Source organism: Gallinula chloropus (genome assembly GCF_964237585.1).
Source record: "Gallinula chloropus genome assembly, chromosome: 4".
Taxonomy (NCBI): domain Eukaryota; kingdom Metazoa; phylum Chordata; class Aves; order Gruiformes; family Rallidae; genus Gallinula; species Gallinula chloropus.
Window position 1 is genome coordinate 15,514,468 of NC_140088.1, and position 105,307 is coordinate 15,619,774.

General features: G+C 40.4%; 5 protein-coding genes across 5 annotated transcripts; 3 read left to right on the forward strand and 2 right to left on the reverse strand.

Moving 5' to 3' along the window:
* Positions 1-33,590: 33,590 nt before the first annotated feature.
* PALS1 (protein associated with LIN7 1, MAGUK p55 family member) lies at positions 33,591-58,800 on the forward strand (the record flags this gene model as incomplete). Its single annotated transcript, XM_084263809.1, has 13 exons — positions 33,591-33,957; positions 40,702-40,910; positions 47,076-47,153; positions 47,878-48,024; positions 48,653-48,814; positions 50,847-50,924; positions 51,698-51,881; positions 52,879-52,950; positions 53,378-53,449; positions 54,149-54,316; positions 55,050-55,252; positions 56,588-56,698; positions 58,624-58,800. 13 exons carry the CDS (start codon positions 33,591-33,593, stop codon positions 58,798-58,800), a joined length of 2,028 nt encoding a protein of 675 aa, XP_084119935.1.
* A 5,058-nt stretch (positions 58,801-63,858) lies between these two features.
* On the reverse strand, positions 63,859-73,467 carry ATP6V1D (ATPase H+ transporting V1 subunit D). The gene is made up of 9 exons (XM_084262976.1): positions 73,347-73,467; positions 71,158-71,275; positions 69,921-70,000; positions 68,491-68,558; positions 67,781-67,825; positions 67,211-67,314; positions 66,723-66,789; positions 65,226-65,304; positions 63,859-64,621 (listed from the first exon to the last, which is right to left on the reverse strand). Exons 1-9 carry the CDS (start codon positions 73,385-73,387, stop codon positions 64,480-64,482), a joined length of 744 nt encoding a protein of 247 aa, XP_084119102.1. The 5' UTR covers positions 73,388-73,467; the 3' UTR covers positions 63,859-64,479.
* A 368-nt stretch (positions 73,468-73,835) lies between these two features.
* On the forward strand, positions 73,836-84,690 carry EIF2S1 (eukaryotic translation initiation factor 2 subunit alpha). Its single transcript, XM_084262783.1, has 8 exons — positions 73,836-73,918; positions 75,798-76,039; positions 77,535-77,614; positions 78,322-78,473; positions 81,505-81,611; positions 82,725-82,822; positions 83,355-83,498; positions 83,777-84,690. Exons 2-8 carry the CDS (start codon positions 75,799-75,801, stop codon positions 83,900-83,902), a joined length of 948 nt encoding a protein of 315 aa, XP_084118909.1. The 5' UTR covers positions 73,836-73,918; position 75,798; the 3' UTR covers positions 83,903-84,690.
* Positions 84,691-89,630: 4,940 nt separating this feature from the next.
* PLEK2 (pleckstrin 2) lies at positions 89,631-98,877 on the forward strand. Its single transcript, XM_084262867.1, has 9 exons — positions 89,631-89,814; positions 92,414-92,578; positions 93,621-93,802; positions 94,527-94,618; positions 94,941-95,128; positions 95,627-95,728; positions 96,651-96,734; positions 97,882-97,960; positions 98,714-98,877. Exons 1-9 carry the CDS (start codon positions 89,695-89,697, stop codon positions 98,839-98,841), a joined length of 1,140 nt encoding a protein of 379 aa, XP_084118993.1. The 5' UTR covers positions 89,631-89,694; the 3' UTR covers positions 98,842-98,877.
* A 2,089-nt stretch (positions 98,878-100,966) lies between these two features.
* LOC311190776 (galectin-related protein A-like) lies at positions 100,967-104,652 on the reverse strand (the record flags this gene model as incomplete). Its single annotated transcript, XM_084262797.1, has 4 exons — positions 100,967-101,110; positions 101,480-101,654; positions 102,363-102,451; positions 104,629-104,652. 4 exons carry the CDS (start codon positions 104,650-104,652, stop codon positions 100,967-100,969), a joined length of 432 nt encoding a protein of 143 aa, XP_084118923.1.
* Positions 104,653-105,307: the final 655 nt, after the last annotated feature.

A 105,307-nucleotide genomic window follows, 5' to 3' on the forward strand; every position in this document is an offset into this window, starting at 1 on the left:
AATTCCCCTGCAGACTTCATTCCATTCATAACCTCTTACTATTGTACAATTAACTACTGCTGAAATACAAACTCTGTATTTCTTTGCATTAATTCACAACCAACCAGCAACAAATAAATTTTGATCCTTGGCATTGGAATCTACATTTTTCAGTGACTTACACTGAAGGAAATGACTCATGGAAGTAACTTTCAGAACTTTGCAGGGGGACAAGTGATAGCAGTATCATGCAGGGGGACAAGTGATAGCAGTATCATGTCATGGGCACAGGTTTTATTTCTGCCAGAGAACTTCTAGATGAAGGGGGGTAAATAGTTTTTACTTTTTGTTCCTCAGCTACTTCATTTGTAGAATGAAGATAGCTAGACTGCTTTTGAAAATCCCGTGCAATATACTAATGAGAGCCATTATGTAAGGTTTTGGTATTGTTGTTACTGTTACTATTTTTAGACACTATAAATGTTGCTATTGTATTGGAATACTGAGCAGCATTTTTGACAGGACATGCTGCACTAGGAAGCATTTTGCATTTAGCAAACAATCTCTGCGGCTGCTCCCACTACCCTTCGCTGAAAAATTTCTGTAAGTTTGCAGCATGTGTAGTATTTCACTGAAGTTTTGAAGCTTGACTTCTGCACAAGCACAGCCAGGCAGGCATAGAAGATGGAAGACTCAGCATGTGTTCCTCCAAATGAGCACAGATGATGTTCATAGTTGACAACTTCTGAGGAGATAAATGTCAATCTAACGTTCCTGGAGAGCATAAATTAAGTGAATGCTCTCTGAGGGCAGCCCATATGTAAGATTCAAGCCTAGATGCCATAAGGAACAATTGGTGGCAAATTCAAATTCTAGATATCACCAAAATGTGAAGAAGCATAAACTACCATTCAATATAACTGGACACGCCAACATTTTCCACAGTGGAAAAAAAATTCTAGATTCTCTTTATCCAAAGAGCAAAGTAGCAATTGCTGACAAGGAAGAAAGCCATTTTTAGGCAGTCCCTAAGGAAATAGTTGTATGACATATTTTCTGCTCAAGGGGTGGTAAGTACTTGAACGATACATGATTTATGAAGTAATGCTGTCTGCTACAGGAGCAAAGGTAAAATAACGAAAGAAATAAGGGTCAGTAACAGCATTTTCATTGTCATCCACACACTGACTGGCCTCAGCTGCTCACCATCAGTGACATCACACTAAAATTACACGCTATAAGTGAAGATGAAAATTGTAGAATGCTAGAAAAATACAAATTTTGTATATTCTTAAATAGAGCATGTTGCATTCACAAGCTGTTTGCATTAACCAATCAATTTTGCTAGTACAGAGGTAACAACTATGACTGATTTCATATCAAGATATGCTGCATATACTACGTAACATATTGCATTCCATTCTAAATTAAAGATTTAATTAGGAATACCTCCCTCGTATGTCTGGAGAAGCACTGCACTTTACCTACAGTAATAAAGAGAAATTTAGTTTGCCTCCAAACAACCTGCCCATGTATACGGTCATCAGAGGTAACCTAGTCCTAAGAAAAAAATTAAAATCAATCTAAGCAAAGTGATCTGATGTCCAAGAACAGCTAGAAAAGTGTGATTGTCAGATGAGAAACAACATTAATGAGATACTCTTTTGAATTCTCAGAGCTGGATTCTTGTCAAGTAAATGTATTTACCCCAATTACATGCACTTGTCTTAACAGAAGACAAGCTGATGAGCCAGGAGAGAAGAATTAACAAAATACTTCCACAAAAACTTATGTTATGCTGCAGTAAAGCTTATGAAAGTTGTTCTGAAGGCATTAATGTCGCAATGCAACACTAGGATCATTACAGCTCTTGAGCATTGTGTTTCTCTTCGATGACAGAACAGGTTAATACAGTCCTTTATGTGCAGAAACCAGGATCCATCTGAGACAATAGGTTATGCTGCCACAAACAGTCACTCTTGCATGCATAGTACCTGTGGCCAGGCTGACAGGCCTTGAGAAGACACAGTGTGACAAAGGACTGCTGCACCTTGCAAATGGAGCTACTATTCAGCCTCAATTTACTGGAATACAATCTAAAATGCTTTAAAGTCAATGCTGCAAAGTATGAGTAACTTCAGAGTACAGTGTTTCCCAGACTACACCATTGGGAAGAAGGCTGAATTGCCTGTGTTGCAAATGCAGTAAAAAATACCACTTAATTACTGTGCCTAGAGCAAAGAAAAATAACTCAGCATGAATGCTTGCTGGGTTACATACCAAAACAGTCTTGTACTGAGCTGATTCAGTACACTGGTATGCGGTGTTGGCTCAATGAGCCAATACTGTCTATCAGCTTCTCTGAAAGAAAAATAACTGCTGGGAGAATGACAGTCACCGAAGATCCTGCAAGCGGTAGAGCTACCAGGCATGATGTGCTTGCCCACACTTTTTAGGAAATACTGTAAAATAGAGTGGTATTCAGGCAATATATTCCAAAACAGTTTATTGCAACTTTCTGTCAAGGTGTAGACACAGAAAGTATAGAATCAGCACTGGGGTTTATAGATTTACCCAAGAACAATAAAGACCATCCATGTAGCTCCACACAGATATATGGAAATGATTATTCTGTTAGTGTCAGGACAAGGTTTTTCGTCCTTAAAGACGATTGTGTAGCTGCTATTGCTTTCTTGGGAAAGGTAATTTAATCATATCTGCTTTGGTTATGGTATACACATGACAAGTGTATTTTGGTGCTATCCTTTATAATACAGCTTCACAAATAAAGCAGCCACCTGAAGTATGACTCTTGCCACTCAAGACGTGTTAATGGAAATCTACCGTCAAGACACTATGCTGGGATTGTCATGCACATCTACAAAGGGACTGGATGCCACACCCGAATTTCCTCTGTGCCATGACACTCCAGTTTTATGCAGATGTAGAAATGACACACAAAGGATTTTTCTCAGCATGTTTCTCAAAGAAAAAAAAAAAAGATGGATTATTTTAATTTTGTTTTCAGAATATTTCCAATAAAACTTATGCAGTCATGGATACCAATAGACCTATCATATACATTGCTTTAAATACTGCAGTACAACAGACAACCTGACTGGCAATTAATTGCCCCAGATGGTGTTTATGATCCACGGAAAATAAACTCAAAAAACTGGTTTCAAAAAGAAGAATTTTGAAAGTGATTCTGCCTCATGTCATACTCTCACTTTCACATGGATAAAGGTACAGTATTAGCCACAATGAGACCGTGAAGAGAGTAAAATGAAAAACTACTCAAGGAAGAGCAAGAAGCACCATATACATAAAGATGCAGATGTGGTAATAACTAATTTGAGTAGAACTATAACAGGGGAAAACAGTGGCAAGAAAGATAATTACCTATTATTCTTCTGGACTAAAAATAGTGCCCCAAACCATTACCTTGACAACCTCACTTTCAGCTTTACTTTGGGGCACCCATCCTCTGGGAATGTTTCCTATCTCTGGACTTAAGACCCCTCATTGCGAGATCAGTAGTACCCCAGACTTGAGACCTCTCTTCTGGAGATTAACTTTTCCTACAGCTGAACTACTGTTTGGTTTATTACTCTATTTGTAAATATCATGATGTTCCTTGGCATTGTGCAGTTTTAGATCTGAAGGATTAATGAATAACAGAAGACACCAGAAGATGGAGAGGAAGAAGTTTCAGCAGCCTAGATGAACATGAATGAAAACATGTAGCTATTGGATATAAAGTAAGAACAGTTCTAGATGCTTTCAAGGAATAAAACCTGACCGTATTTGAATCTTTAGTGCTTCTTGTCCCAGTTCAAGGAAAGTTGAGATGAAATTGGATTGCTGTACCAATTTCAACGTTCAGGGTTTCTGTTGCAGGATTATGGAAGCCAGAAGACAATGTTTTTTCTTGCTTAGTGTACAGTTTGGCTTCTGGACCTTTGTATTTTGCACTCTTCTTTGAAGCACTAGATACTGAACACAGGTAGAGTAGTGCTGCTGTCACATCCTTTCAGATGACTGGTGCATGTGTCCTAATTAGGTTAAAACCATCACCAGATTTATAGTCAGGAGACATCAGATTGCTACAAATCAAAGTGTGAAGACCACTGTGAGATATTGCTATTTCCCCTGCAACACAGGAAGAATATACAGGCAAAGTCTGAGCAGGTAGGAGCTCACTTTCATTCATATTCTGTTAAAGGTGACATTTAAATGTGATTATCCAAGATATAAGCTATCAATATCTAAAGGGCAAAGGAAAAATCCCTGTGAAGTTCTGGAAGACAGGAGGAAGAAAGCCTATTTAGATGGATGCCAGACATGAAAGCAGAGAGATAAAAAGAAGAGAACACAATTTCTCAAAACCTTGCAAGAATAAAAGATCAAGAAAGAAAGGGTAGCCAAGTTAATAAAACAAGCTGACAAACACACACACACACACACACATCCCCCTCCAATCCTCCTTCCTCAACCAGCAGAAAGGTCAAGAAAGAGGGCAGAATACAGACTGACTCCAGGCAGGTAAGAATGCTTTAGGGATTGCATAAAAAAATATTTTGGCAAATAGCGACGGATGACACCAGCTTGGAAGGGTTCCAAGATGAAGTTGGAAGAGAAAGTACATCTGTTGTAGGATGGATGTTCAGTGAGTTTAGCGATAAAGAGTTTAGAGATAAAGGGGGGAAGAGTAATGGGGCAGACAGATGGGGATTACTTCTCCTGCAGCCTTCACTGACATAAAAGCACTGTAGCCACTGTGGCTCTTCTAACAGAGCATTCCTTTTTTGCATCAGTATGTAGAACCATTCCTGGACTGTAAAGCATACATTCAGTTCCACAGTGACATAAAAGGGAATTTTTATCTAATCGTTCTGCGATTTTTCATTCCCCCTCCAGAGGGCAATGGTTTCATAGAAAATAGTTCTCCTACGTTTAGCTGATTCGCCAGTCAGAAACATTTTTCTTTTTTCACTGATTACAATCAGCCAGATTTAGACTGACCAACAGTTCTATCAGCACGTTGCTGACAAACAGTAACATTAATTCTTGTAAAGAAAAATTGCCTGTAGAATATATGCATCAACCTTAAAAAGATAGTTCTTCAGTAATAAATTAACTTGCCTAAATACATTGGTTCTGTAGCTGCAAGCACGCTTCACTGTTCTCATAATCCCTGACAGTAAAATTATAGAGAAAATCACGTCTAAAATCTAAAATTATCTAAGATCCAATCTCACAAAAGTTATCACTTGAATATTCTTTAGTTCTTTTCTGCTTAAAGATAATCATTAAAAACTTTGAAGAAGAGATGGAATGGCATGGTTTAGAGTACTTCAGTAAGTAATTTTCTTGTTTCCTTTAAGAGCTGCCTTAGTATATCCTCATATGAAAGACTAATCAGCTAAGACAAAACAAAGGAAGACTAAAAGCTTTGATCTTCCCAAGCATCTTTCCCTCATCCTTCTTCATTCTCTCATTTGCTTTCTTCCTCCGCATCTATTCTTTTTAATTCATATGGTTGGTTAAATTCAAGCCAAAATGTTGATTTTTCTTGCAGCAACTTTTCTGTTCTTAGCACACCAACAAACAGCACCCACGAGGCAAAATGAACCACCAGATCTGCCCATTGAAATTGCTAACATAGTGATTTAAAAAAGAAAGGTTATCTGGGTCTTTGCAGATGAGGCTACTGATCCTGTGCTCTATTGTGAAATGTTTTCAGGTATGACAACTTCTTGGTCTGGCAGAATATTTTAATCTGTTGGATTGAATTAGGCAAGCATGCCTCATTCAAGCATCTTATGAATGGATTTGCCAGCTGGGCAAGGGCTAATATTAGGGTTTGTGAAAGCCAGAGGGAGGAGATTGGTTACTAAAGAAACAAACAGCTCTTTAAGCAGATATATCCACAAGATATCCCAAGCTCAGTCTTAACCTGGTGTGGTAACCCTTCTGGCAAAAGATTAAAACCTCAGCTACAGATATAAGAGAGTAAAGGAGGGAAACAGAAACTCTAGAACTGGTGTGGATCCTTCTCTGCTCTATGAGAAATTGCAAAATATAGTGAAGAAAATTCCCTTTTCCTGGTTTTAAAACTGGCTACCAGGCAACATTCACAATGGAGACAATGAGATTTTTTCTTAGAGGTAGGAGAAGCACTGTCAGTTGAGGGGAATTATAATCAGAATTTGTTCAGGTTTTTTGTCTAATCATCCCAACCTAGTATATGGAAAAGACAGTAAACTAGTCATCACTTTGGATGAGGGTAACAACAGTGGACAGCCAAATTATGAACTTTTTGCAGCTATTATAGCTTCTAGGCAAGTACCATGTTTTGGACAATGATACAGAACTAAAGATAGATTTTTAAGTGGTTAAACTGAACCAAGGAGAGATGGACTAAAGGTATTTCTTCAGGAAGTTTTAGTAATCTAAGAAAGACTATTTTTCTGGTCTTGTTATGTACAACATTTCTTCTAATGCCTCAGGCAATGATCTAGGCAGGCTAGCCTGAAAAACCAGGGTTGGGAATGCAGCTTTCAAAGTCAAGCTAAATTGCAGATTTATTTCCCTGGTCCTGTAAAACACAGCCATGGATACAAACGATCCAGTAAAACTACTTTTAATGTGCTGTTTCCTTCATTCTTCTGGACACTGTGTTCAGGGCACATATTTGCTTCAGCCTCCCAAAGGTGGACTTAAACTCTTTCAGGTTTTTCTTCCCACAACAGGCCCCAGCCTGGCTATGGCATTCACACTTCAATTGTGGCTTCAGCAACAGTACAAGGAGAATGAAGGGCCGGCAAGGAGGGTAGAGGAGAAAGGGGCTGCAGTGACATGGAGCGCCCAGGGCATATGCTAGCCACAGCAGGCAGCAGAAGGGAGCTGGAGGTGCAACAGGAGGGAGGAGCAGGCCACAACCCAGGCAGACAAGCCAGCTCTGTTCAGGTCACAGGGGTCCTGTGGAGATGATTCTCCAAGGAATTCCCTCTGCGGTAGAGAGATGGAACAGAGCTGTGGGGGGATGCAGATATGGGACCAGCGCCATGTCTTCCGTGTGCTCCCCGGTCCCTCCGCGAGCTCTGAGCAAAACCACTCCCCGCCATTCGGAACGGGTACGGCTGCCGCCGGGGGCAGCCCCGCCCGGCCGGCAGAGGGCGCGCGCGATCAGCGCTGCCCCCTCGTCCGGCGCGGCCCCGGCAGCGGCTCTGGCGGCGGCTTGGCGCCTGCGCGGCTCGGGCGGGAGGGGCCTGGCGGCAGGCGCTGGGAGCGAGCGCGGGGGTAGGGCCGGGCTTGGGTTTGGCGGCGGCTGCGCAGCTCAGCGGGGGCTGTGGCTGGGTGGCTCCGTGGGCTCTTCGGGGCGACGCTGCGGGGTGCGGGCGGTCGTGACTTCCAGTCGGCGGCTGGGCCGGAACGTGTCAGCGGCGACGAGGGAAGAACGGTGAGCGCAGCCCCCGTTCCCGCGCCCGGCTTGCGAGCAACAGGTCTCGCCGCGGAGCCGCCTGCCTCTGCTCGCCGGGAAGCCTCCCCCGCGGCCAGGGCACCCGTACAGGCCTGGGGGTCCGGCCCGGCCGGGGCCGAGCGAGGCCAAACCAAGCTCGGCAGCTTTCGGAGGACCTCGTAGGTCCCGCGCTCCGCCGGAGGGTGGTCCGGGCTGTTGCCCTGGTCGCGGAGTACGGTCGGGTTGGGCGGCCCCGGCCGCTGCGGCTACAGGTGCCTGCGCCGCGGGGCGCCCGCAGCCGGCGCCGCTGCCGGGAGGGTGAGGAGCGGGCGGCGGGGTCGCAGAGCCGGCCTCCTGAGGGCTGGTCCTGCGGCTTCCTTCCCCGGGGGTGCCTCCCGGGCAGGCGCTGCGAGTTTAGGCCCAGAAGTTGTAAGGAAACCCTCCCGTACTTGGCTGTGCACTTTCTCTGCGTGTGTTTGGGGTTTAATGGGGGAGAAACTTGAGGCTCCCCACCGCCCCGCGCCGCACTTCTTGTCTGGCGGTTCTGTGTTTGAAATGGTGTCTCTCTAAAGAGATTGTTCTCTGTTGATTTGTGAAGTTTTGTAGGGTTAAATTTAAGTAGGTTGAAGATGAGCGAATTCCAGTGTGCTTTCTAGCCAGGTAGGTAACACACGTACTGGCGGGGAGCTAGTTCGTTTTCATAAAGCGTGCTCTGGTAACGTGCTTTTGAACTGAGGCTCTGTTGTGGTAGAGGTTGTACAGGCGAGTAACAAAGAACACTGCACTCGGTAAGGCAGACTGCATGAGAAAATTAAATTAACTTGTGTTTGACCTTTTTGGAAAACATTGATATCAAAGCAAACTGCCTAATGCTAGAACTCTTAGATATCTCTTGTGGGGCACATCTCTGGAAAAAAAGAATAATATTAAGGGGGTAAATGTCACCCAGTGCTGTGAAGGTTTTTTTCTTTTAAAAGTTGATTCTTAGAGCCTCTACAATAGAAATATTTGGGCCTCAGCTAGGTCCACAGGTCATGGACTAGCACAAAATGTTTGCATTCAATGTAAGTGAGGATATATCGATGACTGCAATTAAACTTGCAATTAAATTTCTGAGTGGCAGTGGTCTTTTGCTAAGTTGCTTCAGTGCAAAGCTTCATATGCCTTAAAGGGACCTGTCTGACTCTTCTTTTTGGAGGATTGAGGTATTTTGCCTTGATTTGTCAAAAAGAGAATACCTTTGAATTGTCTTTAATCAGGTGTGAGCCTGCAATTTTCCATTTTTAATCATCCCCTCAGTTTTCACAAACAGTACATCTCTTATGGTCATTTTAGAGCTGTTATTACAAACACTTTAGACTCTGGCTGTTTTATACACATATGAACTGTTTTCCAGCATGTTATGATCCAAAAAAAAAAAAAAATCAGTATTTTGCACGTTAAAAGCTTAACTAATTGTTAGTATAGTAGATGGCTTAACAAGGCATCAAATATTTATATTCCAGCACATCATGAAGCAGTATCCTAGAAAATTGTTTCATTACCATTTCTGTTAATGAAGTAATACAGTGTTGAATGTTAATATGTGATCACAAATAAGTATTTTCCAAGTAGTTATTTCAGATTTTTGCATCCTTCCAATGTGTGCCATGTTGCCTTGCAGTATCTAGAATACCAGTAGGTGGAAAGTTGTGCTATATAGAACTAGGTGATGGTAAAGATGGCAGTTTTAGGGGTTTTTTAATTTGCTTACAAAAGATCTGAACTGAAAAATGCAAATAAAAAATTTCTTCAGTATACTGATTTAGCCACGTTAGGAATGTGCTGGAATTACTCAGGCCGCTGAGGGGTGTTAGGCATTTTTGATTACTCCTTAACATCACATATTGCTGTAGTAAAAATGTAGTGTAGAGGTTAGCATTCATTCTGAGGGTTATGGACACAGCTTAATATAGTCTGAAGTTCATATGTGACCATGTATTTTCCCATGTAAATAATTTTATTTTCATAACGCTTCCATTTGCTTCTTTTTAATTAGAAACCTCTTGCTGTAGTTTGAAGTTGCAGGCTTTAAAAAAACTCCTGAGACACTTTTAGATGCAAATTCTTTTAGGATGTCTCCTCAAGGACCGGATCAAATCAAATGCTAACAGTTTTAACTACCTGCTTCAATTACTCTTTTTTTTTTTCCCTCTTCCAGTTTGCACTTTCGATTTGGTGCACTCCTGTTAGTCTCAGGCTTTTAGAAAATTGAAGCCTAAGATTTCAAACAGCTGCTAGGTAGATAACAGGATTCATATTTGTACTTATGTGTCATGTTTAAAATTCTTAAATGTTTAGCAACTTTTTTTTTTACCCCCGAGGTACTGACTGTGACAGGTAGTGTTGCAGAGAGACTTGGCTTTACTGTCTGCAATGTCAGAGTGACTGCCACTCTGGTCATTCATCAGAAAACCTCAAGTCTTTTAGTAAATATTAAACACCAGTGTATTATTTTCCTTGTATTAACAAACGAAGAGAGGCATTTGTATATTAAAAGGCATTCTGGTATGTGTGATAGAAAACTCATTTGGTGGAGGCACTTTATACTGTACTTTGAAGTCAGGTATGCTGGCAAAATGAATTTTCTAATATAATTATCTACTTCAGAGCTTTCCTCAATACAGCAGTTATGACAAAAGAAGTATTTTCTGTAATCCTCCTTTTTGCATTACTGATACAGCTATATGACAGAATGCTTAAAGTATAGACTAGACAAAAGTATGAAGCAGAACCTTAGACAAAAAGAGAAAATCACAACTACACAAGTAGTTATATACCAGGCTATTTTAATGTAACTTTTGGGTTGGTGTGTTGTTGGTTGGTGTTTTTTTAATTGGAAGTGGTAAACTCTGTGTGTCTATTGGTAAAGACTTGTTTTATACTGGCAAGGGTGTCTTGATTGCTTCCTGACATATAGCTGTGTGAGGAGAAAAAAAATACTGTAACTCTGAAAGCTTGCATCAGTTAAATTAGAAAGCAGAGATACCATTAGTAATGTGGAATTGTACAAGGAATGCTTCTGTCCTGTGAAGTGGGAAACACAGAAAGGCCTAATCTTGCACTCTTCCTTTTTGGCAGAAATAAGATGTGATGTTGCATTTCTTTACAGATAGGTAAATAGTTTGAGTACCTGCCTAGTATGTTTGTGATTTGGGTTCAAATATCTCTGCTGTTTTAGGGGAACTTGAAACCCCCCATCAGTCAGTTTCCAAAGGGAATGCCTTAACTGCCAGGCCACTGGGTGTTGGATGTCCAGACTCCAGCCAGTTTCACTCTTGAGTTATGTTTGCTTGGGAATGTGGTATGTAGCACAGGGACTGGCTGGCAAGAAGCATGATCAAGTACAAATTGATTTGAACCCAGGTCTTGTTGCAGGCCAAGCATTGAAAGAGTAGATTAAACTGGGTTTTAATTTTTTTTTTCCCCTAGCTTGGTGTGAAATTCTGCAGACTTAAGCCTCATATCTTTTTCTTCATGTTTACTCTTGGTTGGCTTGGCCAATTCCTACTCATGTTGAGTATTAGACATTTGAACAACGTCTGTAATGTGCCCTTTTCATTGTTGAATGGAGCTTGGTCGCTTTTCTGTGGGCTGTGGAGCCTAATAGGTGGCATGACATTTAGATAGTCTTGTGGATCTAATTCTGTTTTCATAGTAGATGCTAGATAATTAGTTACAAAAAACTGTAATTGGTTCAACATACCTATAATTATTACCTGTTACATAAAGATCACCTCAGTGCCTTGTGTTTCCCTAAGTAATTTGCCTATTGCATCATATATCTGTTCTGGTTGGCCATAATTGTCTTCTAAAGAAAAATAATGAGTAAGAAATAGTTAATGTGATTCTATGTTAACATTTTAAATACTTGATTTTGCCTCTAGTCTTTCACTTTCTAAATTTCTTCCCTAGTATTAGAGAGAAAGCTTGATGATTGATACATGTGACAGCACAGCTCATGGATGTTAATCATAAACTTAGGTATCTGAATTCACTACACTTTATCAGCATAGAAAATAAACTCCTCATCTCAGTGAAGTTCTAACAAAAGAATAGATTATAGAATAGATAGAAATTGTGGAAAAGAGAGAGTTCTTGAGAAAAATAAGGTAGAAACTAAACCCTAACTTTAATTCTTGCCTTACATCAGGATTCATCTTCTGGGGAAACTAAACACCTTGTTTATTTGGCCGTAACAGATGATTCTGAAGACTCTGAAATGTGGGTGTTGGGGTTTGGGGTTTTTTTTGATGGGTAGGGGAGGAAAGCACTTTATAACCAGGAACAGTTTCTGGTAAGGATATATTAAAAGTGATTGGACAACTAAGCAATCCTTTACAAAAGGTATTACGAGTTTTCAAATGTGGCAATAGTATAGTGGCATCTAAAGCACATACCAGTTTGTGCAGCAACCCTTATATGAGTCATCAGTGTGAACTGTCTGTCTTTCATTGTGTGAAGTTGTTCAGTGGTATCCTTGAGCTCCCTAGGAAGTTGAATTCAGTGAAACTAAAAGCCTTTGATAACCGGGAAGTGCCAGTGCAACCTCAGCAGCTGCTCTTTGACCTGGCAATGGTACTGGGAGGTGGCTGTATACATTCCAATTCTGTTCCAAGGATAAGTGTATATTCTTAAAGTTGGGCAGGAGAGGCTGGAAAAGAAGTATTCATTTAAGTACCAGTAGAGTTGAGTTCTGTGTACAAACATGTGTTTGTCCAAAAGAGGACAATGTATGCTATTGCCTAAAAGAGTCACTTCTCATTTCAGTGGTATATGTGAAGTGTTGTTAGCATAGGAGGCACTTGCCTTTAATAAGGTGTATACGCAGCAGTAATGAAACTTAAAGTTCACCTTGTTCAAGGCTGAAGGCAGGTAAAATATATGACTGGTATGATGCATTGGCAAAACCACTGTTGAGATAAATGACTTCTCTCTTGATGTTTCCCATCACCGTGGAGACAGATCTTCACAAGCCAAGACCAAGCAATGATCAGCAGTCAGCTCTCACTTGAATATTCAAGCGTTCACCCAAGTTTTGTTTTAACTGGGATGTTCTTCATAGTTAAGGCAAATGAAGGTAGTATGCTTAGGCAACCCCTTCTCTAGTAATTGTTTATTAAGAAGCTGGTCTTCAGTGGGGCAAAAGAGAAGTCAAAGGAGGGAAGCATGGTGGTCTTGGTACTGTACTAAATTCTTCAGCACAGCAGATACCGTGACAACTTTTTTCTACAGAATGTGCTATCTTTATGCCTAAAGCTAGGGCCTTGACCTTAATATTGGTCAGATCATGCAGTGTCCCTGCAGTGTCATGGTTGAGTACTAGTGGGCACCTGTGTTTGTCTTGTTTTACCAAATTGCCACTGACTTGTCAGCTGCTGTTCATGAAACTTGTGCTAGATTAATCGTGGATCAATGCAGTGTATTTTGGCTAAGAAAATTAAAGTTGCTTTTGTAGAAAAACTGTATTACAGATAACTGTATGTCTTGTATTGGCTAAGAGAATGTGTTGCTAAGTCCCCAAGTATGTTCTATTTTTGTAAGTGTTTTATCATCTCTAAAGGTAGACCTTATCCTTTCAGTTTAAGCATCCGAAGATTTCACACAGGTGAGAGTTTGGATTATATTGGCTTGTATATATTGATTGGACTTATGTATGCATGTCCTTGTTTTCAGATAGCAAACTACTTCCTGATGTCTGAAGGTGCATATGATGTCAGCAGACACTTAGTCTTGTGTCATTGGGAGAGTGCAACGTTAGTGGACGTTACATGCTTTCTGCAGAATCAATTCCTGTAGGATCAAGTGGTGATGCAGTTGCTTAGTGTCACTATGCAGTGGCATTTACATTTTGTTTGAGTGGTATTAAAGTTCTCACATGCAAGAGAGAATGGAAGTGAGTTGAAATTGAACTGGATATATGTATTTAAAGGTGGTGGGTTTTGGTTGTTGTAGGATAATTAAAACCAACATAAAGTAAATTCTTACCATTTTAGTTTTTGCAAGATGTGTTCTAAATTGGTAACCTACTCACAGGGAGGAATTAGCAGTGTCTTAAAGTGAGGTAAAAGCTGATCAGCTCAGCATTGTTGTGTTGGCCAACTAAATAACTTATAAGCCTAGCAGTATTTGCTTTGGTTTTGACCAATAGTCATCTATTTCACATCTTTATTTTTTTAGCACCACACTATAATCTGTTTGAGCCTAAGTTCACATTAGATTTGTAGACTTTCTAATGAATTATTACTTTGATTCATGCCTGGTTGTAGAACATTCCCAGCTAGTGTGTGTGTTGTGATCTTTTCATAAGACATTTCATCAACCGTTACCTGCCAGGGCGTTGCTTCCAAAAGCCAGTAAGATGAAAGCTGGCTAGAACGGTGAAGAGGCTGGTTACCTACTTTTTTTCAATGGAAAGAGGAGGGAAGTGGCAATCTGAGGATTCTACAGAGTTATGCAGACACTTTTCTACCTTTTACCCTACTGAAATGTTGTCTTTCTTCATTGGTTCATCAAGTAAGATTAAAAAATTAAGGACAAAGTGTATCCAAAGGAAAGCTAGGAGTTCAAAAAGTAAATGTCCCTTGTTCTTCCTTCCAAAAGAAAAGAACCCCTGAGGATTATTTTAAGATAACAGAGCAGGCAAAAATTTTGACATATTTTGTGGATCATTACTTTCTTTAGGCTTTTGTCAATTTTCAGGTAAGGAGAGGTCAAAATGAAGTGCAATGAAAAGCTGTTTCTTGAAGCTTTGTATCTGATGTTATGATTTGAAGCAGCAGTTAAGAGTTATTTTGCCTAATTGTTTAGGAAGCAGTATTTACATTAAACTACATCATCTTTTAGATCAATGATTTATTTAGACTAGTAAGATAATTGCTATTAGGAAGTAGTCAATATATATAGGTTTTGCTTAGATCATTCCTAGTTTAATATGGACTTCTTACATGTTTACCACTGCTATTTTGGCAACTTTTCAGTTGCTCTTTTTCTTTCATTCTTTCCTTCTGCCGACCTTCAAACATGAGTCTTTCTTACAGTTGAGTCCCTCAGTGGACATCATTGGGTTATAAAGGCAACCAGTACCAGCATGCTGAAAAAAAGGCTTTATACAGCCTCCTGGACAGCAGATCTTTTGACAGATACAGTTAATGGTTCATAATTGAATAGTCAGGGATGTACTCTCTCATGTTCTTCAGCAATTGAACCTGTGGATGCACAAGTTATCCCTAAACAGCATGTCTGGTTGCCACTGTCAGAGTTCTGGACTTGATGGACTGCTGCTCTGACTCAGTAGGACACTTCTGTATTATCCAAAACAGCCAGAAACCATGTTTTAAACAGTACTGAAAACTGTTCTATAAAAATGTGGTAGGTTATCCCAACCAGATGTAGGGATGTAGCCCAGTGCAGCACATGAAATGTTTAACAGGCTGGTGGGGGGGTGGGTTGTTTGCTTTTAAAAAAGGGGGAACTGAAGAGGTGGGAAACCCCAGCAAGAGATTAAGAAATATAACAATACAATGATACCATAACTGTGGACTCCTCTCTCAAACTGTGATATTTGGTCTCTCTTGCTGTTAAGTTGATGGCTCAGTTTTGATCTGTGTACAATGGGCAAAGCTGTGTGGGACCCACTGTTACAAATGCATCTGTGATGCTTACATGGAAATTATATTATGTACCTTTTTGGGAAAGCAAAGGAATCTTAAAAGCTGAAAATCTTTAACCTCAGTTAAAGATTGCTGAGAGGGGACAGTCTGCAAACTGAATAGTTAGGCCTGCTTCTTATGTACAAGCTCTTTTTGAAGTCTTGAGGTGGCTTCTATGGCTGATCAGTGGTGGTTCTTATAAACTTTATATGAAGTAGGGTTGTGTTTAGTGCTAATAAGTACTAGGGTGATAACTGCACAGTACAAATTTCAAGAATTTTACTTAATGGGTTTTAAAAATCTGAAATACCGCTCCTGTAGTATTTGTATATATTTTTGTTAAACTTGAGTTGCAAACTTGAATTTATCCCCTAAGCCAGTTTCTGGCTTCTGTTGGTGAGAACTTCATACAGTTTCTCCTTCTGTCAATATTTTTAAAGTCTTTTCTATACAAATATTTAATGAATGCAGCTGCATGCCTAAGCAGCTGGGTAATAAATGTAGGCTGGCTTGTGTTCCCTCTTAAGTGCACACTCTTGTCAAATCTTAGAAAGATATTTAATGCTTTTCTTTTTGTATTATGTGTGTTAGTGCTGCTTATAACTTCTGTAGTTGGGACTTCATGTGATAATTAAAATTCCATGCAAAACCTCAGATCTTGATTTCTTAAAACTAATTTGAATTTGAGGATTCGGCCTTTCAAACTATGTAATATGACTAGTCAGTGCCTGTAAAACTTAATTACTAATTGTTTAACATTTTAAATAGTGGTTTTGACACTTTCTGGCAGTATGTTGTTTTTATTCTTGGATGGATTTGTGACAAGTGGCATATCTGATTCTGGCTACTTGAGAGTAAATTTGGATTGCAACTATAGCTTTGGGAAATCTTACCAGATTTGGTGATGTTAGATTTTTACCTTTCCCTGCTTACTCCTCTATTCTAGTTCATGAATTGTAGAATTAGCAGATTTTAGTCCTAGCACTGAAAGGAGCTGAGGGGTCAGTGCACGTTCCCTTCTGCCAGCTCTGCTTTTGGGGTCAGTGACTTCTGATGGGAGCAGAGTCTACAGCTGAGGATAGTAACTTAATCTGGTACAACAAGATTTGCTAGAGCTTTTCTGTCAGCATCTTAAATTGAAGCTTGCTGTCCCTTCAGCTCAGTCTTATGCAGCCTTATTTTGTTTGGAAAAAAATAACATAAAGAGAAATTATAATTTGCCTTATTATTTTTTGCAACAAATTCCTTGTCAAGCTTCTGCCTTGTACTTAGAGAAACCCAGCATATTACTGCTGACCACTACACTACTGCAGGTATCAAGGATTCATATAACATTATACTAGTATATTCTTAGAAGTATATTTCTGAAATTTTTTTATTAGCAGGTGGTTTTGCATTGGCTTCCAGAGCTTGGTTTCCTTCCAGAGGGTTGCAGTATAGAGCAAACCAGAAATGCACTGCATCAATTCAATATACACAGCCATGGGATATGGAGAACCAAATGCAAAATAGAGACATTGCTAAAACATTGTAAGACCTGTTACTCAAAGTAAGACTGAAATAATGTGCATGGGAGCTATTTGAATGGGTGCTGGAAGTTTAGAGGAATAAGAGAGCATTAGAAGTATGGTTTGGGGTTTAGCTTGTTAAAACTTAAAGTTCTTAATAAAAACCTAGTTTGTATTGACAATTTCCAGAACTAGCACTGAAAGAATATAGTTGCATACTTAGAGTGATTTGAGTTAGTGGAGTGTGAAGACACTCATAAATCTCACTGACTTCAAATAATAGGTTCTGATTTCAACACTTGAGTTTGTTAGGTGATTCTTTTTTTACCCTGAAACTCAGCATATTTTTAACTTGTGAATGTTGCCTAAATTTCTTTTCACAAATGTAGAGTTCATCCAGAATGGAAAAGTTATGCATGTTGAATGTTCTCCCCTATATAAAACTGGGTAAATATTTTAATCTTTTAATAGAAAATGTCATCTGGTTTCAGGTTGAAAATACATCCCAGAAAGTTATCTTCCAACCAATTGGCTGATGGGAAAAGGGCTTGTGAAGCTTTTGGTTCAAGTTCCAAAATGCCTAGAAGTGGTAGTCTGATTACATGAAGGATACCAAGAACTTCACCAACTGAGGGATACCTAAATCTTCCTAGTTATGCTCTGTTATTTCCTCTCTCCAAAGTAAATTGTTATTGCAGGCATTATAGCCTTGGTAGTGCTGGAACAAAGTTCTGTGCCTGCATTGCTGAGATGATTTGCAGTCTCTGGGGACCAGATAATTACAGCTCCTCACAAATGCTTTCTCAAAATTAAGTGGAATATAATTATTTAACAGTCTGTCTCTGGTAAACAGATATGGCAGAACACAAAATGGTTGCTTTGATTTAAAAAAAATTTAGGTTTCCACAGCTTTAAAACTGGAAAATTGAATGCATTATTATAAGTATTTGGGTTCCTGGCTGATTAGTCTGTTGTTTCCACTGACAGTCTACATTGATAATTTTCAAATGGATTTAAAGTACAACGTGACCTGAATTGCATTGTAATAACTCAGTTTGAAGTGGCAAAACAAAGATAATGGACAACAGATAATCTACATAGAAATTTTTTTCTGTTTGCTAAGTAGCTGATTATAAAAAGTAATGATAAAAAAAATAAAGCTCCATCAAAACTCAGGAAAATCAGATATACCTACTTTGATTTACCTTGCTACCACAGTTGGTTCTTTTGGACATAAAGCTTGAACCCAGTGACCAGACTTGCCAATTGATTGCTCTGAGGAATTGGCATGTGAGCAGTGTTGCAGCATTTTTTCAGGAGGTCTGTATTTTTCTTGTATTCTTTGAAAAAATGACTTTTACATACATTTAGGTTCTGGTTAAAATGTTAAAGTTGCTGTAGTGTTCCTGCCTTGTTCAGGAAAAGTCTGTGGGCTGGGGTTTCTTTTTTGTGGTTTTGTTGGGGTTTTTTTTTTTATGCTCTAATGAAAAAAAATCTCGGTATTAAATGCTTCCTTAGGGCAAGAACCTGTGTTCTCTTTCTGCAAAATAAGAAAGCAAGATCTTGGAACCTTGTTGCTGCTTTTTCTTTTCTCCCTCTCCTGTCATCACACAGTACATGTAGGGAGTGCTCAGAGGAGTGGTGGAAAAGGTAATGTGTGGAGCTACTAATGAAAAACCTCTCTGTGAGGCATTGGTACAATCAATAGAGGAGCTGCTTTCAAGTAAGGTACCTGCTGGGCTAGAAGTTGGACTAACCTGTTGGGCTTTTTAGAAAACTAATACTGCTTCATTTCTCTGCTACCCCCATTTGATCTCCAGTCTTAAAAGAGCTCTAAGCCATGAAGACTTGCTTTTGTACAGCTGGCAAATGGAAAATGCAGAACTGCAGCATCTGCTATTACTTTTTGAATTGTCTTACTATAACAAAATTGTAATATGTCTGAAACTTGGTTTTATTGGCCTGAAATATGACATTTCAAGTCTCAGTTAAAATTCTGTATTGATAGTATTTTCAGTCTACCTGTCTTTGCCTGAAAGACCATATTAAATGGCTTCGGAATTAGATAATATGGGATCTGTAGGAACAACACGTGTTTTAGTGCGTGAAAGTACTTAAGGTTGGTGCCCAGACAGTAGCTTCCCATCTGGCCAGGACCCTACTGCAGGAGCCCTACTGCAGGATGTGCTGAAGTGTCAGGGAGGGAGCAATCTGCTGTCTGAGCGCCCTGTTTTCTTTACTTGTGATTAAAATGCAGGTGTCTGAACCAGTAAGTCATTAAGAAGTTGGAGTGCTTTGTTAACATAGCATAGACAGAAATTAAATTCAGCATGGCTTATTAATTTTAGGGTACTGCCGGTTGTGCTGAACCCAGGGACTTCACAGTCTCACTTGATTTATTTTTTGGTCTTGTCCTCTAAACTCCTGTCTGTGGGATTTGCCAGTATCTCGTTTCCCAGTCTCTTACTGCTCACTGAGAACCTTGCCTACATACTTTGTTGCAGATATAAAATGTATTTTGTTTCAGCCATTATACTGAGTGGTGCTGTGAAAACTGATTGACCTGGATTCCTCTCAGGTCTTTTGGTTATACTTGATTGGTCTTGTGGTGGAATTAAAATTACTGGTTGAAAAAAAACTGAGACTGTCTGAGGTCCTGCCACCTCTCACCTTGAGCTGAGGAATGGAAGGAGCTACAGCAATGCCCTAACAATACTGTTTAGTTCCTATAGCTGTGTCATGTCTTGACTAAAATTATATCTTTGGTTTTGGATGTCTTTTTCAGTTTGCACAGCTATTTTGATCCTTTTGTGCACTGGCCTTAATATCTTCAGGTAGTGGCTTTCGTAAATTATTTTCTAAGCAAACCAGTTTTTTACTCAAACATTTGAGTACCCTGTAGTTCTTTTAATTAGAAATGCATGATTTAACTTCTGTGGTCTGTTCCTTATCAGTACATCCTTATATGTATTTCCTTTTTTATGTGTAAACCTTGTAGTCTCTCTAATTTAAACTACTGATGTTTAGACCCTGTTGGTTCTTTTAAGAAAGTGAGTAAAACTTTTTGGATGAAGGTGTGCATTTGTTTTCTTTGCACAAGAGAAAGCTGAAGGTCCCTAACTTCTGTAAATTGTCTGTTGGTTTATCTTAATATAGACTAGTCTATGTTTATCTTTAGAAGAAAGGATCAAATATGTTCCTCATAATGGTGACTAATACATTTGAAAAAAAATTGCGGAGCCCAGAGAGGCTCCCATTTGTAAGGGGGACCCAAAAATCCCAATTGTAGTCCTAAATCCATGTTTTGAGGCTCTTTGAGAGAGCAGAGAGTATTCACTGCCATCTTGATTGTTATCTGACATGCAGAATAAGCGTGACTCAATTTCTCCCTGTTACCTTTGGGTACTTCTCTGTTCCTGAATCATTTGTTGAGGATCATACAGCACAATTCCGGAGTGTTTATTGAGTTTTATTTGTTGTTAAACACATGAGCACATGGAATTTTCTCATATGATTTTTTTTTTTAACTTAAAAACTGGCTCTTCTATACCTAATAAGAATTGGTAACAATTTAACTTTTAAAAATTTGTAACTCATTAAAAATTACAATTATTTTGGTGATGGAGACCACTGTTTTATGTGTAGATGATCTCATGTTAGAGTTCTTTGCTACTAAGAATGGGAAGTATCTTTCATGTTTTTTTCTGCTATTTTATTCCAATAAGCTGGCTCATGGACAGCTCTAGTGATGCCAGAGCCAGTGTAAAATAAGTGAGGAGAGGGGGTTGGAATAAGGTGAAGGATTTCTCTATCTTTCAGGATTGTATCCTAAGCTGAAGCAGGAAAACTGTTAGGAAGTAGTAGAGGCTGTAACTTGAGATTGAGACATGGATACGTGTGTGTGTGTTGAGGCATGGGTGGTGTGTATTGTTGCATCCTGACATTATCAGCTGTGCTGCTCCAGTGCATTGTGAGAATTTGCTTCTGTGAAATCACAAAAAAAAATGTGTAGGAAAAATAGTTTTCCATTTCAGCTGGTCAGATGTTCTCAAATCGCTGGGCAAAAGGATGAAGTATTTTCAAACTTTTCAGTGCCAAAGCACGGACATAGAGTAACTGGAGTTACTAGAGATACGTATGGTTAGGGTACGGATGAAGTTTCTCAACTGAAACCCCTTCTGTAAGCTTGTTTCTTACAGGTGTTGCAGCTCTGGTGCTTCACAGCACCAGATACTTGGGAGTTTTCTCTACAACATTTGCTCCTTTTTCCTGTTGCCCACAAGATAGATGTGCTGGACTAGATACTTACAATATATAGTTACACAACCTTTTCAGTTTCATTTTTATCACTTCTTAAACCTGAATTGAAAAATACTTTCTGTTTCCATTCTCCTGTCATACAGAGGAAAGAATTTATTTCTTCTAGTGGACCACAGCTTTCACTCTTTACTGTTACCATTTGGCTGACGGTTTTGGTCTGAAAAACTTTGTAAAGACAGCAACAGCTTCCCAAGTGGTGTGTAGGAAAGCTGATAGCTGGTGCTGAGCCCCATATCCACTTAGTGCTCTTGCTGTCTGCTTTGTCATCTTAGTCTTGCCCTTTGACACTTGATTCTGCTTTTTATACAAGCAGGGTATTTACAGTAATTCAACTTTGCTATTCTTTTGATTGCTTCTTAAATGAAAAATCACTTTGGTTTCTCCAGCTTCTCTTCCTCCCTTGCATTTTCATTCCCCTTTCTGTTTTTCTCAGGGCAAAAGCATTCATACTGTAAGCAAGTTCTAGTATAAGCAGTTGAAGTCTTGACATCTGATTTTGCAACAGTGCAAGGCTCCCATTTTGGGGCAAAAAGAACATTTCAGCCTGGCCTGGCAGTGTCACTGTATTTGTGGCACAGTTCAGTAACCGCAGAATCATAGAATCTTAGGGGTTGGAAGGGACCTTCAGAGATCATCAGGTCCATCCCCTCTGCCAAAACAGATTCCCCAGAACAGATCACACAGATAGGCGTCCAGACTGGTCTTGAATATCTCCAGAAAAGGATACTCCACAACCCCCCTGGGCAGCCTGTCCCAGTGCTCTGTCACCCTCACTGTGTAAAAGTTCTTCTGCATGTTGGTGTGGAACTTCCTATGCTCCAAAATCAATTTTGCTTGGGATAACTTCATAAATGTAATGCTGTTTTCTGCAAGGCTTCGGTATCAGGGTGATACAAGTGCAGTCTTGTATGCAAGACTGGTGTTAGATTAGTAATTTGTCTCCACCTCTGAGATGAAAACACCCATCTGGTTACTTCATGTGAGGACAGTATCTAGGGTCATCATTTCACTGAAGGAGTTACAAAGTAATACTTCCACTCAAGCTTGTGTTTTTACAGTGATGTTCATGTGAATTTAAGAAAGAAGCATCTTATGCCCAGAGTGTTATGGGGTTTTTTATTCAAAGATTAGTATAGTAAAACCTGTTAAAGGCTAATTTACTGAAGGCTTTATTCTTTAGAACTGCCAAATATGCATCTTACATGTGTAGATTAGCTTAATTATGTGAAATTTGGCTCTAGAGTTTTGAATTTTAATAGCAGTTTATCTTCAGTTGGATGGCACCAGTGCATTCTTATGAAGATCAAACTTCTAATGGGTTTGTTCCAAAGGAATGGGTATTATGGTTCTTTTGGAATTAAACTAAACAATGATTAATAAAGATGCTGCCACCTAAAGTGACTGTAAATGACACTGTTTACTTGTTTTGAGTTCTTTCTGATTCAGATTACCTGAAGAATGAGTTCTAAATATTGGGACAATAAAATATTTGTATCTCTTTAAAGAGATTTATCAGCTATGTTGGTGTAATGCACATAAACATGTTTGCATCACAGGTATGCAGAACTTGTGCAAACTTACATATTTGTTTAAGGGGTTGGATGTGTGATTGATTCTCTTAAGTATTACTCAATAACTTTTTTGAATGTATACTTAATGCTTAGTCTGTGTAATACCAATACAGTTTCCTTCAAGTGGTGAAATGCAAAGATATCCTGCATTCAGCAGTTGAAGGAATTCTTCCGCTCTTCCCCATATGAAATATCTGAATTGCTGAGATCTGGTATTGGTGCCAGGGGGAAGACTTTGTTGTAGAGATGTTTCGTTATTTTGCATCCATTAGATTTTGATTTAATTATTATGGACAGTCATATCAGGCAGAAGTGATGTCCAAATATCACCTCTTTTCTACTTTTCTGTTGAGAAACTTGTTTCAGGTTTTATAACAGTGAAAATACCCATGAAAGGTGAAGTAGGACAAATTAGTGAATTTTGAACTTGTACAGAAGACTCTGGAATCTGGCTGTTCCTGGATTGTGATTTCTGTTTTCTGTTGGCTGTTACAATTTTCTTTGTTATAGTCAGTAGTAGCAGGTAATCTGAGTTTATGAACCTAGTTTTAGTTGTCAGCTGCTTCAGAAAGTTCTAATGAAAGGGCAACAATTATGTTGGGATGCTTTTAGGGTTTGTGTTTTTTGTAAGAGTAATTGTGTACTTACTAATAAAAGCAAGTATATAGTATAGGTTAATGAGTATGAGAGTTGTGTGGAGGAGCTTATATCACTTGTTTTACCAGTGGTTTTCCCTGAATTGTGTGATGACATAAAAGGAGTCTTGTGTTCCTGTTAGTTTATCACAATTCTCTGTGAATAAAAAGATCTGTAGCTGAATGTTTCAGAAACAATGTACTTTGATTTAGCAAGAATTGGAAGAGGTCTGTGGTCACAGACCTTACATTCTTGAATTCACTTTGCAGAAATAAGTATCTTCCTGTCAGAGTTTTATCTTAATTTGTTTCATTGATGGCTAACATTAGGCCCAAGAGTCCTAGATTTAGTAGAAGAGAGTCTGTTTTTATAAGATGCAGGTCTCTAATGTCTTTATAACCTTTGTGAAGCTTTCTCGTGCACTTATATTATGAAGCCTAGTAATGTAAGTTATTTACACAGCATTTAATTTTTCACATTCTGTAGTGAAATTTTGGTGATACTTTCTAAGTTTTTCCTCATGACCTGTGTTTTAAGCTACTGGATGATATATAAGTTTTTTTAGCAGTCTTGCCTTATGGTATAATCAAGGAATCAATTACATGAGTTTTTCAGTCATGGTTGGCATTGCTCCTGTAAGTTTAACAGCTATTTATGATAAATATTGGAAAGGTTTGAAATAAGGGTGACTTGTAATTTTCATCTAATTTCGAGGTGAATTCCACTGAGTGTACCATTCTATGCCTTCTGCTGCAAGCACTCAGATCTATCTCTGTTAGTGCTGTCCACTTTTTAAATCACAACAGAAACCAGCAACAACTTTTGAGTCATGGATTCTCATCTAGTGTGCTTATGTTATTTACACAAAGATAATAGGTTGAGAATACTACTTCAGTATCTTCAAGTAATGAAAGTTCAGACTTTTCAGTGGTTCCTCCTTTAATGCTCTCAAGATGTGAGTGTTCGAGCATATTTCCTCCCAAACAAAACTGGTACATTGAAGGTGTCAGGTTTTGGTTCTTTAGACCCACCATGTCTCAAGTTATGCCTTTTAAGAGAAGCCAAGAGGTTCTTTAACTGTCCTGTACACATTGTCAGGAAGAGATGCGAGTGGTTCCAGGTGGGTGGTTGCTTTTTTTTTTTGGGTGGTGGGTGGGGTTTGGATGAAAAAGCTTTCAAAACCAGTAGTTGTTGATGAGCTCTTTTTCTGGGGCACGGAGGGGGGCAGTGGATGAATTCACAGAGTAAGGTTCCATGAAATGAGTTGGTGCTCTGTTCCCTGGAGGTGAGGAGTTTCTGCTTGGCTCTGTGCTTACCTTTTCTTTAACTCTCTGGTCTCAATCACTTGCTACTGCTCCTAATGCCAGTCCTGTCACCTTTCAGATTATTGTGAGCTGTTTTAGCATGGTGCTTTGACCAAAACCAACCAAACAAAAACACTTTGTAACTTTTTGCGGTCCTTTTGAATTAAGGGGATTTAGTGACAGAGATATTTGACAGGCTTCAAAGCTATCAGAGAAGGAATTGGCTGTACAAGCCAAAAATGGAGAGAGTAAGGGAGCAGGCAAGGTCTTTGGCAGCAGAAAACTAGCCCAGTTTAACAGTGCAGGGAATCCTACTGACAGTCTCTTTTCTGGTTCTTGTCATAAATTCATGAACTATGTGATCTGTTTGGAAAGATTCAAAAGTAGGGCACACTTAAAAGCCTAGTCAGCTTTGTTCTGTGCTAGCAGTTTGGGAGCTAGCTGTGCACAAATATATAAATTATGTGATTTCCCTGAAGTGTGCTGTAAGTATTAAGTAATGTGACTTACATAGTGTCAGGAATCTTACAACACACTGCAAATTCTGAACAGTTGTTTCAGTCTGCACAATTTTGACTTCTGACTTTGCTATGTGTCTTCCACTTCTCAGGAGTGAGAATCATTGCAGCAGATTTCATGAACACAGAATCACTTGAGAGTGATCCTTCTCTCCAAACTCCGTCACCAAATATTTCTTTGGGGATATATTTGCCATACCTATCCATTGCCTTTATCCTGATTGAGGATGGCTTCCTTCTGTAGTAGCAAGGGCTTCTGTTGCCTTTGTCTAATAGGACATTTTAGTGTGGTAGCAATACTAAATGGGTATGAAAGAAAAAACTGACACACACTTATGCCTCACTTGCTTACGCCCTTGAAGTAAAAGTCCTTCAGAAGGAAACTTCTGAAATTTATGCAACAGTTTTTTAGGGATTTGCTCAGTGGAACAGTCAGTACGATCTCAGATGAATTTAGGCATGAAAAAACGTGGGACATCAGAGACTTGAGTATCTAAAATAGCATGTGGGTTGGTTGGGATTTTTTTTCCCTCTCTATAAATAGCTAGAGAAAAGCTCAAATGAAATGTGGTTGTTCTGAGTTTGTGGTGTGTAAATAAGCAATTTCTGCGAAGTGCAGATTCCATCAATTGCACAGTTTTGTGTTGTATGTTCTTTGTTGCAGAAGTTCAATCTTCAGAAGTCTCAACTCATTTTTGTGGTCAGGAAAAAAACTCGGAAGATCCTTATCCCCTACTCTCCCACTTACCTATGAGTAATTTAAAAAAAAAAAAATCACTGTTACACATTCACACATATTGCAAAAAAAGATTTGCAGTGGTAGAAAAGGGAGCACAAGGAGAGGCCACATGAGAGGCACGTGTATCTTTGTTACATAATGTTGTGAGACTTTGTTTTTTGAACTTGCAAAGCCTCTAGCTCAATCATGTAAAGTTGCAAGACAGCCTTGGCCCTTATATCTAGCCTCTTTGAAGATTGTTGAACTAGTTAGCTAACATTTCAGCATTTTTGGATGAAAGACTGCAAGGAATGTCTTTCCTCCCCTTTTCTTTCAGTGATGTTTCTAAACGCGTTTATCTGATTCGCCAGGTGTTGGAATATTAAAATGTAAATAAGGAAGAAATTTCTCCTTCCCCAGAATCCTGTAAATATGGCTTAAGAACAACTTGCTCTGGAGGACTAAACTAATGCCATTTAATATTAATTTAAATGTTAGATGAGATGTAAATTATAAAACATGGTAGGTATGGGCATTTTTTAATTTAATTTGGGGTTAGTATAGTTTTGGAGTTCTGGTTCAATCACCTCTCTGAAGTGAAAGTGTAATTTACATATTAGTACTCATGAACATTTACTGTTAATGCTGTGTTTTACATAGTGGCAAGTATTGACATTAAAAATAACATGTTAAAAATACAGGGATTAAAATGAGACTAGGATGCAAGAACCTGAGCCAAAAAGGATACTATTTGAAGGGGGTGGGGGAAATCTTATTAGAGTACTAAAATAGCAGCAGTATTTTTAATTTCACAGTTAATATGACCACAGTTTAAAACAAGGACTGGCATGTTTACTTTCAAGACAATGAAATCTGAAGTCTAAACTGTCTGTGAATAGGTGATAAGAAATGACTGTCTCGTTATCATGCTTCTGGCTGTCCTGTGAGATCTGTTAACAACCCTTGGAATTCTAGGAATTTCTTACTCTTCATTTGTTATGCTTGAAGGTTTCTTAACGTTTGGAATAACTGCTGAATTAAGACAATCCTTTTTTTCTTTCACTGTTCCATCACCTTTTCATTGCAGCCCCTAGACATCCATGTTATCCACTCATATCTACATATGAAATAAATGTTTCTTGTTGCAGGGGTTGTTGGTGCTAAAGACTTGATTAGAGCTGGGTATTCAAATGTATGCATAGTTGTAGCCCATTAATCTGGGCCACAGTGGGATGCTAGGGTAGTAAATCATGTGCTGATTTATGGTAACGTGGGTGTCAGACCACATTATATGAGCTTTAGCGCTGGTTGTTTCTGTGGGCTACTTTTTGAAATCGAGCGTGCTTCTCTTTTTCGGATTGTCATTAATTGGTGTAAGAGACTGCCCTCTGCCGTACTCTTCCCCCAAAGTAGAATTTGGGTCTTGTCACCACTAGCAAATGCTCGTAAGTGTCCAAAAGGTCTTAAGCTATGTCAGAGCTTTATTGACTATGCAGACAGTCAAAGATAAACAGAAGTTAAGTAGTATATTATTAAATTTGAAAACATGCTTAAACGACTTTGGCAGAAGCTTTTCTATATAGATGTGATTTTTACCAGTAAGCTTCTTGAAGCCTACTCTGATCTGTTTCTGTTGTTATTCCCACTCCTCGATACATCTGTAGTCACCCCAGCTGAAACGTTATCCCCCCCCCCCTTCTGTCTATTTTTCATTTGGTTTAAAGAGTAGAGATTAAACAATGCTGACCTGAAAGTGGTAGTGTATATCTAAAACAAAGGGAATTGTGGCATACAAGAAAGATGTTTATCCTTAGTGTATTCAGTAATGGCTTTTAATCTCGGTCAACTTTGGAAGCATTTTAGTTATTTGTGTAACCAAGAAAAAAGTATTTATACTGCAGTGGAAAGCCAGATTTATTAAGACTAAGGAAAGCTGCTTTGGCAGTAGTTCTGCTTGACCTGTTCTATCACTTTTAACTGATTAAAGGGTCTCATTTTTGAGATACTAATCAAAGAAGATTGCTGCTAATAGAGCGTGCAACTTGTGTTTTCCACAGAGGGCTTGGTAAGAATTTAAATGGAAGTATTCTTCCCTCTTCATATGACTACTGTGATACTACTTTTATAAAAACCAACCTGTTCAGTTTCTTAGAGCTTGGATCACGCTTATTCCAAGGAGCATCGATTTCTTTAGTTTTAAGAAAATGTTATTGAAATAATCCACCCCGGTGTATCCTACATAAGTCTTCAGCTGATTTTGTTGGCCTGATTCATTGCAACTGTGTGTTTTCTAATGATTGCTGTAAATAGAACAGTTGAAGTGCTGTACTTAAGAGGTTTTATGGGCCTCACTGCTGCTGCTTATTGAGAGGTTTTAGCCATCTGCTGACCGAGCTTGACCGAGCTCACAAAAGGTGTGTTTTTGTGTTTGAGTAGTCTCTGTTTGTAACAGGGTTGGAAGACAGGGTGCCACGGTCTCAAAATCTGTGGAGAAGCAGCAGAGCCAGTCAAGGAGCGACGTGGCATGTAATGTAGGTCCCACCGTGTGGCAGGCGGCTGGCGTGTGATGTGGGTCCCGAAGCTCCTGTCCCCAGGCAACAGGCGCTGCCAAAGCTGTCGCCATGGGAACCAGCCACACTCGCTCTGGTGCCGAAATGCTGAGTCCTGCAAACAGGGGGGCTGTGGTCCTGGCACCAGAGTAGGTGGATGGAGAGTGACCATCACCTTGTGGGGCCAGATAAGCGACCGGCTTCATTTTGGGCATTTGGCAATGAAGGAGAAAACTTTGATTAGTGGTAGCAATTACAGATCTTGTTTTCTGCTTCTAATTTTGTGGCAAGCAGAATTGATTATCTGAACTCCATTGTCTATTGCATGGGGTAATTACATTAAACATTGTAGAAATATATCTAGCAGTCTGACATGAGTGAAAATTAACAGTGTCTAGAACATGAATAGTCTGTATATTTACATAAAACAATCTTTTGCTGTAGATTAGAAAGCATCTATGCTTATGCAGTGAAACAGGTTAAAATTCACTCTTCCATTTGCCATGTGCAAATACACAATGAAATTATGATACATACTGTGTGTCATAATTTCCTATGGTTTGCACACAGAAATTGCAGAGTTACCTTGCATATTTTGTGTCACAAAGGTACAGTTGCTAAAAAGAGGTTGAAGTGATGTGGCTGTTGACTAACATGATATACTCTCTTATTGGTCCAAGTGTTGTGGCTGGTGACTGGCAAACTTGCTGGTCCAAGTTTTTCAAGGAAAGCACTTGGTTCGTATCTGTTCCGTAGGTAGTAGACCTGTATCTTTTGAAGTTGATAGTGTAGGCTGGCCAGTTTTTATGCTGTGATCTTTTTAATTGTTGCTTCTGGAGCAACAGATGAACTAGCCTAATAAAATCAAATGTGTCTAAAATAGACCACAGTTCCTAAATGTAATACAAATATGATTAAAAAATGTGTATAAATTCCTGCATGTCATGCAGTTTGTTTATACAATGTATAAAACTGGATCTAACCTTATCATCTGAATCTTCAGTATTATCAGGTTTTTTGGGCTTTAATGTTGCAGGTTGACATTATTATTGCTCTTGTACAAATGTGACTTAGAAAGCACTAATGAAAATAACTTTCCTTTTGAGCGTTTTGCCCTTTTTGTTGTTGATCCACATATCTTGCAAATTTAAGTGAGCATGGAATGTTAAAACCTCTTGGCATGTCTGAAAGCCCTTTGAAATACACGTTGAACTGAGTTACTGTGCTTGACAGGTTTTATAATGAACTCTTGTCTGAAATTATTAGAAACAAGAGTCAGCTGGATATTAAAGGAAGATTCCTCTTCTGGTTCCAAGACTACGCTAGAGCATCTAATTAGAGAAAATAATATAAAATACTATAGACTATAAAACCCAAACAAACTGTACCAGAAGTCACAGTCCTGGATATGTTACAAAGTTAGTGTAAAGAGAATTTTTTTACAATTAGAGGGGTTTTTTTTAATCAAGAAAAATAGAATCAAGTTGTTCTAGGTTTTGTAACTTACGTTTGAAAAGCCTCAGACTGCTGTAGTCTGTAGCAAGGTATTTCAGGTACTGTTAAGCCCCATAGGAACTTATTTTGAAGTATTTTCTGTCTGTGGAGCATTTTCTACTATAAACTCTTCAATTTTTAACTGTCAACAAGTAGTAGCTAATTTTATGCTGTGCAACATGGTTTCTGTTGTGTTTTCCTTTTATGTAATTGGCTTCCAAGTTTCTCAGTCTTGCAGTTTCACTGAAGTGCTGTTGAAGAAACAAATGATACTTGGGAGATGATGCAGGGAAAGCTGGGATTTTTTTTTTCCTGCACTAAGCTTCCATCTGTGGAAATGCTAAGTATTTCGCTTTTATTTTGTATTTTTTATCACTTAAGTTTCACTTGCTTTGAAATCTGAAGTCCTGAGTAAAAATGTCAGAAGACCTACCTTTATGTGAGCTGTTAATGATATGTAGTAGAGATCTCTAGCATAATTTATGTTCATATTTTGTTAGTAATTCAGATATCAGAAATATGAGATTTTAATCTAATTTTTAATTCACTTCAACTTTGAATTCATCTTCTAGTTATTTTTAATGAATATTTTAATATACTGTGCCTGTCACATATATGGCTTTCAGTTGATAAGTCCTGTGCACTGTGCTTGATGTTAAATGTGTGTTTCTTGTGTTTATAATATAGTTACAGATGTAGGTTGGGTTTTTATATTCTCAGCTGTGCCAAAACTAATGAAATTGAGTTGGAGGTGAGCACTGAACTCCCTTGCAGTCACTCAGAATTTGCAGCTCTAATGAATTTTAAAAAGGAAACTATCAAGTCTAATCATACTTCTGGCACTGAAAGAATTCTAAACACCACGAAGTATAACACAAGACCTCAGCCTCCAAAAAATGTCATTTTTACTCTCTGGAAGTTGCTGAAGCAAAACAAATTTAATCTTACTGTACAGAGTTTAGTTGTTAAAGCAATTAGGATTGCTATGCACACCAGCCACAGTCCCCAGGAAGCAAGTGAAAACTTTAACCACCTTACAGCACTTCTGTTTCTGTCCCTGTCAGTATGTGTTTTATACTAGCATCTGTCTTGCACACCAAGATTGTTGCATTTATGTATGTTTGTTCTTTGGCAAACCTTTTGGGGGTCTGTGCTTTGCATGATGTATTCAGGATGATTAAAGACATGATAGAAGCCTGCTGATGTTGGGAGTCAGTATGAAAAATGATGCATGGCTGGTGAAATGCAGCATTTTTGAGAGTAGTAACTGTAGTTAGTAAGACACTGGTTGTGGAATTTTTCTTTTACTTTGCTGTTTTAAAACCTGCACCAGATACATGGTTTGTTTGCTGTTCATAATTTTTCACAGTGATACTCTAGATTGATACCAGAGGGTGATTGGAGTGACTGAAATGCTCTTTCTCAATAGCTGTACTTACGTTAGCAGCTTATGCAAACTCTTCTCTGTACAGCAAAAATTTGAAGAGTAAAAGTAGTCTCTGAAGAGGCTTTCACATGTGCTTTCTAGGATCTTATTGGTAAAGACTTGCGATATGAAGTTGGACAGAAAAAGGTCATAAATCTGCTTTATTTGGTAGGATCTGCCTGTCACGTGGAAACCCGAAGGTTCCCTTGTTAGATATCAGCTGTTCAAAGGAAGACAGCAAAAGCCCCAATTTAATCCTATTAAACTTAGAGCAACTAAATTCTGTAAGAAACATGTACGTATCTAACTAGGGTTTTTTTTACATCATATGGGCTGAGGAATGTGAGTTTTCATTCAGCTTGTCAGATTTGAAAACAGATGAATGTAACTTTCAAAATGCTCAGTCTTCAGACTAGCCATGGCCAATACAATGCAAATGAAAGGGAATTTGAATTATCTTCCACCACCCACAGTTAAATTAGTGCTTCTTGTAGTTTTGTACCCAATGAAGCTTCCTTTTGAGGGGATTGGTGTTTCTGTACAGTGAAGCTACCTTTACAGAAGGGAAATTGTGGGTTTTCCAGGATCATTTTGCTAAATTATCTGCTCCTCTCTGAATTTGAGACCACATTTTGGTACTGTGCTTTATATGACTGTCTGAATGCTATCTCCATGAGACTTTATTCTTTGAAAAGCTTGAGGCTTTTTTATGTTGGGCACTAATTGAAAATTTACAGTGTCAATTAATTGTGTGGTACTTGCAGTGTTAGCCCCACTACTGTGCACCTTTTGGTGGGCTCTTTTTGTTGCCTGAATTTTTCCTCAATGTCAAATGTCGAGTGTTGAAGTAATTTTTACATATCAGTGCAGTGCAGTTAAGTATCTTTTAAAGGCAAAAAAAGAATTTTGACTAGCATAGAAATGCTTTAATATTTAGTTCTTGAAAAATCTTGACTTAGTAGTGGCTAGAAAGGAAAATAAGTTGAAGAAAACTGGCTTGGTATTGCTCTATGTAGCTGTAGCTCCTTATGAAAGTGAAAAGCTGTACTTATTTAGACTTGCAAGCTGGCAAAAACTTGTGTAGGAGTTTCTATTGCTGTTCCTCCAAAACAGTACTACTGATACTGTAATATTCTACTTAATTACAACATAGGCATCTTTCCCTTCCTCCTCCAAACACAAACATTTGATTTAAGAAAGTTGGTTTGTTTTGTTTTGTCTTGGTTCTTCTAGTGTTTAATAAAACTTCTAAGATATTTTGTACTATTTCCTTTCAGTAAATTAAAAATTATAAAAAGGAACTTGAAAAATTATGTGTATTGGAAATACTGTAGACAACTGTTTTTATTATTATAACAATTGGACTTGATCTTAAAGGTCTTTCCAACCAAAATGATTCTATGGTTAATTTTATGACCTTTTAATTGGACATAGTGAGAATAATCATTGGCTTTTATAACGAAAGGCAATGTGGTATAAAATACGTTTATCAGAACATTTAAATTCTTTAGCCTGAATTACCAGGAATGAGAAGCCAGATAAAGGCATAAGGAGGGTAGCAGAACATCACTATTTGACTGTGGAAATACATTGTTCTCTGTCAAATCTATACCTGTGAATGCCCGTGCAAAGATTTTTACTCTTGTATTTAATTCCTTATGTTTTAATGCTTACCCATAGGAAATGTTAGGAGTAGCTGCTAATGAGAACTGTCCAGCCTTTATCCTAGGACTTTATCCCTATTTTGAACTGTGTAAGTGCAGCTCCAGACTGCTTCTGATGATCTCATATACAGCTCTTCCAAAAGATACTAATCTTCTGTAAACCTGGGAAGTAGTGTTTACATAAAAATGCCTCCATACATGAACAATAAATGCAAATACCTTGTGTTTAACTTATTAAACTCCTTGTGAACATGTTTATAGGAAGCTATTTGCATTTAGTGTTTGTATGATTGCTAGGATGGTTTGTGTTGGAATTCTTAAGAATGCAAGGGTAAGTTAAAGCCATGTGGGAACTTTCAGAAAACTGCTGATTTGAAATCATGTGAGAGAAATACAGAATCTCCTCTGTGTTCATCAGGAAATGTAAGAGACTTTACGGTTAGTTTGAATAGTACTGTAGTTATTAGTAGGGGAAGAAGCACTGTGTAAATGTGGAGGAAAAGTTCTATTATTCTGATTCACGGGGACCTGGAGAACTGTCTTAGGTGTTTTCTCATTAATGCAGCTATTCACTAACTTCTTTTGAATATCTTTCATTAGATTTTCTTCCTGGATGTTTCTTCAGCTGTCTTGTGATGGAAGGGAAATATCTTTGAAGCTATAATGGATTTGATGCAACATTGTAGTGAAGACTGGCCTAACAGCATCATTTCTGTTTGAAAAGAATAAGCATAATTACAAATAATCATGACAACTTCTCATATGAATGGACACATCACAGAAGATTCTGACAGTGAAGCAAAAAATGTGGATCTTGCATCTCCTGAGGAACCTCAGAAGCACAGAGAAATGGCTGTTGATTGCCCTGGGGATTTGGGCTCCAGGATGATGCCCATGCGGCGGAGCGCCCAACTTGAACGAATCCGTCAGCAGCAAGAGGACATAAGGCGCAGGCGGGAAGAAGAGGGAAAGAAACAAGAACTGGACCTTACTGCTTCCATGAGGCTAAAGAAATTGGCACAAATTCCCCCGAAAACTGGAATAGATAATCCAATATTTGACACAGAAGAAGGAATTGTTTTGGAGAGTCCTCATTATACTGTGAAGACAGTAGGTGGGTAAAATTCAATGAATGGGCTAATGGAGAAAATACGTTGTTGGTATTAATGTTCTTTTAAGGCACTGAAAACCTAATTTAGCTAATTCTTCCTATAGAGATTTAAAGTCTTCTGATCCCTTGGATTTGTGGTGGGTTTAGTTTGGTTTTTATTAAAGTCAGGCTATGTGCCTCAGCTTTGTGGCTTTTCAAAACCAATCCATTTGAGGAACAGTTGAATATCTTGTAGGTAACTAATGATCAGTGGATGTCTCCATCCTGTTTAGGCTTGGTAAAACCGTGCAAGTAATACACAGTTTTATTATGTTTGAAGCAGAGAGCACAATAACCAGAGAATAAACATTTACTGTGTCATTTCAGATCGAAGCACAAGGAATTTTTTAATGTTCAGCCACCATACTGGTGGTTTCTTCTTGTTCCAGCTGTCTTGTGTTTCCTAATATAATTTACATTTTCTCATCAAGTGTTAGTGTTGGTAGTGAAAAGCTACTTATTATAGCACTTACACATTGATGAAAATGTAATGTTAGTACCTTCTGAAGATATGGATTCTGAAACTTTTCGTTTTCTAGCTGTGATCGCTTTCTAACCTGTCTTCCTCAAATAGATGTGATGTGTGACTGTAGTAAATGGGAGCCACTGGGAATATGTAGGAGTCTAGTTCAGAATGCCAGATCTGTAGTTTTTCAGAGATCCAGGCTGCTTTAAAAAGGTGCCTTTTTGGGGGCTGCAGTAAAGATTCTTGCTATTGGCTGGTAGTCAATCAGAGTACAAAATAGCTATCAAATTGCTTTTTTTTTTTTTGCTTCATCTTTAGTATTTGTGTGCCCAGGTGACATTTCTGCTAAAGAAACAGCTGTATTCCATAACCTCTGTTAATCCTTATTATACAAATCCCTCTTTAGGAAAATTTAGGTTAAAAGGGTCATCAGGAAGTCATCCTGTTCAACCTCCTGCTGAAAGGCTCAGTTACAACCAAGGCAGCTGTACCTTGGTTTAGTGCAGGGATTGTCAGCTGCTGTAAGAGATCTCTTTGTAAGAAGCAGATTCTGTGCTTTATGAAGTGTTAGATATTTGAATGTGCAGCTCTCTTAGAGGGAACACAAAGCAGATGTGAAGATTGATGTCAAGCAGTAGAAGCGACTTCCGTTGGGACTTGCTTAGCCACAGTGGCTAAAAAGACTGACTGTGGGAGGATTTGGAACTACAGGAGGGAGGAAAGACAGTGACTTGGAATTAGAAAGCTGAGGCCTGGTTTCATGCCAGAGAACCTAGAGGGAGGGCTACATGTAAACCAGTGGGCAAAGAAGCTAGGCATGGATGAGAGAAATTAATAACAAATATGGTTCTGACAAGCATGAGCACCAGTACCAAGCTGGGGTAGACAGAAGCTGTTTGAACAGGAGAGACAATAGTGGAGAAATGACTGCGATGATGAAAGGCTATTTTTAAAATCTCTGCATGAGAATAGAGAGGTACAGACTGTGGGGGAAGCTGAGAGATTGTCAGAGACTATTTGTGAAAAGCTGGAAGGAGGAAACTAAGTTTGGCTCAGGAAGAAGAGAAGGGGGAGAGTGGTGTGAGTGGAAACTAGGATGGTGTGAATACATGATGTAAAAGGAAAAGTGGCAAACACTGGAGACTAGAGTATAAAGGTGATTGTGTAGAAAGAGTTCAATTAGAAAATACCTATACATGTTATAAGATGCATCTGGAAGGAAAATGTCTCAATGATTTTGTCCATGAGGACGAACACCTTCATTTTTGCATTTGAAGCTTGGGTGGTCTTGTCATTGTGCTGTCAGCGTATTTATGTAAATCACAGTAGTAAATCGCATGATCTAACTGAAGCTGTGCCCCTCAGTTTTTAGGTACTATGAAAATCTGAAGACTAGTGACCCTGCCTCTACTCTGAATTGCAGTAAATAAGGCTTAAAAGTATGTTCATAGACCAGAAGTATTGACTAGCTTGCTGAGTGAATATGGTCTGGAGCAATATAAAAGGCAAGGAGCTTTTGGAGATGTAATTAGACTACATCACGATATATCCATGTATGCACCAGCAAGCTTAATTAGGGCTTTGTAGGTATCTATTTCAGAGAAGTCATGACATAATACTAACAGGCATACAAACATATTATCGTTATTCCCTTGCCAGACAGAATTACAGTAATAATTTGGATCAGGTAGATGTAAGATTTAGGAAGAGAGGATTTATAATATTTTAGCAAACCTGTGATGTTCTCAGTTGTACTCAACTGTGATGTTGAGTTGTTACAAACTTAAAAAATTCTAAAATAAATGTGATCTCTTAACCTATATAGTCCATAAAGAATCATTGCTCACTCATTAGTGGTGTCAAAAACTGAACCATAATTTTAAATTTAACAAAGCACTTTGCACTAACTTGGCCTCTTCAAAAATTTTCCTCTTCTGTGTATCCTATTTCCAGTTTCTGGATTAATTATTCTAACATCTGACACTTCTGCTGAATTTCAAAATAATATATTTTTATTACTATTCTGAAAGCTACTTGTTCCCAATTAGTAAGAGGGCTAGGGGTGTTGCCTTACAAATAGATATGCACACGTGCTTTATGAAATAGTATTGTTTCACGGGGACATTTGAGGCCATTATAACTAATAGTTCTGCTTCTTTGTTGAACACCTGGAGAGGCCAGATCTTTTTAAAACTTACATACACAATGTTTTGGTCCCTTTGGTAGCCCATGATTTTGTCAAAAAAAACCCCAACAAACAACCTGCTAGTTGTGAGTGTTTCTGCTGTCTGCTTATACTGAGTTTCTGATCTACACTGCTTCTGACTTCCATCTTTTGCTGTCCAGGTGAGAGTACTTGGTGACTTCAACAAGCTCAGTTAGGAGAACCCCAAATAAATATGGGCAGGTACTGATGAATTACAGAGATCTAAACTATGTTTATTTGGTCTTGTTCAAATATAACTTTAAATTTTGCTTTTTTTGTGGTGTTTTCTTTTGTGTGTTAATCCACAGAGTCTCTTATAAACGTATGTCTTTAAAATAAGAATGTTGACCTGATTGTGTGTATCTTGAGCTTTGAAAGTGTTCCATAAGTGCCAATGTCTCATTTGGCAGATCTTTGCTAAGTCTTTAATCTTTTCATCTCAAAAAAAACCCCAAACAGCAGACTAGAATAAACAAATTTATTTTATTTATAAAAATAAAATGGGGCAGTTAATCAAAACAGTCTTAAAGGACATGCTTGTTATCAAAACAGTGCATGATTTAGACAGCTGTCTTAATGGAAATAACTTTCTGTGTACCTAGAACAAGTGCATTATAAGAATTTAACTGGCCTTTTCACAGCAGTATACTTTTATAAAGTGCAAAATATTTTTTGTTCGCTACAGTTCATTTGGCTAATTAATTTTAATTGACAGATATTTCATGTAAGTCAACCTTACCTACAGTGAGGTTGTTTCCTAAGGGGGAAAAACTGCATATTTTTTGCAGTTTTTACTGGAGGCAAAACCTTTTATAAGCTTTCAGTAATAGTTTTGGATAAAACGCTACTTTTCTTAGCTCTGTGATTCATCTAATCTGTGGATCGTTAGAATGCGAGTACCAGCACATAGAGTATCCTAGAGATCTATAAAAAAGCTTGAGAATTAGGATAGTGGTGCTGACACATAATAAAGCCAACTCTATCTTAACTTTGCTACTCACAACTTTTTGTTTAAGGTGATAAACAGCAAGTATTTTCTTCTCTTTTGCTAATCTAACATGCTAAACTGTGACCACGGGTCCTCCCCTGCACTTGCATACTTTTGCCCTGGCAGCCTTTTGATTAATGCATGTATCACACAGTGCTCAGTCACATTCCAGCACTTTCATAGCCTAATGGAAAAAAGGCTGCTACACTTCTTGTAAGAGAAGACTTTTTTTAAGAGATTGCTAATCTGCGATTAAAAAATGGACTTGTTCTGCAAGAGAGCCCTGACGTTTTCCTGTGAGTAAATACAGGTGTTAGTCTTCCACTGAATGTTTTTTTTTTTCCTTCTGGACAACACTTTCAGTAGGAAATGTCTTCTGTTATCTGGGCTTTAGTCTTTTTAAGAAAGACCAAAACCAAACAAAAAACACTTGCACTGAAATCTGATCTGTGATTTAGAATTCAGAAACAGTAACCTGGAGAGAGTTGGGCATGTGTAAAGCCAGATTTGTATGTGAGTTTATGTGTATGGTGTAGGAAATCTATTGCTAGCTTTTGGGGAATGGTTTATTTCACTCCTTTCAAGCATTATTTCTCTTTTAGAATTGCCATGAATGGGGGATTTATTTGCTGTTTTCTGGTAAGGTGAAGTAGTTTGGTATAGAGCCTTTGCATCAAGTGTGCATGAAGATTCAGTGCAGAAGGGAATGGCTTGGGGAGGAAAAGTAGTAGTGAAGTAGTAGTAGGAAAAGTGGTAGTTTGTAAGGAAGGGAAAGCAGAAGGAAGTAGCACAGTACTGAAGAGAATATGTAGAGGCATCTAGGAACAGGGTACCTTTATTATAGGTACAGAATAAGATGTTTATTTTTCTACATTTGGAATGTGTATTAGAATTTTGTGTGTGTGTATTTGAATTCTGAAATATGTAAAAGGGAAGTAGACAATTTGGAAATAATGGAATAAAATCATTTATGTATAGGAAGAATTAGAACAAGTTAGGGTCTTCTGTAATGCCTTGCTGCATCTTGAATACAGTAACAATAGCAAATAGAATTTGGGGTTGGTGTTTTTAACTGAGGAGGTACCAGTAGGAATTTTACAATAACATCTGACTGTTTATGCTACCTTTTTTTTAAATGCCTGAAAATAGTGCACTTCATCAGACTTAGGAGAATCGGGTGCTGAGATGCTTTGGTAGTCTGCATGCTGCACTGCACAAGGCATTTGCCAGCTGACGATGTTCTGTTTAGCAAGTATTCTTGCTTGCAGAGTGTTCTTCAGCCCTCTCTCCAAATGGCAGTATATTGTGTATACAGCTCCCTGGTGAGACATTGGCTGCCTTAATTAGTGTCTGAGCGTCCTGGATTTTACCTGTGGAATATCCTGCACAGCCGGTATCTGAGCTTTCTGTGCAGCTTTTGTACCACTGCCCTGTGTTTCCTTGGTGTTTACAGGAAGAAGCCCTTGACCTTTGGTGGGTAGGATGTTTTTAGCGTGTGTGGAATGGTTTTGGAGGGGGTTTTACTATTTTTTTTTAATTGTCCTGCAGACAGTGAAGTACAAAAGTAGTAGGTCTTGATCATTTGTTTTCTTTTATTATACGAAAGACTGACATGCAAACTCATAATTGAAAACGTGTATGTAGGTTTGTTTTGCCCAAAACTGAAGCAATTAAACTTGTTTGGAATGCATATTTTATTAGGCTTTATGGTTTTCATGTGCCCATTTATCAACCATTTTAATCTTGTGCTCAACAAGTTTGAGTCTTGATATTGTGTTCATTACCATTGAATTTGAGATTAAAAATAGGTAAATTTCTTGATGTATGGTATCTATGTTGGTGATCAGTATCTACTGTAATTTTTCATGTAAAAGTGCAAATTAGCTGATATCTTGATAACATTACTATTTTAATGTTGTTTCACTATTCATAATGAGTAATTGAAGGCTGTTGAAACTTAAAAGTAATTCTCAAAGCTGATATTTTGATACTGGTAAGGGAGATGGACCTCAGTATCAAATGACAGTTTTAAAATTAGGAAATTTCTTTGCTATTCATTTTAAAAATACCAAGATTCAAAATTCTAGCTTATTTGAATTTACTAGAATGAAATATGTGGGTGAACAGATTTTCAGGTAATGTGTGAGAATGTAAACGTCTTACAAGCTCAAAACATCTACCTTTTCATTTTTGTCTGCTTGAGGATTTCCTACGTGTGTTTATACACAATACAGCTGTAATTCATATTCAAGTAGTTTTAAGTATTAAGTACTTGAGTAGTTTCTCAAGTACTTAATATTTAGAAGTGATATTTTGCAGAAATTCAGATTGGTTTAAAAAAAAATTGTTGACAGTCTTAAAAAAAAAATAAATCCCTAAAGCAGGAGATGAACTCTTGAAGCTCAAAAATGTAGTATGTGTATAATATTCTGCAAATATTTATGAACTGTTTATTAAAGTACATTAAAATATTGTTATGGTCCAAGCAGAACTCATAATCTGATAGGTAAGAGATATATTAACTTTATTCACCCTAAGACTGAGCATTATTTTATGTTTAGGAATGTAGTTTACCTATCAAACACGCATTTGATAATTAAGCAATATTTAGTTGAGAGATGTCTGCCGTATGTGGCAGGTACATCTTTCCACGTGTATAAAAAGAACAGTGAATGTTCAGTGCATCAACATTAGTTTTGTAAGGGAGTTATTTTCATATTTCAAAATAGTCCCACTCTCCCACTTAGTTACACATAAGCTGCAATTATTGGGTCTCTTACTTATTGGTGATTTCTAAGAGTACTGCTCCTGCAGAAGGAATTTAAACAGTGTCAGGTGTTTTATTTTTGCTTTTACAGACTTAGTCATTAGCAGATGTGTTCTGCTAATAAAAGTTAGAGCAAATAATCAATAACTAATGAATTTGCATAAATCACTACTGATTTAAAACTGAACAACAAAAAAAAACTGTCAAAAATATTAATACAAACATTAATTATGAATCTTGTTAACTCATACCTGATTTGTATTTTGTTATTTCCTACCTAGAAGTGGAAGAACTGTTAACTTCTCTTAAGCATATCCAGCACGTTTTGGTAGACCCTCAGAGCCAGGAGGATATCTCTCTCATTTTACAGCTTGTTCAAAATACTGATTTTCAGAATGCATTTAAGATACACAATGCTGTTACAGTGCACATGAACAAAGCCAGCCCTCCATATCCTCTCATCTCCAATGCACAAGAACTAGCGCAAGAGGTATGTACAGTATGTGTCTGTGATACATTGGAAACCTATAATCATAGCTGTTGTTGAAGCACACACTTGTCGAGCTTGTCTGAGTAATTAAATGTTGAATATGAAAGGTATTATGATAATCAGATTGCTATGTCCACTTTTCCAGATTTCCAAACAGGAACCAGAGAAGTACTATGTTTAAATGTAGGAGAAGGAAGTGGTTATAAAAATGTTACTCTTACCTCTAGTGTTCTTTATTTCCATTCAGAAATTGAATTATAGTTCTCTATTATTGTGACTTTCCTCTGAGTTGAGCCGTGGTTTGTAAATTGGGAGGCATTGCTGAAAATGCAACTGTATTTGAAACCGCTGTTCTGGTTTAAAGTGAGCAAAAGATCCCTTAATACTTAATTAAAATATTGTAATTATTGCTGTGAGGATCAGATTATACTTATTTTTTTGTCTGGCAGATGGCATCTCTCTTACAGGATATGATACGTGTTTTAGAAATTATTAAACTATACTTCCAGAAATTTACTTCAGAAATATTTTTAACTTCGATATTTTCAGTCAGACCTTCACTATTTGAAATACTTCTCCAGTTTCTGCCAGATTAACTGATTTCTTTGAGGCTTATTCACTTGAATATAGGTGGTCAATACCTGTCTGTATACGATAGTTTTATAAGTGTCATAGTAATCTACAGAAAAATCAAAGTTTCTGTGAACAGAATGAATTTTCACACGTGGCCAGATGCAGCTAAGACCATCTGACGGGTTGCTCAGCAACTTTATCTTCATTTTCCATGGCCTGGTACACGTATATATTGCAGTGAAGCATGGCTACACTTGCACCTTATATGGATATACGTTTGTTAACCTCAGACTGGCTAGCCTGAGTACCCGTATCGGTGCAAGCCTAGCACTGCAGCGTTCAGCAGGGCCAGACGCAGAGGCTGGGTAGCTCCAGAGTGCAGTGAGACAAACTGACCTGGTCAAAACCAGCTGAGGTATACTGCATGGAGTACCTGAGCCAACATCTAGCCATTCTCCAGGTGCTCAAAGACACATCACTCCAATTTCAGTATGGTAGCAAGTAGATTTTTTTTAAATTTTTTTTAATATTTGTTTTTCTGTCTGAAGCAACTCCAACAACTCTTTCCACTGTCACTACTTTTTCTTCTGGACTTTAATTTTGTACGCCAAGGAAAACACCACTGTAGCAGGTCCTTTAACAGAAGAAATGGCTGATTCTTGAGGGACATAATTTAAATGTTATCTAAAGGTGCAGCTCAGGACATTCCTGTTCAGGTTTGTCAGTAAGTCTTTACCAAAATCAAGAGGGAGTGTTTTACATATGAGCTTCCCTCTGGTTTATTTGTCAGCCTGTAGGTTTTTTCAATGTCTGTGAGCCTGAAGGAATGTTTCAAGTTAACTTCTGTTTATAAAGCTACTTCCTCAGACACACACTTTACAAAGATCTAGTTTGGGATTTCATTCAGATAGAAGCCAGAGGTTTTAAATCTTCATTTATAATATAGGGGGTTACAGGTTTATTATCTCTTAAGACAGCTGGTTTTACCCCTCCATGGACATCATGTCCTTTTTATTTGCTGCTTTATAAAGGTTTCCGAGAAGAAAATATGCCTGGGAAAGCTCTAAGTCTGTTTTCAAATTTTCATATTCTTCCCCATCTTCCCTACCTTTCTTTCCCAGTAATTTCCTCTCTTTTTTTAAGGTGATTTGTTAAACCCTAAAATCAGAAGGTGGTACAAACCTAGTTTTGTCTCTTAGCAATCCATGAAGAAGGTTAACCATAAATAACATTATGTTGTTTAAAAAGCTTAAAGAAATAATTTTGTCATCACCTATGAGATTATACAAAAGGCAAACAAACATATTCCTGCACCAGTCTTGATTCTTCATCTCCCATACCCATCTCATCCAGCCTTGAAATTCCTGAAAAGTCAATATATTGCATTTGGCTGATCTGGTTTCAGATGTAATCTAGTTTCATAGTGATTCATCTTCTGGTGTATTTAAGTGACTTGTGTTTTGTAATATGTTAAATAGCATCCTGAAATGATCAAGCTAGAAATTCAGGACAAGTATTTCTGTGACTGACAGAAGTGTCTCAAGAGCAATACCTTGAGGCCTCCATTCACATCATTCTGTACCTCTTAGTGTTGTCTGAATAGAAGATCCTATGATCACTTTCCAGGCCATTTTTATTCCTTTTGGAAAAGCTGCTATATTTGTTACCATAGCAGTATGGGACAAATTTATTTCTGCTTTAGGAAAAGGGGTTTTTTTCAAATTTTGGATTTTTGGGTGGTTTTGCTGCAGGTTTTATTGGGTTTTTTTTAACCCTGATAAAGTGTATATCTTGCATTCACAGGCTTTTTCTTGCTTGTACTCAGATTTTATGGTTTTCCTTGGCTTTTTCTACCCCTAAACATCATAAGCATAGGAAGCTCCCCCAGAAAGCAACTTGTTTACTTGGGGGTGTTTTTGAAAAGGCACTTGGAGTAGGCTGCATTTGAGATACTGGTAATGTCTTGTGTCTTTTATCATCAAGATGATATAAGAAATTAAAATACCAAATACATGCATAATATAGTTTTTAACTGGCAGGTAATGCTAATGTGCATATTTCATTGTACAGGTCATCAGTGACAGTGTATAACTCTGAAAATGTTTTGGAGTGCATGTCCTAATTGAAAGCTACATACAAGTTTTGTTTGAGGCTATATGGTGTGGAAGATAACCTGTTGTAGAGCTTAAAAAAAGAAGTAGCAAGAAGCAATTAAAATATACTTCTGGACTTCTCTTCGGGGAGAATTATCATTTACTACATTGAACTTAAGTTAAAAAAAAGTTTTACTCTGTATGTTTTATAAAAGATCAATTAACATGTATGAACAGTGTGTTGTGAAAACTTTGAATTTTTTGAATTAACAAATATGACTGTGGAATGGTATCTTTTCATTTTTCTAGTCCTGTTAAGGAAAATCTTAAAACTAGTAGTATACTTCAGCTGCTAGCCTTTCCCACAGATTCTGATAACCAGGCACCAAGAACTCAAGGTTTTTCCTTTTTTAAAAAAAGAAACTTTAATTGAATTTAAAAGGTAGAAAGAAGTACTTGAGCTTAAGGAATTTGAGAGAGCTGATCTTCATGTAATGTGATGTGCTCCAAGTCTCAAATAAAAATAGACAGTAAACATCAAGTGTAATTAAATTGATTTTTAAATCCACTTAAACTTGACCAAGATGGGGGCAAGGATTATGGGAACATGGTCTGAATCTTGACCTTGTAAGAATACTTGATGCAGCATTCAAGATAAGCCAAAAATTACAAACTGTAACTGTATATCAAATATTTAAAGATATTCTTGTTACTAAATATACTTAATAGGTTCAATTTATGTAGGCTGTGTTTCTAAAAGTTTTGGACTTGCTGCTGTTCACTTTAGCAAATGCAGGCAATTGAACTAGAGTTTTGCCTTTGAGATGATGCACCAGAAGCTTGTAACTTCTGGTGGAAGTGTTCTGGAATGTGTGTGTATTTCCCCCTGACTGCTTACCTGAGACTAAACAACAGGACTTTGCAGGTGCAGATAAATTCTGAATGTTTAGTATCACACTGTGTGCCTCCACAGTACCTGCCTCCAAACTGTGGTGTGTATAATGAAACCAAATCAACTTGGTCTAGGGGAGGGTGTTGCTACCCGTGGCAGGGCGGTTGAACGGGGTGAGGTCCCTTCCAACCCAAACCAGTCTGATTCTATCATAGTTTTGGGGGCTGATTAAACTAAAGTTAATGTAATTAACAATTAAGACTAGGTGGAAGAGTTAAGAAAATGCTTTAATTGCCACAACTAGCATGGATTGCCTATGCTGTCTGCAGTGTATCTTCTAGAATGACAGCCTACATTCAAATTTCTTCATCTATGGGATTCATTACCATGAGTTACAAAGGAATCTGACATGTGGCAATACTGGTGTAGTAAGTGGTGTATATAGCAGCCTGAAGTGCTCCTAGTGCTTCATTACATAAATAATAAATGTATCTTTCTCTTAAAAGGGGAGTGGAAAAGCTATTCAAGTTCTGAATAATTAAATTACTCAAAGCAGAAATTCAACTTGGGGTAAAGGATACTCACTGCACACAGAATGACTGGTTGAGCCTGGTTCCTTTCTTTTCCCATGTCAGATCCCCCCAACCTCTGACCTTTGATTCAAAAGGTTGTCTTGCTTGCAGGACTTCTAAATTGCTTTCTAAGTAGGCTTTCCTGTAAAAGAGTCATAAAGATTGGATAAATAAGGCTTTATAGATCCTTCAGGAAAGGAGTTGAAAGTCCCTTGAAAATTAAAGACCTTAAATAAACCTCTGTAAGAAAATGTTTTGTATAGAGGAGTTTCTTGCAACACAGAGGAAATCTTTTTAGTGAGATATTCTTGACAGTGTTCTGTCTGCTGTATGGCATGCCAGAATTCAGGTTCGGGGGGGATGATCATCTAGATCAGGTGGCACAGGGTTGTGTCCAGGTGGATCTTGAATATCTCCAGAGACAGAGACTCCACAACTTCTCTGAGCAGCCTGTCCCAGGGCTCTGATACCCTCAGAGTAAAGAAGTTTTTCCTCAAATTCAGACAGAACTTCCTGTGTTCTGGTTTGTGCCTGTTGCCCCTTGTCCTGTCACTGGGCACCACTGAGAAGAGTCTGGCCCCTTCCTCTTGACATCTACCCTTTAGGTATCTAGAAGTGTTTATCAGATGCCCTCTGGGTCTTATCTTCTCCAGGCTAAACAGTGTCAGTTCTCTCAGCATCTCTTGTATGAGGAGAGGCTGCAGCCCCTTCATCATCCTTGTAGGCCTCTGCTGGACTCTCTCCAGTAGCTCCCTGTCTTGAACTGGGGAGCCCAGAGCTGGACACAGTATTCCACATGTGGCCTCACCAGGGCAGAGCAGAGGGGGAGGAGAACGTCCCTTGGCCTGCTGGCCGCATTCTTCTCAATGCACCCCAGGATACATTGGCCTCCTTGACCCCAAGAGCGCGCTGGTGGCTCATGGAGAGCTTATCTGACAGGACTTCCAGGTCCTTCTCTGCAAAGCTGCTTCCCAGCAGGTCAACCCCTAATCTGTACTGGTGCGTGGGGTTATTCCTCCCTACGCTTGCCCTTGTTGAACACCATTTGGTTTCTCTCTGCCCAATTCTCTAGTCTGTCCAGATCTCCCTGCATGGCAGCACAGCAAGCATTCTTTCTGTGTTAATGAAACCAGTAAAAAATATTTAAAACTTGCTTATTTGACTGTTCTAAGCTAGACTAATTTGTTTGCCATGAGACATGTTCTAGGGATATCAGAATGATTTTGGAGGTTGTGCCAGGTGTATTGCTGAGTACAAGAATGTGTTCCATGCAACAGTGATTCACAATGTAAGGGTGATCCTCAGCCTCACCTTTAAATAAGAGGGGCTTCCCTGCTCCTGTCTGTAAGAGTACCAGTATTATAGGAGATCAGGGCAAAGCATGTTTTATAACTGTATGGGAAGGCAAATCTTTTTTGGCAACTGAAGCTGCTTGAGCCAAAACTGTCTTGGTGTTGATGTGGACTGTGTTGGAACCAGCCAAAGAAAACTGGTTTTCTGGCACCTTTTGAAGTTTTGACTCATACTTTCTGAGGCAGGAGCTCCAGGATGCATTGCAAAACCTGTCTTGGAATCTTTTGTCTTGCTGTTGGTGGAAATAGTTTGAGTAAAAATAAACTTTCTGCTTTCAAGGAAAAGGTAGGCTAGTCACTAATGAGAAATCAGTCTGTTGTAAAAGACCCAGCATATTCATGTAGTAGACTTCACTGTGACAGATTTTGCTGTTATGTTCTTTGCATCTTTGTGTAGCTGAGCTCATTGCTGGTCTCTCACACTGACAAATCTGTGTGGGGTGCTGGGTACCAGCTGGGGTTTGGTAGATGATTACTGAGGCAAGAGAGGCTGGAGTGGTCCTGTGCTCTTGTTGCCTGTTTTTCGTAATGTGTACCAGGAAAATGCGACCTGTGACTCAAGGTCAGTCATTGTAAGTACTAACTGGATGTTTTTTACTTTTGGTAAGATGAGTAATTGCAACTAGGGGTTTGTGCTGGAGTAGGGGAGGTGGATTGAGATTTATTACTTCATTTCTTTTCAGGTACAGAGTGTTTTGAAACCCAGTCACCATAAGGATGGGCAGGAGCTTAATGCTTTGCTGAATGCCCCTCACATGCAGGTAAAACAAAATGAAACTTCTCATCTCATGGATGTGTTTCTTGATTCTGTGTTCAGCATAACTTATTTTTTGCAAATGTCTTGGACTGACTGGGCAAGAATGAATTTTATTCAACTCTGCATACTTCTCAGCACTTTCAGGATGAGGAGTTTCCAATTTCCAGCAACTAATGGAAACTTCTAATCAAGAACAGTGCATGATTATATTCAGCCTTTGCTACGTTCTACGTGTATTACAGGGTAATTTGCACATAAGCAATGTAGCAATGGATCAGTAGGGTCGGGAATCGCATGAGCTGCTTTGCTTATCTATGTTTTCTTCTTCAACAGCTGTTTCATGCTTATCATAGGGTGCCTAAAGGGAATTTTGCCATGTGGTGGTGATGTAAATCCATGCCTAGATTTCACTGCAGTAACTTCTAATGTCTGTATCCTCAGTCCATGTACATAGTAAACCAGTGTCCTGTTTTTTTTTAAGAAGGAGAAACACAGTAAGCTGTGCATTCAAAATGGTTTTTTTATGTTTTTTTCCAAAGGAAAGCTTTGGAGAGGGGCTGGTGCTGCACAGCTAGGATAAATTATTTGGTTTTATTGCCCGAGTGAGTCGGTTTGCAATATTCTGTAACCTGCAGAGACTGTTAAAATTGTAGAATTTCATTGAACTCTATTTTGTATACATAAAGTGTGAAATCTTCCTTAACTGAGCTAACATTGTTTACCACTAGGCACTTCTACTGGCTCACGATAAGGTTGCGGAACAGGAGATGCAACCAGAGCCTGTGACAGAGGAAAAAATCTATGAAAATGTTGGTGTGTACGGAGGGGAGACAGTTAAAATCGTTCGGATTGAGAAAGCTCGGGATATCCCATTGGTGAGTACTGGTACCTAGTTATATGTCCAAGAGGTAAGCTTTTTTGTCCTTTGCAGATTGATACAATGTTTTGGAATTTGAATCTGGAGGTGACTTTTAACTTGTTAACTCTCTCCTTAACAAAATGAGAAATGGTTGTAGAAGGTAAGCTTGTGTGTATCTTCATATAGCAGCAGCCATGCTACGATGTAAAGTCTGTCCTACTTCTGTCAACTTGGGTTTGGACAGACCTTCTTGCCAAGCTTTGGTACAGGGGAGCTTATAGCTTTGTGCCAACCACGTTTTTTCTTCTTGATTTTGATGTGTTTCTTGGGTTTTTTAGCAACTCTCATGTTCTATTTTGCATCTTTCAAGTAAGTGTTTCCTTAGGAATATGGAGGGGTTTTTTAAAAACCAAATCCTGAATCTTACCATATGGAACGACTGAATTCTTCAGTCTTTAGTGCAGCTTGAAGAATTGAAGCAGTGGCATGTAGTTTTTCTTAAACTGGAGCATTGTATGCATGCATGTGAGCTGTTAACTTGCATTCTCTTTCAACATAGCTTCTCCACTGTGTTGGATTATATACAATAGATGGCTTTGAGTTTCATATATATAATAAATTCAGAATGTGTTGCTTTTACACAGGGTGCTACTGTTCGCAATGAAATGGATTCTGTTATCATTAGTCGAATAGTGAAAGGAGGTGCTGCAGAGAAGAGTGGGCTGTTACATGAAGGGGATGAAGTTCTGGAGATTAATGGCATTGAAATTCGTGGAAAAGATGTTAATGAAGTTTTTGACTTGTTGGTGAGTTTGACATTTCTTCTTTTCCCTGCAAAAAATACTCCTTTCATAAGACTGAAGCCTGTTGGCTCTGCTTGTCATTTGTACTCATATTTTGCATTAGTTTAAACGTATTTTCATTCTGATAGCTGGTGTGGAGTTTTATTTCCACTGCAGAGTATGATTTTAATAAGTACAGTGTTACTTGTCTGCAAAAATTAAGCCTACAAATGAGGAAGAGTCAGGTTATCATCTTAAGCTATCATCTTGAGACTTGCTTTTAATGATTTCTAAGAAAAACTTTGTTTAGCTCTGAAAAGACATGGTTTTTCATCTTTTGTCTCTGAGTCCACAATTAATAAATGTGTGACTGCCTGATTGTGGGAGTGACATTGAAGTAACTTGCAGTGTCCTAGGCTGTTTTTAGACTGAAACAGTGTTGATAATGCACTGGTGTTTTAGCCCTTGCTGAACAGTGCTTGCACAGTGTCAAGGCCTTCTGTGTTTCTTGCTTTATCCCCGCCCTCCACAGTTAGGCTGGGGATCAGCAAGAGGTTGGGGGGACACAGCTGGGACAACTGAGCCACATGAACTGCAGTGATCTATTATGCTGTACGATGAGCAATAAAAACTCATGTGATAAGTGATTGCCTTTGCATCACTTGTTGGGTTTTGTTCCCTGTCTTCACCTCCACCCATAAACTTACTTGCTTTTGCTCTTCTGCTTGTCTCCACCATCCTGCTGAGAAAAGAAAGTGACAGTGAAACTGGTGGGTACTTAGTTGCTGGCCGGATTTAACCTACAACAAATTGTATCACAGGGAAGAACCCTGATTGTTTTGCTGATGCTTGACAAATCACTCTGGTAGTTTTAGCTCTCTGTAGAGAGCTTGTTCTGCTCATGAGCAGATCCTCCAACCTAGAGTTACAGAATAAAAGGCTTAAACCCATTTTGCATTAATGTAAGAGCAAATTGCTGAAAAGTTAAAATACCCCACCAGCATTACCTTTAAAAATAGTTTTTAAAAATCATTAATCTAAAATAGTATTTTTAACTAAATGTTGTCTGTTGTATTTTGTAATGTGGAAGTGAAGTTTTGAAATTCTTCAGTCCACAAAAATAAATTGAGCACAGGAAAAGGAAATTACTTTCAGTCTTAATTTTTCCTCACTGCTTGGTATACAAATGATAAACTTTGCATGACTTCAGACAAGACACACGATCACTGCAAAATTCTATCTGTTCCTTGGGGAAATATGTGTGCTGGCTGAAAATTGTGGACTTTCCCGCAGCTTAATCATGTTTATGTAAGCCTTAGGTCTGAATTTTTTTTTATAAGTGCATACACTTTGGCTTTATGCAACATAAATTCTTGTGTTACAGTTCATGATGTATATAGGAAGTAAGACATAGGTAGACCTCATAAACAGATTTGCACTTGCATTTTATCTAGATATTCATTATGTGTGCAAACACACTGCATACACGAAATGCAAACAAATAAGAATTCTTTAAAGCCAGGGCATTTATTAGGTTCCACTTTTTTAGTAGCGGTGATTATAGTATTGATAATAAGTATTTTACAGATGCAGGATTTGAGTGTTAGTTAAATTGTTTAAAGTGTTTTGTATACTTTAACAGCATGAAATCATACTAGAAATGTTTAAATTGAAAATGGCTCCACTTGAGCAATTCCCTAGCATAGATCCACTTGGTATTTTTGCACAGAGCAAGAGAATATTAGTCTCTATCTCTTAAGTCTCTGCTTGACAGAATTGCAGCTGCTACATGTCAAATAGAAATAGTTTGTATAATTAAGAATTCTAGGCTCTTAAAATCTGAATATCAACGACTGGCTTTTTAACCTGTTTTTGAATCACTGCATCTGTATCTGTACTATACCTTTTAAGCCAGTTAAAGGGTAGATAATGTGCTCTTAGGAACTGCCTTTTATGGGGATCATTGAACCATTTTCTAAATGATGTTATTTGTTAAAAATCCTAACCGTAGGCTGTATGTTGATACTGTATATGAGGAGTCTGTTTTTTGTCTCAGGCTGACATGCATGGTACTCTGACCTTTGTATTGATTCCCAGTCAGCAGAGCAAGCCACCTCCTGCGAAGGAGACAGTTGTAAGTAGCTCTATTAAAGTTCTTGAGCTTGGTGATACACATACCTTTTTTTTTCCCCAGAATGCACAGAAAGTTCTTCTATAGATCATTTACATTGTGGAACAAAACTAGAATGTAATAATTTAAACCAGTTTAATTGTTAGCAGACTAACACCTGAATTAACTGCTGAAAACGGTTGCCTGAGTTAAGCTGGAACTTTCAGTATGATTTGAACTTGGGGTTCTAAAATAATAACTTCCAAAAGTAGAACTGCCTGTGCTTCTGAAATTCTATGTCTATGAAATTCTCTCTCTGTGTGTGTATATATATATATATATATATATAAAATATGTGTGAAAATTGGATTGACGAAACTCACAAATATGCTTTGGGAGGAAAAGTTTGTTTACTGGAAACTTTTTTCATTATTGTTTATACTTGAAATAGCTTTAACAGTTTGAGGTACCTTACCAGTTGATACTGGAGCCAAACGAAAACATTAATGGTCAGTGACAAAATATTTTACAGGTGAAACTTTACCTAAAGCCTAACAAATGGGTTTCAGTCTACAAATCTATTAGGTATTTCAAACAAATAGGAATACCTCTGATACTGATTTAAGTTCTCTGCATTCAAAAAGTATTTTTTCCCCCCTCCTAAAATGACAAGGAAATTGCACAGACTTCAGGAGTTTTTATATCAGAGCTCTGCTGCAGTCACAGTAAGACACATTCTTCAGAAGTCACAGGAGTTTCAGAAGGGTTTTTTCTGTTTTTCATTTGATCTTCCACAGATACACGTGAAAGCACATTTTGACTACGATCCCTCTGATGACCCTTATGTCCCTTGCCGAGAGTTAGGCCTGTCTTTTCAAAAAGGGGATATTCTCCATGTGATCAGCCAAGAAGATCCGAACTGGTGGCAGGCTTACAGAGATGGAGATGAAGATAATCAGCCATTGGCAGGCCTTATCCCTGGTAAATAAAGCTCTAGAAAAAGCCTGATGGCCGGTTGTTCCTGTAACTAGAGGAGCAATATTTTGTTTTTCAGAGACTTGCATACCCTTAAATGTCCACTGCCTTAAATATCTGTGACTTTGAGCCTTTTGCAACAGAGCCTATTGTTGGTTATGTAATTCACTTAAAAGGTTGACCTTGTAGATTCATCTCCATGTATGTATGTTAAAAGCAGAGTAAAGCTATTGCTTTGCCTGCAGTTTACCTTGCAAAAGCTGATCTTTCATTATTCCTTTGCCTTGGCAACTCTGGATTCAGAGTTCCCTCTGCTGGCTACGGCAGAAGTAGGATGTCAGCCTGCAGATCTCTGGGGAGGAGAGCCTGTTATATTTCTTAGTAAAAACTGTTTCTTTCTCAAGGTAACTTTACTGCATGTTTGCACTTACCAAAGAGCTGCAGTTCCTTGTAGCAGTCATGTTTCCTTCCGCAGGGTTGGGGGCTGTTTAATAGGGTTTTCAGACATAGAAATCTGTATATAATTTTTGGATTGAAATATGTCCATTAAAGATCTCCTGATCTGTGAAACAGTGAACAAAAGATGCTTGATTAAGGTGAGAGGAACAGTAATCTAAGTATAGGCTAATCCTTTTTCAAGCAGAAGTTCAAAAGATTTCCTATAAATAGCATAAAAAATAATTAGAAAACTATATCACCATAATGGGGAAATACAGTCTTTCCAGTAGTTTCAATTTTCCAGGCAAAACCAACTAGAATAATAGAAATGCTTTGCAAGGTTTACTCGATAAATATATTTTCAAAGCAATAAATAAGCATCACTGCAATTTGAGTTTTATTTCTTAATTTTAATTTCACTTTTAAAATTTCTCTTATATTCTACTAGAACCTTCAGAGATGTAAAAGTTTAAGAATAAGTAAATGAGTATGTCATTACAGAAAAAGTATGGAAATTATTTCTAAATGTGAACTGATTTTGGACTTTTTTTTTAAATGCATTAAGGAAAAAGTTTTCAGCAACAAAGAGAAGCAATGAAGCAAACCATAGAAGAAGACAAGGAGCCAGAAAAATCAGGTTGGATATATGCTTTCCAAGGGAGGAAAAACGTAACTCTTATTAGAGGTGCTAATTAGTGATATCTGAAATGTCACTGGAGTCTGAGCAGATTCTTCCAGTTTTTGTAATACAAGCTGGCTGATTCTTTTAAATTCTTCACCTAAATACAGGTCTAAATTTAGCACTTTGTTGTATAAATCCCATGGTTTTTTCATGGCTACGTGCACTCCAATTAGGACGACATAGGAGAATTTGGAAAGCCCCTTTTCTTTTAAAGAATTTTATCTGCCATGACTCAGTTGAAGTCCTTGGCATGCAGCACTTGCTGAAATCACCACGCTGTTTCAGTGAACTGAAGAATATTACGCCCTTTCAGAACCATAGAATAAGATCCAGCTTTTTTTCTCTGTGGGTGTTTGACTGTTGTGATTTTTGTCTTGCTCAGGAAAACTCTGGTGTGCGAAGAAAAACAAAAAGAAAAGGAAAAAGGTTTTATACAATGCAAATAAAAATGATGGTAAGCAATGTCTTTTGCACAGTGTGTGTGCACTTACAAGCAACTATAAAAGATTCTACAAATAGCCCTGTGAAAAGAATGCTGAAATTCAGGGTGTGATGTTAAAAATACTTGATGTTCTGTTTGGGAACAGTAGTATAGTTTGTAATGGCATTTAGTGAGAGATGTGAAAGAGGTGGCAGAACTTGCAGTGTCATACACTGTCTTTATTAAAGACCAGGTGATGGGGTAGAAATAGCTTTTTAGGCATGGAAGCATTCATAATTTAACAATGATTGAACCCACTTATGATGGCTTTTTAATGTCTCACTTTAATTGTTTAGTTAATGGAAATTTTCTTCACAGTTTGTAGGCTATTTATAACATGTTCTTGCAAAAGTACCTTGGGATTGGGATAATGATTGTTATTGTTGAGCATGAAGCGTACTAGAAACTTGTTCCTTGGCAAAGAAGTTGCTTGTTGAGTTTATGCTACTGCTTATGTCAGTAGTAAGTGGAAAGACATTTTCTTTCCTAGAAAGGGGAGGGGGAGAAAGCCTCATCATACTGGACAAGTGATGATCTTTGGGGTTCTGTTCCTTTGGTAACTCACAGCTAGATGCTGTGCAGAGTCGGGAGCTGCCTGAAATCTGATGCTGCATGACAGGCAACACATGGCAGCAAAGCATGTTGAAACCATTCTATTGTTTCTTCCTCAAGATTATGACAATGAGGAAATTTTGACCTACGAGGAAATGTCACTGTACCATCAGCCAGCAAACAGGAAGCGACCTATTGTTCTGATCGGCCCGCAGAACTGTGGCCAGAATGAACTGCGACAGCGACTGATGAATAACGAAGTGGATCGCTTTGCCTCTGCGGTTCCCCGTAAGCAGATACAAGTGCTTATTCTGAACACTGCCTGCAGACAGATCCTCTTGGGTTGAAAATAGCAATTAGGAGTTTGGAGGGGGGGTTTAAGCAGGGTATAGTCAGCTCGTGGGTAAAGGAAAATGAAGTTACATCCTGTGTGGCAAAAAGTAGCTTGGGTAAGTCAGTGCAAATCCAGTGTCCCAACACAGTGTTAACAGAGGCATTGTAAGACACGCATGTATTTCAGTTTGAGTAAAATTGGAGTTCTAGAAGTTTTTAAAAAACAGATAGCACTGGTCAGAGAATTTTTAACCTACATATCCTGTGTGAAGAATAAAGGTGGTTCTAGTGCCTTCCCACACCACTTACGTTTCAGTGAATTTTATATTTTTAACATCGGATGTACCCTAAATTAGGTTTACAGACCGCTTAACAATATAACTTGTTGTAAACAGCTAATAGCTGTTTTCACATCCAGAATGCAGCTGCATAGGTGAAACTATTCCCTTTAACTTTTTTCCCTTCTAGATAGTGTAAACAAGACCTTTAAATGTAGGTTCAGCTGTTGGCAGCTTAATCTGTCCAGGGATATTTGTGGAAAATAAAATACTTGTGCGGTTTGGATGTTTTAAATGCTTCCTTCATTATTGGTTACCAGTGTGTCTCTGAAGAGAAATACATACTTCTCCTCCTCAGTTCTACAGGTGTATCACTATCTCAATTTCTTTTTTATTGTTCATGTTTGTAGATACTACTCGGAGCAGGCGAGAGACTGAAGTAGCTGGCAGGGATTACCATTTCATTTCCCGCCAGGCATTTGAGAGTGACATAGCTGCAGGGAAGTTCATTGAATATGGAGAGTTTGAAAAGAACCTCTATGGTACTAGCATAGACTCTGTGCGGCAAGTGATCAACTCTGGCAAGATATGCCTCTTAAATCTTCATACCCAGGTATGGCAAAGCTGTTACCTGTCATGTTTTAATTGTGGAAGCTACTGGGAAAATCTAAAGAGCTTTAATTGGTTTATATTAAATGAGTGTGCTTTCATGGTCTGTTTTCATATTCCAAGTTTTCCTTCAGTGACTTTCACTTAACTGTTCAGTGTGTTACGAATACAGCCTGATTGTTTGGAAATATGCACACGTTCTTTATCTGTAATAAAAGCAAAAGGGGCCTTGATTTCTAGATACTTAAAGCTGGGGAGAATATCTGAATTAAAATGTTAATTCAAATAAGATTTGTTGTCTCAGACTTCCAAGTACTCTAGAGCTCTGAGGTTTTTGAAGACTAAGTTGATTGTGATATACTTGGAAACTACATTTTGAGAATGTTTTTGTGGTTCCATAACAGACAAGATTAAAGTCCATCACATCAACGATACTGAAGAGCTCTTTAGCCATGATCTTATGGAGAACAGAGACCAACTATGCATACAGACCTCAACTTGGAAATTTAATTAAACATAGGAAGAGGCAGACTCCTAGAACAGAGACCGTTTTCTAAGATACAGTATATATGAGAGAACTGCTGTCAGGAATGCTGCAAGAGTCAATCTGGTAGTATTTAAGTGGTAATTAGCCATTACTAGTTGGAACCATGGGGTACCTTACTAGAATAGCTCGTGGGTATCACAAAGCACGTAATAAGTTGAAAATCCATAATGCTTTGCAAATTGATGTAGGGCTGTGGTTATAAAAATCTCTCTCTCAGTCAAGTTGTTTGTCCCTGGACACCTAGAAGGAACTTTTTGGAAAATGAAACTGCAGTTTTGTTTTTATTTCCATCCCTTAATATAAATGTAACCTGCCAGAAATAATACACTGAGTGTATGGTAGTAGTGCATCTGATGCCTCGGATTTTAATGTTCAAGACAGAGAAAGCTAAACCATAGTGTGTAAAGGCTCTTCTCTCTGTCCAAAGCTGATACTATTCCTTAGCATTGTGAGGAAACTTAATTCAATATAGGTAACTTGGGGGGGGGCTGCTTTTGGATACTAAAAGATATGCTCCTTCAGTTCAGTTACGAAGAATATTCTTGAGAAGAAAATAGGTGTTTGGGTTCCACAAAGCTGAAAAATGCTGGAATATTAATTTTACAGAAAAAGGTGACTGAACTCTTGAGTGGTGGATAATACTGTTACGGTTAATTATACTGCTGTTAATACACTGTACAATTGTCATTGTGTTTGAAGGATCTATTATCATTTATAGTCTATGATTAATGCATTATTAAATGCCCTTTCCATGTGTGGAACTTAAATACTTCATAAATCCTCTTCCTGCAGTCACTGAAGACGCTACGTAATTCAGACTTGAAGCCGTATATTATATTTGTCGCACCACCGTCACAGGAGAGATTACGGGCTTTACTGGCCAAAGAAGGGAAAAACCCAAAGGTAATGTGTCTAGTACTTCTGGGAGGACTGTGCTGGTTTTACTTACACATCTGGAATGCTTTTGGTAAATATGTCTGTATGCTCTTTATTTGGAACTGGGAGATGGTAAGTACTGCCAATAGATGGGAGGCCACGTAGTTGAGATTTGTGTGCTCCAGGTTAGTAGGCAGGCCATACTAAGGGAGGGTCTCAGGATGTTTTCTCACTTAATGTGAGAGGTATGAGGCAGGGGAATCCACTGCTAGTTCAGTAATCCTGAGGCACAGTGTCTCAGTGGAGGTCCCTGTGTTTGGGTACAAAAATCTGATATGTTATTTCAAATGTGGGGAAAACCTGGTTTTGTCTTGAAGAAAACCTGAGTAATTCCAGGGAGCAAATTAATATTTTTTTTCTTTTGAGAATTTCTCTGTCCTTGGAAGGCTGAAATTTAAACCACTCAATTAAGCCAGGATATCTGAAAGCTGAGAAAAGGCCCTCGTCAGCTTATGTTATGCAATGTGCTTATTGCTAGGATAGTGAAGTATGTTGACCATCAGCTTTTTAACTGAAGTCTACCCTACAGCAGTTGGTGAGAGCACTTTGCCACCTTTGTCTCTTTGAAGCACGAGCTGAACATAATGTAGATGATACAGGGAAGGTCTTCCCAGCGTAACTCAGAGGGACTCCCAATACAGCTGTTGTCAGGAATTGTACATCACTGTGGTGTTTGCTCTCAGTATTTGACACCAGAGTGATTCATTGCCTGGATGCAAAAACTAAAAGTCCAAGTCTTAAAACAGAGGGATTTCCCCACCCCACCCCCCCACAAGACAGATATGATAGCCCTTAAATGGGTACGCTTCCTCCTTCATGGTCATGCAATGAATGAAACTTTGTTTTACTTCATCTTATATATGTCCTGGGTTTTATTGCAGTAGTCAAGGAATCCATTTGCAATAAAAATTACCAGACTGTTGGTGTTACACTATGCCAGTTTTTCTGATTAATCACACTGAAGTTGTATTTATTTCAGTTAAGTAAATGCTACTGTATTGAACTCCTTCCCCAATGAAGAAAAGGGTATTTCTCATATGTATGCCTGTAATGGCTTTGATTTTTCTTAAGCATATGTAATGTGTAGGAAAAAATCTTGAAGGCCTGAAGTCCCTATTGAAAATATTCCCTCTAGGAAATTATCTCAAAAATCATATCAGAATATTGCTTTATAGAATACAGAAATAAGCTGCAGAAGAGAAAAAGCCCCATGCTTTTAGAATCCAAGTGTAAGATAAATTTTGAAGTGAAACAAATCATTTCTGTTTCTCCCTTTTGTGTCATTTATCTCCATCTGCAGTATTTCTGCTTTTGAGGTACTCCCAACTCCCAAATTGTTTTCCATTTTCTGCAATGTCACTTACCTGATGCTGTGGTGATTTAATTGACTTCAGTGCGTAGCTCTTGTGGTGGTTCTCACTGCTCTTTATTGGTAAAAATGTCAGAGAGTGCTGTTGCCTTGGCTCTGTGGTGTCTGTAGTGCTGCATCTCCAGAGGAGCAGTGTCCTGTTCTACACAGTTCAAATGTCCTTTCACATAATCTCTGCCATCTCACCTTTTTCAGCAGGGTAATGACCTCAGCAATCTACCTTATTTTTCAGAAACATGGTTTAAGAGCCTCAGTAAGATGAATGTCCTAATCAGCAGTGCCAGATCTTCCTCGTTTACTTCAGTCTGGGGTAGCTATTTACTGTTTGCTGCTTAGGGCCTATCGAAGAGGATTGTCTTACATACCTTTTGTTTCAGATATGCATCACAACTCTGTCATTGCAGACGTTTCAGTAGTTGATGGCAATACCATGTAGAAAATTTTTGAGTCGAGTTGTTACCTTTCTCTGCTCTGTTGGGGAGAGGCTTATGGACGTGCACTAACTATTCATTTGTGATTGTAGCCAGAAGAACTGAGAGAAATCATAGAGAAGACAAGGGAGATGGAGCAGAACAATGGCCACTACTTTGACACAGCGATTGTGAATTCTGATCTCGATAAGGCGTATCAGGAGTTACTTCGGTTAATAAACAAACTTGACACAGAGCCGCAGTGGGTGCCCTCTACCTGGCTACGATGAGAGAGTAGCTCCAGGGGACAAACGGACTTCAGCGCAGTCGTCTTTCCAAGGAGATGGTGTGTAGGTCTTGCCCGACTGTAGCATAACCACGTGTGAGCTCTACACCTCGGGGGCTGCACCCCTTTGCCAGTGACACTGCGTATTGCTGAAAAAACACGCTCATCAGCTGGTGAGCCAGTTTAACTGATCTAAAGATTGTCCAAGCTTTCCTTCTCTGTGGTCTAGAAATGGAGACCTTATCAGTAGTGAATTCTAAAAGTTTAGATAGATATTTTTTCTAACAATTACTTTTATACATAAATCTACCTTTTTTACCTAGAATCACCCTTATGAAATCAAAGATTTTAAGTGTGTGTGTGTGTATATACAGTCCATGCTGTCACATAGTTATAAATATGAATGTTATTTAACACTTAACTTAATGACTTTGTGGGACATGGTGGTAGGTCAGGAGCATAATTCTACAGATCATTGGTCAGAGAACCTACACGTGCAAAACATTAATATAAAGGAGAAATCTCTCCTGTTCAAAAAAACAGAACAAAGATGCTGCTCCAGTCTGGAGCTGCCTTGTGAGGGTTGAATTAACACTTTAATTCCTAAACATTCCACTTTCTAACAGCACTGTAATTGGAAAATGTGTATAATGTACATATTTCAATCCTTGTGTCTCTTTAGTCAGACTTCTAAAATTAGATTTGGCTGCACATTAATTTTAGGTCCAAAGATGAATATTATATTGATTTTTTAGATATGGTATTTTTATGATTGGAGCCACTGTTTTCCACAGATCTGTAGAGGTATTTAGAAAGGCAGAGGTTATATTTTTGTGAAAAATATGTAGTTATAAGACATGCTGCTTAAGTCAACTGAAGGTCTCATGTTTTATAACAGAACACTAAGATAGCCTGAAGTGCTGAACATTGGAAGAAGGGGTTTTTAATCTCTGCAAAGGGTTCATCTTGTGGCTGTTGGTCTAATGGATAACTAACTGGAATTAAAATAGCTGAATGTAGCTACGGCTTTATAAACGAGTGTTCTAATTCACTAGCCAGCGTGTTGTCCTGCATTGGCTCCGTTCTGCAGCGAAGGGATGCGTGACACACTGGTAACTGACTGAGAAGTCACAGGAGGGCAGGAGGGGTATTTGTAACTTAAAACAAAAGGCTTGTAACAAGTGAGCAGAAGGCAAGGTCTGCCTCCTAGTGTGTTCTGCAGAGCACCCTCAAATTATTTTGAGTTCTGAAGGTTTAGTAACTGCAGTAGGGCTATTCTGTCACTGAAGCTAACTGAATAGTAGCGTCTTGACTGGTTTGGTTTGGGGCAGCACAAAGAGCCTTGACTGTGAATCTCTCTTCATTTTAGCCATAGTGTTTCTTCGCTCCTACAGGTAAAACACTGGAGTTGCGTCAGTGTGTAGTTCACTCATCTCTAATGCTGAGGGATGAAAAAGTAGTTGGATGTTTTTCATGATGTCTTGCATATAATTTTTTTTCTCCAGATGTTCATGGAACAAATTCATACCTGTAGTTAAATAGCTCAAAGTATACAGCAGATAAAAAGAAATTGTCAAAGAAATTTTCTAGCAACCAAAATAGTATTCAGTACAGTTTTGTATTGAAAAACCAGAAGGGAGTGCATTCCTATCTTGTTTAAAAAAAGAACAAAATTATTTGCTGGTTTAATTAGTGTTTGGGGCTGAAAAGCAATTAAGCAATTAGTGGGGATAACTAATGACCCTTCAGAAAGAAAAGGGAGTGGAAACTTAATATCTTTAGTTCAATTCAGTGTTAAAAATAATAATGTTCTAGCTGTTGGCCTAAGGGCTGGATATTCAAAATAATGGCTCTTTGCCTCGTGTTGCAGGCACGCTGTCACTTTCATCCATATCTGTCACAGTTTTGCGTAGCTGGGTGCTGGGAGAGAATGGGGGCTGCAGAAAATGGCTGCTGTAAGGAGCTGCTAGAGTTCTCTGCAGGCCCCACAGAGTAAACATCAGCCAATTCAAGGCCAGAGTTGCTGCTGACCAGGGCCGAGGCAATTGGAGATGGTCACAGCGCCTCTGGGAATCACATATAGGAGGGAAAAAACCACAAGCAGCTGCATTTTGCCACTGGAGAAGGGAGTGAGAAGATGTAATGAGCTGTGTAGAAACCAAGGCTGGGGAGGGCAGGGGAGGAGGTGCCCCAGGTGCTGGAGAGAATGATGCCCCTGGAGAAACCCAGGGTGGAGCGGGTGTCCCCCCACAGCCCATGGAAAAGGCTGAGACCCCACCTGCAGCCTGTGGAGGGGCTCCACACTGGATGGAGCAGGTGGAGACATATAGGAGATGCTGTGACCCGCGTTGGAGCAAGACCCTGCCAGGACTTGCAGCCCACGAAGAGAAGCAGAGACAGAGATGAGCAAGAGATTTGCACCAGAACAGGTTTGCTGGGGGGACGCTTGTGACCCTATGGAGGACTGGGACTGAGAGACATTGTCATTTATTACTGCCCACCATAGCAAGTTATCCACGGTGGGGCAGCTGGTGAAGAGATACAAGCCCAGTGGGAAAGGGCTCACATTGGAGAAGTTCATGGAGGACTGTCTCCCATGGGTGGGACCCCACGGTGCAACAGGGGGAGGGTGTGGAATGAATGCCCCCCCTCCCCCAGCCTCCGGCTGAGAAGGAAACCAACTTGCAAGGAACTGACCAAAGCCCCTGTTTTCCCAGTCCCTGCCACCCCCCACCCTGTGCCACAACGTGGGGGGAAGAAGGGAGTAAAATCATGACTAGAGTGAAGTCTGCTAAGGGAGCAGGGGGGAGGTAGAGGTGTTTTGAGATCTGGAAAAGGAAAACAGTTCATGAAGAAGTGACCTAGAACCCCATTTCCCCAGTCCCTATCCCCCCGTGCCACAACAGGAGGGAAGAAGGGAGCCAAATCCTGACTAAAGTCTGCTAAGAAGGGAGCGGTGGGGGGAAAGTGTTTTAAGATCTTGTTGCAGTTCTCATTAATCCAACTCTGGTTTCACTGTGTGCAGTGTAGTGTAATAAATTAGATCATTTCCTTCACTCTGTGTTGAGTCTGTTTTGCGTATGTTGATGACAGGGTGATCTCTCCCTGTCCTTACATTGACTCCTAAGCCTCTCAATATATATTTTCTCCCCTGTCCAACTACAAAGGGGAGTGATAGACTGACTTTGGGTGTCTGGCCTCCAGCCAGGGCTAAACCATCACAATAGCTTGTGGCAACTACAATGTTCAGGTACATTGGATAGTCAGTGCTTCAAAGAAGACAAATTACTGCATTGATTCTACCCCCTTTTTTTAAGAAAAATGATTGTAGGTATATTAGGCTTTTTGCTATTGTCTCTCATAGTTTGACAAGAAGGTGGAAAGCAGTGAAAGGTGCAAGGGTAACCTAACTCAGCTCTGTGGATCCTGTCCAAATTCTTGCAGTCATAATCAGCTCAAGAAAGATGGTTGCTGAACCCCCGTAGGTAGTCGGTGTTTACAGAGGCAGTGTCAGTCACAGTAAATCAGGCCGTTCATGTATTTGACTAATGTTTATCTCCATGATTTTTCTGAAATGGTGTACAGAAGCTGGTTTTGTACAAATAGCTTTGGAATGTAGACAAAGAATGATGCTTGAAGCTCAGCTCTACTCTTTTAATTCCCAAGGCAGGCAGGACTTGGTGGCATCCGTGTAGAGAGATGCTGTCAGTTTATAACACAGTGTCAGCTTTGTCTCCTACTAAAAGAAAAGGCTTAAGGAGCACTAAGAAATGTATCTGGCTGTCCTCCTGCTGCCAGTGTGGACCTGGAACTACCTTGTGTGAGAAATTACTCTGCTGTCTTCAGTGAAGAACGTGTGTTAATTCCCTTGAGAGTAAAAGAGAATAGGCAAACTTCACCGGTGAAACTCCTCAGCCTTATCGCAGGCTTGGTGGTGAGCTGTGTCAGACTGAAGTGAAGGTATCTGCATTTTACCAGGCCACATTTAATAAAAAATACTAGTGGAATTGCATAAAAGAATTCTTGAATGTAATTACATGAGACTCTTCTAAAATGCAAGATGAGGGGTTTTAATGCCTTAATTAAGGTGATTTTACTGAGACCTGTGGTTAGCCCCACATTGTACTTTTATACATGTATCTGCACTCTGTATTTGAGATACCATGAACTGCACGCTAATGTAAAAATGTAAAATACTTCTAGATTTAAAATAAATCACTGTACAATTTTACTACTTGTAGTGGATCTTGGGACTCTTCTTTCTGTCATATTGCTGAATGTGTGGAAGGTGCTGTGACCCCTCAGTGGGATGTTCTCTCTTCCAACACCATGCATCCAGGGAGAGAGGTGGTAACATGTCCTCACACCAACAGTTTCTCTCTTTCAAGCTGGACCTGTATCTTACAGTGGAGCGTGGACTTGGTGAGCTGTACTGCCTTCAACTCCAAAAGAGAGAATAAATGGCCTTGTGCTTGCTACAAATGTAAAATTACTTTTTAAAGGTGTTAATAGAAACTCATTTTCTTGCACCAACCCTGCTTGTGCAGGTAAGTGCTGGATCATGTTTAAAACAAGATGCTTAACTTGAAGAGACTTAGTAGTGCTACTGCTACGGCATGTGTTCAGTTCACCAACTGCAAGCCAACGTCTTCAGGAACACAGCCCTTCAAGCTGAGCAGTGTTCAGGGACAGCTGCTTACCAGCCACTCTCCTGGACTCCCCTAGTCAGCCCTGGATGTGAGGAATCGCCATGAGGATGGACTAAGGCACACTCAACCCCGCCTTGCTCGCCAGCCCACTTGCTGCGGTTAAGGCTTGAGCAACATGCACCTGGATAGTTGAGAAGAGTTTCTGTGTTTATAGCAGGAGCAAGTCACTTTGTTCTTATTTAAAGCAGAATAGGTTAACTGAAGGCAGGCACAAGTGGAAAAGAGATGTTCCCAGTGTGGATTCTAAGTTGGGGGCAGGAGATGAAGAGAAGGTTTTATTTTGAAATCAACATGACAGTTTCCAAGCCTTTAAGACCACCATCTTCTAGCAGAGTGAACCAGACACCAGCTACTTAACATCTAAAATTTTTACTTGTCTCTAGCACAGACAGTACACAAGTTGGCACCATCCAGCCTCTAATTAAACCCATAGATGTTTTAGGCCAGTGATAACACAGTCGTGCAACAAAAATCACTGAAGACCGTGGATTTCATCAGCAGGTTAGAAATCTAGGGTTGTCTTTCTAACTTCAGCTGCACCAATACCTGCTTTAAGCAACCTGAACATTAACTGTTCATCAATAAAGAGTATTACATGCATCTCCCTCAATAACGTTTTCTTCTGCTTACACTAGCAAGAGGGGGACTTAGGGAGTGCTCTAATAAGGCAAATCAAGAGCCATCCTGCAAAAAAACCACAGCTGTGTACAGTCATTCCTACTAAATGAAGAAACACACTGAACATGCAAAAGGCAGATTTCCTGATAGTAAAGCACCTGACTTATCTCTCCTCTGCTGCAGTCAAGTTCCCAGATTTCTGATCTCCCAGGAGAAATCCACACTCCATTCAGCTCAAGACACACTACACCGACAGAGAAGCCACATTAGTATCATTGAGACAATGCATCCTGATTTAAGTTGCAATTGGACATTCTGTATTCTGGGTCCCCCATTCCATATACAACTGTGCTGGGTTACTCAAAGAGAAGGTCTTCATCCTTCTCTTCTGCTAAGAGATTGGCTGGTTCACGTTCCTCACCAGCAGCCCTCCGCAGCTCCCGTTCTTTCTCAGCCTTTTCTTTCAATACTTTTTTCTTTTCCTGGATCTTCTTTAACCTGTGGGGGGAAAAACAAAGTTTACCCATGAAAGGAACATGATGTTTTCATAAAACCGGGCAAGCAGCAAAGATACCATGCAACTTGGGTGTGATAAAGCTGCCTGGAGAAGTGCCCTAGAAAATGTAAATAGCAGAAGGCTTTTATTGCTAGCTGCTGCCATTGAAAAACTTATCTCTGTGGAGCAAACCAAACCATAAAGTATATTCTTGACCTTAAGCAATGTGGTATTGTTTAAAAGTATACTATTCTGATTGCCTTTAATGAAGTTAACTCTTCTTCAATCCTTTGACGTTTTTGCTTCAGGTAGCCCAGAATGCAGAGCCCTCTGGCAGCGGTGTCCTCAGAGCAGAACACCTCAGTGTGCTGTATTGCTTCATTCCCTCTGGAGGAACAATAACAGCTATGTACAACCCAGTGCTAGTAATTCATTTATAATTTTGAGGCAAGTAATTGCAGATCTCAAATTGCCCAGCTCTGGAAACTCTGCATGGGAAGAACGAGTGTTCACTGCCAGATTAGGTGAACGGTTCTCCTAAGTGCCTCCTGAGGAATGGTTTATTTGGGAAAATGAGACCGGTCTAGTCTTTCTTTAAACATTTACCTGTAGAATTCCTCTCGTTCTCGTTCGTCCAGTTCTGTGATGATATAGGAAAGAGTACGCTCAATCCTGGGAATAATCACTAAAAAGAAAAAAAACTTCTTGGGCTGGTGTTACAGTGACAAGGAAGTGACCTGATGTCAGACACACATAGTTAAAGACAATCCCGTAATTCTTTTGGCTAGGGGAGATTTACACGTCTTTCATGTAAGATCACACTCTCTCATTACCAGCAAATACCCAGAATTCTTTTCTTCAGTAAGTCCAGGGCTAAACTAGGACTGAGCTCCACAGAAGCTCCCACATCATGTTCTTTTGAAAGATGGAATGGAATGAGTAAGCTCTGGTTCCTGATTGTTTTTAAGGTCCTTTTTCCCCATGCAAGGGGTGAGAAGGTACGAACTAAAACTATGTTCTTCCATCACATTCTTTTAGAAACTTCTGTTCAATATAGCACTCTTACTCACAGAATTATGATCTCTGTTTGAAAAAGCCATCATGAAAACAAATATTCAAATATAACACCACCACAAAGGAAGAGATAAGACACTAAACAAAGCTCCAACACCCATGGGCAAGCTGTGTCAGAACCGCTTTTGGAAAGGAGAAAGCTGTTATCAGCCCTACCAAAGCTGTTTGGAACACTGCCGTGGAAACCTTCCCTACACTCAAATTTGCAGAGGGATAAGCTGCAGATAAGGCCTTGCACGTTCAGGGAACAAGTCAGTGAACACGGTACTGAAAAGGCCGGCTTAGAATCAGGTACTGAAACAAGTTACTGCGTACGTGTGAAGCTGATTACATACCAGCTATCAACAACTCGGAAAAGAACCTGAAAATGTCAAGGCACCTTGGCTGCTGCAGCAGAAGGAATCATGGCAGTACTGTGTGTGGGTAGTACGTAAGAAATTGCAAGGAAGACATTTACAAACAAGGACTTGAAGGATGTGTTATTCAGATGAAAGAAAAATGCTAGACCGTTGACTTAAGGACTGTTCCATTTCCTGTAACACAAACCTGAACAGGATTCAGGACTTCTCTCTGGATGCCTACTCTGTAATTCCATCCAAAACTAACAAAAAGTCACCAGCCCTTACAATTTTAAATGCTATTACACTAGCTATTAGAACATTGTAATACACTGAAACATCCTGTCTTTTGTTTCTAGTCAACAGGCTTGACCAAATACATCAGAATCAGTAGCAGAGACTCCAAACATGTGCAATCTTTGTTTTTAGGGGTTCTCAATACAACTTCCTGATTACTTTCTTAAGGTTTGCTTATTTATTTCTCCCTGTATACTCTAGGCTGTTCCACTCGGCTTTTACCTTTTGCTCTTACTGGCAATACGCTTCACTGTAATGCTTTCTGAAGAGTTTCTGAACTGGTTAGAAATCCTATCAACAAGAAAGCAGTCAAAAGAGTGGCTTCTATGGCCCTACCCTTCATCTTGCATGGAGACACAAAAACATTCTGCCTCCCAAATGGAAAAATACTCACCATGTTCAATTGCATTCACACGTCTGTTTGTTATTTTAATGGCTTCATCCAAAGTCACAAAGGATGTCTGATGGAATGGGATTAAATAATTAATACATAGTAAGACACAGGCAGCATTTCCATCTATTCTATACACAAAACCAAACAGCACTTGAAAGCCAAAGCCAGTTCTATAACGTAGTGTTACAGGCTACTCTCAGCAGAAGCTGATTTTTTTCTACTAATGTGAGCAGCACACTGAACACTGCACATGAGTAGTTACAAATACCAACTCCCCCCAAAAAATTGCTTCTCAGCATTAAGAAACAAGGATTTCTTTGAAGCAGTAATTCTGTTTCACGGCTGAAAAAGGTTTGCTGTTTTGGACAGCACAAGGACTACAGGAGGGTAATACAGCTCAAAGGATTAAGCAACAATCATTGAGACTACTTTTTGTTTTCAAGACAGTAAGAAACCAAGGATCCCCTTCTTTTTATCCTAGCACCAACCTGTAAGGAGGCCAGTTCCACAAGCAGCTCCACAGCCTTGGCATAGTTCCTCTTCAGCTTAGCCAGCTGTTCTCCACCTCTGGCCAAGCCAGTCAGCTCATAGCCTGAAAAAAAACCCCAACAAAACCATCTAATGTTTGTTGCTATTGCTACTATGGCGTTTTCTTATTGAATAAAAATTAGTACTTTACAAACTACAGGGATAGTGACAGCTCGGTAAGTGACAAGCTAAAGCTCTTCTGTTAACAAACTGTCTTCATACTGGTTTTTGTTCCTACAGATCACTGTTGTACATTTCCATGCTAAAACCTACCAATCTCAAAATGTGGTAATTCAAGACAAGCCTCTTCCTCAGCTGAAAAACTGATTTTGGAAGCTGAAATCCATTACAGTCCCTAATAATCCTTCCATGTCACAGGAACAAGGCAGAGCATCAGAGAGGAGTAACTGAGCCTGTGCCAGCTGATGTAAACTGACTGACCAGCAAGACGTGACATGACAGGTATTTTTGTTTTAGCACAGAATAGCCATATGTAAGTATAAGACAGAAAATATTCGTGTTGTACTTACTGTCTCCTCCTTCCTGGTAAAGCTCAAAAACTGGCAAGGTTACACCTGACAAAAGTGAACAAGAATGCATGTAAGAGACATAAAGGATTGCAGGTTTATTAAGTACTTTACTGCACTTGCTTCTAATAAATTATGTAAGCTCAGAAGTTTCCAAAATCTTACTGTATAGCTTGGAATGATTAAGTCATGCTGGTTCTAACATCTTAATATGGAACTCCAGAATTCTATTGGCATCACAGACACATGAAAAATCCAGGGAGGTATTCCATTTTATTCAGTGTTCGGTTTTATTATGTTTAATAATGTATCCCTTGTGCTTAAGGAATATTTTAAGCATTCAATCCTGAATTACCTTTCTTTTTTCTTCACAGCCAATTATCAGTACTTACTTTCCCAAAACTCATTTAATATTCGACACTTAATTTCCTGACCTATTTTTTAGTAAAGCTCCGGGGAGTTATGCTTTGTCCAAAGCTCTAGAAACTGGAATGCAGGATACACTTATTTTATTTCATGAGAGATAAATAGCTAAATAAAAGTTATCTGCTCTATGTGGAAAAGAAATCAGCAAATTACAAGTGTTCCTACTATTAGATGGATATGAGACATAAAGAAGAGGAGCCAGTATTTGGATACATTCTTGCATATTTCAGTCTCCTCTCACAGTTCCATTAAGAGTTGAAATACTTGTAATCTGGAAAAAAAATCACCTGCTACATTGTCTTTTTTGGCTCTGATCTTGACTTGAGCTTTGTTCACATTTTGGATCACAGTGGTACTGTAAGGAAGAAAACATACATCTTAATGAGGAAAGCTGAAGTGGTGTATTAAGTCGTCGTTATATGCAAGCTGGAGTAGTTACCAAACAGCTGTAAAGATCTGGAAATGGTCTTCAGCTCAGTTCTCTATGTAATTCATTGCATGGACTTCAAAGCTAACACAGAAGTTTCAAAGAAAGAGGTTTCCAGCAATGTAACTTTAGGAATGTCTTAGACCAAGCATACAAAGCGTATCTAAAAACTGGCCAGTTACCAGGTAAATAACTTGACAAAGGTTTAATAGCAGTGAGTCTAATCAACCCCTGAGACTTCTTCCCCCTCCCAGTAAAAGTGAAGGAATTTCAAGGTTTTAATACAGACCAAAGCTACAACATTTTGTTCATTTGAGTGTGGATATTTGTTCTTGCAGAACAGTGAGGAGTTTGTTTACTCATTAACTCTAAGGTATGAACAGACTTAAACCTGTAGAACAATTAGCCTCAAAGAATTCTGAAGTGTCTTAAAGTCTTGTAGGAACAGGTCACCATAGTCAACTCCTCTGCAGAAGAACAGTTTGCTTACAGGGTGGAATCTGACTCTTGTTTATGGCTAAACACTGGGACTGGTTAGGCCAGGGCAACAGCACCACATCCGAAGGAGAGGCCAAGAAGACTTTTCTCCAGCAGCACCCAGATTATTACTGCGTCTGATCACTTAGTTCTTCCCCATTAGTTGGTAGTACCATCAGCTGAATCGTTAACACTTTCCCAACTTCATTACACAAGGTCTACACACACTTGAATTAATTACACAAAGACCCTAGTTAGAACTGTAATTTATAATTAAAAAATACCCCAGTGGAGGAACAAGCTTTGCCTCCCCCCTCACATGCAGCCCTTGATAGCCCCAGTGAGACAGGACAGTTAGAACCACTAGTAAAATTTCTGTACAACTTACTGGGACAAAATAACACACATTACACCTGGACTTCAAATTCACAAGAAAGATCAAAATAATAAATGGTCCAGACTCTGTTAGAAATTCTTGTTTCCCTGTTTTAGATTCCAAGCTGCAGAAACCAACACCTTCTCAAATCAAGGATTTGAATATAAAGTAAATTCTGTAAATCCTTCCACCTTGTTTAAATTCCAGGCGAGTGTACATTTTCATCATGCAAATTCTCTCTCCTGCAGTGATGTCTCCCACCTTAACCTAATGGAATTCAGTTTTCCTATCCTACCTTGTCCACTGTCTCTTTTGTTTGGGGTTTTTTTCTTTCCTTTTTAAAGTGCATTTAAGAATTTTACTTTTTTTTCCAAAAGAGAAATCAACAATTTGTTGATCCCATGGGTAGGACAATCCACAAGATTAGTAACTCTCACCTGAAATCTCCTGCTGTAAACTTCGCCTCAGCCAGTGAAAAGGAGGCTTCTCTCATCACCTCACCCATCAGCATCTTAGTCTGGTTAAAAAAACCAAAACAAACAGAACCAGAAAATGCAATGCATATCATTAGTCATTTTCCAGGACAAATAAGTAACAGCATAAAGAATGAGAAATTTAAGAAAGTGAGAAAGTCCTATATGTGTAGATTACTCTCAAACTGCAAATCTTAATTCCCAGGTGACTGGCAAAAAAAGAAATACTCCATCTGTTTCACTGACCCAGGGCAGAATTCACAGAAACGGGAAAGGACTTGCTGGTCTTTGTAATCATAAAATTCTACTGCAGGGGGGTCAAATCACAACAATAAAATGGCTCAGTAGGAAAACACTCTTCCTTCGTATTGTACTGAATACTATGAGGCAGCTGACGTTGTTTCTCAAGGTATAGGTACACGTGACTTTGTGAAGCCACACTCTTCTCTGTCTTTTTCCCAATTTTTACACAATTTTGCCAATTTTAGATGCTCCAGCAGCTAAAAATACCATGCTGTTGAGAAGGAAGAGCCTTTGTGTATTAGGAAACAAGATACATCGTGCCAACAGCTCGTCTACAGGATGGCAAGAAAGCACTACTGCTAACCACAGCTATCATATCAGCTGCAGCCAACAGAGCACAGCAGAACAGAACAAGCCATATTAGGCTCTGCTGAGTATCCTAGATTTGCACCATTCAAGATACAAAAAAGCAGGGCTTGGTGTTTCTTCATAAAGGAACCAGTTCCATCTGGACAAAACTTCTGCTTTCTAGTGTACCTAGTCATGCAGGAAACATTATAGATCTGCAGTTATTCTCTCAAGCCAGACAGAGCAACAAAAATGGGGCTACAGACCACGTTAAATCCACTCCTACAGTGTCAGAGAAATTCCCTGTAATGTAGCAGAGATGACAGGGAACCTGGGACACACAAAGACAAAAAAAAAAAACAGAGCCTAGAACTGGTCAGAAAGAGGTGAACAATATTAACTCTTACAGAACATCTATATCATTATAGCCAGGAAAACATAATTCTGCCCATCTGTCCTCAGCAGCCTACTTACAAAACCAGGTTATCCCTAAAGTTGTCTTACGTTCCAGCCTACCTCATGAAGTTAGCAGAATGGGAAAGTAGAACTGACAGAACAGACTGATTTCAAATGAAGTGAACCAAACACAGGAAAACTCTAATTCACCTACCTCGATGATTTTCTTAAGGATCTGCCTGAATCGAAGTGTCAAAGCATCAGACTTTTTCTTCAAGAGGTTACGACCTGTCTGGGCTCCTTTCAAACGAGCCTTCATGATGGTCTGAGCCCTGTTAAGCAGAGAAATAAACAAATGTGTCCTGCATCACCTGAAGGGATGGGAACAAACTCATACAAAGTCTTCTGACATGACTGAAGCTATGAGGCAACCAAAATACATCAGTGCATAAAACAGGATGGTCGCTTCAGGACAGAACTTTATATTCCCATTTAAAATTGAGGGAATTTATTATATTTATCTCCATAGCCGGTGACAATTACAAGGCTATCTGCAAAGTCAAAGATCATGGAAAATTGACAAGTCATTTTTCAGCACTTCCATAATAGGAAATAAGAGCCTTCTTTGCTCTTGATGAGCTACAAGTACCAGAAATCAAACTACAGGGTGGAATCCATTACTTTTCACATCTGGCACATGATGAGAATAGCTCCATTAATGTCTACCCATTACTTGTAAGTGAAAAGCACAAATACTTTCTGAATGCTTATGATTTAGGAAAAAAAAAAAAAAGGTTAAAGAGTAGAAAGGCAGCTTGACTTTCACCACAAGCAGGTCTCTGTCACCACCCTGAACTTGTTCACTCTGCGCAGCACCTGCCGGGGACCGGCTGACCCTCCGGTTCAAGCGAGATTTCACAGGTTCTAAGAGAGCCTTAAACAAAGTCCTGTTTACTCTCAAAGAGACTGAGCAGCCTCTGTCATTGATCATATCCAGCCCAGGAAAGCCTCATACCAGCAAGGGACTTCATCAAGATTAATGGGGAAAAATAAAAACCACAAAACCAAACCTTGTGAAAATCTGTCAGTTAACAGAAACAATTGTTGCAGAGGCAGACCATCTTATTCTATCATCCTAACTTGCGTTCCCATTAAGACATCACCATCAATATTGGTCTATTACCTTATTTAAAATGAGGCTTGTAAACATTAAGCCTTCCTACATCACCACCTTCTTACCACAATGTGACATATCAGCCCACAAAACCAGATACTTTTAAAAAGTGACTGAAGTGTCTCTCTCTCTTGGAAGTGTAAACTGAAGGAAAAGAGCACTATCAAAGAGCAGGAGTGAGACCAGATGACTTAGCCTAGACATCTCTTTCTGCAGTAAGTTTCAAAACAGAACCTTTACCATCTTTCCAAATAAACTGTTTTTTTTTTCTGAGTCCTGAGCTTATACATGGGAGAATAACTATTATTTTGTATTTGAGGTTTTCTGTCCTGCAAGGCTCCTTTTTATACCGACCACAGGCATCAACCCAATTTTATGCAAGCAGGTTTGAACCAGCCTTTCATCTTAGGGCAAAGTCTTCCTGTCCTGGAGGGTTCTGAGGAGAAACTGAATGGCATTATTACAGCAGCAATTTTAATAGCAGATCAGTTTCAGCTGTTTGTGTTCATTCCAACTAGTCAGCAGCTTTCTAAGCCTTGTCAGGAGACATCTGATTTCATGACAAACAGTTTGCTGTCAGGATCTGGAAAATTACTCGCTGGCCCACTGCACTTCATGCTGTTACTTCCTCATTCGTTTTTAACACTTTATGGTCAACTTCTTGTACAGCAGTATCATCTAGCAAAAAGCCATGGGACCCCGTGGTTTGATTTGTGTGGGGTTTTCTTACGGATAAATTCTACAAGCGGCTCTAAAACCAGGGATTGTGTAATTGCCTGATTTCACTGGGCTCTGCATTGCTGACAGAGCGAGCCTGGGAAGAGAAACTGGAGAGAAGGTCCGACTGCAGCTGCCGCCTGCTTGCCCGCAGCCCGGGACACGGCCGCAGCAGCGGGCACACAGCCAACCGAACCATCTCCAGCGCGGGAGCCCAGACGGCAAGAGGAGCCCGCAGAGCTCCCGCCGCGGCGGCGCCCCCCGGCACCGCCTCGGCCCCGAGCCCCCGCCGCCCCCGCCTCGGCGCTAACCCGCCCCGCGGCTGTGCTCGGGGCACAAGCCAGGCCCGGCCGCCCCACCGGGACCGACCACCCCAGCGGCGGGGGGCGGCCCAGGAGCCGCTGTCCCCTCAGACACCGGGGACAGAAGCGGCGGCGGCAGCGGGCCCGGGGCGCCCCCTCCGCCCGCCCTCGCGCGCGGGGCAGCCGGCCCCTGGCCCGGCGGCCACTCACATCCGCGAGGGGAAGATCTCGATGCGGTCCTTGCCCGACATGGCGGCGGCGGGGGCAGGCAGGGCGCGGGGCCCGCTGCGGCTCTCACCGGTGCGGCTGCCGCCGTTACCGCTGCCGCCGGCGTCACGTGACGCGGAGCCTCCGTCTCCGCCCCGCGCGAGGCGGTGCCCGGCGGAGGGAGCACCCGGATGCGGCCGGCGCCGTCCCCCCGCGAATTACGTATGGTCACGTGACCGGCCGGAGACGGGAAGCGAGAGACGTAATTGGCTGCCGGGACTGTTTGTGGCACTGGGAGGTCCCCGACTCTGTCTTCCCGCGCCGCTTTCAGCGCCCGGTCCCGGAGAGGAGGAGGGCGCTATAGCAAAGGGCTCCTCTCTGCTTCTATGTTGAGACTCTGTGGTCCTGGGGGAGGGCGCGAGGCTGAGCTATCGAGTGCGGAGGAGCGGGAAAGGGGTGGGCCGGCGCCTGCGCAGTGTGCCGGCCGTGGGTTCGGAGCACGCTGAGGCAGGAGCGGCACCCCGCGCCAGACACCGGGCCGCGAGCGCAGAGCGGGACCATTCGGCTGCCGCCAGGTAGCAGCTGCGCCCCGCCTCAGGGGCCCGGGACGCGGCCCCTCATGGCTGGGGCCCCGCCGTGCCGGCAGGACAGGGCAGGGGAGGGAGCTGGGCCCGGGTGGGGCGGGAGGAACCGGCTCCGCCGCTGTGAGCCTCTCAGGCCGCAGGGCCGCGCTCACCGGCGGCCGGCTCGCCTCTCGTAGTGCCAGAAACGGGCCCTTCCCGGCCAGTCCGCGGAGCGGCCTGCGGCCGCGGTGACCAGCCGTGGCCCGGGCTTGCTGCCTGGCGGCCCTGCCTTTGTTCTGTCTCTTAAGCAGACGTGTGGGACGAGCTGAGCGGCCTCACGCGGGCCGTGGAGCTGACGGTTTTAGTCTTGGGAGTTCTTTGTTCGGCTTCAAATTATAGGGTGTGAAATATTCAGCGGAGGGACCTGATCTAGGTGATCCTGCTCTGGCAGGGGGGTCGGACTAGGTGATCTTCCGAGGTCCCTTCCAACCCCGAGCATTCTGTGATTCTATGAGTATTTTTATAAACCTCTACTAGCCTGTATTTGCCCTTTCTTAAACTTGTTAAGCACGAATATAGGGGTGGATGCAGTCTTCCAAATGGTCTGTCCAAGCCTATGTACTATTTGTACTTGTACTACCCTTTTGAATTACCATGTGGCTAGAAAACGTTTGCACTGCTGTAAAGATTGAGAGGAGGGCTTCAAAATGGTGGTTACAGCAAGCCTGAAAGAGTGATGTGTGTGACTCGGCGTCTTAGGCTCCTGCTTCCTGTAGGGAAACTTTCTGTGTGACCTCCTGAGTAGGCAAAAGGAATGGAACTGACCCGGTTAGCACTGATGAGTATGTGGGTTCATCATCAGGAAAATGAAGCAGCTTAAGTACCTGTTTTATCGCTGCGTGATTGCGAAGCATGAATTTCGTACAGTTTCAGAGCATTAAAAGAAGGAATCCTGTTTTGGTTTTCAGTTTGGGGTTTTTATTTGGTTGGGTTTTTTTCTTCTGACTAGCAATATATGGGGAGGTATTGGGTTTTGGTGGGTTTTTTTGAGTTTCATTCACATCAGTCTGGTTCTATCTTCTATTCTGATTACTGCCTTTATTTTCTTTGCAGACAGGTGACCTCTAGAGCAGGTCTTACAGGGCTATTCCATATAGCAGAGTCACAGGATTGTAGGGGTTGGAAGGGACCTTGAGAGATCATCGGGTCCAACCCCCCTGCCAAAGCAGCTCCCCAGCTAATATTGCACAGACAGGCGTCCAGATTGGTCTTGAATATCTCCAGAGATGGAGACTCCACCACCTCCCTGGGCAGCCTGTCCCAGGGCTCTGTCACCCTCACTGTGTAAAAGTTCTTCTGCATGTTGGTGCTGAGTTTAGAAAGCCATCTTCTGGAGTGTAGAGACTCTCTATTCATAGTGCTACAGAAGCTTTGCACTAGCTTTTATTTTCTCAAACTTTTCCATGTTGTGTTACTAGGTGTTTGCAGATAACTTCGTGAGCACTGCAGGCTTCTTCTCTCCCATGTCCTCCTGTTGTTAAAATGATTGAAAATTTACACAGCCTTGTAAATTTAGATGAGTGCAAGGTGTGCAGTGCCACCTTCTTACCACTTGAAGTCTCTTAGCTACAGCGTGCTCTGAATAGGTAGTATGATAGTTGACGTGGATAATGGAATCTCATAAAATTCACATCTTAACAAATGGCTGTGATAACAAACACTAGTTAATTTATTGTTTCACTTACATTAAAACCTAAGTCTGAACTGTAAAAACCTTATCCTGATTTGCAGTTTTTCTGTACCAGTAGCCCATGCTGGGTTTCACCAGGTTTGTAGGAGGAGGCAGTGATATGCTATTGAAATAAAACCTTTGTTTCTGCTCAAATTCCAGAATGCCAGGACTAAGCTGTAGATTCTACCAGCACAAATTTCCGGAGGTGGAAGATGTGGTGATGGTCAATGTTCGGTCCATCGCTGAAATGGGGGCCTACGTCAGCCTGCTGGAGTACAACAACATCGAAGGCATGATCCTCCTCAGCGAGCTGTCCAGAAGGCGCATCCGCTCCATAAACAAACTCATCCGCATCGGCAGGAACGAGTGCGTCGTCGTCATAAGAGTTGACAAGGAGAAAGGTATTTGGGGATGCTGTAGGCTGTGCCAGGATTGGAATCATGGGGAGAAATGCAGATAAACTGGCTGGCTTAGGTGTTCCTTTGTTTTGCCAGGGGGTGCTTAAGTGAAACAGACCATCGTCGTGCCATCTGCTACATACGATCATTCTTCCATTCCTCTGTGTCCTTTGGGGTTTAGGTTAATGCACAGCAGTCACATCAATAAAAATTTGTTTAAATGGGTCCTGACCAGTTCCATGTTTGGCCAACAAACCATACTGAAGTGGTGTTTTCTTTTGATATCTATGTAGGTTTTCTGTGTCTTAACTTCAGGCAAGGATGGTCTGATGTTAGAGATAAAAATCTAAGTAGTGAGCATTAAACGCTTACAGGCCACCCTGCTCATTAACAAGTCTTGAACCTCAGCTATAAAATAGATGACATCTATGTAATTACTGTATTGCATGAATTTGGTAGGTTAGAAGTTGAGATTGTACAGGGCACTTTGTCTTTTCCTCTCTTCTAAATGTTTAAGGGTCGTTTTAATATATTCTATTTTATTAATATCTATTTAGAACACATTGCATGGAACGGCATTATCAAAACCCAGTCTTTTAAGAGCAATATCCAGGTATAAAGAAATAATAAACACCAAGCACATCTAGAAACATGACTTGTATGATGTTTTTCTCTAAAATACTTCTGAAACTGCAGTTACTCTGGGATTAAATAATGAATGACAGGATAAGGAAAAAAATCCTACCAGAAGAAACTTCAGATAGATCTGAAGTGAACTAAGTTTCCAAGCATATATGATGAAAGAATGCTTCCTCTTACAAATACTGTTCTCATATTAGCAGAGGAACGCATCTGGGCTTCACAGGGTGGTCTTTTATTGAGTCTTTTTGGGGACTCTATAGTTTGCATGAAATGGTTGGAGGCCTTTTCAAGATTACTAAGAAAGGATGCAAAAGGGTTTTTCACAGACAGTTTTCCCAAAAGGGTATCCAAGGAGTTAGTCAGAATTTGAGGTGGTCAGGCCTCCTTTATTAGGGAACAGTTAATAACTTAACTGTCGGAGTGCCAGCCTTGAATGAAATTTAATTGAACACAACAGAAATATGCACTAAACTTGCTTCTTTGTATGCTGGTATGATTTCTGGCAAAACCATGTACAGAGGCAGAAAAAAGGATCACTGATTGCTGAAATATGAAAATTTCTGACAGGTTTGCAGAGAAAGCATTCATAGAGGAGTAATTTTAAACAATGTTATGCAAAATATTTGCTATTGTAAATATTTACAGCTGAAATAAGAATTTATTATCATAGTTTGCATCATGATGTGGTGCGATTCGTTACGGTCTGGGTTCATTACTCTCTGTAGCAGCAGGTAGAGATAAGTATAGGCAAGGGGTGAATACTGAGACAGTTTTTGTTCTTTATGCTTTCCTTTTGAAGCAGTTAGATGCAGTTTGCACAATGCCTGCCACTTTCATAAACATTTTTTCCCAATAGGTTACATTGACTTGTCAAAAAGAAGAGTTTCTCCAGAGGAGGCAATCAAATGTGAAGACAAATTCACAAAATCAAAGACTGTAAGTTGCTTTGCTAGATTCAGATGCTGTGTTGCCAGCTTTTTTTTTCCTGAGCAACCAAAACGCAGACATAATAGGAAAATATTGTTCTCATTTGTTAAGCATGCTCATCTGTCATAAGTGCTTAGTTATTGAATAGATTAATACATCAGCTGAAAATCTGTTATTAAAGTTTAAATTATTAGCATGAGCTGGATTAGCTCTATGTAGACAGGTTTAGTTGAAAAGGTGGGCAAGTAGTTTAAGGCATCAAATGCCCCCCTTACAAGTGTCATCTTAAACTTCTGAGCAGAATGCTTGCCATTACATATTACCTTGATTCTAATGCTTTTTTCTTTGCATGCATATACACTGTTTAACAACTTAATAATACTTTTTCCATCAGTTTCCATGAGAGATTAATCTTATCTTCATAATTATGTAGTAAAGTTTTAGGTTAATAAAGCGGTTTTGATATTTTATAAGTTCCTAGAACTCAGTATGTAATTTATTGCTAAGTATGGGTAAGAATTAAGTCACAACTTCATACGGTGTTTGGAATCAAAATACTTTATCACTGATATTTTTCATGGTATATTTAATGGGACTCAATTTATGCTGTACAAGCTCTTACTATGATAGTGTGAGACTGGAGCAGTGTGTGGGAGGTGTTTTTTCTTGGGGTTTTTTTGTTGTGGGTTTTTTTTAACATCCCTTTTGTATTGAAGGTTTACAGCATCCTTCGCCATGTCGCTGAAGTCTTGGAGTACACTAAGGATGAGCAGCTGGAGAGTCTGTTCCAGAGAACTGCCTGGGTGTTTGATGACAAGTACAAAAGACCAGGATATGGTGCTTATGATGCATTCAAGCATGCGGTCTCGTAAGGACATCTTTTCTGCTTCTAGGGGGTTTATTTCATAATTGCAAAGAAGTATTTCCTAGAAGAGATCCATTATAATGTTCTTTTTGGTGTTCTGTGGGGCTTTTTTCAGAATCAGTATGTGGAATGTACCGGTCAAGTAAACCTATCTTCCAGTTGGTTATTGTAGGTCTCTCTGTCTTACTGGTTTCTTCAGGTTCCCAGAGCTTTGGAGTAAGGGGGCTCAGAGCTGACTTGTTTTTATCCATCTTTGAGTGTTCTGCTCTCTGTACCTCAGGCTTTAAAAGTTGTAATTCAATTTGAAGTGGAGAAATACTGAGACACTTGGTGAATGATATAAAAGAAACACACAATTAGAAATGCTGGGGAAATTTCTGTTACTACAGAGGGGTCTCTGACACTTCTAATGGAAGCAGCAGCATTAATCTTGGTTTTTCTGTGAGAATTTACATGTTCTTAGTCCCAAGCAGATGTTACCAAACAAATCTATCTCTGTTTCTCACGGCTGACTGTCTTCCACTGTACAGCCAGAATTTTCTTTTTTGAATGCAACAAGCTGGGTTGTTTCTTTTCTACACTTCTGAACTTAACAAATGGGATCATGAACTTGGAAATGGAACTACAGAGAGAACGAGACGTGATGCTAAGGGAGCATCAGTGACATAGGTTGTGCCTGATTTTCTTGAAGTCTGTATCTTAATTTGCTTTTGGAATCAGTCTATTTGGCTCCTCTCTGAAGATTCTATTGTGAAATTTGCAGTCCAAAACCAGATTTCTCAAACAGTATTTCCAACTTCACCCTGTTGGAACTCAAAACCTCTGAGTGACGAACTTGAGCTGAACACTAGATGGCAGCAATAAAGCTTTAGATGTTCTGTCCATGTAAAGACACGACAGAGCACTTGGTAGTATTTTGATTAACAAAAACCATCTCTGTTCTTGGAGAAAAGACAACTTGTATCCTCATTTGGACTGGATGGGCTCTCTTTCATAGAATAATTATTTTCTTATGCTAGCAAGAGTACTGGTGAAGGGCAAATCTGGGCAGGTTGCTGCAAAAGGAATTCCAGATCATTCTGTAACTGATAAAAACTTAAACACATATACTAAAAGAACAAAAAACTGTAGTTAGATTGGGTTTTCAAGTTTGCTTAAAATGAGAAAAATTCCTAAACAAACATGCCATTTGTTGCCCATCTACTATTCTGCTTGGAGCACAAAATTCTGAAGCTCTGTTCTCTAAACATGCTTTTATCAGTAATGCCTTAAGATTTCTGATAATGGACTGTAGCTTTAACTTGTTCCTGTTAATGCTATCATGGTTGAGCTGAAAAATGGGGATATTGCTACCTTCCTATACCTGCTGAAATACTTTCTTGAGGGTTAGCACATCCTCTAAGGATTTGATTTGCTGTTTCTTTCACAGTCCTGAGGATTATTGTTCTGGACTTTAACACAGTAGCTTACTGCTGGCAAAATTTTGTACTGTATTTACATTCTGCTATTAAAAATCAAACATCCTGGACCTATTTGTTGAATGCCTACCAAATGCTCATGAAGTAACAGAATAGACTGTAAAAGAAGAAACAGAACTTGCATGTCCAATAATTGCTTTTGCTTTATATTTTTGATTATATACAAAACTGTCGTATGTCTGGGTTCTGTTTGCTTAGGTTTGGCCCATCTACTATCTGTACTTAGGATATAACACGAAAGATGATGCTTTATTAGCAGCAGAGACCTATCTCCGATAGAGCATCTTCTCTTTGAGGAAAGGCTGAGTGAGCTGGGACTGTTCAGCCTCGAGAAAAGAAGACTACGGGGGGACCTTATTAATGTTTATAAATATCTTAAGTAGGAGATGCAGGGGAAATGGCCAGCCCCTTTTCAGTGGTCTGTGGAGACAGGACAAGGGGCAATGGCTGCAAGTTGGAGCACAGGAAATTCTGCACCAATATGGGGAAGAACTTTTTCACAGTGAGGGTGACAGAGCCCTGGGACAGGCTGCCCAGGGAGGTGGTGGAGTCTCCATCTCTGGAGATATTCAAGACCCATCTGGACGCCTATCTGAGTGATCTGTCCTAGGGAGCTGCTTTGGCAGGGGGGTTGGACCTGATGATCTCTCGAGGTCCCTTCCAACCCCTATGATTCTATGATTGCCTCTGGTTTTTGGGCCATGTTAGTTCACGGTTGCCTGCTAGTAGTATTGTAGGTGATCTGGTACTACTTTTCAGAGAACTCCAACTCCTGCCTCCAAAGAACGGGAGCAGCTTTTTGGTTAGGGTTTCTGTTTCAGACATATTTTGAACAAAATTAATCCAGCAGTAAGGAGAATTGACACCACTTTTTTCAAACAAGAACTGCTAATTTATTTGAATACACAGCATAGATGTTTGCCTCTGTGATCTCTGGATTTTAAACTATTAGCTTGTGATCTAAAAAACCCTTTATTTTTTCTTTATCCAAGAATGTAGCCAGCAAATAAGTATCTGTCTGTGATCCAGTCACTGTTAAAAAGGAGGACAGAATAATGTGGAATGAGTATAGGTTACTTTGTAGAATGACAGAAAAATCTTACATTTGAATGAAATGCTAAAATAATCTTTAAAAAACAACTCAAAGTCATCATGGGTTCTCTTTCATATGATATGGATTTATCTTCACATTGGAGGCAACATAAGTACCAAGCAGCTAGATGTTTTTCTCACTCTGTATCATGTACAAATGGAGCCGGACAGAAATCATTCCTTTTGTTTAAATAAAAAAAATAAATTAATCTCTTTCCTTCTAGGAACAGATTGAGTAAACTCCTTTTCTGCTTCGTTGTTAAATGCTTCCAGTGGAAAATACTTTGGAAATAGGTGCATTTATTTTCTTGCAGTGTTTCAATGAACTCTTAAGAAATTTCCCTTTTTTCATTACCTGTTAGATCTCTGTGATTATGCATAATACTATGGAAACAGTACCAGAAATTAATATTGTGTCATATTCACTGCAGTATAACTCTGTAATGTTGCTTTGCTTGGCGCAGAGACCCCGCGATCCTGGATAGCCTGGACCTGACAGAGGAAGAGAGGCGCGTATTGATTGACAACATTAACAGACGTCTGACACCTCAAGCAGTCAAAATCCGAGCAGGTGAGTTCTTTCCAGGTGTTCATCAAACACACCTTGACACTTAAGTGCATGTCTTATTGCAAACTATAAGCTCAGTTAAAATAAGTGTTGGTGCTGCTGATGTCTGAGTGGAACTGGTCTTCCAAAATTAAGACATCTTAATCGGAGATTGCTTGCAGAATGCCAGTGTGGGCTCTGTCTTGACGTGCAGGGTAGTTTGGCTTTTATTTTTTTTCCCAAACTGCATATTCCTTGGGACAGAAAGTGTTTGTTGTGATACATAATGCAAGCTAGCATGTTGCACTGGTATGCAATTTATTTAATTATTTTTAAAGTTCTTGCTGCATCCACAAGATGATTTTTCATTATTCAAGCTGCTAAATTCTTTGATTCCCTAACAGGATGACCGATCTCTGGGCATATGCCTTAGGTATTTGCTCTCCTGTAAATTTATGACAGCTGAGAATTAGCAGGTTGTTGGGCACCTGGAGGTGATTTTTAACTTCTCTGTGTAACTTAGTCTTGCACAGTTGCTACATATGTAAAGCAATCTTTGTCTTTAGACTAATCGGGGTATTACAGATAGGACCAGCATAGTCTATGTTGTAATTTTTAAAGAAAGCTATAGCTAACTTTGCTTTAACTGTATGTTAATATAACTTCCCTTAAAAAAACATAAAAATAACTCCATAGCTCCTCAAGTGATGCCTCTGTTGTAATTGCTGGGAGAATTTGATAAATTTGTGGATGTGCTCTGTTTCGAGTTTCATGTTTCTTACTAGATCTTTCATTTTCCCTGATGTATTTTCCATTTATACCTTCATCCTTCCATGTGAAATACATAATTATTCCCATTGAACTTACTGGGTGAGTGGTAGTGGGTATGTAATTTCATATCTTGGCTTTTCAAAGCACAGTGTAAAATGTTGTATGTCTAAAGAATTTGTGAAAACTTATACCTCAACTTCCAAGTCAAAGTGAAATATGTTCCTCAGCTTTGGGAGCTACTGAGGCTTTCGCTGTGGATTAACACTGGATGCTAGAAAGCGATATTAAAGCTTAAGTTAAAAAGCCTCAAAGATTCTATTGCTTTGGTAACTTTGAAGTTTAATTATTTCTCTTCCTCTGTTGTAGATATTGAGGTTGCCTGCTATGGTTATGAAGGCATAGATGCAGTAAAAGAAGCTTTGAGAGCAGGCTTGAACTGTTCCACAGAGAACATGCCAATTAAAGTAAGTGTCTGGTTTGGTAGTGAAGTGCAAAGCAGAGTATTCTGATGCCCTTGGGTACCAGTAGCATACAATTGCAATTGTTGCAATATTTTCTTACAATGGTTTCCTGTTACAAATGAAAAAGTTTGCTTATCTAGTAATCTAAAAAAAACCCCAAAACCTAAAAACAGCTTACTGGTAGTCACAATCTTTTAACTGTTCTGAAAATTAGGTGATGGGATGTTTTAGTGATCTGCAAAATGGATATTCTCTCCACTTAACAAAATTTGTCTAAATAAACATACTGTGTACAAGTAACTGATGTGGATGTAGGAAATCAGGCAGGCCATGCACTTTCTTGTCTGCTTTTTTCTGTCCCAGTTGTTGCACTTCCACAAAGGGCTTTTCTAACGGGAAGATGTTTCTTCTGTGATTTGTACATTCAGAACAGTATTGCTCACTTTGCTTTTGAGGTTCTTCTCTCTTTTGTTACTGAGTTTGCTTATTTGGCTTTTTTTCCTTCCCTCTCCCTCCAACTCCTACAATGTGATAGATTAATCTGATAGCCCCTCCTCGTTATGTGATGACTACTACAACACTGGAGAGAACTGAAGGACTATCTGTTCTAAATCAAGCTATGGCTGTAATTAAAGAAAAAATTGAGGAGAAGAGGGGAGTCTTTAATGTCCAGATGGAGGTAAGAACACAGTATGTTCTAAAATGGATTTTTTTTTCTCCTCACAACATTTTTAAAGAAAGATCAATAAAGCTAGGAGAAAAGTTAGGAAAAAAATTAAGAAACTATAAAAAACCCTAAACTTATGTATTCATTAAACAAACGGCCAAAAATTATAACTTGCCTTGTTTTTATTGTGTGACTGCAGGATGTATATTACCTCTTGTGCTTTATGTAGAATCAGAGCCTCCAAATATATATGGTCTTTATGAATGACAGCTTACTATGTGTTTTTTCAGCCCAAGGTGGTTACTGACACAGATGAGACTGAGCTTGCAAGGCAATTGGAAAGACTGGAGAGGGAAAATGCTGAAGTGGATGGGGATGATGATGCTGAGGAAATGGAAGCCAAAACTGAAGACTAAATATTGTGGGACATTGAGAAGACACAGACCATATGAAAAATTAGAGACCCTATTGCAAACACTCTGGACTAAATGTTTCCAGTATTGAAAACTTCAAACACAAATACTTGGAAGTGTTTTACTCTTTCTAAAAAGACCAGTGTGTGAAAGCCTCTTCTAAATAACATTTGATGCAGCAACTTATGCAAATTGAATCCTTTGAGGGGAAGATGCCTAGTAAATTTTCAAGACACAGATCTGGCTGGGGGGGGTGGGAATTGCAGCCCTGTGCGTAACATCTTCATACATAACGATTCCCAACTTGTGATTACAGCTCAGTGCATCTAATGATCTTTCCTGGGAGCATCAAAACCAAACAAGCTGAACAGGTCTATGCAGAATGTATTTGAGCAAATATTCAATAAATTTCTGGGCTATGTAACTCCCAAGCTTTTGCTTTTTCCTCTTCTGTCACATGGCCTAGAGTGGTACAAATATAAAACCTGGAAGGGTGTGATCCATGGGTGACTCCTGTTTAGCTTTGAAAGGGCTTTCTCTTACTTGCTTTAAATCAAGCCAAGAATGAGTGGAACAGAATGTTTTTTCTTGCAAGTTTTTTGGTGCAGACTGGTTTAAAACAACATTTCCTTTGTCTTTTATCTACACTTAGGGGCTGAGAACTTGAAAACTTCTTACCATTCCAATAAATATAGCTGATAAATGAAAAATAATGTATAGTTGCACTTTTGCTTCTATAGGTAAATATAGCAGGAGCTTGTCTTCTGAGCTTGTAGCTGCATGACCTTCAATTCTACCTACCCAGAACCTGGCATTATGCTGAACTGCGCTATTCACTCTAGAAACAACCTGTTCCTCCTCTCTGAAGGAAAGAAGCAGGGTGAGCTTGCCACATCGGAGTACAAAAAAACCAAAACAAAAGCCTATTTTCTTTGTGGCAACTGGGGGGGGGGAGTTGGTTTTATTTAGGTAACCTTTCCAAAGGACTAAATTTTTTGGTCTTGAGGGATTTTTGTATCTTTCTACAGTGTCAGGCCCCATATTGCACACCTCCTTTGTTCTTAGTGTTTTGCACTGCTAGAGTAAAAATGGATGAAAAATGAGGCTTTGAGCCTTAAGTAGTAATTCTTACTATTTCCACAGTGCACACAGTGTGATTGCTGTGCGGGGCTGCCACAAAAGGTATTCACAGCGGGCATACCTCTTTCAGTCCGTGCTTGATAATCGGAGTGATGTGCACCCAACCGTTGCTATGCAAAGCCAAAGAAGTTACTACACAATGTTGGAGAATACCAGACTCATCACAAAATGAGGAAAAAATTGCTTTTTATGGTTATTTTCTTAATACTGTCCTTTCAGAAGCTGCATACGACAGCCTCTTCGTGGCTTGAAGTTGCGGTAACGTTGGTTTCCCGTTTGAAAAGTTCTCCCAGCTTCGCCCACTCACCAGTCTAGTGATGTGACTTCCAGTAAACAATATGTGGGTACTTGGACAAAAGAACAAAAAAAATCTGAAACGTTGCCATGTGATCTGTATGCCAAAATAATGCCCTAAAGGGAAACACTGAAAAATGAGCTACGTGTGCTCTTGCCCTGGAGTACTGTTAGTACTAGTACAAATACATCATATTGAAGAGCTGTTACAGTGGTGTTAAAAGGTGAGTTGTTTCTGCCAGTACCTTAGGCAAAAGTTTGCTAAACTTGTTGGTAGCTACAGGAGCTTTTTTAATTAGAGCCCTAGTGTGTTGGTGTGTACAAGTCTGTGTCAATTTGAAATGATTGAAAAAAATGATGGAGATTGTGAGGATGGTAAAAAAGCAGCTTAAGATCAATACATTTCAATCACTTGTTAACCCTGGCAGATAAAATCAGAATCTCCTTTTGTCTGAGCAGTTTTAACCAAGAAGCTTAAATAAAAGGCAGCTTGGTGGCTATTTCTTGTGTGTTGCAGTAGCTGGAAGGGGGAGGTCTCAGAACACCACTTTCCAGGTGTGTGGATGGGAGTGCTGAACTTGTGATGCCCACACTGGGCATCAGCTGTGCTGCATCGCTGGTTGTAGCCTGTGACTTAAGGATCTTTAGAAGCTGCTGAGATGATACTTTCTATCCCAAATGGTCTATTTTATGCACATGGAACTGCGTTTGCTTAGCAACTGCTTTTAAAATAAGGGTCCTGGGTTTTGTGTGAACATCTCTTGTCGAATCACTAAAGCAAGGTAGCATATTCCTGCTGGTCATGAGTAGCTGTCTCCTGTTCACTCGGTTCTAACTGCCAAATCTCCACTTGTAGTCAGCTGAGGGGAAAGGTACAGGTATACCTGTGGCCAGGGCTTGGCCTGATGTGTTAATTGTAAGGGTCTCACCTTGACTTTTCATATCCCAGATTAATTTTGTAAGGCTGGCAGCTTGGAAAACGCTTTCATTGTGACATCTAACGAGGAGACTAATACAAAAAACCCAAATGGAGGTACTGGCTCAGGTCGGGCACACAGTCCAGTGCCCTGTTTCTGATTAGGAGAAATAGGTGCAGAAGAAGGGGTGCTCTGCTGTGGTTTGTCTGAGGTTTCCTGCAGTGATAATTCCTTGCTGTTCTCTGATTCTGGCCTTTTGAGTTTGGTTTGGGGTTTTTTAGACTCAGTGGAGCTGCCGTGTTCCTCTTCATAGCGGAATCTGCACTTTGGTATTTAATTTCTGATAGCTTTTTGTTCCAGTCTAGACAACGAAAGGACTGTTTTCAAACAGCACCACCTTTCTACAGTTAGTTTTACAAATGCTCTTATGTCAGAATACTATGAAGCATTTGTCATCTTTTATCTACAACTCTTTTCATCTTTATTTTGACGTGGTTTGTTTCAGTCTTACTGAATCCCTTACCCATGAAAGGAACTACATATTTAATGGTGTCCTACACCAGAGGGCAAAGTCCTAGCATCTTAAAAAGCTGCTTTCAAAAGCTGTGTATGTGTAATCCCCTGTGTGACGCTGTTCACGTGATGATATGTGATGGGCATTGTCAAGCATGCAATGGGGGTTGTCCTTTGGGGCAGATTTTCTTAATCAGCTGTTCATGACTTCTTAAGGGGCTGACCTGGAGGTACCAGCAATGCCTGTCAGGCCAGCAAGCTGAAATAGCACAGTCTATGCTCAGAGGCAGTTGCTCCTGCCCTTCCCTGAGTAAGGTCCTGTGGTCCCACAGCCTGCAGCTGGCTCTTCCTGGACATCCTAATTCAAATTCTACAGCATATGAAGTGTTTCGGTGTCACTGAATGGGAAAAACATCACCCAACTGTGCTTTTTAGTTAAAATACTATGCTAACATGTGGAAAGCACAACTATGAAATGAATCTGAAGATAAAGTCCTCCTTTCATTGAGTTTTAAGTCTCACAAAAGACTCTGGACCTCCCTGGATTTTTATGGTTCGAAGCATGTCCTTTTCGGACGGGAGCCTTCAATGCCAGAGCTTGCCCTCCGAGCACACATGTGAATATGGCAGCCCAGGTGTAGTGCCTTATGCTACACTAGATGACCCTTTTCAATCAAAACTGTCCAAGATCTGTATTTACTTAACATCAGGGAGCAATATAGGGGCAGTTTGTTAACCTTGAATAGCTACAGAATGGGGGTGGGGGTGTATTATAAATATCCACGGTACTGAAGAAAGTGAAGGTTCCAGATGATACAAAATAGTTGATAGAAAACTTGATGACTAATGGCCAGCTAGGGCAATGTTTGCTTACCATTTAGCAATAAAGTTATTTGTTGCTAATATTTTGCCAAAATCCATCTGTAGGGTTGTGGGTGGTCTGCATGCTGGAGAAAAAGAGCTCGCTCAGATTTTTCGGTGAGGACTGGTTATGGTGCAAGTCTGAGATCACTGTCTGGGCGAGAGCCCCCTGCAAGCTCCTACCTGTCCTCACTTGGATGAAATTGTCTCACCCACCTTGTAATAAATTGCCTGCAGTAACAAGCTGAACAATGTGCAGTCAAGCCTCACACGCTGAGCGGTGGAATGCTGTATTCCCGAGGCTGGTTATATAAAGTGCATGTCCAGCAACCGCATGTAGCAGTGACGTCTCTTGTGTACCTAAACTCAAGTTTTCTTTTGTCTCAAGCTTTATCCTGATGTACAGAACATGGCAAGCTGAAGTTTATTTTCTTTTTTCTGCTGATTGCATATGGAGTTTTTCCCCCCAATATTCTGCTCCTGAGTACAGCTCTATGTATATCTCTTGATATGCACAGAGATGGAGATTATTTTTCAGGGAAAACCAATGCACTCGGTTCGTTTCTGCTTTAAGGCTACAATAATGTAAAAAAAACTTACAAAAACTTATATTGGTATCTTTGAACACAATACATGCTACAACAAAAAAAACGCTCTTCTAGGTGGTGTCTTAAACTTACTGTGCTTGCTTTAGGTGGGCTGAAGAACAAACATAACTGAGATATGACTTACACAGCCATCTGCTTCGTGGCTGCCTGCCTTTTCCAAAGTGGCAAAGGGATCCCAGTAGGAGCTACATACAGAGCTCCCATGTGGGCTGGCTGCTTTTGAAATCTCAGCCAGTATGTTTTCTCTTTACCCAGCAATCAAATTTTCTGACTTCAAGTGGTGTTCAGTAACCCATTGTATTTCTCATGCTCTTTGCCAGACTGTTCTCTGGATTGCCTCAGGTACGTTATCGGGTTTGAATTCTTTGGTGTCTTGCTCTTCCTCACTAAAAGTTATTAAAAAAAAAAAAAAAGGATAAAGATAAAGAAATTACTTGTTTGTTCCTTTTCCGCAGTACATGTGTGACCAGTAATCTTATCTGGTATGCAAATTCTGAGGCATACTGGAGTTATTTGCCTCACTGAACTCTGGACTCTACGTAGCAATGAGTGCTTTTGTTTATTTGCTGTATTCTGTGCCATGGTTCTTATCGCAGCCCCTAGCTCTGCCCACACATATTGCCTTTATAAGTCAGGGAATGCTGGCAGTACAGCAAGACTATTACTTCGGAAGAGCAGCGTTGTCTGAAATACTAATGCTGGTTTGTTTCATCAGGACAAGACTTGATTGATTTATCGAACAGGTTTAGCATGGCCAAAGACTTAAAATATGCAACAAACATCTAGGTTCGTGTTCAGACACAAATAAGGCACTCTGGCTCAGAGTTGCTCAGGAGTTACAAGAGGTCGTTGCACAGTCTTCGTTCATCAGATTGCTTTACTAAAAGCCTGAATAGTTACTGATGTAGCGATTTAGGATATTCAGTTCAAGTCACTGGAAGTAGAGTAGGCTTTAAGGTGCTTCAGGACTTCGGTAAAATAAATTTCTAGTAAAAGAAATTAAGGTTTGTAAAAGTCCCCATGGAATCATGATATTCTCTGTGTTACACTGCAGGTGTTCTGATCTGTGAGACCCCTGTGAGATGGCTTTATTAGATGAGAAATTTTAAGTGGTTGAGTTGATTAGTCTGAAGTTTTGACAGATGCAATTTTATAATTCTGCTTCTCCCATGAAATACCTGATTTGTTATTGTGTGTCTGCTTTTACTGGCCAACTCACTTGGTGGTGGTTTTTTGCTGTGCTAAATTCTGTTAAATTCTTTTGAGATCGTTTTGAGACTTCTCTTCCTTTTACTTGCCGGAGGGCAGGTAATGTATCCGAGCCAGCTCACTGTTTATCTAGTGTCTCATAGGTAGGGAGGGAGAGGGGAAAAAAAAAACCAAACAAAAAAAAACAGGGAAGGGAGAGTACGTCACAATGGAGGAGGAGGGTAGCAAAGAAAAATGAGCATTCTTGAATTGTATGCAGAGGAACAGGAGGCTGTGGCTCAGGCGCGGCTCAGCAGAGGCTCATCCGTCTTCCTGGCTGGCCACAATGCAGGAGGAAGCTGGAGTCCTGAAGGAGGGCTTCCTCGTCAAACGGGTAAGTGCCCTGGCTCTCCTTCGTGTGGTTCTGCTCAAATGTGAAAGCAAGCCCTTGAGCAGGGATGGGATGAAGCCAGGGCTCCTGGCAAGGCTGGGTGCTGGGCTTGAGGGGCTCCTGCCTGCTCCGGGTCTGTGCAGATGTCTGCCGGGGAAGCTGGGTCAACCGCAGGTGTTCACTGCCCTCCCTTGAGTTTCCCTGTGTTGGTGGGAATTAGCTATCAGGATACTTGGTTTAAAAAAAGAAGCCAGTATGTCTGCACCTAGGGCACACCTCTGCAAAGTCTACGTAAAAAACTACCTGGCAAACAGCTACAGAGCAGCAGTGGAAGCAGCCATGGATGGATGGAGAGGGGGAAGGTGTTTTGGAAGTCTCTTAAAGATAGTTTGTGCCTCCTTTAGTGACACCACTGAGCAGGGTTTCCCATTTCGTATGTGGGGATAGGGAACAGATTATCCTTTCTGAAGGGTATTAGAGCAGTGCAAGCGTAAAATGTGTTTGAAATAACTTCTTTCTCCCACACCCCTCAAGCTGCACTATAAGAAAATTTTAGCCAAAACGTGGAGAAAAGAGCTGAAAGGTGGTGTCACAGATTTTAGCCTTTCCAACACTTCTCCCTGTAGGACCAAGTCAGTTGTAGCTGGGACACAGAAGGTCAATTTAGCAAGGGGATTAAGGGGACTTGCATGTAGTACCAAGACTCTGTCTCAATGACTAACGTGGTCCCTGACTGCGCACAAAAACTGATTCAAAGGTTTGTTCCAAGCTTTGCCACGCCTTGGGAAGTGCTTTTCTGCAATACGTGGCAGTGCTTCTGGTGCTAACATGAAGGTAATCCTGGTCAGGGGATCTCCTAGCAGGGCTCCCAGCTGGCCAGCCAGCCCTACACAGAGAAGGGCTGCGTGGCCCGAGCTGTTCCTCATCCTCCCTTCTGCAGCGAGGGCAGAGCACTCCTAGGTCCTGTTCTCTGCTCTGGGCTATGGTGCTGTTTTGTGGCTCTTAAGTGACTACTGAACTCAAGGAAGCTGAGGCATGGAGTGTGAGAGAGTTAGGTTGTTGGCAGCACACTGAGCTGTACCTGCCCACAGGCCGTACAACGTTGCTGAGAAATAGTTTGGCAGGAAGGAGACCACAAAGAAGACAACTAAAGGAAACTGAGGCAGAAGGAAACAAAAACTTCAGAGGGGAAAAAAATGAGGAAGGGTTAGCATCGGGTAAAAAAACCTCACAGCTTTCTTCTGAAGAGAGCTGAAGCCAGGAGACGATATAAACGCATTATAAATGATTATGTATTATAATGTATTATAAATGTAAGTGTTTAGAAGTCAGGTAAAAATAAAGAAAACAGGTAAGGCAACCTCCTGAAAAAGAGGAAATCTCCAAGGAGAAGGGAAAAGAGCCATAGCAAAGAACAGGCTCCCAGGAAAAATGGCCAAGGGACTTTCCAGTAAGTGAAAACATGTTGAAGAAGGCAAAGGGAAGGAGAGAACAAACCCAAATTAGATAAATTGCATTAGAACTAGAAGACATTAGATGTTAAGTGCCTTGGATTTTAGAGAGTCATTACCCCACCTTTTCTTGGAAATTGCTGGGTTTCCCCTTTACTCATGGAGAATTAATGAGCTTTGATTCCTGCCACAACTGGACCTCACATGTTCCTTTCTTCTAGCTATGCCCACCCTCTTCCAGGTGTCAGAGCTTCCTCTACACAATGCTTCGCTTGCTGGCTGTAAGGCTCCATCGCCTGTAGAAATGCAAGTCAGGTCCCTGCACTGCAGAGCCGGACCTGACACCGTCAGACAGGACTGAGCCTGCCAGTGCCAGCCCTCCCTCTGTTTGTTCTCCTGTACAGCCGGGCTGAAGACAGCCAGCGGCTGTTTGCAGAGGAGGAAGAAGAGGATATTTCTGTGTTCTGGCATAACCCGGGAGGTATTTGATAGCAGCCTTCATTCAGCCTTTTGCCATTAAAAAGTGTGTTTCCTTTCCAGGAAACAGTAGAACAGGGAATGTTTTAGCCCAGGAGGTTGGAGGCAGGTAAGGTAGAAATAAAGCCCTCATTAGCACTAAGAGGGGTGTAAGGAAAAGCCAATTCACCTAGCAAAGTGCTCCCAAAACTATGTGGCACCTACAGCCACATCAAAAATGACAAAATGAAACACACTGAACGTCACCCAGGGGCACTGGAGAGGAGGAGTTTGTGTCCAAGAGCCCTCATGCATTTCAGATTTAGCCCTGTTCCTGCCCGGTGCTGTCAGCGAGCAGGTCTGTGCCTATGTGACAGCTCTTTGAGAAAACTTGTGCAAGCTTTTGCAAGAAGATTCTTGCCAGCGATTCTTTCTCCTTGCTGGAGAAAGAGCAAAGTTCCATGACTTTATAGTGATGGAGCTGTGCTTTTTTATTTCTTTTCCTTTCCTTAAAATGAGTATTTCAGGGAGAATAGGACTCATGATGACTTCTTGCATTTCTTTTCATACAACTTCCTATTAGTTTATGATAATTTCACACACATGCCCCAAAAAGGAAAAGAGGGAAAAAACCCCAAAGTTTCATTTCTCAATGCTCGTGTTGAAGGCAGCTATGCGGATCTCTTCCACTCCAGGGCCATGTTGTTCGTAACTGGAAAGTGAGATGGTTTGTTCTGCATCAGGATAAGCTGCTGTACTACAGACTCGAAGGAGGCAAGAAGGAGGCTTCTCCGAAAGGCAGGATCCTTTTGGATGGCTGCACTATTACTTGTCCGTGCCTGGAGTATGAGAACAGACCGGTAGGACTGGAAAAATGTATCCCTTCTCAGTGCTACTCACTTTCCAACTTCTCCCTAGCCTTTTCCTCTCCTCCTGAGTTCTTTGATTACTGCAACTGTATCACTGGGGTATGTGTTTCCAGAATTAGGCCCACCCAAAAGCAAGCTGCCATTAGCAGTGTAACCAGACGAGTACTGAACTCCCTCATTCTGTCTTTGCCCAAACCCGAGTCACAGCTATTAACAAAGAAAAACCCCAACTAACCCACTACCACCACTCGCACGCACACACATACACACACACTCACTGGTGGGAAGAACAAAAGCAAATGCATCGGCCCAACAGTGTGTGGGGGAAGGACATGAAGAGCTCAAAAACATCTGAGGAGGATGGGAGGAAAAGGGGAAATTTATAGTCTCTGGTACGTGTCTTAACCCCTGACCGTGCTCAAGGAGCACTCCTGGGCAGCCAGGAGACTCCCTTTTCCCTTGCCAGTGGGACTTCACTGCTGTGGAAGGTTTCCAGGAGGTGGGCTGTGTAAGGGCAAGTGCCTCCTGAGCTGCTCTGCTCACCCACGGGTGGTGGGAATGCAGACTTCCTCTGAGCAGGCCAGAAGGGAAATGACTCTGTCAGTTGCTGGCTATTTCAGTGCTCCTCATGGCAGAAGGAGCACAGTGAGAGTTTGTAGTTGTTGAGAAACTAGAGATCTGAATGTGAAATCTCCATAGTCAGCAGTACACTCCTACGTAATCTAGTATCTGGGTGGTCTGTTCTCTTTTATACACCTCAAACTCCATGCATGAAAACCATGCTTGGAACTGAAACCCCTGAGACTGGGGGGGGGGGGGGGGACGGGGGACGGGGACACGAAGCAAAAAACCAAACCAAAGTCAAACCCAAAAAACCCAAACCCAGAGTTGTGCCCACTATTCTTCTGAGCAAGAATTGCTCTGTACTGCTCAGGTGGGATGCCATATAGACTTAACCATGCCAAAAGAAGCAAAAGACAAGTGGAGGACCACAGCTTAATGATGTTACTGCTTTGTATTTCTTTCTCCACAGCTGCTCATTAAACTAAAGACAAAAACCAACACAGACTATTTCCTTGAATGTTGCTCCAGGGAGGAGCGAGACTCCTGGGCTTTGGACATCACTGGAGCTATTCATGCTGGTCACCCAGTACAGGTAGAAGAGCTTCACAGAAAGAAGAACTCTTTCAAACTACTAGAGAATATCAGCCTCCAGTAAGTGTATATGGTTTCTCCTCCTACTATTGCTGTAGATTGCAAAGTGCCTGAACTGATAGATGGACAGGGTCAGGGGAAGTTCTGATCTGCACAGATCTGCTCCCATGTGGCCAGGGGGCTCTGAACTGGCTTCTCTGCCCTAGGTTTGCACATACTTTTGCAAGGGCACAGGAACACACTTTTTGCTGCTCATCATTTTTTGGGAGTAGGCGGGTTCTGCACAGGCACCTCACTGCTGGTTTGAAGACCTTCCTGCTCAGCTGCAAAGGCTCTCATTGGAGAGGTGTCTTATCTCAGAAGATGTAGGTCAGGGAAAGACTGAGTGATGGCATTGTTCATTCCATGTTGGGGACCTTTCAAAGCTGATAGCCAGAATTCAGAGTGCATCATACTGAATAAGAGGAAACAGAGAGCTAATTAAGAAATAGGATAATGACATTAATTTGATTTGTGTTGAGAAGGTAAATGGAGGTTGGCTGTAGTTCCATTTGAAGTGCTTCAAAATGGAAAAGTGCTTTGTGGGTCATCTTGTTTAGTGCTGCTATTGACAAAAGAAATATTTCTTATGCCATACTTAGGATGAAACCTCTGGGGAAGTATCTAGGTTATTTCCCATCTTTGTCTGCAATCATCAGGACATCCCAAGCACTGACAGAAGTATGTGGCAATTTCTTGCCTGTCTTTCTACCCTACTAACGTCATCCTGTGCTCACTTTTACAGTCACATAGTGGAGAGGATGTCTGACAGCAGTACTGGAATTAAGCTGACCCGCAACTTGGAGCAAGGCAACAGATACAAAGAGACCTTCACAGGTACACCTGCTGCAGGCAGAACTTCCTCACCTCTGACACGCCGCATTGCAGAGACAACAGTGCTATGGTACTGCCTTCATGGTGGGATCAGTTGTGGCCCAGTGGCAAGTAGGGGTGCATTCAACCTCTCCAACACTTCTCTCTTGCTTTTTGGATATGTGGAAGCACACATAGGACTTTTGGTCAACCTCGCACTTCACTGACAGTCTTTGTGATGGTGTCAAAATGTTTCAGCAAATGAAGACCTGTGTGGCAGGAGACCACCTGTCTCACCTTAGAAGAGCATGTTGTCTTGGTGTGAGCACTGCCTTTCTCCCTGCAGGTTCTGCCCTGGTGGACTGGCTCATCTCCAACAGCTTTGCTGTGTCACGATTCGAGGCCGTCACCTTGGCATCCATGCTGATGGAGGAGAACTTCATCAAGCCTGTGGGAACCCGCAGCACTGAAGCCACACGCTACACCGACCTCTCTGAGCAGTTCCTTGATGACTCCACTGCACTGTACATGTTTGTAAGTGATGCAGCTGCCTGTGAGGGCACCTCCTCTGCCTTGCACTTGATTTGGAGCAGTGGTAAAGGGGGCATGCACAGCATGGAACCCAAGGCAAAATGTGCAAGCTATGAAAGCAATCACAGAAGGAGCAGCTTTTAATAGTGCTAATGCTGGAGCTTCTGCTGGAGCTACATGGATATGGAGGGATCTACAAATTACATAATTGGGTTTTAAGCAGGGTGTATCCCTTGAGTGCAGTGCTGTGTCTGCATTTAATGGAGGCTGTGCTGTAGTTGTGCTAAAACTCAAGGCCGCACGGTGTGTGTAGGCTTTATGCCTGTAATTTATTGCTTGTAAATCTCAGACCTACAAAGCTGAGCAGCAGGCCTATAGAGTAGAATTTACTTGGGAAATGAGCTAAAATCAGTTCAAGGAAGATAAAATGCAGAACTTTGTACTTAAAAGTGTGTTTAGATTAAAAAGGAAAGTGGAACCATCTTTTTTTTCTGTTTTCAGGCTGAGAGCAGTAAGAAAAGTACCATTTCCAGGGAAGAGCTACAATTCAATATCTCTGAATTAAGTGGCACAATTGTGAAACAAGGATTCTTAGTGAAACAGGTAAATACAGTCTTTTAATCTTCACTGGGAAACAAGAAAAATAACAGCTTTTAGGGGTCCTAGAGAATAGATTTATTGATCTATATGATTTATATGAGCATGGCTAGAGAGTTGTGGCCAGCAGAGCTAACTTGCCTGTTGGTACTGCTAATTGGAGATAATGTGGTGAAGGGTATCTAGTCATAAAGAAGTGAGCTACAGAACTTGCTGCTCAGGCAAGGTTAATTGGATATTCAGTACATATTGAGTGTATACTGAAAGGAATAAAAGTATCGAAAGCAAAAGTCCCACACAAACTCCAAATCTCATCAGGGGTTACACTGACTTCCAAGTGGACCCACTGTTTCTCTGGTTTAACCTATCCCATCTGGGTTGTGTAAGTAGCTATGACATTCTGCTGGCCACAGACAAATTTCAGAGCTGAGCAGATTGACTTTTGCATGAAGTGGATATTTACCTGTGGACAGTCACTCGTACGTGTGGATGCAGTGCTGTCCTGCCCTATCAGCAGCTGAGAGGGATGGAGGGGAAAGTGAAGAGCTGTAAAAGGACCTGGCATAATCCCCTCAGAGTGTGCACAGCTGTCCCACAAAACCGCAACAGCAGCATGGGGTTTTAATCCAAGAGCCATATCTAACCTGAAATTAAGAGCAGGGATCGGGTACATAATCACTTGGTCCTTGCACTCTGCTTTCTTGGCTCTCAGCACGAGGAAGGGAGAGAGGAAGGAATTATCAGGGTGTAAGGAAGATGTTAAGCAGAAAATCCTGGGAGTTACTAAGATGTCAGAAAAAAATATTTCTCTGTTGGCTCCAAACCCTCCTTTTTTTGTACCTATTTAGGTCTCCCCTACAGACTGCAGGAGAATGGCCATTGCAAGGGGGTATTTACTGGTGATAACTTTAATTCTTCTGTTTTGCAGGGCCATAAGAGGAAAAACTGGAAGGTGAGGAAATTTGTTTTGCGAGCTGAACCTGCTTTTTTGCACTACTATGACCCCACTAAGGTATGTGAGTGGTGAATTACTACCTCCAAAAATCCTCTTACAGACCTAAACATGGTTATGATGACACAATAATGCTGTAAATGTTTCTCTCACCCAAATCTTTCTGGGTTCCTCTGTCCATTTCCTGGGGAAGAAGACTTCTCTGGCCTTACCCTGGGAGGTTGACCTTGTAGAATTTTCTATCCCTGTGTCCTGTCTTTTCCCCAGTGAAATTCCTTTTCCTTAGTTGAGGGGCAGCAGCTGTCTTGGTATTGCTCTTTTTCTGTACCCACATAGCCTGGGACTGTGGGGGTTCTTCCTAGGCTGTGACCTTTCTAACGTGACATACCACCACCTGAGGGTCATGCTGGCACTGGGAGTTTTTATGTTCTTTTTCCAACATTGAATAGGGTCTCCTTGATGCGAAAGAATTTCTAGGAATTTTTGCTATTCAGTTTTAAACTTGCCCATAGAATAGTAGAATTAATCTTCACAGATATAATAAATCAATGTGAGCAACCCAGAAAGGCATGTGGCTTCATCAGCCCCTGAGGCGTGGGGAATCTCCAAGCCCAACAGGATGCTAAAAATATGTATATAAAGACTTGTTGTGACTTTTAAAGAAAACACAAAGAACATGACAGTAGAACATAACAGTGAAAAAAGCTTATGGAGCTGGTTCATTTTTTTGTTGCCTGTTTCTTTGTATGATTTTTTTTTCACTGCAACTCACCCTCGTAATGCTGTAAATCCAAACTGCAGAACCTAAAGATCAGAGGAGACAGCTCACTAGTGAAAACAGCCAATTTTTTTTCCCACAAAGTCTCATTGAACAGCAGAAAACTAAAACCTTGCAGATATTTTTTTTTAAATATGGGCTGTTATTTAAAAGACTACACATAAGTTTGAAATGTGATTGTTAGCCTACCCTTGTGCATTTTTTTGATATCCATCATTCCCAGCTACAGTAGAGAAGCTTCTGAGACCAAAACAACGTAGTAATGTATTCAATTACATGTCCTGGTTGACTTCTCTTGTGACACAGATGTTTTAGATCTGGAAAAACTGGCACTGCATCTCCACCTCCATAAAAATAATTGCTGTTCTCTGGGAAATTATTTTATTGATGGTATTTTCCAGATAAGCATCATTTCCTTTTTCTTTGCAGGAAGAGAACAGGCCAGTAGGTGGGTTTTCTCTTCGTGGCTGTCTTGTCTCAGCTCTGGAGGACAACGGGGTCCCAGCAGGTAAGCATGACCCTCCAAACTTCCATACATACATATTTATGCTGCAGTGATACAGTCTTTAGGTGTGGATTTGTGTGTATGTCTGACTGTAGGCACAAGTTAGTTGCCCTCTCCTCTGCCCTTGCAAGAAAGGAAAGAGGCATATCTTAAAAAAATCTCCGTACTGACTGGTTGCCCATACCAGAGGGGATTTTTTTAGCATTATTTCCACTGATCTTGGGTTTTTCTCTTTTTATGGGCTTTTTTCAAAGGCAATTCTAAGACACTGATTAATATTCTGGAGTTAACAGAGAAGGAGGAAACACCTTCTTTTTGGACGTTGTTTAACTCAAAGTCTTGAGGCAGTCCCCAATGCCGTCCCTTTTCTGTGTGTTCTCTCTCCTTAAGTTGTTGTCTTTTTCTTTTTGATCTGCTAGAACCCAAATGCAGGCAAGACATAAATACAGCAAGGCAAAACACAGTTCTGCTAGTGAATATGCTCAGCTTGGGCATTTGTCTAGGATTGCTGTTAAAGCACAAGCACAATGTCTGGATCTCAAATAGGGAGCATCTTCCTAAAGACAAAAGATGAGGTCTGAAGATGATATGGTCCAGAGTGGCAGGGCATGATGAACAGTAGAGCTCCTTGCTAAGGGGAACCTGAAGATAGGCAGGACCTATCTGAAATTCAGATTCTTTCCTGTGAGCTTCATGTCTGCCTCAAAGTGTTTCTTTGTTCCCCTTCCTGATTTGTCCTCTCTTTTTGCTCTGCAGGAGTGAAGGGCAATGTGCAAGGAAACCTCTTCAAAATCATCACCAAAAATGACATTGATTATTATATCCAGGCCAGCTCCAAGGCAGAGCGAGCACAGTGGATTGAAGCAATCAAACCACTGACATGAGTAAGAGGGACTCCATGACAAATGACCAAGCTTCCTGCTTTCATTGTCCGGGCATGTTCTTTTTCCCTTAGTTAATTTTTGTTACTTGTATCGCCATAGCACCTAATAATTCCTGGAAGACCAGCATCCTAGGTGCCTAGGAGTAATGTAGATCCTACCAAGAACTTAACCATGTAACCAAGAGACAAAAGACAACAGGAGGATACAGACAAACAGAACTTTACAAAGAAACAAATAGCTATAATATGGAAGATAGAAGAAAATCATTCTTTTGTACAAATATTAAGTCTATATCTGACAGACCCAGGTTGTGCTCCATCCTAAAGCAGAAATGTCTTGCTCCTTTCCCCTTTATAAAAAGGGGCTCACAAATTTAATTAGTTAAGGCTGACTGAATCAAAGTCATGAAAGGTCCTGGTGTCTGAGGCAAAAGAGTCTTGTGCTAAGCCACAGTCCAGCTGCCAGGATAATCACTACTGTGAAATGAAAGAGGGGGTCTGTCTGTCCATCCATCTGCTTTACTTCTTGGTTGTCTGTTAGGCTGGAAAAGACCAAAGGATCCCCTTCTCCAGAATATAGATTATCCTTGTGCTGGTAACAGCTAGTAGCAGTATAGGATCCTGAGTATCAAATCAGACCAGTGACAATTATTCCAGACAGTCGCTGGCGCTGAATATATTGGAAGAAATCAGGTCAGCCATAAAAGCAAGCCACTTCCTCCTGATTATTGCCCTAAGTCCAATTATGTGGAGCACCACTGAGACTGAGAGCTCTAATAGCAGTTCTATTGCTTTTTTTATTTTAAGCAGTTATGTTTTCCATTATTTTTCTAGTAAACTTGACTTTGATATAAATAAGTATACAGAAAAAAGTTCAGTGCATTTGAATCTCCCTGTGGTCTTTAGACACTATTTTTCTCAGAGCATTATGAAAATAATGTTTTCCTACACTGTAAATTTAGATTTATGTAAAAACTGAGACATTCTTCACCACACCAGAGGGTGAAGTGAGATGATTAAAACTCTCAACCAGCCACGATTTTCATGAAGTTCTTCATGTTATCAGAGTATTTGTATTTGACAGCCAGACTCCACAGAGCCTCCAAAAGCCCTCTGAAGACTGCATATGCTTTATCTTCCCTGAAGTCACTGTGCTATCTGATAGCCCTCCATCCACAGAACCACCTCTTTGCAGATTTTTTTGTTCTCCCAGTTATATACAGAAAAAAGTCTCTTCATCTAGAGACTTTCCCCTTCATCCTGTGTTAAAACCTACCGATCATAAGAGTCAAAAGACAGCAGCTATGATACATGCTCATACATGTAGTAGAATAGCCATTTATTTAAGACTTTTTTTCTACATCTACAGCAATGAAATGACAGCACAACAGTCTCGTACATTCAAATATTTAACAGAGCTAAAGAAGTATGCCAGCAAAGATGCAATTTTAATTAGATACAAGAACGAGCAATGCAGTTTCAGCCATGGATACCATTTTCTAGGACTGGTCCAGTGAAGACTGTGAAATCCACAGCTATTGAAAACCTTGATTTCATGAGAATGCTACATGCAAGAGACCGGGATGCTGGTAAGGCATTTATTGCTCTGTACTGGGAAGCACAGGTGGCTTTGTGCTGACTGAGCAGATCTTCCAGGAAAAGCAATTCCCTCCTGATAACGTGAGCCTTGCTGGTCACCAGACTCCCTTACTCACTTATAAGAAAATCTCCTGCTTCTCTCTTCTCAGTCTCAAAGCCACCTGCATACTGCCCAGGTCTAGTTACAAGAGTAACAGCCACCCCACCGCAAAGGACTGAGCTCTGTGACCAGGCAGGTCTGCAGGGGTTAGGGGACCATGAGGATGTGAGATACATCATAATTCTTGCTGTTTAGAAGACCAAAAGAGTATTCCAGCAAAGGCTCTCTTGATTTACCTAGACCAGCCACATTTACCTGTACCTGATTTATCTGCACCAACAATTGCTGAGTGTGTATTTCAAACACATCAGCAAATGAAAAACAGTTCCCACTCTCCAGAATCGGCCAGGGTAAAAAGATAAAACGTCTCAGACAGGAGAAAGTAGGTTTGCCTCTGTCCCCTGGTGATACTGTGGTTTCTTTACTTTCAAGCCACTTTGGTAAGCTTGATGTCCCCTGAGATCTGCAAAGCTTTCACCAAATTCAGGGGCTGAATGCGATGAGTGAAGTCACAGAGCTGCCGTCCATCAAGCAAGACTCGTATTTGCTGGTGTTCACATAAGAGCTCCATCTGCAATGGAAAAGGATAGGAAGGGTGTTAGAGATCAGTAGCAAGTTAATTTCACTAGCATGGACTTAGAACCCCATGTGATGGGGATAGTGAAGCACAAAGTCTACTAGTTCTGACGAAATGCCCCTAATAAATAACCTATCCTCTGCTGAGATGATACTGTAAAGTTCCTTGTAGCGAGTACTCCCACTAAGACTAGAGAAAGGTATGGATCTCCCATCAGGGCTTGAACTGTTGCTCTCTGTGCCATAGTGGACTAGTTAACCTGGCAATGTCAATACAATAGTTAGCTATTCATGGTCATATACGTAGCCTTCAGCCTTTCTCCCCTCTTTTTTTTCACCCAGTTCATAGTACTCCAAAAATTACCTTAAATGTATCTCCTGCTGTAAATGGGAAGTAGGGAATAGTCTTCTCCTCTCTTCCCCATTTCCCAGCAATCCGTGCATTTCGGGTGATGGATTTGTCACTAAAGTTAACAGTAAATAACAGCCCAACATCTTTGTTTGCATCCACTGGATCACAAAGCAGAGTCACTGAAAAGCTGTAAAAATAATTGAACGACTGAGTCTTTCAGAGATGTGAAAGGACATGGCACACACAGTAGATACCTATAAAGACTACAGGCAGAGACTGATTTCTTGTCAGATGGAAACATGGCACTTCTACAGATTTAGAAGGTGGAGAAAGGGATGAAAACAGGGTGCTCTTAGTTTCTCTTCCAGTTTCCAGTAGGTAGCTAAGTGGCTGCTGTTGCTTTCCCTCTTGACTGAAATCAAGCCAGCATTTGCACGTGAGCCAACTGTAATTTGTGTCCTAAAAGAGGTTATGGCAACCTCTTCACCAGGGGAAGCACTGGAGTTGGTCGGTGTAGGTGCAAAAAGGTGTAACGTTAAACACAGTTGCTGTTTATTCAGATGAGCCTGCAGCCCCCAGCAGTCAGCCAAGATGCAGGTTCAGAATTGCACCTATTCCTGAAGGAGAAATGCCACTTGTGTGCCCCCTCCAGTTCCCATTATGTAAGGGCAAGGAGTAGAAGATGTTGATAAGGCAGTCAAAATGGCTGAACGGTGAATTCTGCATTGCCCTTTTAATCTTAGTTTAAGAGCAGGAAAATTAAATAAACCCAGAAATTATGAATCTCTTTGACTTTCTTCCTCCAAAGAGCACAGACCCTCAAGAAGTCTTGAATTTAGAAGACTGGTAGGAGTATGTATGACAGGGTGAAGCCCCCACCAGCCCCTTCACCTACCTCTTGGGGTTGGAGTGCACCATTCCTATGACTGTGAGCTTCATGGCTGGTCTCAGGCCACCTTTAATTTCACCAACATACTGCTCCATCTGCAGATAAGAGTGAAAATGTGCTGTGGTAGGTCACACCATGGGTAAAACAGCTACACCAGCTGCTTGGGTCACCTCATAGAACTTGATTTTATTTTTACATGTACAAAAGAGATCAAAAATATTTCTGGTCTGAAGTTCTTCATGCACTTTTGGTATAAATTCTGTTCATTCTGGTATCTGAGTTAACTGAGAGGGGTGCCGTAACCCAATGGCTGGTAACAAGGTGTTGGCTGCTTGATGGGACTGCCAGCTCCAGTGGGCAGTTTCTGACCAAAACTGCTCTCAGCAAGGTGAGCAGCCACTGTCAATGCTCTGTTTGACCACGGCTGACAACCCTGATGGTGTGCCTTGGGTGGCTCTGGGAACAGCCACCACTGGCTTCAAGCGACTAATACAACTCCCCAGGACTACATCAGGCACTCTAAGTCTGCAGTGACCCACACATCTCAAGAGGGACAGGGCCCAGATAGCTGACACACCTGGGATGAGCCGGTGACAGTTGTTACAGTCTGTCAACCCAACAACTATGTTTGCAGAGCGCTCCGTGCAGCAGATCAAAACCTTTGTGGCAGCATGACACAGAGCACAGACTGTGAGAGGACTTATGTGGCCAGCTCAGATTCGTTAACTTGGTAGGATAACTTGACACCAGCAGGCATCACACTGGGCTGGGTGGCCTCTGTCCTCTGCCATAAGAGCACAAAGCTGCAACCCCACTGCACGTTGACAGGAAACAACACCGCGTCCTCACAGCTGATCCCAATCACACTTGTCCCCACTGCTTGTTCACAGCCAGAAGATGGCTTCTCAGTGGAGCTGTTGTCCTGTTCACAGAGACCTATAGTTGCAAACTCCACTCCAAGATCAGAGCTACATCTACCTGCTCCATGTCATTCTTGTACTGCTTTGATGGTCCGTGGCAAAACTAATACCGGCTATGGCTGAAGTGGAACATTAAGTGGGAACAAGCAATAGAGACATCTTGAGACTTCCAGAGTTTCAGAAATGGCTTTAAAGGTAAATGCCAAAGTACTGCACTGTAGCATCTAATCACTCCCTATGCAGAGTCACTTAGAGAGAAGCTGCTATGCAATGCTAAGTGCTATTAGCAATTTGCATAACACTGATAATGTTCCAAGGCAATGCACAGCAGGCTCTGTTTTAGATAAAAAGTGCTTTATCATCCCAGTGTTACAAGGTAAAAATGCAGACCTTTTTTTTTGCTGGAAGACCTGCGTATTATACAGACAGTTTAGTATTTTGACTATGACAAGCATGGCATCAGCATGGAAAGCCATGGTTTTCCATTCACAGCAAATGTTCTTCCATTCAAGTGTAAGTTGCTCTGGGTGTTCCATATGTATTTTTAAATTTTAGAAAATATAACCAACGTTAAATTTTTAAATTAAAGAATGACAGCTTGCTTAACTGAAACGTAAGTTCAAGGTGAAAAACATTTTGCCCATGCTCCATTTCCTAATTTCAATATAAAATAGAAATAAATTTAAAAATGCCTTAAAAATGACAGCACTATTTGCAGAAGTGTGCAGGTTACTCAAGCAGGTATTTGTAACAATTGTAACAATTTGTAAAGCATCTTTGTAACAACAACAAAAAAAGCATCAACCACCTGAGATGTCTTACATGAGGGAGCAGTTCCTCAGATAAGGAGCCTGACTTTAAGGGGCTACTTTAACTTGAATAAAGCAATTAGAGCAGTGGTAATAAGCATAAAAGACCCCAGGCTAAACGAACTTCATCCTCATGTAGGTCTTCTCTCCCACTAAAGCTCCTTCCTTGCCCACACAAGAGACATGATACAAAATAATGCCCCAAACTGAAAGTGCATGTCGACAAATGGTTTGCCCAGAGCTGCACCATCATTAAAGGCACAAGGAACCCACACTAGCTAGATGGAACGACAACTGCATGGTTTCAACATTTACAGCCCTTCCAGCACAGCTGAAGTAAGTTCAGAGACACGCACCACTTCTCTGCCAATGTTAAAGGTGACAGTACAGGTGAGAAGTACTCAGGATGCTGCAGGAGGTAATGGTACAACCTCCTGTGGCATCTTACATGGCCTATCGGTGGGTGCCAACCCGTGCACACAGACACAGCCCCCTTCCCATATGCTCCATTCAGGAGCCCCAGGGACTCACTCGGTCACTTACTTTGGGACACCTCTCCTCTGTCATCACCGCTCTGCCTCTTACACTTGCCGCCGCCACAGCAGTCCCCGGAGGAGTTTTTGTTTAGTGTGCCAGGACAAAAACAAACACAAAGCCCAGAATAAAGGGAGGATGTGGGGGGGGGGTGGTGGTGGGGGTGTTATCTCTGCCAAACACCGTCTGGACACCACCCAGCCGAGCAGCTGAGTCACGGCCCTCCATGCCTCGTCCTGCCAAGGAAGGTCCCAAGTCAGACAGCCCATGTGGGCGAGTGGGCAGGGGCCCTGCTGCCCTGCACAGGAGTGCCTGGCAGGCCGCTGTCTGTACCTGTATCTGTACCGGTAAGTGTATTGCCGTTGTGTATGTGTGTGCGTGGATAACAGATGGTGCATTTGATACATGCAAATAACATGTCAGTTATGTGATACCGCTCCTGCCTTCTCCCAAAGGGGCACTATATAACTTATAGAGGACTTATGCAAAGCGAGGTATACAGGTAGGGTTATGCACCCACGCGTATATGCCCCTATGTGCACACAGCCTGCGTTCATGGGCGCGTGCAACAGCCCTACTCAGAGCCTCAGCTCTGAGAGCGAGGCGCAGACCCACGCCGTGCGCTGCCCTCCCCAGCACCGCCCCGCCGCTTCCGCGGCGAGCCGCACGCCCCGCCGAGCGCGCAGCG

Coding starts and splice junctions, on each gene's coding strand:
- ATP6V1D (XM_084262976.1), bottom strand. CDS start 73,387: ATGTCGGGCAAGGACCGCATCGAGATCTTCCCCTCGCGGAT. Junction 71,276..73,346: donor GAGATCTTCCCCTCGCGGAT/GTGAGTGGCCGC, acceptor TCTGCTTAACAG/GGCTCAGACCATCATGAAGG. Junction 68,559..69,920: donor TTTACAGCAGGAGATTTCAG/GTGAGAGTTACT, acceptor TCTTCCTTACAG/TACCACTGTGATCCAAAATG.
- EIF2S1 (XM_084262783.1), top strand. CDS start 75,799: ATGCCAGGACTAAGCTGTAGATTCTACCAGCACAAATTTCCGGAGGTG. Junction 77,615..78,321: donor AATTCACAAAATCAAAGACT/GTAAGTTGCTTT, acceptor TTTGTATTGAAG/GTTTACAGCATCCTTCGCCA. Junction 81,612..82,724: donor AGCAGTCAAAATCCGAGCAG/GTGAGTTCTTTC, acceptor CCTCTGTTGTAG/ATATTGAGGTTGCCTGCTAT.
- PLEK2 (XM_084262867.1), top strand. CDS start 89,695: ATGCAGAGGAACAGGAGGCTGTGGCTCAGGCGCGGCTCAGCAGAGGCT. Junction 92,579..93,620: donor TGGAGTATGAGAACAGACCG/GTAGGACTGGAA, acceptor CTTTCTCCACAG/CTGCTCATTAAACTAAAGAC. Junction 95,129..95,626: donor CCACTGCACTGTACATGTTT/GTAAGTGATGCA, acceptor TTCTGTTTTCAG/GCTGAGAGCAGTAAGAAAAG.